The 142909-nt window shown below is 46.7% G+C and overlaps 1 protein-coding gene across 11 annotated transcripts; it reads left to right on the top strand.

The window, feature by feature from the left end:
- The first annotated feature begins 24160 nt into the window (after positions 1–24160).
- Positions 24161–132506, top strand: FGFR2 (fibroblast growth factor receptor 2). Of its 11 annotated transcripts, none has more exons than XM_055559910.1 (18): positions 24161–24587; positions 28404–28693; positions 52573–52839; positions 53705–53782; positions 63799–63968; positions 76945–77068; positions 93896–94086; positions 96798–96942; positions 98985–99181; positions 108673–108824; positions 111680–111801; positions 113837–113947; positions 115295–115485; positions 123747–123869; positions 124443–124513; positions 125797–125934; positions 127598–127703; positions 130798–132506. In XM_055559910.1, exons 2-18 carry the CDS (start codon positions 28528–28530, stop codon positions 130960–130962), a joined length of 2517 nt encoding a protein of 838 aa, XP_055415885.1. In that variant the 5' UTR covers positions 24161–24587; positions 28404–28527; the 3' UTR covers positions 130963–132506. The 11 variants fall into 11 exon arrangements, with proteins under 11 accessions (XP_055415885.1, XP_055415880.1, XP_055415886.1 ...); XM_055559905.1 differs by lacking the exon at positions 96798–96942 and adding an exon at positions 95201–95348; XM_055559911.1 differs by lacking the exon at positions 96798–96942 and adding an exon at positions 95201–95348 and having other exon boundaries at positions 130706–130938.
- The last annotated feature ends 10403 nt before the right edge of the window (positions 132507–142909 follow it).

Here is a 142909-nt window from a genome sequence, read left to right as displayed (position 1 = left end):
AGGGGAAAGGCTGGGTTTGCTGAGAAGCCAGTGCTCTAAACCCGAGATCCCCTCGGCCACCAGAAAGGAACAGAAGAGCATTTGTTATTCTTTTAAACGTGTCTTTTAAGCATCTGGCAAGTCACTGTATATAAAAGTAATGCATGTTCCGATGAAAAGAGGGCTTGAGTGAATAAAGCTGCCTATTCACTGTCTGGCCCGGTGTGTTTGACTTGAACGACAGTCAGAAGGACGAGTGCGTACTTGACATTTCTTCTCAAGCCCGCGCGTCTAATGCGTTGCCAATCGTCTCCAGGATGGGCCTCTGGGAGAGACCTCCCCACCTTCGTTCCCCAGCAACAAAGTAACTTCTACTGACTCACTCCCCATGGAACCACTCTGGGGGAAAAACTCAGGGATCTGAACTTCTCTGTTCTGGTGACCAAGCTGGGGGGTGCAGATTCCCAGCTGCCCGTTTAAGTCAGGCGCCTTGCTGTGTTACCATGGGCAGGTTGCTAGGCCTCTCTGTGCCTTAGTTTAAGGACTGGCAAAGAACAGATGGTCAGACCTGCATTTGTGAAAACCTCCTTTAGATCAGGGGTTGACAAACTATGGCTCACAGGTCAAATCTAGCTTCTGTGTGGCAGGTGAGGTAAGAAAGATTTTACATTTTTAAATCATTGAAAAAGTGCAGGGCTTCCCTGGTGGCTCAGTAGTAAAGAATTCGCCTGCCAAGGCAGGAGACACAGGTTCGATCCCTGATCTGGGAAGATCCCACATGCCACAGAGCAACCAAGCCCATGTGCCATGACTATTGAGCCTGTGCTCTAGAGCTCGGGAGCCACAGCTATTGAGCCTACATGCCGCAACCACTGAAGCCTTCATGCCCTAGAACCCGTGCTCTGCAACAAGAGAAGCCACCACTATGAGAAGCCCGCAGCAACTAGAGAGCAGCCCCTGTTCCCCTCGCCGCAACGAAAGAAAAGCCTGAGGAGCAACGAAGACATGACACAGCCAAAAAGCAATCAATCAATAAAATTATTTTTTTAAAAGTCCAAAGAAGAATATTATTTTGTGATATGCAAAAATTGCGTGAAATTCATATCACACTTAGTGAAATAAATCAGACACAAAGGGACGAACGTTATATGATTCCACTTATCCGAGGCACCTTGAGTTGTCAGACTTACGGAGACAGAGAGGTGCAGGGCCACTGACAGGGCTGGGGGAGGGGAGTGGGGAGTTACTGCTGAGTTTGGGTGGAGTTTCAGTTCGGGACGATGGAAAAGTTCTGGAGCTGGACAGTGATATGGTTGCACAACAGTGGGAATGTACTCCAGGCCACTGAACTGTGCACTTAAAAATGGTTAAAAACAAGAACTTCCCTGGCAGTCCAGTGATTAAGACTCTGCACGTCCAAGGCAGGGGGTACAGGTTCAATCCCTGGTCAAGGAACTAAGATCCCACATACCATGTGGCACGACCACAAAAAAAAAAAAAAGAAAGAAAAAACTGATGAAAATGGCAATTGATGTCACATCTATTTTACTGCCACAAAACAGTTATGTAGAATTCAAATTTCAGCGTCCATAAATCCAAGTTCTGTTGGAACACAACCACATGCAGTCATTTCTGGATCTTTTATGGCTCTTTTTGCTATGACTGCACAGTTGAAAAGTGGCACCAGAGATCACATTGCTCACAAAACCTAAATTATTTCTATCTGGGCTTTTGCAGAAAAATTTTGCCGAGCCCTGTTTTAGAGACATAAAATCTTCTGCTCTTTATCAAGGGCAGGAGGCACAGCTCTGTATTAGAACACTAACTCACAAGCTGTATCTCCCCCTATTCAGAGGTCTCTGAATTCAGAGTGTCATTCATGGAGGCAGAATGCTGAGACTGAAAGACATGCTGACACCAGGGGCCGAACTCTACCATGAATGGTCTGGGTGACTTGGGACAAGTCCTTCTTTTCTCAGGACCACAGTCTACTTAGAGGGGTGGGTGTGCATGTGCACCCTGGGTTTGTCCCTCGTTGGAGCCACTTCAGAGCTGTTTTATAGTGGATTAGTTACGGCACTAACTAACTAGAAAGCTGAGCGCAGAAGAATTGATGCTTTTGAACTGTGGTGTTGGAGAAGACCCTTGAGAGTCCCTTGGACTGCAAGGAGATCCAACCAGTCCATCCTAAAGGAGATCAGTCCTGAATATTCATTGGAAGGACTGATGTTGAAGCTGAAACTCCAATACTTTGGCCACCTGATGAAAATAATTGACTCATTTGAAAAGACCCTGACGCTGGAGACAATTGAAAGTGGGAGGAGAAAGGGACGACAGAGGATGAGATGGTTGGGTGGTATCACTGACTCATTGGACATGAGTTTGAGTGAACTCTGAGAGTTGGTGATGGACAGGGAGGCCTGGCGTGCTGCAGTCCATGGGATCGCAAAGAGTTGGACACGACTGGGCAGTTGAACTGAACTGAACTGAGTTATGGCACTACCCTGTGCCTCAGTTTCCCTTCTGTAAGTGGGGTAATGGTAACCTACCTCTAGGATTTTTTTGAATTCATTGATTTTTCTTATTGGCATGTAATTGCTTTACAATGAAGTGAATCAGCTATATGTATTCATATATCCCCTCCTTCTTGGACCTCCCTCCCATGTCCCCCATCCCTCCTCCTGTCCCACCCCTCTAGATCATCACGGAGCACCGAACTGAACTCCCTGTGCTTTATGGCAGGTTCCCACTAGCTATCTATTTTACACATGGTAGAGTATATACATCCTTCATAATCTCCCAGTTTAACCCACCCTCCCCTCCCTCTCTGTGTCCACATATCCATTCTCTATGTCTGTGTCTACATCTAGAATTTAAAAAATAGTTGTATGTTGTTTGGGATAATAAGTTCTGAAGATAGGTGAATGTGCTTGGATTCTTTTTCCTGGATAACACCCAGGTGGCCCAAATACAGCTTCTGCCTCCCATAGTCCTACCCAGGTCTTTTTCTGAAAGACTCAGAAAGCAGTCAGGCCCAAATGACCCTACATAATGAGCTTACAATGCAGAGCTAAAGCGAGATCCTTGTTTGATTTCTTCTAGTACCATGAGCAAATAGTTTCCTTTAGAGATGATTAAGAACATTACTGCTGCATAATTAATTGTCTTAAAGCCAGGTCTTGCAAAGCAGTCACTTACTATTTTTAGTGAGCTTTCCTAGTCTCTTCATTTTGTTTCCAAAATAACTGAGTTACAGATAAGTTATAAGGAGTGACTGGTTCATCGCTTGAAGAGGCTTGCATTGTCTTATGGAAACCTATGCAAGGCCCCAAACCGTCATTTCTAACAGAGTCAGAACAGCAGGAAGGTGGTCGAGTTTCATAAGATTTCTTGTCCAGGTCAGTTTTATCTCTGGTTTTTAAAACCGCCGTGGAAAAATGTTTATAGAGAAGGACAGTTGCACCCTAGCCTTGATGAACTGTTACCCGGAACCCTCGTGCATGGAGACTGCCCAAGATGCACGGTAGCGCTGAGATGCAGGGTGGACGATGGGATAGACTTGCTAGAAATTGCACTGCACATGCAAAATGGAAGCTCAAATTTTAGCCTCAGAGGTTTGCCCCAGTCTGGGACCATCCACTGAAAGTCAGGCTGTAACTTAATTCTGTACATGAGCGTTCTGTGGAAAGAGCGGTTTTCAGCTGGGGGGCCTCTGTGTGTCCATCTCTCCGCAGCCCCACTTTGTTAGATCCTTAAAGACAGAATTGAGAGCTGGGAAACTTTAGCCTGTTTAAAAGAAACTCAGTCCATATGTGGACCCCTGACAAGACCCAGGGCATGCTGGAGATTCAAAAATATGGGATGATCACACTTTGTGTGGGACTTGGGAGGGGGGAGTGGAGGAAAACTGGATAACTTTTTTTAGCAACTGAAGGCATGTGTTGGGCATGGATCTGAAAGAGATTCTATAAACGCAGTTTTACAAGCAGTGGACTAAACAGACTCATCTGGGTGCGGGGGGGCGGGGAGGGGTGGGGTGGGGCGGGAAACGTGGTTGTCAAAGATTCTGTTCTGGATGATACTTGTATCTTTTGTAACTGTGGTGTTTTGACTGCCCACAATCACCAGGCAAGAGCAGAGGAACTGGGAAAAGTGGTAGAAATTTGGGAGGACTGAGTTGATAAAAAGCATGTGACATAAGCAGCCAGGCGGGATTTGGGTTCAGTGCCATATATGCAGTGGTGAGCTATAAACGTTAAACCACTGGTTCTCCAAGAAAAAAAAAAAGAAGAAGCCCTGATTTATAGTCTGCTGATTTCTGTGGTGCAAATATTCCCACCATGGCCAAGACCAAGTTCAAGCCATCCAAGTGAATTCCCTGGACATGGCCTTGGCAACAGGAGCATGGAGTTGACTCCTGTGAGCCAGGCAGAGCCTGCTCCCTCACATGTGTGAGATAAATGGTGATTCTCCAGGATTTAGGAGAGAAATGCAAGCCTGCACAAGGAAGAAAGACCGGGAGGAGGAAACCAATTAGGTGTAAACTAGGCTCCATTATTTAGGAGGAAATGTCACCCATCACTTTGCACTGGAGGTAGGTCATTTCAGCAGGAATGTGTGGAGCCCTTTCTGAGAATTTTTTTTTCTTAGAAATTTTTAAAAAATTATTTATTTATTTGGCCGTGGCAGGTCTTAGTTGCAGCACTTAGGATCTTCGGTCTTCATCGTGATAGGTGGGCTCTGGTTCTCTGACCAAGGATGGAACCCTGGTCCCCTGCATTGGGAGCACGGACTCTTAGCCACTGGACCATCAGGGAAGTCCCTGAGAATTTTCATGTCTTGAAAACTGGGAAAGATGGGTCCCTGGTGGTTCCTGTTGGATTGTCAGCAATGTGATGGATGCTGAGAATGATAACCTTCAGCACACTTCTGTGTGAGAGGCAACGTAATACTGTCGCGCTCTTTACAGAGTGCAGTCTTTTAGAAACAGGAACAGAAACGGATGTGGGAGCATGGGGAAAGAGTAGTGAATTGTAACCAGAATGTCTGTGTCAGGCACCAGTAATCAGGATGATCACTGAGCTCTGAAACACACCCAGAGAAGATGCGTGAACCAAAAGCATAAGTTGTTGATTTCACAAATGACGTCAGCGTGCAAACCGGCACTCGTGCTGTTACAGACCACGCAGCTTACACTTCAGTGGGAGAGAGTCTGGGAGACGCCTGCCATCCCTGCATCTGAACATACTGCTGCGTGGCCTTGGGTGAGGTTCTTAACTTCTCTGAGGTACACTGTTGTCCTTTGCAAAATGAGATCTTGCCGAAACACAATGACAGAGACCAGCACCTCCCAGCGTCTCTCAGCCTTGCTGTCGTTCTTGAGGAAGAGGAATTAGCACCTGCAGTGTGACCCTGAACCTGGAGTCTGCTATGAGGCCATGTCACTTCAGGTCACTCTTAACCTCCCCAGGGCTCCCTAGCTCACTAGCTTCATATGTCAAAGGAGTAGGTTGGATTTGATGCTCTGTAAAGACCTCACGTATTAGATAGGAACAGCCAGGGTGACCAGATGCCCTCGCTTGCCTGGCCAGTCCTGGTTGATGCCTGCTGTTGTGGTGAATTATTATAGCTCCACATTCACTGCTAAACATGTCCCTGTTTGGGCAATATGGTCACCTTTTAATAGCTAACATTTTTCAAATACCTATGACTTACCAAATAGTGAGTTATGTAAATGTGATTTAATTTAATCATTTTACTTGCATTTAATCAGTTAAGCTGATGAAGACACAAACGTAGAGAACTTAAGGTCGCACGAAAAATGACAAACAGAACTGAGACCCAGACCTAGATCCTAGATCTTCCTGAAGCCAGTGTCTCCAGCCTTCTTAGCCAGCATGCTTGACTGCACCCACGTTATTTAGTCACTCAACAAATATTTACAGAGTGCCCGTTATTCTATTCTGGTCTTGTGGTTCAGAAGAGGGTTCCAGAAACAAGTTCAAAAAGCTGTGCATGTGAAGTTGGTTATTGCTAATAAGTAAAAGCATCATTAATTAGGCCTGTGCCCAGCACGCACTGGAAGCTTTTGTGCACGTGTGGTACATACGAGGCCCATCTAGACCTCAAGGAAGCTCTCACTAAATGAGCTTTGCCTTTTCAACTTGATGCTTTGGGGAGGCCCAAATAATGTGAAATGTTAGCTTAAGTAAAGCACCAATTAAGTAAGTGTGTTTGGTGCGGGGCATGTTCCAGCTTGATAATTGTTCTTTATCGCACCCAGATGTGGGTCAGATTACCAGAGATGCCCAACCCAGATGCCAAAGAAAATCAGGGAGACCTACAAGAGGCTTAAAGAAATAGCACCGCTTTTCAGGTACGACTGGATGGCTCAGCTAGGGACATGGGACTTAGAAAGGGAAAAAATAAAGGGTCCTGTAAGATCAGTAGGAGGGTGAAGAAGAGAGGTGGGGAGATTAGTTCTGTGCTCACGCATAGCTTGTGTATCAAGCAGTATTCTAGACATCGATTTTGCACAATGTTTATACAAGGCTTCTCTATGACTCTCCATCGCTGTCTTTCCAACTGCTGCAGATTTATTTCTGCTGCACTAAGTTCCTTAGAACTATATGCCATGGCTGACTCTCAACCGCCTTCATTCAAATTCCCAGTGAAGGGTTCTGGTCTATTTCAAGGCTGGGTAAACCTTCCAGGCTTCTAGATCTGACTGCTCCTTATGTTAATGATGTCCATTTGCTCTGAAGGGAAAGCAGAGTAGGTGGTGTTGGCTTCTGCACAGTTGGGCCACCAGGACCAAGAGGCTGGATGCTTGTCAATGATGTAGCTAGGGCTTGAGTGCCGTGGAGTCCAAACTAGTGCTCTTTACACAGCAGCCTGGGGGGCCCGGGGACTGAGTACAGGTCTCAGAGTCTCAGGAATACAAAGAGACAGATCCAAGGAGAATAAAATGACTGGTGCAGAGATGTGTCTCATGGCTTCAGTCCACACAGACAAGTCCATCACATATCTTCCTTCCATGGTTCAGGTGTCCATCCACACCACACACCTAGCTAGAACAGAATATTTTTCAGGGAAAGGTAAATTTATTTGCTTAAGTCTCATGGTGGTCCTGGCAGTTGATGGAGGCCCCTCTGAGCTCTCCTATAGCCCCTGTGCTGGACAAGGACAAGTCACTTGGTCAGGGTTGTAGGGAGTGCTCTGTGTTCTGTGGTCCTTGGACCAGCTGTACCGGCATCATTTGGAAGCCAGGGAGAAATGCGGCATCTCAGGACCCAGAACAGCTGAATCAGATTCTGCATTTCTACAAGCAGGCGCTCCACGCGCACACAGCAGTTTCAGAGGCTCTGCTGGGTGAGTGGAGACCTGCTCAGACTGTGGCTGCCCACTTAGATGACTGGGGCTCAGAGGATGACAAGGACAAGTCCTCTCAGGTACTCTTAACTTTCATCACTTTATTTTCCCCCTTATTCCGATCTGTAATTATTGTGTTTATTTATTTACTTGCTTATTGCTTTGTCTCCTCCAGAATGTGAATTTTATGGGGCAGCAAAGATACTGCCCTATTTAATGCTGGATCCTTAGTGCCCTTGGACTCACTGGAAAAGACCCTGATGCTGGGAGGGATTGAGGGCAGGAGGAGAAGGGGACGACAGAGGATGAGAAGGTTGGATGGCATCACTGACTCGATGGACATGAGTCTGAGTAAGCTCCGGGAGTTGGTGATGGACAGGGAGGCCTGGCGTGCTGCAGTCCATGGGGTCACAAAGCGTTGGACATGACTGAGCGACTGAACTGAATTGAACTAGTGCCCTTGGGAGAGCCCCGCACAGGGCAGATGCACAAAAATTATTAGCGGGTTGGCTAGTTGGTTGGTTGAATGAATGATTATGGAGAGTGAGGACTAGAGAAGAAAGAGGTGGATTGGCTGATGTTCCCTAAAGCATGTCTCGTTGACTACACTTACCTGTGAACTGTTTGTCACTATTTGTTGCAAAGTTCCATTAGTAGAAATGTGTGACATTAACAGGTTGATTGGAAGGGATGTAGACCTGTCAGAAGGATCCTTCAATCACCCAGTGCTGTGTGCTTGTTATGTTGGTTTTAGCAGGGAAACCCTTGGTAAGTGAAGTCTGATGTAGAAAACCAACCTTGATGACCCACGTAACTGGGTGTTCAGTGCCCTGGGGTTCCAGATCAGGGGACGTGGGCAAACCCAGCTGCCACCTGGCCCCCCAGCAGGTACCCTGCATGGTTGCAGGGTCCTGCTTCTCAGGCTTTGCTGGGGGCTGGTCTGGACACACCCTTGCCTCAAGCCTTGTTCTGATCCTTGCCTTCTTTGGGACACAGCCCAAAGTTCTCCTGCTCCTCTCCTTCATCTTTTAAAAATATATTTAAAAAATATTTTATTTGACTTTGCTGGTCTTAGCTGTAGCCCTTCTCTTTGTTGTGGGACCTTTTTAGTTGTGACATGTGGGATCTTTAGTTGTGGTGTGCGAAATCTTAGTTGTGGCATGTGGGATCTAATTTCCTGACCAGGGATGGAACTCAGGCCCCCTGCATTGGGAGTGTGGAGTCTTAGCCTCTAGACCATCAGGGAAGTCCCACCCCTCCCCTTTCATGATGGGGCTCTATGGTCAGGGATCTGCCAAAACCAATCCCACTCTCCCAATGGAGGGGGCCACAGAGTGAAACAGGCAGAGGAGCCTGCCCTAGCCACACAGGGTGAGCTTGGGGCTTCCCTGGTGGCTCAGTTGGTAACGAATCTGCCTGCAATGCAGGAGCCCTAAGTTCCATCCCTGGGTTGGGAAGACCCCCTGAAGGAGGGAATGGCAACCCAGTCTAGTATTCTTGCTAGAAGAATCCCATGGACAGAGGAGCCTGGAGAGCTACAGTCCATGGGGTTGCACAGAGTTGGATGCAACTGAGGGACTGAGAGTTGGATGCAAACAGGTGGCAGCAGAAGGGTCCCTAGGTCAGCAGTGAGGCTGGGAGACCAGTGCTTGCTCCCCAAGAGGAACTTCCCTGCCTGATGCTGCTCCTTGTTGCTTCTGAAAAGAACTGCTGAGTGAGAATGTGTTCAACCAGTCGGCGCTTTCCCCACCCAATCTGCAGATGAGAAAACTGCAACCAGAGAAGGGCCATGATCTGCCTTTAGCCCCCAGTGGCTGAGCTGGGCCAGCTCTTTCTTCACTTCCCTGGGCCGGCCCTGTCTTTCAGCAAAAGAAAAATATGAAGCATGGATGAGCGCTATATAGACTAGAGGTCCCCTCTGCCTCAAATTCATATGCAGAAACTTAATCCCCAGGTGATGTTAGGAGGTGGAGCCTTTTGGAGGTGACCAGGTCATGAGGGTGGAGTCCCCATGAATGAGATTAGTGCCGTTATGAAAGAGACCCCAGGGGGTCTCTTGTCCCTTGTGAGTTTGAGGAGCCGGTGGGGGGGTGTGGGCTGTGTGGGTGTGAATGATGAGAGGCAGCAGGTCCAGATGTCCTTCTGGGAGCAGGACCCTGGTGGCCTCTGCTGCCTGGGTGTGTGGAGTGGGAGGGGTTAGGTAGGGCCTAAGGTTAGAGCTAAAGGGGACAATTCAGGTGAAACAACTCTTGGAGACCCCTGGAGAAGGGTTTGGAGGCTACCCTGCTTCTGTAAGTCTCCACCAGCAGGCTGTCCTCAGAGGTTGGAGCAGGTCTCTACTGCTTTGAGCACCAGATGGAGTGGTCAGTTTGCATTTCTGAGCCATGTTGCCAGGAGAAGGAGAAGGGGGTTCCCTTCAGAACCAAGAGGTGCTGACACTGTGATGCTCACTTGGGATCGTGATGGAGGGAGTGGTGTTACCTGCCTGTGACCTCAGGCTTGAAATGGTGGGGAGTGTAGCCTGAGCCACTGAAACTGTCTCCCCTCCCTTTTTTCTCCTCTTCTCACTTTTTCTCTCTCTTTTCTGACCCTGCTCCCTGCTCCCCCCGACCCTGTTTCCTAACTAGAAACCCTGAACCCTAAGTTAATGTGGGGATAGGATGCAGCTCCCCTGAATGATAGGAAGAGCCTCCATCTGGGAATTGGACCCAGACCCTGGGTCTCTGTCTGTCGCCTACTAGGTGAGACCTTGGCCAAGTCGCCCAAGACATCTCTGGGTTTCTGTTTCCTGAAACCTGGGCTCTGTGTGCCCCGGACTCTATGCCCCTTGAAGGCAGCTGCTGTTATGCTTGGCGTCAGGACCAGGACCAGGTCCTGAGTGGATCGTCAATCTCCTGATCCACCAATGAGTGAATGAATGAATGAATGAATGAATAAGCGGCTGCCTTATGGGTCTCCTGGGGGACCACTGTGGGAACTGGCTTTGTGAACTGGTGCCGTGAGATAAGCTTACTGTCTTGGTGATGGCTGAGATCAAGGGAGGAGGCGAGGACATCTCCAGGTACCTTTTGGACGGACAAGGGGTGGGGGTGGAGCCCACAGTCAAATCTTCTCCCTCCTTCTGTGCCAGTGTCCCACGGAGGGATGGAGGCAGGGGACATAGGCAGATGCCGTCTAAGGTGCCTCAGAGTCACAATAAAGCGGGGGTGGGTAGGTGGGGTGTGGTCCTGGCTTAAAAGACATGGCTGGCTTCTCACCTGGCTCACCTAACCTCCCTGCATTAGGCTGAGCTGAGGCTCGGGGTAGTGGATGCCAGTGGCCACCTCCTGGGTCACCCAAGAGTCACCTGGCTTGTGCTGGGGCCCGCCTGGACCCACCAAAAGAGATACTAGAAGGATCTGCTGCTCACAGTCTCCCTCCCCCACGTCCTAACAGGGAGCATTTGCTCTGAGCGGAACTTTTACATGCAGGCCCCTGGGAGTGATCCATAAACTGGGTTTATTAACCAGCTGAAAGGCGAGTAGCTTGGGACCCAGGGCCCTGATGCTAGGAAGATTCAAACATCACCACGTCTGTTTATTTTTTTTAGGTTTCTGAGCGAATGTATATTCCTGCATGTTTAGAGATTGGCAGCCCTGGAAAATGAAGTTTATTTATCCACCCGATACACATCTCATAAACAGCTGCAAACGGTTTCCCCACCCCACGCGGCCGTGGCACTAGGCTCTGACCCGCGGGCCTGCGCTTAAAAGCTGGCTGCACTTCTTGAGTGCTCTGCCCCAGGCCCGGTTCCTGGTAATGCTCGTGGGAGACAGAGGCCTGAATCCTGGGACTCAGGTGGGGCTGAGACCCAGCCTCAACTGCCAGCGGGGACAGCTTCCACAGTCCTGGTCTGGCCGCCTTGAGTCCGCCGTCTTCATTCATTTGTTCCTTCTGCCAACCCATGCTGGTCTCTCCCAGGCCCTGGGCTAGATCCTGGCGGTGCCAAGCTGATCCTCTGCCTGGCCCTTGGGAGCCCCTCCCCAGTAGGTGAGAGCCTCCAGGGACCGTGTCTGGAGGGAGACAGTGACTTCCCTCTGGGGCATCCTTCAGCCCCAAGCGAGGCTGCCTATCTCTTCCGTTCCTCCGGCAGTGACAGCTGTCCCTCGTCCACCCAGCTCCGTTCCCATCTGTGCTGGGGGAAACGAGCTTAAGGACGTTTCCGGAAACCAGGCGAGGTCAGCACGCTCAAGTGTTTGGAAGTCATCCTAGAGAGTGAGTGCTGAGGCCAGCTCTCTCCGCAGACGCGACTGCGTCTGGGGACTGCTCTGGGTGTGCACGTGTTCTAATTGATTAAATGTGGAGGTACTAAAAAATGGTGTGAGATTCCTGGACTGCTGATGGAATGTGTCAGCCCTTTCCTACTTTGCATTTTAGTTTAGGCCAACGTGATAGTAACAAATGTGCAAGGGGAGGGTAATCAGACAATGCTCTGTGTGTCCTGTAGACCCCCCCCTCCAAAAGACTTATGGCCCCTGGAAGGCTAACTTGGCTAGGGTGTATGGATGTTATTGTTTTTCTTTCTAGGAAGAACAGTTCATGTTTACAAGATGGATTATTATCAGACTGGATAGAAAGGCAGTGCAATTTCTTGCTTGAAAATTACTCTTCTTCTGAACCTTCTGAGCCACTGAATGAGCATCTTGCTTTATCTTCATTTCTCCCTTGAGTTTTTGACCCACATCTCCTAATAGGAAGGCTCGTTTCCAGCCAGCTGAGCAGTGGGACTTCCAGGGTGAAATTAGCCTTTCCAGTTTCTCTTTAATTGGCCCAGCCTTCGGAAGGGTGCAGCCACCTGAGAGATGGCCTTTCAGAAAAGGTGGGGCTTGAAGAGCGACCAGGATGCCTATTTGGAGAAGGGAGAGGACATCACAGGCAAGGGGGCAGCCTGAGTAGAGGGAGGGGTGAAGCTGACCACAGGATGGGGGAGGGATGGTCAGGAAGGCAGGACGGAAGGAGGTGCGGTTTCCAGGCTCCTGCCACACACGCACCAGCTGGCCACATCCGTGGCCACGGTCACCCAGAGTGTCTGAGATGTTACTCGTGCATGCCAACTGCTACTGTTTTCTTTGGTTTGTATTTTTATTTACTTATTTTATTTTTGGCTGCATTGGGTCTTAGTTGAGGCATGCAGGATCTTCGTTGTGGCGTGTGAGCTTGTCTCTAGTTGAGGTGCGTGGGCTTAGTTTGTCCCACGGCTTGTGGGATCTGAGTTCTTTGACCAGGGATCAAACCTGTGTCCCCTGCACAGGCAGACAGATTCTTAACCACTGGACCACCAGGGAAGTCCCCCAACTGTTACTGTTGATTAAGCAGAGACCAGAGGTCAGGCTCTGTGCCTGGTAAATTTCTGGCATTACCTTGTGTTTGGGGTTGAACTATGTCCCTTGCAAAATACTTGCAGAAATCCTAGCCCCAGTATCTAAAGGGACCTATGAATGGTATGGGACCTAATTTCAAAATAAGGATCTTTACAGATGGGATTGGCTTGAGGTCATTTGGGTAAGACCCTCATTCAGGATGACTGGTGTCCCTATCAGAAGAAGGAAATCTGGACGCAGACACACGGGGAGAGGCCACGTGATGACAGAGGCAGAGACTAGAGCGACACAGCTGCAACCCAAGGAAGCCAAGGACTGCTGGTCACCACTGGAAGCTAGGACAAGAGAGAAAGGATTCTCCCCTAAGGTTTCAGCGGGAGCATGGCTCACTGAAATGGTTGGATGGCATCACCGATTCAATGGACGTGAGTTTGAGCAAACTCCAGGAGATAGTGAAGGACAGGGAAGCCTGGCGTGCTGCAGTCCATGGGGTCACAAAGAGTCAGACATGACTTAGTGACTGAACAACAAGTAGGAAATGAATGTGCCTTGTTTCACCCTAAAGCATCACTACCCCATCTGCGGTAGGCAGAATATGCCTCCCTCCTCCCCGCCCCAAAGACATTTGTTCTCTAATCCCTGCTGCTAAGTCACTTCAGTCGTGTCCGACTCTGTGTGAATCCCTAGAACCTGGTAATAGGACTTTGTAGATGGAATTAAAATTTTGGACATAAAAATAAGGTGACCTGGGTAGACCCAGTCTAATTACATGAGCCCTTAACAGCAGAGACTTTGTCTTGAACAGAAGAGATGCAGGAGAGGGAGAAGTCAGAGGTTTACTTGCTGTGTTGTTGCTGACTTTGCCAATGGAAGAAGGATGAGGAGAGAGACTCCTGGTGATTGGCCAGCCAGGAAACAGGACCTGGATCCATGAGGAACCAAATCTGCCAACAACCTAGATGAATGTGCAAGCAGATTCTCCCTCACAGAGTCTCCAGAAAGGAGCGAAACTCTGCCAACACCTTGAGTCCAGCTGAGCCCACTGGACTCGAACCACAGAACCATGGCATACTAAATTTGCATTGTTTCAAGCCACTAGGTTTGTGGCAATTTGCTATAGCAGCATGCGTGCATGCGTGCGTGCTAAGTCTCTTCGGTTGTATCTGACTCTTTTCTACCCTGTGGACTGTAGCCCGCCAGGATCTTGTGTCCATGGGATTCTCCAGGCAAGAATACTGGAGTGGATTGCCATTTCCTCATCCAGGGGAACTTCCTGACCCAGGGATTGAACCTGCAGTTCCTGTGTCTCCTGCATTGACAGGTGGATTCTTTACCCCATGATCTCTGGGTCTTATGTGGGGATGGTACCCACAGCAGATGGCTGACACTGATGAGCTCATAATGAATCGCTGGAAATTCAGCAGGCCTGAGCAGGAAAATCAGCTCTGAGAAACAGAGCCAGGTAAAGTAGCAGGGGCCAGCACTAAACAGCAGCCAGAAAAATGGCCCAGGTGTGTGGGGATATATTCTTGGCGGAGGGTCTGTCCGCTTCCATCTTGGACAGAATTACATTTTGCCCATCAGCTCATCCCCGTAGGATGGCACAGATCAGGTGAGGAGGCACAGGGGCTCAGAGGCCTGTTCTGTCATCACAGGCTTTGTGACTTGTCCACCATGGCAAGCCTCTGCCCCTGGCACTGACCATAGCCACACATTTTACATACACGCTTGATGACAAAGCATCATGTCCTTTCCAACAATGCAGTCAATACCATAGTTACTATTTCATTCAAGAGGAGGCATGCTTGTTTTTTTAAAATATTTATTTATTTATTTATTTGGATACACTGGGTCTAAGTTGTGGCATGTGGGGTCTAGTTGCCTGACCAAAGATCGAACCTGGACTCCTGCATTGGGAGCTTGGAGTCTCAGTCACTGGACCATCCTGGAAGCATGGGTTTATAATAGATTATCTTTATCACTGAATATTCAAATAGCACTGTCAATACACAAATTCATCAGAAGGAGAAGGCAATTAGTTCCCAATGACTTCTGGAAAGAAGGTCCATCTCTCTTGGACTTCCCCAGCCAGGCAACTTGTGGGAGTGCCTTCTACCCAGTGTAGGGTTGCCGTATAAAATATAAACCATTCACCTCAATCTGAATTTCAGATAAACAATGAATACTTTTTTCATGTAAGTACATTCCATGCGTTATTTGTTCATGCAATATTAGGGAGTACAAAGAAGTATTCATTGTTTATCTGAAATCCCAATTTAACTGAGTGTCTTGTAATTTATTAAATAGCTAAATTTGGCACCCCAACCCAGTGGTGTTCTGAAGTGATGCCTTGTCTTGTTTGGAGGAGGCTAACAAATGTCTTGATTCCTGTTTTGGAGCACACAGAGGACTTTTTACAATGGGTCTTTTCCTTGTCCCTAGAGGATGGGACAAAATGATGCCTCAGTTGGATAAAACGAAGAATCTGCTGGTCGTCATGATGAGCCCACACTGGGATGAATTTCTGTGTGATAGTGAGAAGATCTGTAGAAGAAAGTGAGCGATACTCTGCCCTAGACGGCTTGAGCTGCTGTTGGAGTCAAGACTATTAGAGGTGAAACTTGAACTTGGTGACATTCAATGTTCATTACCTATAAATAAGGACACAAGAGGCTCAGGGAGGTGGAGTAACTTGCCCATGGTTTCACAGCAAAGAGAAATAGCAGGAAACAAAGCCAGGGTTAGGGCTTCAAAGAGATAGGTCTTAATGTCTCTTCATTCAGGTTGGAAATAATACTAGCTAACATGGACTGATTATTTGCCATGAACCAAGCACTTTACCTGAAGCCTCACATTCAATCTGTACAAAAACTCTTCTAAGCAGGTGTTAGTATTATCTCTGTCTACAGAGGAGGATGTAGAAAGAGGATGCAGATGATAAGCCTATGGTTGGCAGAGCTGGACTCCAGGACCCATGTCCCCAGCACTCCAGGACAGCAGAGGGTACAGTCTGCAGGCCCACTGGCTAACTGAAATAGGGGCCGGTCCAAAAACAGAGACAGCTGTCATTATCTGAATGGGATGGCCAACTTCTCTGGGAGGTTCAGAAGAATTGGCCCCACTGGCTTGCATTTCCATCCATTGGCTAAAGCTGCTGCCCCTCCCCGGGACCTGCATGGAGCCCTGGATCTTACGTGGCCCCTACCAGCTGCTCAGGCTGCTGGCAGCATAAGCCACAAGCGCTTGCTCCAAACCCAGGCTCCCTCCCTCATGACTGTATGACTTGGCAAGCTCTTCATGTTTCCACAGCCTGATCTGTAACATGAGGGTCAGAGTGGTACCTGACCTGTATGGGATAACCTGTAAGGCCACGATCATATTTGCTTGGAACAGAGTAAGTTCCCGGTAAATGTCAGTCTGTGCTAAGAGCGCAGGGTCATGGTTTTTGCAAATAGGGAGCCACCAAGGCGCTGAGTTTTGAAAGAGCAGGGCGGTGGTCCCCACCTCCTGGGAGAAAACAGACTTGAGGCTGAAGCTGCCCCAGAATCCTAAGGGACTGGGGATCCAGGGCAGCTGTCCTGATGCAGGAGAAAAACAAACCCCCAAAGAGGGGTGCATTGTAAGGTTTTCCAAAGACAGTTCAGATCTGGGACAGACTGGCTTTGTTGGGAGGGGAGCTGGGAACTCCCACACTTTAGGGTGGCAGTCCAGGTGGGCGCTGTGGCTGGAAACCCAAACAGCGGGGCGGGAGGTTGAAGCTGAGCTGTAAGGATCAAGGTGCGGAGGCGCTTCTCAGACTTGATCCAGGTGGAGAGATGCGGCCACAAGCTGGAAATGTGGGGCCAGGCCCCGCTGGGGACAGAGGAAGCCGGATGGAGGGGACACGCCAGCCCAGACCCCAAGGGAGGCTGCCCCCTGCCCTTGCAGAATGCCGGACCCTCAGGTGTCAGGGTAAGACATTCTGTCCCAGCGGGATTCCTGCTGCAGACACAGCTCGACATGAATCGCTCGTCAACTGCACAGCCGGAAGGGCTTCAGGGTGAGGCCGGGCGCAGGCCGGATTGCCGCGCTTCCGGAGCACCCCCTCATTTATCCTGGGGCGCTGCCCGCCTACCCATCTACCCTGTCTGTGAGCTCCCGGGACGCGCGTGGCCACACGGGGGCGCCGGCGGCTGCCGCGCGCCTCACAGCGCAGAGTCCGGAGAACAAAGGGAGCCCCTGGAACCTCGGCCTCCCGCACCTGGACCCACCTGCTCCCCGGGCCCGCGGGCCCCGCGCCGCACCGGCCTCCGGCTCCCGCGAGGGAGTTCACTTTTGCTCAGCTCTGCTCTTAGAAACCTGTTACAGAAATCGCTTGCCCCTTGATGGACTTTCTTCCGTCTGGGGACAAAATACGAGCGCGCTGGGACGCTGAAAGTGTTACTGGGTTTGTGGTTTTACGATGAGTCCTGCTCTGGATTCCCCCGCCCGTCTCCTTCCCTAGTTCAGCAGGATCCTGGCCGCATCACTCTTCTCCACTTGGGTTTATTAAAGTGAACTTTTCACTTTTGGACAAAGTAGACACACCCTTGGGAAATAGGGTAACAAACGAAGGGCAAACATCAAGGGGAAAGAGGAAGGCACTATGGAAATCAGGTCTTGCCAGGAAAGGTAACTTCCACTGCAATAACTTCTAAATTTACTTCAGGAGCTAGGTACAAACTCTATGTAAATATTCCCAGACGCCCTAATTAGGAAGCCCCCCAAAGAGGCTGTCACAAATCACCATCAATTGCCTAGTATCTCCTGAGGACACGTAGGCACAAAGCAGCTCATGAGCTGTCCACGACTAGCCAGCAAGTATGCCCGGCCCTAGACCACGAGAGGGGAGAGGCAGGCTGGGTTTTTCTGAGCAATACGATTTGTGCATGTGTGTGCTTGCTGAGTCACTCAGTCATGTCCAGCTCTTGGCGATCCTATGGATTGTAGCCTGCAAAGCTCCTCTGCCCATGGGATTTTCCAAAAATACTGGAGGGGGTTGCCATTTCTTCCTCCAGAGGATCTTCCCCACTCAGGGTTTAAACACCAGTCTCCTTCCTCTTCTGCGTTGGCCGGCAGATTCTTCACCACTGAACCACGTGGGAAGTCCTGTTATGATTTAGGGGTCCCCAGTGAACTCTCCTATTTCTGCATTGTTGTCCAAGGTCAAATTCCACAGGGCTTTCTCCTTGGGCACTGCCATCTTGGTTCAGCTGGCCTTTCTCCCTCTGGTTCACGGCTCTGGACACACAGCTGTGAATTCCTGGGGGTTTGGGGGAGCCTCAGTCCTCACAGGGAGGGACTTAGAGCTTGCAGAAACCCGCACTGGGACTGCTTCAAGTGGGTCCCGGAATGAGGCGGTGATGCTGCAGGCCCTTTCCATCCAGCCAACGGTAATACTGTATCTGTGATCAAAGACCATCCTGGCTATCTCTGACACTCTTCCATTCTGAAGAGAACCTGTCCCTAAACCCTGCTGGCAACACAAGACGATGGAATGCATGTGGGAGCTGGGGGGAGAAGGGCAAAAGCAGCCCCTGGGGACACCCTTGGTTGAGAAGATTTTCTTGGAAGAGGAAGGGGAAGGCAGGGGCCTCTCCAGTGAAGTCCATCCTGTACAGCATTCTGCCATGGTGACAATTTCCTCTAAATTCTCCACCGTCCAATGTGACACGTGTGGCTATCGAGTACTTGAAACAGGGCTGGTGCTATCAAAGAGCTGAACTTGAGGTCTTATTCAATTTTAACTTGAAATGATCACATTGGCTAGGAGCTACCGTATGGGACAGTACAGCTCTAGGCAGCGATGGGGAGGGGTCTGAAAGAGGCAGGAAGACCTCATGCTTGATCTTATCCTCATTTGCCCTACACCAGCTAAAGCCACCTGTATGCTTTCTCTCCAGTCCGTTGGGAGGCATTGTTGTGGTGGAGGTGGTGGTTGAATGTGGGATGGGAGTGAAGGGAGAGAATGGAGTCTTGCAGCCAAGCAATGGTGGGTGGTGGTTTACCAGCTAGCTAAGTCGTGTCTGACGCTATGCAACCTCATGGGCTATAACCCACTAGGCTCCTCTATCCATGGGATTTCCCAGGCAAGAATACTGGAGTGGGTTGCCATTTCCTCCTCCAGGGGCTCTTCCTGACCCAGAGATCCAACCTGTATCTCCTGCATTGCAGGCGGATTCTTTACCGACTGAGCCAAATGCAGCCAAGCAATGGTGTGCGGTATGTGGTATGTTGGCCTTAAGCAGCTATGGACCAGGGCTTAGAGGACTTTTCTGGGAGATACCATCACGAGTAGATAGGGGTGAAAAGTAGGGTTCAAAATACTTCAGAGTGGATGTAGGCTTTCTATAACCAGTTCGCTCTTCAGTGATAAGTAAATGACAAGTTTCTCTGTTTCTCTAGAGGCAAGGAATGTTCAGAGCTGGGAGGGGGTGGAGATCATAAACAAATTTGTCTTTTCTGCTTGAAAGGTGAAACCTCAATTATGCAGAAGTGGGTGATGCCAAGGATAGTGGTGGGGGCGGGGGAGGGGCAAGGTGCACATTCAGTGACTTTGCCAGAATCACACACTTAGTCCTTGACAATGTCAGGATAAAAACCCACGTCTTGCTCTGGTGGCCGCTGAAATGAATCCTAGCCTGATGGAGAGACCAGATTTCTGGGTTTCTCAGCCATCAGCCGGCGTGGTGGCCCTGAGTCCATCGCTTCCCCTTTCGGCATCCTGATATCCTCCCCTGTAAAATTCAGGAGTCAGCGTGATGGTAATTTTTTTTTTTTTTTTCTTTTCTTTTTCACTGCACCAAAAAGGCAGCATGTAGGATCCTAATTCTTTGACCAGGGATCAAACACGTGCCCCCTGCATTGGAAGGCAGATTCTTAACCACTGGACTGCCAGGGTTTAATATACACTGCCTCATCTTTGGACACTGTCTTCCTAGAAAGACCTAGCCATATCCCTCAAGCCATTTGGGAATCTAGTAAACCATTGGAGCAAGGCATAGTGCCAGTTTTTATTAGATGCTTCTCCCATTTTCAAAGATGCTCTTTTTAAAGCTGTTCTCCAGTGTTAAAAGTGTTTTCTGCTCAGCCTCGACCTCCCTGCCACTCCCAGGGACTGCTTCTGGGCCTTGGGTACCGATGAGTGTTGTGATGCTTTCCAGTTGGATGGCCATTTGTATGACTCAGCCATTTCATCTCGGGCTGGGCCTTGGGTAGACACCACCAGGCCTTTCAGCTGGGGCAGAGGTTGTTGTTGTTGTTCAGTCGCTCAGTTGTGTCCGACTCTTTGCGCCCTCACAGACTGCAGCATGTCAGGCTTCCCTGTCCTTTACTATCTTCTGGAGCTTGCTCGGACTCATGTCCATTGAGTCAGTGATGCCATCCAACCATCTCATCCTCTAGGGTCCCCTTCTCCTCCTGCCTTCACTCTTTCTCAGCATCAGGGTCTTTTCCAGTGAGTTGGCTCTTTGCAACTGCTGCTGCTGCTAAGTCACTTCAGTCATGTCCTACTCTGTGCGACCCCATAGACGGCAGCCAACCAGGCTTCCCGTCCCTGGGATTCTCCAGGCAAGAATACTGGAGTGGGTTGCCATTTCCTTCTCCAATGCATGAAAGTGAAAAGTGAAAGTGAAGTCGCTCAGTCATGTCCGACTCTTCGCGACCCCATGGACTGCAGCCTACCAGCCTACCAGGTTCCTCCGTCCATAGAATTCTCCAGGCAAGAGTACTGGAGTGGGGTGCCATTGCCTTCTCCGTCTTTGCAGCAGGTGGCCAAAATATTGGAGCTTCAGCATCAGTCCTTCTAGTGTGGCAGAGGTGGGTTGGGGAATCCAGCAAGGTGGCTCCAGACTCTTTGAAATCCAGGTTTTCATATTATTATTTCATAATAATATCCATGTAGTGCTAGTGGGTTCTCAGCTCTTCACTTAATCACTTCACTTTTCCAGTAGTCTCAGGAGGTGGGAATAATAATTAACAGCTAATGATAATCATTGCAAACACACTGCATTTCTCACGTACCAAGACTTTCTCCAGAACCATGGGCATCTGGATAAAAAGGTCTAAATGCTTGTCACACCTTAACTCAGTGAATGCTTTGCATGACCCTATTCAATTACTACAAGATAGTGCTGCCAGTGCAAGAGACATAGGAGACACGGGTTCAATCTCTGGGTTGGGAGGATCCCCTGGAGGAGGGTAAGGCAACCCACTTCAGTATTCTTGCCTGGAGAATCCCATGAACAGAGGAGCCTAGGCTACAGTCCCTAGGGTGACAAAGAGTCGGACATGACTGAAGCAACTTATCACACACATACACACAGACACAGACACACACACCATTGTTTTCCAAATTTTATAGCTGAGAACCTGAAAGACTCAGATAACTTAAGTTTTTCTCCAGGGAAGTCTTGGCTTGGAAATTCAAGCCCTGTTCTAAGTTTAGAATCATTGATGATGATCAGTACTGGGACTCATGATTCTGTTTAAATGTCATAAGCTCCCTGAGGACGGGTCCTGTCTCTCCGATCCTCCCACCCATTCTGATCAGCACATCCTAGGATTAACAACTCTTAACCATAGTCTTTGGACTATTGTAGATTTCTCCTTTGGAAAGCTTCTTTTATGCTACAGACATTCTTGAGATGTAGCTTAAAGAATGAAATTCAAAGTTTTGCAAGGTGCTCAGAATCACAGTAAAAGGGCTCATTAGCACTTAAATGTCAGTAGCCTTTTTATTCCTCCAGCTTTTCCATCGGGTGAAGGACCAGCCACCCATTAGAAAACAAATTATTAAAAGAGAAATTATAAATCTTTAAAAGAGAGAGGCCCATGGCAGCCGGGGTCCCCCCACCCCGCTGTCTTCTTCCCGGAACCAATGGGTGAGCAGCAGTTTGTTCCTTGAAACTTCTGGGGCATCAGAGTTCTGGTGTCCTCATTTTCCTTCCTTCCATTGACATATCATTACTAGAGTGAAAAAAGAAGGACGTCTCGAGGGCTTTTGAAAAAAAAAAAAAAATGGGTGACTACTCAAGACATTTTGTAAAGGGGGGAAAATTGCTAGGAAAAGGGACCTCGGTGGGGGGTGAAGGGGCTGTGAATGTGCCCTTGTCTGGAGGCTCTTTCAGCTGAAACCTGGTGCAGGCGTTCGTGGTTCAGTTCAAACTGTCACCTTTAGTTCTCGCTGGCTTTTCTGCCCTCGGCCCTGAACCTCAACAGATTGGGGCTTATTTACCTATTCACACTCGGCCGTGGAAGCTCATTAATAAGCTTATTAGCTACACCATTCACGGGAGGCCATTGACAAAAGGGGTTCCAGCCACTTGAAGAGGGAAGAGAAAAAAACTGTAAAGAGATTATTTTCTCATTCAGAAGCCTCACTGGTGTGAAAGCTTTCCTAGACCCTCTGAGGTCACTTGAAGCCTAAATATGATGACAGGATTGGTTTTTTTTTTTTTTTTTAATTCCAAACATGGTTTTGCTTTTCTCTAAACCAAAGAGTTTGCTGTTGTGGGCTTGCGGGCTTCAGTCACTTAAAAACGGACACTCTTAAGGGAATAAGGGGTTTTTGATGGATGGGTGTCTTTTTATTCCTATAAAGAATAAATTCTGCAGACTGCATCTGGACACTGAAGTAGGTGTTCTTATTTGTCATTATCAGCGGAAGGCTTCCTTTTCATTCAGGGTACACAGAGCCACTGATGAACGATGGGTAGGGATGGCAGCTTCCTGCACCAGTAATTTATGTGAGAACGTGTTAACAGCATTTTCAATGGCTGATGGATTCCTTGCAGGATGGGAAAGGAATCTGTCCTGAGAGACTTGAGTTCCCCATTGGTGGGGAATATAAAGTTGTAAGTGCCAGCCTCCAAGCAGGCAGACATTCAGCCTGGTCTGAGACATTGAAAAGCACTGATGTGGTCAGAACAACTCGGGTGCGGTAGATGGCTGAGGTCACCTGGCTAAGGTGTCTAAGTGAATTAAATGATTCTGGGACTGATCCAGGTTAAAAGACTTGACCAAAAACCATAGCCTGCCCCTAAGCATGGGAACTGATTATTTTATTTTGCTTGAGACTCAGACTATTACTTTTGCTGTCACATTTCCAGAACAGAATTTTAGAGCCATTTGCCTGAAGCATTTCAATGGATCTGTACTCCTCGTGTTTCGGTAATTTTACATAAAAGTTCTGAGAGGTATTGTGAAGAAGAATGATTTTCTAATGATGTGGCACCATGAAAAAATATTTTCGTAAATGTTGTGAAGTGTGCAGTGTCAATGACCCATAAGCAGCTGCCTTTCTAAATGCAGGAGAAGTCGATTTCCCAGGTCAATTTGGTACTGCTGTGCCATCCATCTTTAGGACTCCAAAGCACTTCTGGGTTTAATGACCTTTTCTAAGGAAAAATAATTAAGGTTTTTATCTATATTGTATTGGACTTAAGGCACCACTTCTTGGGAGCTGGATGAGTAGGGAAGGAGAGCAAGTATGTTAAAGAATAAATTATCCTGTAGACACAGCCTAGTGGAAAAAGTAAATGGAAGATATAAACTTTAACCAGTTACAGCTTGGCATTTAGTTGAAGAATCTTAAGATTCAGAAAGGAATTGATTTGCTCAAGGTCATACAGCTATTTATAGCAGAGTTGAGTCCTTAGAATCTTCCTTATTTATTAATCCAAATTTTTTCCCCCTCAGTTTTGAATTTTTCCTTAAGAGAGCCAGATTCAAAGTCAGGCTCAGATGCTGCCATTACCCAGCTGGTTAACCCTGGACAAATAACATCTCTCATCCTGTTTCCTTAGCAGAAACTGGGAATATTACTCTGCAGGGTGGCTGTGCGGTTGAAAAAGAAGACTCTATTCCGTGTGCCCTGCCTAAAGCAGAACCTCCGTAAATACTCGCTTCTTTGCTCATCGTTATCGTTTTGATGGACAGGCAGGCATGCCCCAGGTTACTTTTTCTCGTCTCAAAGTTTCAGTTGCAGTCTATTTCTCCCCCGCGCGCCCCCATACCACGCAGATGCATTTTAAAGTCTCGTGGCCGGGGTGGGGGTGGGTAGAGAGCAGGCTTTCTGTCATTTGTTTTGACTTGAAACGGGACAACGTAACGTAACGTAACCACCCGGCAAACCGTGGATCAGGCGAACTGCCCAGGGAAGGAAGGGGGCGCGGGCCCCGGCCGCATCCACGGAGGATGCTGCCTGCTGCCCCTCTGCGTCCCGGTGCGGCCCCGGCCCCCTCGCCCTCCCCGCCGGGGTCTCGGGGCCGCTTGCAGGCGTCGGCAGCCGAGCCGAGTCGGGGCGGCGGGGCGCGCGGCGCTGATTGGCAGAGCGGGCGCCGCCGTCCAGGAAACGGCTCGGGTTTCAGCGGGGGCGTGACCCGCCGGGAGGGGGCGGCGGCGGCGGCGGCGGCAGCGGAGAACGCCGCGGAGAGCCGAGCGGGCGGGCAAGCAAAGGAGCGAGCGCGGCCGCCACAAAGCTCGGGCGCCGCGGGGTCTGCGCGCGGCGTAGCTGGCCCGGCGCGGCGACTCCTTTCCAGGCTGGCGGGGCCCGGGCGCCCCGAGGCCGCGGCTTTCCTCCGCGCTCCAAGCGTTCGCAAGTTGCGAGCGAAGTTTGGTGGAGGAAACGCCAAGCCCGACTCCTTTCTTCCTCCCGCTCCCCAAATCCGAGCGCAGCCCGCGGGCGTCATGCCCGCGCGCCTCCGCAGCCTGGGGTGCGCGTGAAGCCTCTGAACTTTGGCGCCGGCGAGGACCACTTTTTTTTTTTTTTTTTTTTGCGGGGAGTTGGTCGTTTGCTCCATCCCGACCCACGCTGGGCGCGGGGACAGACCCGATCGCCGGGGATCGTTGCCATTCAAGGTAATCGCCGAGTCGGGCGCCTCGGGGGAGCTTCGCGGGGCGGGACAGTGGGCGCGGTGGAAGCCCGAGACGCCCGGTGCACGGACTCCCGAACGGAGGGCTGGCACTGTGGAGGCGGCTCCCTGTGCCTCCTCTTTGGCTGCATAGGCGATGGGAAAGCTGGGTGCCTGCTGACGGCTGGCGTTTGGGAAGTTCTGCCGCTACCACCCCCATCCAGATGCTGACATCTGCCTCTGGCGCTGACACCCCCCCGCCCCCGCCCGCCTCCCTGTCAAACTCCGGCTGGCGCACTCCCGCTGGCCGGGCGGGATCCTCCGACCCCGGAGCTGGCGGGCGAGCGGCGGGGCAGCCTCGCTGGTGGCACAGCCCGGTAGGTCCCGGACTCGGAGGGGGCATCTTCGAAGGTGCCTCGTTCCGAGGCCCGGGGAGCCCCCATTCCGTCCCATCCAGGCCCGGGCCGGGGACCCTTCCCCGGGAGGGGTCCGCTGAGGTGGGGCTGGCAACACCTCTGTAGGGTAGGCGAGGGCTCGGGGCGGGGGGTGGCTCTCTGGGAAGGGGGCTGCTCCGGTTTCCCGATTGCAGTGCCCTTCGGCCTCCCTGGCCCGCAGCCGCCGTCTCGGCTGGAGGGAGCGCGGCTCGCCTGGGGCTAGGGGGCGAACTGGACCGACTTTTTCTAGTTCGCTGCCTGCTCTACCGGCAGCAGCTCGGAGATGTCGAAAGCGCAGGCGAGTTCTAACTTGCGCGCTCATTCTTTCAGCGCCGGGGCCGCGCCGGGGAGTCAGCCGAGGGCCGGGCCAGGCGCTGGCTCCGACCCTCGCGGCCACGGGGCCAGGCGCAGGGGTCCGGCCCGGGGCCGTGGAGCCTCAGACCCCCTCGCCTCCCGCTCCTTTGCAAACTCTTCTCCGGACCTTCCTTCCTCTCCCAATTCAATAAAACCACCCTTAAAGGCAAACCTTCTTTCACCCATTATGTGTTTGGTGTGAAACGCTATCAACATTTAAAACCCCATTGTCCCCTGGGTCCCAAATCCCTGTAAATCTTCCACCGGCCTCGACTCATTTTCATCTGAAAAGCCTGTTTAGTTTGAATAGAAAAGCAATCGGGCGCCCCTCTCTCTCGCCCTGGAATGTCAATTAAAATGCAGATTTCTCTGAGCTCTTTAGCGCCCCGAGAAGGGGGAGAAAATCACTATATTCCTAGCACACAAATGAAAGAACTGCGACAACTGAAACCGGGTTGGTGGTGTAGAGTTCTCCCGGAGTTGCTGCAAGTTCTCGTGGCTTGCCGGGGGTTAACGGGGAATAGAAGTGGTCCTGGGTCAGCCTGTATTTTGTCTTGAGATTTCAGTGTGTTGAGGAATTCCCACCCCCACCACATCTGATCCCTTGAGAGCCCCCTGCTCAGTTCAGGCCTGGGGGCCCTAGGGAGGCTTGGAGCCTAGAAGGTGGGTCTGTCCCCTGGGGGCCTGGGCACCCCCCCACCTTGCCTGGCACTTTTGACTGATGGGAAATCTGCCGGGAACAAAGCTCCCAAGTGCTTGGGTAGAGACTCAGTTAAGGTGGGTGCTATATTGACTTGTCTTCTTGAAGGGTGGAGGGTTTGGGAATGTACTGTAAACTGCATAGATCTGGTATAGGGACCACTCTCCAGCCAAGCCCTCTCGCTTGTCACTTTGCCTGTCTTTGGGGGCGGGTTTGTGCCGAGGTGAAAATGGACAGGGGGGTTGGGGAACGGGTGGCCAGGAAAGGCCATCCATCACTGGGAGGGTGACAACTCCCCGCGCCCAAGCGGAGAAGCGAGTTCCCTTTCAAGGGGAAAAATAAACACGCTGGGGCTTTCACTGAGGCTCAGACTCCAGGAAGGATTATGGTATTGAAGGCAGGAAGCTGGGATTGTGGCCGCCAGCGGCACGCTGGGCCTGTGTTCCCAACACTGAGCCTGGGGACCTCATTATCCCGCCCAGGAGGTCCCTCTGTACCTTTGTCCACTCAGGTGAGGAGTTGTGCAGACCTGCCACCCTCCACCTCCACTTTCCAGAGATTTGGGAAGGAAGGGGGGCGGCCGAGGAGCCTGGATCTGGAAATGGCTACATAAGTCAGTTGCTGGTGCAGGCTGATGGGGTGAAGGGATGGCTTGAGATTTCGCTGAGGTCACTCACTGTCCGCCTCTCCCTGCAAAGGAAGCTCCTTAAGGCTGGGACAGGTGGATGAGGGGGGCTGGGGAAGCAGTCTGGGGCCCACTGTCTTGCTGGGATTTTCCTGGAGTTGTGTTAGAGGCAAAAAAATTCCCATGCATTCTGGAAATGCTTTGTAAATCAGTGAGAATGTTTGTGTGTTCTCCTCCCATGTATATGTAGAAATAGATATGGAGTTATCTTTTGAGGCTCTTACCTCGAAGAGGAAAGAAAAACCGGCCAAAGAAATCCTTCAAGCAGTCTGAAAGCACGGGGTGGACGCACGCGCTCTTCTTTTGCTGTGAATCACATGGTTTCACGTGTGCTTTCTTTCGAAGAAGAGGTTTTCTTTTTTCTTCCTCTGAAAGTGGAGCAGTGTCCTCTTTTCCCCTTACCCACTCTAATCCTTAGTCAAGGCTGAAAGTTTTTTTTCTGATGTAGCTTTGGGGACGCTCAAGCAGTAGCTTTGGGGACGCTCAAGCAGTATTGAAATCCTACGTCATAATCTGAAACATGAGGTCCGAAAGCAGAAAGCGTGGGGTTTCGAGATTTGTATATTAAAGGTCTCATCTCCACCCTCAATCCTATAAAATGTGGTTCTTTCATATATAATTCACAGAATCTGTGATTGGATCAAATTCTCTGAAGCTTGTGCATTTTGGTCTTATTCTTAGAAATGGATACCGAACAAATGTAAAGTCTTGGATTATCTTAAGCTTGGAAATTTCTCTTTGCTTTTGAATTAAATGGGTGAGCAGACCCATTGAACACCCCCTGGTAACTTCTGTTCTGAAATTTTAGCCAATAAGTTAGCATATTGAAAGTTATTGGCCCAGTCACCTACCCTGAGAATAATTTACATATCATCGTCACCATCATCATCATTAATGAACACCCGTGTTATTCAAGGAGCTTGCATCTGCTCCGTTTCTCTGTCTAGTTTGAAGACCTCCACTAGGCCTGGGCTGCCATTCGTCACAGTGGAATGGGATTCAAGCTTTGAATCTCTTTTTGGATCAGCTGCTTTGAATGTATTGCAGTCTCGTTCATTCTTTGTAAGTGGCTGCTTGGTGAAAAGATTGAAATACATTTCTGCATTTGAAAATGAATCTTGACAAGTGTAAACTGGTGGGAATTTTTGGTCGCCTTCGTAGGGTTCTTTTTATTTTGCTGATCTCCCTTCCTCCCGAGGGCTCCAGGGAGGGTGGAGCAAGCCACTTAGCTCCAGCCCCCAGAAGCAGACGCCTCTGAAGCCCAGTTGGCGTGAAAGAAATTAACGAGAGGCTGGCTATGCCAGCCGGAGCATCGTTAACTTGGCTTTTGTAGTTGCCCTTGAAACTAAGGTCACGTAGCTTTGGCTTTTGGAGGGCGGGAGAGGTGACAGTGGGTAGGAGGAGAGAGTCCACTTGCCCAGCTGAAGTGGCTGCACGTATCTGGGTCCTGTAGCTACTCTTTTTATCTCTGTTTCCTAAGAGTAGGCTTTCTCAACCATCAGCCTAACACGTTTTTGTGGACTGGTCTGGTGGAAACCCCTGGGACACAGGTGCAGATGGAAGGTATTTGCAGATGATGAAAGAGAACTGGGTTGAACTAAATTGGTGTTGGGGAAGATTTCACTGACTCGCAGTGTCTCTCTCCTCTAGAGGCTGCAGCAGCAGCAGCAGCGGCAAGGCCAGCGAGCGGCCGCCGCAGCACCTTGGTTCCTGAGCCCACCGCCGGCTGAAGGCATTGCTGCAGGCAGTCCATGCTCGTAGAGGAAGGGTGCAGATGGGATTAACGTCCACATGGAGATATGGAAGAGGACAGGGGATCGGCACTGTAACCATGGTCAGCTGGGGTCGCTTCCTCTGCCTGGTTGTGGTCACCATGGCAACCTTGTCCCTGGCCCGGCCCTCCTTCAATTTAGTTGACGATACCACGGTTGAGCCGGAAGGTAAGTTATCTCGTTTCGCTCTCGGGGTACCAAGTTTGTTTGGGGATTTGTCTGGGGGAAGTGGCACTGAGGTCAAGGCCTGTTTGAGAATCAGCTGCCCCTTGCGTTGTAAAGGAGACCTCCAAGAGCGGAGCTTGTGGCTCTCTGCCCCCTGCAAGCCAGGGATTATAAGAGAAGGTTCTCAGCTGTCACACTGCGGGCCGGGTGGTGTAGTCGGTGGTTTCTTGGCGTGTGCGTTTTTCTCTGTGCCGGGTAAGGGAGGCGGCTGGCAGTTCATCCAGTGCCAGGAGAGCCGTGGCAGGCAGCTCGGAGTTAAATACCATCTACCCTTGCTTACCCGAGAGAGTTTTGCTCACAATGTAAAGGATTGCAATTTGCCGGCAAAAGGAGTCACGCAGGGAAATTGCCAACCTCTGAAATGCTGACTTTTTATTTTCATTGTCTAAGGAGAGAAAGCTTCTGAACTTCAGAGTGGAGAGGGTTGAGACATTACATTCTTTTTAGCCCTTGTAATTCATAATACTTAAGCCACACGTCACAGAGCGGCAGATTCTATTTTAGGTCAATTTGAAATGTACCTGGGCCTTTCCTGAATCTCTGAGAACTTCCAGATCTAACAGGGCGTGCGTTGGTGTTTCAGCTGTGGAAATTGTATGCAGGCAACACATTATGCCTTTTGGAACATGCAGAAAGGCATGAGGCCAGTTGTGAGCACAAAACTCACAAGGGCTGAATTTTCCCGCCAGGCAGACTTGGAACCTCTTCTCCCGGGTCCTTCCGCGATGTCGGTAGCCCAGCCTCGACTTGGTGCCGCAGGAGATCTGTCATCAGTAGGGAATATTGGTAGCTGAGTTATTTTTTGAGTGGTAATCCGAGAATAAAACGGCAGATCCTAGCACTCATCGCCACTTAATGAACCTGTTTGCTGAGAGCCCACCTGGTGCCTGCTGAGCTCGGGGGGCCTGCGTGGGCTGGGGTCGGTCAGCTGTTCTGGAAAAGACACCCTGCTCGGAAGAAGACCGCAAGCCCGTCCAGGATGAGACGGGGAGGGGAGGGCTGTGTCCCCGCCCAAGGGGGCTCCCACTGAGACCCCGAGTCATGCAAGGATAAAGGCATATCTTTTTTTTTCTAAAACGGAGGTGCTTCTTACCAAAAGCAGCTCAGCAGTTGCTAGTGGAGGCTTGTGCCCTTTTTCTTACCCAGAGGTATGGAGGTTTGTAGTAAACAGGTGTAGTGACGCTGCAGCGGCTTCCAGGTTTCCGGTAGGGAACGCGGTAGGAGTTTGTGTCTGAAGCGTTCGCAGGCTCCGGCTCCAGGGATTATGGAACTGCCTGCTGGTGACATGAGCGCCAATGTCACTTGCAGTGGGGATGCATGTTTAAAAGGCTTAACGTGAGGGAAAAGGTTCCCGGTTTCTGAAAGTCATGCCTGCACGTCTTTAATTTTGCTAATAATTAAAATGGATGTTTCTCTAATTGCCGGTTTTCCCTGGGGTGCATGGCTCAGTACACACACGGAGGCTGCTGAACGGGGGTGTTTCCTGCAGTGTGAGCCCAGGCATGGCCCAGGTTAGGAAGAAAATGTCATTTTTCATTTCGACTTTCAGGGCAGCGTGATTGGGAGTTTATTTCAACATAAAGTGTAAAATGGTCCTGGAGGACTTCTTTTTATCGTCTTTAATTATTGAAGGGAATTTAAAAATCTGTGTGCACATACTGGTAAGAAGAGGTGAGGCAGAGATGGGGAGGGGGGTGGAGGTGGACAAGGATGCAGCACCCCCGGCAGTTCTTTGTGTAGAAATGTGCATCCAACAATGTGAGTATTGTTGGAGGCTGGTCTTCCCAGCCTGGCATCTATGAATGCACTTGGGGGTTGAGGGGAGGTGCCTGAATTCCCTGAAACGGTAGGTCATATTTTGGGGTTCACAGCTCCTATGAGGTTTGTGTCCAGAGTTGTGAGAGGTTTTTTCAAACAAAGGTTTAGTGGAAGCTGTGCAAAACCCTGCAAAGAGGCGGCGGCTTTGGAAAAAGCACACAATCCCCTGAACCTCAGTCTCCTTTTCTGTCATCTGAGGGCTGGATTAGATAATCTTCAGGGTCTCTTTATTAATGTTAAATGAATACTAATATCTTCAGAAGCCTTCTGATGACCCGCCTCAAAAAGGTTGCTGGGAGATTTAAGGGCATCTGGATGCAAAACTCAGCACAGGTCCTGGTGTCTAATGAGTACCTGGGACAAGTTGTTGTCGTTCCTGGTGAGTTGGGCACGCCCATCTTCCCAGTCCCATGGGCTGGCTGTTCAGTTGCCAACACATCAGGAGACATCTAGGCTTTTGGAGATAGTTGAGAGGAAAGTTGCTCCCTGATGGAGGAGCAGCTGTGTTGGCTTTCTGTAGGGTCTGCACTTCCCCTGTCGACTGATGTGAGCCCTAAGATGAGTTCTTCCAGCGCAGGAGTTTCGCTTTGGTGTCAGAGGCTATTAGGAAGGTAATCTAATTATAGATGAGAAAGAAGAATTTTTAGCAACTGGAAACAGACTGAGTTGGGCAGCTCCAGTTTAGGCTGTGGTCCTGGAGAATTGGAGAGAGACCGACAGAGTCCCCCATCCATGTGTGTCCATCAGTCGCTGTCTGTCCTCCATGGTGTGTTTTAACTGTAGCTTTGGATAAAGTAAGTTCAGCCTTGACCTTCTATCCTACAGGGCTTTATCTTGGAAGACTTTTTGGCTTGCTAATGTGGAAGCTCAGTTTAGATAAATGTGGCCAGAGAAAAATGTGACTAAGTTCCAGGAAGGGGCCTGAGCCCTCCCTCTAGAGGATCCTTTTCCAATTGTCTCAGCTTTGTACAGTATCATCTCATTGATCATCATCCCATCCCATCCATCATCTATCATCCTGTCATGTATCAACATCATCTTATCTACCATGTGTCATGATCATATATCCCGTCACCTGTCATGTATCATTTGTCTTCTGGACACGTTCTGAAGTGGTAGCTGTAGGTTTGGGTCTACTCAACTGACTTAAGAAAATAATCTCTAGAAGATTTTAGTTGTTAATATTCCAGACTAAAAAAATGAGTATTTTCAGTTGGTCAATCATTCTTGTCGGGGACCAGCTGTGCGGGGTTTAAACTCAGTTACTGACTCAAGGCGGCCAGTCCTCAATGCCAAGTACTGTTCTGTGATTAAGGTTCTAATTATTTATAGTCAGGCTTGATTACCCTATAGCAGAGAGGACTCTTGCTTTCAAATTCTTCCTGACATTGTCACCTACTCTGGTTAATTAAGTCGTTGTTGACTTTAACGACATCTTTGTTTACACCAGCCCAGTAGGAGTTAAAATAAAAGGCCTTTTCCAACCCAAAACCTTTAATTACTTTCCCACCCTCCAGAAAGTGTGATGCTGAGAAGTAACAACCTGGGAAGAAAGTAGTTTGCTTTTTTTTTTTTGCAGTCAGTTTTGGGGCAACCTTCTGAGGTCATGCTGTCCTGAACTGATGTGAATTGGTCCAAAGTTCAATAGCAGAGAGATGGAGCAGGTGGTCTACATGGAGACCTCACCACTGTCAGAATTTTCCAGTGTGGGTTAGGTCTTTCGTTAGAAGTATTGTAAATGCCATAATATCAGCCATACGCATTTAATTGCAAGTTAAAAGGAAAGAAAAAAAAGAATATATCCGGATACCAAGAATGAATGATTTAAAATAATCTTCTGTTTTGTATTATCTGCATCTTTGTTCCTCAATATGAGTGTTAATATTTAAGAGTTGACTGTAACTTGATAGTTAGTGTAGGAACAAGGACTTACTCTTAGTAAATTAAACCAAATGCAGGCTTGTGCAGTTAAATACACAATGAAGTACACATTCTTTATTAGTATATAAAGTATTTCACAATTCATAGACAAAGAGCTGTGTTTAATATTATTTCTAGAGCAAAAATTTAGCAAGCCCAGAGAATTGGTATTTGTATACTTTCTCTACTGGTCCGCTCTCATGCAGATTTGTTTTTTTTTTTTTTAATTTTTTTTTTCTTTTTTTTTTTTTCTCATGCAGATTTGAAGTGTGTGTGTTTTGCTTTTTATTTTAACCAATTAAAGCACTGAGTGGCACTAGTGGTAAAGAACCCTCCTCCAATGCAGGAAACATGATGAGACTCCGGTTTGATCCCTCCGTTGGGAAGATCCCCAACAGCAGGGCCTGGCAACCCACTCCCATATTCTTGCCTGAAGAATCCCATGAACAGGGGAGCCTGGCGGGCTACAGTCCAGGGGGTCGCAGAGTCAGACACGACTGAAGCGATTTAGCAGGCACACACCTACTAGGTGACTAGCTCCCACTAGGCCATCACTGAAGACTTGTTGCTTTCAAGTCTTTCCCATTAAGTTGAGGGTGAGAATTCATAGAAATAGAGCAATCCCTATGAGATGTTTTCAATATCGAGCTTAATGAATAATTACATGGTTATGAAATAACTGGGGTAGTGTTTAAACAGGAAGAGTTTTGTTTAATGTTTACATTCTCAATAAAATGTGTCCAGGAGCCTTCCCGTTTGCATTCTCTTGTTTGGGTGTTTACTTATCCAGGATAATTGTTAAAAGGCTATCTCCCCCTGGCACACCCCTCCCCCCAGGGTTTGGCTTAATTGTACATTTCCATTAAAAATCCTGTCTTCTTTTAGTCTTTAAAGGAAAACATGGGAAATGGAGTTTGGGATTTTAGGTTCCATAGGAAATACAACTTGTGTGTTACTTTCTGCTGTGCTGGTTAAGATTTGTAGCAGGGTGACTTGCCTAGGTAGGCAATTCAGAAGTGATGGTTTGGAAGTTTTTCAGGCTATGCCACAAATGGTTTTCTGATCCAGTGCGTTTTATGAGGCTGTGCAAAAGACGCATGGTCTTTATTATTATTTCGTTTTTCTGGAGAGATGACTTTAGCCTTCGATTTTGCATCCTTTTTGTGCTTTTGCTGTGTCCAAGTGAGATTTAGCAATGGCTCTTGGTCCAGCTTCTGTGGCGTTGCAGGGCCTGGTGTGGTTAACTGTGTCACACCCTCCCCGTGTCCTCCTCTGACTCTGCTGTCTTTAGTAGTAGTTTCTTTAAACTGACGGCGACCGTGTTGAAGGCTGTATGTGCCGAATCATGGACCTAAAGCAAGGGTGGAATGTTTGACCTTAAGCCGAAGAGGAGAGGGGTTTCTGATCATTAAATCCACGATGAACAAACCCTGAAGAACTCAGCTCTGACTTGCTAGAGGCTCCTGAACTTGAGTTTATAAAGCTCTACGCAGCTCGTATTCCATTTTGGGGACAGTGTTTATCTTTATGGGAAGCCTGAAGGCTTTCTGGCAGCCTGAGAATCTGTACACACTGGCCACTTCCTCCTGGTCACTCAGGTAGAACTGGAGTGACCCCACTAGATTCAGTTCTGGTTTTCCTGGATCAGAGAACGCAAGGAGGTGGGGAAGGGAGGGAAGGCCGGTTCTGTAAAGAAGTCTGATTGAACAAGCTGCTAGTCTTTTCATCGTGATGGTCCCCCATGTCCTGGAGATATTTCTTTCTGAAATTAATAGAGGTCACGCTCTTCCCAAGTTTTTTTTTCTCACTCATTCTGATTGTTACCATCCCATTTTAGGGCATGATAGGAAATCCAAGATGGTAGCCACATCCGTGGTAGGTGGCGGTTGCTGGCTTTCACTGGCCTCTGTTTGTATAACTTCAAGCTTTTACCATTTATAAATTCATGCAAAAGGGTATGTAATGACCAGTTTAGACCATGGTCGTCCTTGAAGAGTGTCAAGCAAAATAGGCATGCTTTAGAGCGTCAGTAGTTTGTGTTTTAGGAACTTTGTACACTGATGGAGTTTTAAGATGTTGGGTGTGAGCTGTTGTCACTTATTCCACTTCAGAATACCATAAGTACTTACGTCCCATTCTGGACTTTTGCCATTTTCATGTGGATATTAAAAATGTCAGCTTCTTCTTGACTGTACTGAGTCAGGGAGCTAAGGTGTGGCCTACTCTTTCCTTTAACCCCTGTCCAACTAAAGCATGGTAAATTCCAAGTCGTGTCTGAATGGAATGCGCATATATAGAATGTCGAGTCGTGGTGAACATGTTTTATGAGGAGGTAAAAAAAATAGCTTATAAGGAAAATACCGATAGATTCAGAATTGAGGACAAGGGACGTATATATTTTGTGATTTATATGCAGCACTTTACTTGAAAGAAAGAGCCCAGTTCTGAGCTCTGACATTAGTACAATAAACTCTGTATAAACTGTGATGATTATTTTCTACGCGAGAACTCCTTCTAAGTTACTATGTGTGACCTCTTTTTAAAGGCCAATTTACTCTTAAGTTTTTCCATACGTGACCAGTTGTAATGTTTTAAAGATATCAAGACATTGAAAAGGCCAGCGTTGTGTGTTGAGGGGAGTGGGAGGTGGGGAGGTGCTGAAGGTGCATAGGAAGATCTTTGCAGGAGTGAGTTGAGGGTTTAAACTCTTTGAAAATCCTTAAACTTCAGATCATGAATAGATGATGAGATTGCCACAAAGGAGTGTGACTGCCTTCAAGTCGCCACCTTCCCTTGGGAACTCCCTGGTAGTCCAGTGATTAGGACACAGCCCTTTCATTGCCAAGGGCCCGGGTTCAATTCCTGGTCAGAGAACTAAGATCCTGCGTGCCACACGGGTAGCCCCTCACCCTCCAAAGAAGCCACCTCCCTCCCATCCCTCTAAGCCTCCTGACCTTGACTGACACATGTTGCCTTCTTAGCTGACCCAGGTGGGCACACAATTAATTATAGATCCTAAATATTATAAAGGTTTCTGATTGAAAATCACTCACTCACATCTGTAAAAGACCAGGAATCCTCCATATAATTAGCCTAAATTCTGCATTTGCTTTTTTTTTTTTTTTTTTTCATAGAAATGAATAAAATCATTTTAAATGGTATGTGATGTGCTTTCTGGGGACAGAAACTCTCCAAAAGAACTTGGCCTTGAGAGCTAGACAAGGCAGGTTTGACTCTCTCTATGATCTACTCATGCTGTGACCTTGGATTTGTTAGACAACCTCTCCGAGCCTCCCTTTGTTTATCAAAAAGTCTATCTGATAATAAATATCTCGTAAGGGGTACCTTAAGGATTAAATCCAAATGGATGTAAAGCCATCACTGTAGTTCCTGGCAGATACTAGGTGCTCAGTAAGTGCTTGTTTCCTCCCCGCCCTACCCAACTTCCTCCTTTAAGTAAAAACCTGAGATAGGATGTCCGGTCAATATTTTAGGGATGTTTACCCTACCGTATAGGATCACAAGTCTTCTGATGAGAGGTATTTACATTAATTAAAATAGAAAGGGAGCTCTTGGCCCTGGTTTTAGCCAACCCTTTTTATTATCTGGGGCGTTTACAAATCTGGACTTTAGAAATTGGATCCTCTTGCTGCTTGCGGTCCAAATAGTTCAGGGTTGACTTTTTTTTCCCTGTCGAAAGAAGTCATTTGCAGCTATGTAATAATAGCGGGATGTGCGCTTGACAAAGAGCAGTGTATTTTCTCAGGGAGTTCTGTGTTTGGGGGCTTCCAGATGAAGCATTGTCAAAAGGCCCTATGAAGAAGAATGGGGGGAGACCTCGCTGGCAGTCCAGCAGCTAGGACTTCATTCTTCCACTGCAAGGGGCATGGGTTCGATCTCTGGTTGGGGAACCAAGGTCCTGCTTGCTGTGTGGTTTGGCCAAAGAGAAAGAAAGAAGGATGGAGAGAGGGTTATGGGATTGGCTGGTGGGAAGGAGGGGTGTTGCATTCTCTGCCTGGGTCCTGGCCCTTGAGGGGTGTCCAAAGCATGTTAAGACGGGCTTGCCAGGTTGGTATGTGGTGACTTCCTCCAGGCAGCCTGCTGGGCCTTCCTCAGTGCACAGGTGTCTGGACTTCCAGTCTTCATGGCAGGGAGCTAGTTATGGTATCCATTGGGGGTGGAGGGGAGCTGAGTGGTTATTTGTATGTTACAGCCTGTGGGGGTTACATGACAGGACAGGTGGGGCGGGGGTACGAAGGATGAGGGTGTGAGTAGGGGTAGGCAGTGTGGGTGGGGTCATCGTCTTTTTAGCCCATTCATTCCTTGAGAGGATGATAATGCAGATGATAACAATAATTCTTATTGTTATCACATCTGTTAAGTGCCTGCTGTGTGTTGGACCTTGTGCGAGGTACCTTGACATATTATCTCTAATCTTTTTTCCCTGGTTTTATTGAGATATAATAGACAGCACTGTTTAAGATGTATAGTGTTGTGATTTGACTTATATGTATTGTGAAATGAGGACCACAGTAAGTTTAGCTAACATCCAGCATCTCATATAGACACACACAAAAAAAGAAAAAGGTTTTTTTCCCTTGTAATGAAAACACTCAGGATTTACTCTCAATAGCATTCATGTATACCGACTATATGGCAGTATTAACTGCAGTCATCATGTTTATGTTTTATCCCTGGGACTTCTTTCTCTCGTAAATGGAAATCTGTACCTTTTGACCCACTTTCCTGTAGATCCTCCTCCCCACACCGTCTCTAATCTTAATAATGCAGCGGACCCCAGCTATTCACATTCCCATTTATACGGACGAGACTCTTGACCTAGACTCTTGGAGATGAAATGATTCCTCCAAGACTCCAGAGTTAGTGAGCATGGGCCCAGGCCTTGGGGTCAGTTTATTGGTGCAGCAAGGATTCCCCAATGCATGCCTCTTTCCTGAGCAGGAGGGTCTTCTGTGGGATCTTTTGGGGGCCCGCTTATTCCTAAATCTGTCATCTGACTCTCAAACATGTAAGGACACTGCTGGTTAATGCTGTTTCTTTTCATCTGTCCACATCTATTCCCCTAAAGCTATTTGAAGAAAAGTCATGGCAGTAAAACCATTCCAGTAATTACTGCCTTGGGATTCTTCTGGAACGGCCTCTGGTGGTATGTCGCTTATCGGTAAGAAGCTAACCCTTTCTGCTGCCCAGGAGATCAGAGGGTGGCTGCTCTGAGTCCCAGTTAGTGTCCCAGGCTGAGTCACGTGGCAGGGAGTCAGGACGGGAAGGACTTTGCCCCCAACACAGCAGCTCCAGGCCATCCTGTTCTTTTTGTCCCGAGTGCGTTGGGTGGTCTGCTCTGGGACCTGCTCAGTGTTCTGTTTTGGTTCTCCGTTTGACGTTGTATTAAGCTTTTCTTGAGCATTTTCTGATTTGAGATTGGATCAAGGCCTACCTATGAGACTGCTGGTATACCCAGGGCTCCTGCAGCCTGTGGTCGTGGACATGATGCATGCTGGGCCTGCTAATGTCAGAGACCAGGAAAGCAAAAAAAAAACGTACAAAGTAAAAATAAAAGGGGGGAAAAATTCCAAGAATGAAAGGGCAGAAGCTCTAACACCTACACTTCCTGCGGCCTTGGCCAGGAAGAATGTCCTAGGGGAAAAAAAGAGGCTGAGGAGCAGAGCCCATTTTTAAAGCAAATGGAGTTCAGTTTGATGATTTTTTTTTTTTTTTTTTTAAAGTGCTCTCTGAGTGGTTTCAGCTAGACGTGGGGGTGAATCAGGGCTGGTCCAGTTAGCCATACTTTGCACCGATCACCTGCTCGGCGGATGCAGAGGACACCAGCATTCAGCAGGTGTCTCTGTGTGGGGGAGAAGTTGTATGATGCGTGGCGAGGAGGCAGCACCACAGCGTGTCCCCTCTGAACCTCGAAGCCCTGATGTAGCCCCAGCTTCCGGACCCTAGTGCTGTGACGTGGCTGTGGCGCAGCTTTCACGTTGCAGCATAATCGCTGTGGGTGCGTAGTTTTCCCCTCAATTAAGTTGAGACCCTACTGCTTCCTACTCTGTGCCAGGCTCAGTGGGGATAAGAGTGGCAAGCAAAAAAGTCTCAAGTCCTGTGGAGTGGGGGATGGGGAGATGGGCTTTTGTCAAATAATTGCAAAAAACAAGGGGCTCCTTCTGGCCATTCTGAGGTGAAGGTCCTCAGAAGTAAAAGCGTGGCATGTCTCGAAGGGGTTTGGGTAGCCCCGAGGGGACCAGTGTGCTGGAGAGAAGACTGCAGAAGGAGGCCAGGCCACGCGGGGTAGAGGCAGCCTACGTGCCATGTCAAGGATTTTTCTGGGTCCCCCAGCTGTGCAGCTTCCTGAAGCTGGTCTTTGAAGGCAGTGGGTACCCCCTTGACTCACTGGCAAACCCACCACATTGGCCCTCTAGTCAGCCCCAGCCAGACATGCCGGCCAGGTTACTCTGTGCCCAGTTTGGGTATTGTCCTGGCCTCTCTGCCCATCAGGTGAGAGGTTTTGTTGTAGTTGCTATTTAGTTGCTTAATTTTGTCCAACTCTTTGTGACCCTGTGGACCGTAGCCCACCAGGCTTCTCTGTCCATGGGATTTCCCAGGCAAGAATACTGGAGTGGATTGCCATCTTCTCCTCCAGGGGATCTTCCTGACCCAGGGATCAAACCTGCGTCTCCTGCATTGGCAGGCAGGTTCTTTACCACTGAGCCACCTATGCCCACAGTTAAAGTTATGGCGAGTGAGGAGGTCAGGGGCAGCGTGCAGTTGGCCCTTGTGTAGGTTGTTTCTTCTTTCCCCTTGTCTATCTGGAGCTGCAGTTTCTTGCTTGACCCATGTGGAAGCAGGGAGATGGCCCAGGAAGCCAGGGCCTGGACTGGGTAATGAACATGATTCTGCTCCCATCTTCGGGGCCTTGCCTGGGGACTCAGAGGTTTGAATAAGGCTCCCTCCTCATGCCCTGGAGAGGGGCGAATAGTCTCCACTTAAGAAAGGACCTGGTATGCCCTTGTTCACATCTCGGGAAGCTAAGATACTGGGGAGCCTTGCACAGCCCTTTCCAGATCAGATGGTCTTGAGGGTTTTGAAAGGGGCTCTGTTGGGAGGTGGATTTCCCCAGTGGCTCAGCGGTCAAGAATCTGCCTGCAGTGTAGGGGACGCTGGAGACTCAGGTTCAATCCCTGGGTTGGGAAGATTCCCCTGGAGGACGAAATGGTAACCCACTTACAGTATTCTTGCTGGGAAGTCCCATGGACAGAGGAGCCTTGTGGGCTACAGTCTGTGGGGTCCCAAAGAGTTGGACAGAACTGAGTGACTGAGCACTCGCTCATGGTGGGGAGGTAGAGACTCTTCAAAGTTTGTTTGTTTTCTTGAAGACTTCACCTCCATGCAGATAGGCGGCTCAGAGTTGGGGAGAAAGGTTAACCACAGTGGCGCCTATCTTAATTTGGAATTTCCTGAATGAATGTGGTTTCAGTCCTCCAGCCCAGGATCCCCCTAGAGAGACTTTTCTCCGCAAATCACCGGAGAAAAGTGATCCCTATCCCTTGTCCGGCCTCCCTGGGTCCTTCGGGGGCCCAGCCAGCTGGGCATGGGCCCCGCCCACTGCAGAGGCTCCCCGCCCCCTCTGACTTTAGGGGTACCTCTTCCACGGGTCCTTCTGATCCAGCTGCTTGCTGGAGACCCCGCGGGCTGTGAATCTGTGCTTTTGCCCAAACGCAGTTGCTTCTCTGGCCGGGCCTGAACTTGCAGGGCCAGGGCTGCCAGATCAAACCCATGCAAATGAGGAGGCCCATCTGTTTCCCAGTATCCAGCTGCTGTCCCTTCATTTGCAAATGGCTGGGATGCTGCTTGGAGAGAGAACCCGTCTGGGGATACATCTGCAGGCTCCGAACCAGTGTTGGAACTGGGGTCCTGCTGAGAGAAGAAAGGACAAGCCCTTTAAGTAAACTTGCTGAACAATACCCCCAAAAGGTCCCCAGTTACAGATGCAGGAGGCAGTCTTGCCCTCTGGGAAGAACTCTTCACTTTCCCTTCCCCCTTGCCTCCCCCTCCTCCGCCCCCATTTGTCACTGGGGTCACTTTCAAAGTATTCGTGTATTCAGAATGTACTCACTGAGGGAGGGGCTGGGGAAAATGTCACATTTGGACAGTGATCTGACCATTAAGGGACTTCCTGGTGGCTCAGATGGTAAAGAATCTGCCTGCAATGCAGGAGACTGGAGTTCAATCCCTGGGTCAGGAAGATCCCCTGGAGAAGGGAATGGCAACCCATTCCAGTATTCTTGCCTGGGAAATTCCATGGACAGAAGAGCCTGGCGGGCTACAGTCCATTGGGTCACAAAGAGTCAGACATGACTGAAGCGACTAACACTTACACTTTAAGGGACTTAGAGGGCAAATGTATCCACTTGAATTGGCACTGGTTATCCACTTTATGTTAGTAATGGGCCCTGTGAGCCACAGGTAATGCTAAGGTGGAAAGCTGACCAACCGCCCCTGAAAACTCGTTTCTGGAATGCAGTCAGATTGCTGGCTTTGGAGCTTGCTCTCTGGAATGCTGGCCAATTACCCTACTTGCTGGAACCCAGAGCCTCAGGCATTCAGGATTTTTTTGTGGCCTGCCATGGGGTTGCCATTAGTCATCCATGAGTCGAGCTGGGATCCTCTTTCTTAGGGAGTTCTGTGGGGGTTACTGTGCCCCCCACCCCATTACAAGTATCTCAGATTTGTTGGATGAATGAATAGTAAATGGTATTTTCATAAGCCACAGGCCTCTTCCTTTACGAAAGGAATCAAATGGGTGTTGTACACGGCTGTTGATAATGGTGACTCTTACAATATCCTTGAATGTTTAGGAACATTCCAGAAATCCCTGCTTCAGTAACTTATATACATATTATGTGGTAGATTTGTTCTTTTGAAAGAAAACTCTGTTTTAGAGTCAGACAAATGCAAATTGAGGTTCCCTCGTGATTTTTGTTGTTGTTCAGTCACTCAGTTGTGTCCGACTCTTTGTGACCCCATGGACTGCAGCATGCCAGGCTTCCCTGTCCTTCTCCATCTTCCAGACCTTGCTCAAACTCATGTCCATTGAGTCAGTGATGCCATCCAACCATCTCATCTTCTGTTGTCCCCTTCTCCTCCTGCCTTCAATCCCACATGATTGGAAAAATATTAATAAAATCTGCTGATCAGTCATATCAAGCTATAGCCCACAAGCGGAAGCCTGCCCCGTGTTTGAGGGTGGGCAGGGAACCTCTGCTGGGGTGGGGGACTTCTCTCAGAGGTACCCCCACTTGCCAGAGGCCTTCCCAGGCAGCCTCTGGTTTTGTCCCCATGGTGACCTTGACCCACCCCAGAGGTAGCCAGTTCTACTAAGCAGGACTCTGAGGCTCAGAAATGTGAAGGGGCTGCCCAAGTGGACTAGGTTCATCACTGCTACAGCAGGTCTCCAGCTTGTCCTGGGATCCTGGAGCTGGGCTTCTCATGAGACGGCCCTTGGACCAGGAGCATCAGCATTACCTGGGAACTTGCAAGAAATCCAGAATCTCAGACCCTACCTCAGGTCTCCTGGCCTAGGAACTTTGGAAGTGGGGCCCTGGAAGCTATGTCTGGATGGTGTTTATGCAAAGTCTTTATGCAGAGTGCCCGCCCCAAACTCTCACTTGGAATGGGTGGTGGGTGGAGACAGACTGTATTCTGTAGGAATATACTAGATGGAGAAACAAAGACCTGATGAATTGGAGATGGGAGCCATGCAGTCTGTCTTAATGGGAATCAGAAGAGTTTTCGCAGATGAGATATTTGAGCTGGGCTTTGAAGGCTGAATAGGAGTTTGCCATGCGGGGTATCGGGACTGGGATTGTAGGTAGAGGGAACAGTGCCCATATGAACAGACAAGCCTAAGCTGTGAGCAGGCGGGGAGAGGCATCTAGAGCCAGGAGCAACCAAGGCCTTAGCCTGGGTGATGTTCTTTGTGTTTTATCTTGTCAAAGTGTGGAGTGGTCTGTGCCCTCTGCCTTTTTTTTTTTTAAAGTAGAGGTAAGATTTGCTTTTCAAAAGATTACTCTAGTGGCTCATGATGAACATGGGGCCGCCCACAGATGATGAGAACTGCAGAGATCTTTCAGAGAGATGGCAGAGGCACTACAGAGATCTTCCGGAGAGACGGCAGAGGTCTGCAGCAGTGGGCCCGTGGGAGTGACATCTGCCCTTGCTTTCTTTCCAGAGCTGTAAGTCGGGGGACAGCTCTGCAGAGGCAGAGTGAATAGGGGGCGGAGCTTTGCGGATGAGAGGTGAGAGGGAGCATAGGGGCTTCAGGGCAGACGTGGGGCTTGAATTGATGTCACGTGGAGACTCTATTCAGCAAGACGCCAGCGGAGGAGGACAAGGTGGAAGGTTACCTGCCTGTTTTGGAGAGGACCTCGGTTGGCATCCAGGTAATGTGTTCCCTCAGGCAGGTGGAAATATGAGCCTACAAGCAGGGACTTGAGGGGCACTGGTGTGTGGAGGTGGGAAGCGCTGCAGAGATGGCGATCAGAAAGTAGGCAGAAGGACCGGAGGAGCCGGGGATGGAGTTCAGGGCGCATCCACGGGTATGGGGGTAGAGAAGGGGCTTCCAGAAGGGCAGGAAGGCCTCAGTGCGTGTTCCTGTTCTTGAGAACATGTGTGTACACACAGACGCACACACAGGCCGATAGAAAATAGGATGCAGCTATAGATAAATGTGCACTAAATTGTGTGTTAGGGGCTCTCTTTCTATCATCCCCACCCTTCCAAGTTGGGACAATCTGGTTTAGGGGGTGTTTCCTCCTTTCAGGGTTAGCCAACTGCAGCCAAGGAATAAGAATTTCAACGGTAAGGTCTTCCCCACAGCTGGTACCTCTGAGTTCTCTCTTGCTAAGTGCTGGCCATTGTGTGCGGAACTTTCCACGCACTGTCTCATGGTCATTCCTGGCCTGCAGGGGCAGAACGCTGAGTGATGAGGAACCCGAGGATCCTGTCCCGGGTCCCACGCTTTCTAAGTGGCAGAGCTGAGATTCAGGCCTGTTCTAAGTCTGGTCTTTTTAACATCCCAGCCCATACTCACCTTTTCTGAAGAGTCACCAGGGAGGGGACAGAAGTGAGACCTAATGCTTGGGCTCAGGGAACAGCTCCAGGAGCCAGAGGAGCATCGGATGAGGAAGGTGGCCCCCCCCCACTTTGTACAGGGAAGAGGGCTGCCTGGGGCCAAGGGCTGTCACCAGGACTTGGGGAGGAATGTGTTTTTTTGGGGGTGCAGAGGGTTCTGTTTTCAGGACCGGAGATGATGTGTGTTCATTTTACAGGTGAAGCATTAGCAAGGCCACCCTTGACCTTAAAGGGGGGTGCTGACAAGCCTTGGGCCAAGCCCCTTCGTTCCTTTATCCCTATACCTCCTCATCAGTTCCCCTCCCGCTCCCCTCGTCCCCCTTCCTGCTTGCGGTGGCACAAATACAAAACCTTCCACTGAGAAAAAGAGGGAGATTTTCCAGTGGTCTCGGTCAGTAGGCAGGGCCAGCTTTTTGATGATGTGGTTTTCCCTGGAACAGCGTGCCCGAGGAAGCCCAGGTTTTGAGAAGGGCCAGCCTCCTCCGCTATGTCTGGCAGACGTGTCTCCAGAAGGTTGGAGGCTTGGGGCCTGGACGGCTAGGTGGCTGAGCACATAGGCTCCCTGTCCGTCCGACCTGGGCTGGGGGAGCCCCTCCGACATGACATAGCGCCCGTTTCGGCTTCCTGGGCACTAGATCATCTAATGGCTTATCTCTCTGGGAAGTGGTTTTTGAAGAGAGGGCTCAGGTTTGAAGTTCTTGCTCAACCAAAGCTGCCAATATCTGGAGACCTTCTGCAGATGTTTCTGTTTTGATACTCACCTCTTGGTGGTCCAGTGGGGACCTCCGGAATGTTTTTTTGCTCTAATGTTTGATGCACATATTGTGTCTAGGAGCAAAAATATCTTTTTGTGTTGTTCTTTCTCCCTATTGGAGAGCACTATAATGAAGAGTGTAAAACATTGGATCAAGGGATGCTGACAAATTAGGGAGTGGATATTTCTACATTTTCGGTCCAAATATTAGGCGATAATGGTGACTCTTAAATGGTGATTTTCTTAAGGCACTTGGACTATTTATGCATTTATTTTCTCATAGGCAGCAACAAATATCCTTTCTTTTCAGACTCAGAGAGCTGTTTGCCCTGTTTCTCAAAGAGAGACCTAAATTATAGGAGGGGTGTGCCTAAATATATAATTTTTAATGGTTACCATATTGGAAGCATTAGCCATCATCCCGCCTGATCAGGGGGAATGCGAGCCAGGCTAGAGTTTCTGGAACAGTCAAGCTTCTGTGGCAGAGGCAGCTATTTATTAGTGGTTGTCCTGGCCCCCATGATACCCACAGGGAGAGCGTTAAGTCCTTACGTGAGTCTAGAAGACACCCCGACCACGGGCTGGGAAGAGGAGACTGCAGCCTGTTTACTTCTCCATGTTCCGGGGCTTTGCATTCCTTGAGGCCCCCATTTTTATGTTGGCAGTATTTCTTGAGGTAGAGAACTTTCATCTTTATATTGTGCAGAGTATTTGTGTCTCCCTTCCCACCCCGAAGGAACAAGTAGTACCCAGGCCTTATAAGGCCTCCGTTTGATGTCCGGATTTTGTCTTCTGCAAGCCCTTTCTTGTAAAGGCGAAGCTTCAAGGCTGTCTGAGCTGAAAACAGCCAGCTCTGCTGCTGCTCTCTGGCTGTCTGCAGGGCCCCCGTGCTAGGGAACACAAGGGTGGTCATTTCTGACTCCATGAAGGGGATCCGGGGACCTTTAGATCTTTGTGAAGCTAGCTTTGGATGCCACCTAGATGGAAACTGTGCTTTAGAAAAATGGGGGCTATGCTCTTCCAAAGTCCCTGTGTTCTAAGACACCACGGGTCACTGAAAAGTGATGCCAGGTGTCTGTCTGTCTGGACCCCATCCAGCTGGTGAAAAGCACTTTGGCAGTGCTGTGTATGTGAGGCGGTTCTGTATTCCGTTCCTATGGACAGAACGCAGGGTATTGGCCAGTTCAAACTTCTTGCCAGGACCGGGGTGTGGCCGCTGCGGGCCATCGTGAAGACCAGAGGGCGAGTCTGGAACAGACACTTGCCTGCTGTGTGCCCGTGGATTGCCACGTTACGGGGGCACGTGCAGCTCATCCCGGGTATCTCTTCTGTCAAGACAGTGGCAGCCCCACCACACGGCTGTTTGTTCCTCTTGTGCAAGGTGGCAGAAGGGAACCAAGGCTGGGTTACTATTCTCGCCCCAAACGTGGGTGTTATAGTTCCCAAGGGAGCCCCCGCCGTCCACACTCCCTTGTAGGACATCCCTTCCTCTCTCTCCCTTCCCTCCTTGTCTCACAGAGGGATCTGTTTAGGTGTTTCTGTTTCTTTCTTCCTTTCGTCCGCTTTTTCTGGAGGAATGTGTTAACGGTTTGGATGCCTCTGACTTTCTGAGATGGAGAGACCTCTTGGGGGACCCCTCCACCCGCCCCACATCCTTGAAGCAGGAGTTTCCCTTAGCTGTGATCATCCTGACCTTTGAAAAGACACCGGTCCCAAGGAAACCCCAGAAAAGGGTGCATTTGTGAAGTGACGTGGTTTGTTGTCCCTGTGGCATATGCCGTTTCTTCCTTAACAGTTTAAACCTGTCATCCATTCCGCACGAAGCGATTGGACAGGGCAAGACGCGGGTTTCCCATCTGTTCCCTGTTTGCATTTGGGCGCCATTTCAAAAACCACACGGGAAAAGTTTATAGGCAAACATTATAAAAAGTGACAGTCTGAAGTGCTGCTATGGCTGGTTTGGCAGCGTCAAGTGTTACCTGAAATAGCTCCCCGTTCCAAACGCGCTCGCTGCTTCAATTGTCTCAAGACGGCCTCCTGATGACACCGGGGAAGAATTCAGCCGGGCGAAGAATTCAGCAGCGAAGTCCCAGAAACCACAGCCTGTTCTGCCTTTTGCAAGACTTCCCCGCCCCTCCCTGGACCCTGGTCGCCTCCAGCAAGGACTCCTGTCCCCGTGTGGATTTCCTGAGAGGTAGAGCTGGTGACGTCAGCACGACGTCACACCTCTTCCCTTTGCAGTCAGCCGCCCCTCAGTTCTGAATTCCAGTAGCTCTCGTAGATCAGGGCTCTGGAGTTTCTTAGGGGCGGGAAGGAGATGGAGCTCCAGCAGGAATCACACGTTGACCATAAGCTGAGGCAGCTGTTATTCACCCTATTCACTTTTTGCCAAGCTGTACGGGTGCCCGTCTCTCTCATTTTTTCATATCAGATTACTCCATTTATTGGAAAGCAGCTGCGTGATAAGATGCCGCTGGCGCTTCTCAAGTGTTTGAAACTCATGGGGAGAAAGTTCAGATGATGCAACCTAAGACGCGCACAACTGAGCTGTCCCCGCTGGTTGTGCGCTCAGCAAGCAGGAACAAGTGCCTCTTCATCCTCCCAGAAGGTAAACTCGGCGCCTTGTTTGTCGGGCGCTTTTAGCTGCGGTGATGAAGAACCTCCAGCGCTGGTGCGAGTGTACCAGCCTTGTCGCTTCGTTGTGGATTGTCGTTTACATTACGAAAGGCGTGAAGAGACGTTTTCTGTCTATGGAAGCTTCTGGAAGAGCACTTGCTGTGTAGCAACGTGGCTTCTAGAACCTTCTCTCGTTGTGTTTTGGTGAGAACAGAGGAGGGACGTGTTGGACTATGTGCTCCCTGTGATTTCTCCCCTCCTCTGTGAAAAAGAGTAAAAAGTATGCTCCATCACCAGAAAAAAAAAAAAGCAGGAACTGGTAATATTGCCATAAAAAATATCATTTAAATCTACCAGGGGATACTCTGCCCATGTCAACCGTCCTATTTTATAGAGTAGGCGGTGTGGCTTGGTGTTGTGACATTGGAAGGTGGTCGCATCCAAAGGCAGAGGGGTTGGTAGGGTCCCGCAGATGCAGCGCATTGCTGCTCTGGGGGGATCTGGTCCATTGTCCCCTCTGAGCAAGAGGAGGGCAGTCCCACTGTGGCGGTGTCCCACGGAGCACTCCGGAGCATCTGGTGGGGAGTCACCTGGAGATGGCAGCCCCAGAAGGGAAGCCAAGCCCCGGGGGCCACGTGGGAGGGGCAGGGTGAGAACTGCCTCCACTGAGCCAGTCTGGGTCCCTGCTAATAAGTATCGGTGTTCTTGGCATCTTGGCCTGGGATGGCTTTGACACAGGACCATGCAAACGGCCACAGGAGCTATTGGGTGGCCTGGGAGGGGCTGGGTGTGTCATTCCACCCCTTCCCACTGTAGACCCCACTCGCCCGCCCTCCCTGACTCTTTAACCCCTTCTTCCCTCTTCCCCTTTCTAGTCATCCACCCATCCTCCCTAAAATGTGTCCTCATACATTATGCGGGAGTATCACAAGATTCTGCTGGGGTTCCCCAAAGATGCCCCAGACCCTCAGATGAGCTTGTTGTGAAATAATCAGCTGGGGAGGGAGGAACACACACTTTCTGAATTCCCCATGGGAGTAGTTAATGGTCTCAGACCTTGAAGGTGGATGGCCTTGTTTTATAAATGAACATCCTCACCCTATTGATGTATATTGGGGAATTATTTTACTATCCTTGAAATACTTTCCATTGATCATCTCAATGGAAAGCTGGGTGATAGTTTTCACGGAAATTAAAATCACTCTTAATAGCTCGTCACCTTATCAGGCCTTTTGAGTTAGGAGCCCATCATTAGTAACATCATTTTACATCCATGGGATGTAGCTCAGTTGGTAAAGAATCCACCTGCAATGCAGGAGACCTGGTTCAATTCCTGGGTTGGGAAGATCTGCTGGAGAAGGATAGGCTACCCACTCCCAGATTCTTAGGCTGCCCTGGTGGCTTAGCTGGTAAAGAATCCGCCTGCAATGCAGGAGACCTGGTTCAATTCCTGGGTTGGGAAGATCTGCTGGAGAAGGGATAGGCTACCCACTCCACTATTCTGGCCTGGAGAATTCCATGGACTACAGTCTATGGGATCGCAAAGAGTTGGACAGGACTGAGCGACTCACTTTCATAAATCCAGGTAGTCTCTTGATTATCCTCTGAAAAGAGTGGTGCTTGTGATCTTGGTAGTGTCTTCAGCCTTGAAGAGGGATGGTGATGGTGACTGGCCCCATAAATTATAGTTGGAAGATCAGGTTCATATTGGATGGCTTGCTGGATTATTAAAATAATATTGTGTTTGGGGGCATTCCTGAGCTTAAGCAGGAGCAGAGTGCACTTGGGACTCAGGGTGTCATCTTTTCTCATACAGGTTGTTGTTGTTCAGGCTCTAAGTCATGTCCACTCTTTGCAACCCCATGGGCTGTAGCATACCAGACTCCTCTGTCCTCCACCAGCACCCTTTCCACTAGCATCTCCTGTGTGTCCGGCCTGAATAGGATGTGGCCCTCCTCCTGCAGCAGCAGGTAGTGATGTCTTTTTGGTGATATTGGTCCAGCATCTTAGATACCCTAGGTTTCAGCAAGACTTTGTGGTTTGCCTGTTTCAGGTGAAGGAGAGGATTCTTAGTGAAAATGCTTTTCTTTGAGAAATCATAATTCTCCCTTTTGTCTGGGAGAGAGATTTTTCTGCATCATAACTGGAAGTGTCTTGCCTTTTTTTTTCTTCTTAAAAACAGAAATAAAAAACTGTCTTAGAGTCTTCCTGTGCCTCCGTGAAGTAGTTACATGGCTTTCCCTTTTCCAAGGGCCAGGGGGACAGAGCAAAATGGGCCACATGGGTCCCAGGCTCTCCTCTAAGGGAGGGAAGTGTTGCTGCTCTGTCCAGCTGTTTCCTTGCTGGGTCATCTCTTGATGACCAGTTCTGGCTCAGAGGAAAGCAAATTCCACAACATTCGTGGTGACATGCTGATCATGCAATGTTGGTCCTAATAAATAGTGATTATTTTATAACTCAGGCTGAGGCAGTGTCAATTCATTCTAACATTGTGGGTGCTGTTTCTGTAATCAGTTGTGGGAGACCCAGGACTCAGATGACATCTGATCCTGGCTTTGACCAGCTGTAAAAGGGGTGGGCCACGTGCCTTGAGAGGCTTGTCAATTGCAACGTTGTGTGGCCCTGACTTTAGGATGCAGGTCTGAGATTTGGGGCCAAACTGACTTCTTTGTTCTCCTCCTCTTCCCCTCTACCCTGCATTTCTCTTCCCATACCTTTTCTGCTCAGGATCCAGAGTTCAGTACATTTTATTAGTCATTGAATTTAGCAGCATTATGACTTAAACAGCCTCAGGAGGCCCCATTTGAGGACCTTCCAACTAAGTTCATAGCAGTATCTTTTAGGCATCATTTTGCCCTTCCCTTCTCTCTAAAGAAGCCTTCTCTGATGATCCTATACAACAGAAGCTCGCGAATTTTCTGTAAAGAGCAAGACTGTTAATATTTTAGGCTCTGCAGGTCACCAGGTCTCTGTTTCAACCACAGGCCTGTCAATTGTCATATCACAGCAGCCCCGGACATTATGTAAGCGATGAGCACGGCTGTGCACCTGTACAACTTTGTTTACAAAAACAGGCCATGGGCTGGGTTTGGCCCCAGGGGCTGTGTGGTTTGCCAACTCCTGTTCTGGAGTCCAGAGCCTGCCTCTCTGGATGTGCCCCTAACATGCTGTATTTCTTCCTCCTAACACTTGGGACCACTCCACAGACTTTATTGTTTTGTAGATTTTATATTTGTTATCTGTCACCCCTCTGTAATTAATCACCCACAAGTGCAGGGAGTATTTTTGTTTCTGTTTGCTTCTTGAGCATCCAGGATAAAAATATGTGGCCCATAGTAGGTGTTCAGTAAAATAATTTGTTGACTGCGAAAAAACAAGCATTCAAAATGTAACCTGCTTGTCAGTTGGGACTTTCGGCCCTTGTCTTGGGGTGTAAGTTTTTCCAGGTTAAATATGACTTCTGTTTTCTTCCTTTTGCTGTGATTACCCCTTTATGTTCCCATCCTGTTCAGTGTCTGGGCCCTTGCTGGTGTGGTTGCCTTGGGGGGGTGCCCCTCTGGGGAGCCCTGGCCCTCCACAGCGGGTGGTGGTCGGGGGTGGGGGGGGCATGGATTTCTAGAACCTGATGCGTGTGGCCCTCGCTTGTTCTTGGACCATGGCACTGAAACATGAAGTAACTGTATTTCAGACTTATGTGGGACCCTTGTGCAGACCACACTTAAGGACAAAACAATTGCCTTGTGATGCTGCCCAGATCCGGAGCCATCCCAGAGCTGGGAAGCTTTGTGCTTTCTGGGCCTGGGCCTCCGGGTACCATTCATAGTGCTCTCTGTGAAGGCCGAAAGCCAGCTCATGGACTCTCGTGGGTCCCAGCCGGCGGCTCTGGCTGTTCTCCTTAAAGACGCGTGGTTCCTTCTCACTCTGTTAGCAGAGGCTAGGTCCTCCCGGGCCTGTTTTGCCCTGCATGTTTGTGGACCGTGTGCATGCTCAGTCTTGTTTGACTCTTTGCGGCCCCATGGACTGTAGCCCAGCAGGCTCCTCTGTCCGTGGGATTCTCCAGGCAAGAATACTGGAGTGAGTTGCCATGTCCTCCTCCAGGGCATCTTCCCAACCCAGACACACATCTCCTGTGTGTCTCCAGCACTGCAGGTGGATTCTTTACCTCTTGAGTCACTGGGACCGTTATCCGATTTGTAACAATCATCTTCACCTTCCGTGTGCCTGCCTGGGGCAGGGGAGGGGCTCGCAAAGAACCAGAGACATCAGCCCTCCCTCTAGCATCTTGGGCATCTCCTCAGGGGACGGGACAAGTCCATCAGGAATGTGGCCCATCCCCAGGAGCTGGTGAAGAGGAGAGACCCACTTTGCTCTGGGCTGGGGTGCCTGGTGGCAGGCTCTCATCCAGGAGAGCGTGCATGATCTGGGGAGGGGCGGGTGTGAAGGATGGGGGTGTTCAGTGGGGAGGTGAGGGAGAAAGGAAAAGCTCTAAAGGAGACAAGGCAGAAGAAGGCTGAGGAGACTGGAAGCTAGGCTGTGTGGTGGGGGCTGGGGAGCAGGGAGTAGCCCAGCTCTCCAGGTGGAGTGCCAGGCCTGCAGGCCTCCGCACCTTCCTTTGGATCCATTTAAGTGCGATTTAAGATCCATTTAAGTGGGCTTCCCTGGTGGCTCAAACGGTAAAGAGTCTGCCCACAATGTGGGAGACCTGGGTTCGATTCCTGGGTTGGGAAGGTCCCCTGGAGAAGGAAATGGCACCCCACTCTAGTATTCTCGCCTGGGAGATCCCATGGACAGAGGAGCCTGGCGGGCTACAGTCCAGGGGGTCGCAAAGAGTCGGACACGACTGAGAGCCTATCACACAAGTGCGATGGGGACCGCCTCTCAGCTCCCTGGGGCGGCTTTTCTCTTTTGGGCTTTGACGTGAAGGCCTCCAGGCTTTTATCATTTTAAGGAAAACAGTTTGTCCGAGCTCGGCCAGCACAGACGTCAGTCTCCCACACCAGCAGTTTTCTGATCTGAGCCTGAGAAACTGAGGCATTTCTTTTTAAGAAGCTCAGATTTGTGATAACAGGGGACGTCAGCACACACAAATAGGGAGAGGTGTGTGTGTATGTGAGTGTGTGTACACAGCGCAGTCATGTGGAATGAAACCATTTGTGAAAACACACATTTTTACAAATTAAAAATGCCACAACGCTAGACTTCTTCGGGTGTTGGTGGTAAGCAGGCTTTGGATCAACAGTCGACTTTAAACTTGCGCAGTGTCCTTGCCAGTTGGGTTTTGGGTTTGTGTTGGATGCTGTAATGTTTGTTGGAGACTCAGTGGGGCAGCTTTCGCCGGGTGCTTCCTCTGGTTGGTTTCAGACACTCCTCTGCTCCTTGGTGAGGGCAGCTTCCTGGGGTACAAGGAGAGGCAGACAGACACCCCTGGGGCCATTTGCGAAAAGAGAAAAAAACCATGAACTGCCTCTCCTGGGAGTCAAGGGGCCTCCACTGACCTTTGTTGGACGTTCTCTCCTTTTCCTCTTTTCCCATCTGTCTCCGTCTTCTCTCTCCCGCCTTTCTGCAGAGCCACCAACCAAATACCAAATCTCCCAACCAGAAGTTTACGTGGCTGCGCCCCGGGAGTCGCTAGAGTTGCGCTGCCTGTTGCGAGATGCCGCCATGATCAGTTGGACTAAGGATGGGGTACACTTGGGGCCCAACAATAGGACAGTGCTTATTGGGGAGTATTTGCAGATAAAAGGTGCCACGCCTAGAGATTCCGGCCTCTATGCTTGTACTGCTGCTAGGAACGTAGACAGTGAGACTGTCTACTTCATGGTCAATGTCACAGGTGAGTCAGCCTGCCAGCCCTCTGCTTTCTCTTCCCCGTAGTTGTTTTTCTGGGTAAAGTGTTATCAGACCAGTGAAATCCATGGTGGGGTCTGCTAATTGGATGCTGGGCACAGAGCTTCACAGTTGGTGATTGATCTGTTTTTGAAGTTCTTCTACGGGACCTGGTATATGAGAGAGGCTGGTCATTAAAATTATGACAGGGTTCTCACGTGCAACGTTACATTTTTAAGACCGCACACTTTCCTATAAGTAAAAAACACATTTTTTTTTTAAACTCCTGTACCACTGGCATCCTTGGCATTTAGAACATAGGATTGAAATTCGGATGCCAAAGATTTCTGCTTCCTTTTGTTAAAGTTTGAGTTTCTCTCCTTGACTTTTCTTCCACGGGGCAACCAGGTCCCCTTTTGTGGCTGAGTTTAAAATTCTTTTTTCAGATTGTTAGTAAACAGTCAGAAGACCACAGGGTTAAGTTTTTCTAGGGACTAATTCCTTTCTTGAAGGAGACCCCGAGTGCTGAAAGATTGCGTTGGAAAGAATCTTCAGCTATTATACAATCAGTAAATTTGTTGGGGACTTGAATACCATTTGAAGCTTAAAATCCCTTTTCAGTATATCCCATTTTATAGCATGTTTAAATAATGTGAAAGCAGAACACGTGAAGAATCATAATATAGACCAACTGTCATCACGGAGAGAAAATTTAAGCCATTAAAACCATCTTAACTAAACACGATCTCAGACTTTTTTTTTGCCTGGGTTCCTGGGTTGTTGAATTCCCTTTCCAGGAGGACTGAGTTGTAGATGATTTCAACCTTTTGCTTTGCAAAAACACAACCATGGCTGTGTTCTTTTGAATACAGATGCCATCTCATCCGGAGATGATGAGGACGACGCAGATGGCTCGGAGGATTTTGTCAGTGAGAACAGTAACAGCAAGAGTAAGTAATTGCCGTCTCCGAAAGTCCCCGAGAGAGGAGAGCTCGGTGGGAAGTCCTGACTCGTAGCTGTCTCCCTGGCGACTCCTTGGGATGCTGTTGACTGCAGTCCCCACTTCTCCACTGTGTCTTCTCTTCCTGACTTTCAAATCTGAGAATAAAGCAGTGTTACTGTACACCCTTCTGTACTGTTTGTCCTTTCTTATTGTGTCAGTAGCCACTTTCTTTTGAAAGCACTCACGACTTCTCTTTCCTTGGTTTGCTTTTCCCCTCTGGTTCCTCGCTATCTGGAGATGTAAAGCCAGCAGAATCATACGACATCCTGTCTTCTTCCTGTCGATGTTGCTTGGCCTGACCCAGTGGCTCTCCGCCTGGGGGGGTTCTCCTTCCCCCTCCCCTGGGGACACTGGGCAATGCTTGGTTGTTTCACCGAAGGAATGGGGTGATGCTAGTGGCCTCAGAGAGCCCAGGGATGCTGCTCATAAACATCTTTTCAATACACAGGACAGCCCCGTAACAAAGAATTTCTTCTCCAGAATGTTGATAGTGTAGAGGTTGCGAAATCTTGGCCTGCTAAGATATTATTGCTTGCTGAGCAGAAATAAGGGAAGCGTGCCTTATATTGCCAGTAGAAAAGGGGGACACCAAATGCTGTTTGCATGTTTAGGGACAGTCAGAGCACTGCTTTAACTGACCCTAGGAGGCCTTTACTTGGTGAGTGAGAATATGGGCCTCCTAGAGCTGGGCAGCCTTGGTTCAAATCTTGCTCCAACACTGCTGAATTGGGCAAGTAATTTAACTTCTGTGCCTCAGTTTCTTCATCTGTAAAATGGAAATAATAACAATATCTTTGGGGGCTGTTATGAAGGTCAGTGAGTGCATATTTGTACACTGCTCAAAAAAACATTTCTGAGTGCTTATTCAATAAAAGATTAAATACAGCAAGTTGTATTTTCCAGTAACATGGCTGGAATATTTCCAAAGTGACCTTACGTCGGTCATTGGCATTCTTGGATGTTATAGTCTTAGATATTCTAGTCTTCATTTTCTCAAAAGGATATTAGTCAGTTTAGTAAATTTAAACAAGACCTAAATAATGGGACAATTAGTTATTAAAATAGATCCAGGGCTTTTTCAAGGAAGAAGAGACAATCAATGTGGTTCAGCACCTGGGATAATGTTTTGCTTCAGTGGGGAACTGGATTTGTCTGAGTCTCCTAGCAGCATAGGCAAAAAGGGAAATATTTTGGCTTATATTAGTTTTCACTGTCTGACAAGAGAAAGCTTGCAGTCTGGACCACTAGCATCATCATTACTTAAGAACTTACTAAAAATGAAGATTCTCAGGGCCCACCTGGGACCTCCTGCTGAATTAGAAACTTTGGAAGTCACTCTGATGCACAGTAAGTGTGAGAACCACTGGCTTAGGGATTCACACACACAGGTCTGCCTCCAATAGAAGTTTACTGTTAGAAGGCTTGTTGGTAAAACAGAGGGTGGCAGGGTGAGGGAAAGTGTCTTCAACTATCATTTGTACCAGCCTTTTAACGAGGTGGTTGTTCTTGTTATTGTGACTTAGTAATAACACTGGTAGATTAGAATATGTCACTCACTTCTTACTGTTGGCTTTGGCACGAGAGGCTGTGAGCCTGATGGTGATGAAAAGGGGCTGCTCAGGGCAGGCTCTGCTCTGACTGCTGGTTCAATCCGTGCCCCCAGCAACCTCTGAAGGTGGAGAGAGGAGTTGTTTGTGTTTTATTGATTGAGAATCTGTGACTCAATGAACACACAGCAGAGCTGCAATTTCAGTCGTAGGCTTGTCGCCTGTCTGATCGCCGTGCCCCTCTGTCAGTTCCCAGGGTGATGATGCAGGTGGGAGGAGGATGCTCGCATAGTTGTGGGCAGCTCTGATGTGGTACCCATGTGTGGTAGCCATTGCTATTGACTGGGACATCAGACTCAGCGAGGTTCTGTCAGCGTGCCGGAGAACTTGTCCTGGTGATCAGCCCCCTGCCTGACAGCATGTTACCCAGAATATGCAGGAAGTAACAAAATGTAACTGAAGGTATAGGTGATGTAACAAGTAGGCTGAATGAACTACTTCTCTGTCTGATCTCCCTCTCTGATGACTCTCTTTGCATCCCGAACACGAGTGCTGACTGCCCAGTGCCCAGGTAGTGGGTTGTTCCATTTAATGAATGCCAGCCCACGTTGAATGAATCGCTCTGCCCTCACCTTGCAACCAGGGTTCTTTGTAATTAGCTCTCGAATGACACCAGCTTCGCCCCGAAGTGGGTACTCTGGGGTGATTAAGGACTGGTGTTAGCTGTACCAGGGAGATACTGCTGTCGGGAACTGCCTCTGTTTGGGGCCCGTGAAACATTAGACGCGATTTAAAGTGATAGCAGTTCTTAGCTGGCTGCGTGGCCTCTGCCATCTGTTACTGTGATTAGGCTGGTGTGATTCACAGGTGCGGCCTGGGGCGGCTGAGATTAAGCAGCTGTGGCCGGCGTGGACAGAGGAATGCCACGGCCAGGGTAATTGGCAAAGCGGGGAAGGGGATGTTGCCATTAAAACAATTTTTTGCCACCTCGAGTGTCAAATGCCTGACCTGATTAATAGGGAAAACTGTAGAAGCACCAAATTCTTTGCATTTTCAGCCACCTGGAAACCACTCATGCATCCAAATGGATTCCTTCGGTGTCTTCTGATTGTCTGGAAATGCCCCTGGGGTGTGTTTGAAAGTTCCCCTTTAGTGAAGTTAACAAACGATGCTTCAGTGACCCTGTGCCGACAGTGGTATTTCTGAGCTTCTCCAAGAAGAGTTTTCTGGGGCTTGGTCCACGTTAGTTGTCCATCATCTGACTTGAAAAATAGATGGCAGCTTACTCCGGTTGCTGATATTCTCGTTTATCTAATTCTGGCAGTGCACTCTAAGAAGGCAAGCTTATCTGCTTGGTAGAGTTCTTTTTTGGAGAAGGCAATGGCACCCCACTCCAGTACCCTTGCCTGGAAAATCCCATGGACAGAGGAGCCTGATGGGCTGCAGTCCATGGGATTGCTCAGAGTTGGACACATCTGAGCGACTTCACTTTTCACTTTCATGCATTGGAGAAGGAAATGGCAACCCACTCCAGTGTTCTTGCCTGGAGAATCCCAGGGACGGGGGAGCCTTGTGGGCTGCCGTCTATGGGGTTGCACAGAGTCGGACACGACTGAAGCGACTTAGCAGCAGTAGCAGAGTTCTTTTTAGATTCTGTACAGAGTACAGAAAACATGGTAGCCAAATATAATGGTAAAAGTAACAGTCAAAAATTAAGGCAGGTTTGTTGCATTTTGGCCATGAGACTGCTATCCATCAACCTCCAGGTCTGATTTGATGTTTATGGGAATGTTCTGCAGTGTTCAGGTATATCTGAACTTCTACTTAATCCCACGAGACCTAACTCAAAAGTGGGCTCCTCTGTGGATTTCCTTGTTTATACTGGCCGACTGAGTGGCTCTGAGTGTTTGCATGCTCTGTCGTACAACGTGTGGTATCACGTTCAGTATCAGGTAGCCTCTCGGACCTGCCTTTCCCCTTAGATTGCTTCTGAAGGGCAATGACTAGCCCAGATGTTGAATGAGTATTTTGTGGTATCACCGTCCTCCCAGAATCTCTTTTACAGATCCCATTAAAAACAGAGCAGTGTTCAGGTTTGGTCTGTACATGAAGAGAATAAGTCAGTCTTTCTCAAAGAATATCCTTGGGAACCCTGGTTCCAAATAATCCTCTGCCACAAATCAGTTGTATTTTAAAATGAATTTGGAGAATATCTCATACCATAACCCTTTCTCAAAGACTTATGGTGTCTATCAGCCTAATACAAGCTCTGAGAAGTTCTGTAGTAAAACATCTGTTTCTTTTTGTCCATTCCCAGGGTTTTCCAAACTGATTGACCATAGGACCCTTTTTTAAAATATAGCATCTATTAACATCCTGCTGCACGTGCTTTGAAAATCCCTCCAGTGAGCTGATTTGATTGATCTAACCCCCACCCCGCCCCCCGCTTTTAAGTCAAGTCCTTCCATCACAGATGTGAAGGGCATTCTCCGGTCATATTTTAGCAGCTGACTTGCTGATGACATCACACTTTACCAGTGCTAGACGGTTCCCTGAGCAGAATAATCTTGTGATGTCATTACAAGCCTGGCTGCCAGGAAATAATGCTGTTGCATATGCCCTTTGGTGAAAGAGACTTTCTCTGGACAGAAAGTTGCGATTTCAAATGCTGATTTTTGAAATGCATCCAGGTTGAGGATTTTGAAAGGTTCAAGCTTTATCTTTTAGCTTAGAAAAGCATAACTTAACTAGTCCTTGCCTTCCCTAGGTACTCGGTATCTTAATGGATTATCTGGCAGCAAATAAGTTTACACGTCTGTCCATTTTTTCAAGGTACTTTTATTACTGTCAGCTTGTGTTTGAGTGATGATTGTCTCCGAAGAGCTTGAGACTGACTTCTTGGAAAGAACATGATTGACAGAAGGTTCAGGTTGACTGCTTAACTAGAGGGAGTTGATAGTAAGACAGGTGTATCAAGTGGAGTGTGGTTCTTACTACTGAGTGAAGAGAGAAAAGATAATTTTCTATTTTGGTTTTATTCTCCTTAAGACCTGCAGCTGCCCATCTTCCATACTAGGGAGAAAGGGGATTTTTTTTTTTTTTTGGACGTAACGGGAAAATGAAGGTTCTTGGCCTGAGGTTCTGAGCTTGCACTGACAGACCTACTGACGGTAGCAGATGACAGTCACATGTGCTCTAATTGCGATTGTTCCTTGGTAGAGATTGTCTCTAAGATGGTTTCTTAGTTGTGTTGAAGTTTCCAAGAGTTGAAGAAAATGCATTTTTGAAAAAATCACATAAGCTGCCTAAAGTTTTTGAAATGCCTTTTCAGTGAAACCTCATCACACGGTTTGGGTGTTTGATCACGGAAGCCAGTGATGATGTTCCATCTACTCAGCCAGGCTGAATAGCTTTTCTTTCTCAGCCTTCCTCTGGTCCAGCGGCGGTCCCCTTTTAAGGCAGAGCCTGGGGACCTCCGTGGGCAACTGGTCTCCCAGTAGGGGGTCACTTTGCCTGGTTTGTTTTACAGTGTATCTTACTGAATACCTTGCTGATCAACAAGTTGCCGTTTTCAATGAAACTTCTCAAATAAAGCCCTCCTGCCCCCTGCAGTCACACCTTCACTGACATCTTCATATTTTGTCGTTTGTTTTCTCTTTCTCTATGCAAAACTGAAGTCAGAGGAAGTGCAGTCTGTGGCGAGGATAGGGGAGAGCTCGCAGACACATACCCCTTCCCTCATCAAGGGTCAAAGCATTGAAATGTCCTGATTAGTGATATTTTTAAAGGGCCTAATTATAGACTTAAGACAGAGGCCTTAGTGGGGCTTTAGAGAGTTTGTGAGGCTTAATCTAGGAGCTGAAACAGGCTGTGTTTTTTTTTTTATTATTATTTTTACATCAATAAAAATACAGTTGGCAGTCATCAGTGGCCACAGCTCACATAAATCTTGAACTTTTGACTTAATTACCATGGGAGAGTTCAAAGGGCAGCATGGAGTGGTTGAAAGAGCACTCCTCAGGGAGTTGGAGACTTGGATCTAGCCTCTGCCCAGCCTCTGGCCGTGCGACCTTGATCAAATCACTTAACCTTTCGGAATGACATTGATCATACCAGCCGTTGGGCCAGATGGTCAGTGAGGTCTCTTTTGGTACAGTGGTAATATGAGTTCATGTTTTTCCTTTAAACCCCCAGGCTGTATTCTCTCTATTTGGTTTGAGAAAGAGAGAGAACACCATAAACCTTAGATGTTAGAGTTGAGATACATGAGTTTTTGTGGGAGCAGGCTCAGCAGTCCATGTTTTCTCCTTAGGTTTAAGTCACAGGGTCAAAACAAAGCCTCTGATCCCACCATTTGCTGACAGATTCAGTATCTGTGTAGGATATAGACGGATACCTGAAAAGAATGTTAGAACCGGGAAGGGCCTTATCAGAACTTTCAGTTCAACGCCCTCATTTTATAGCTCAAGCTTTGAACAGTTGTCCATCTGGTGTCCATCCATCCATTTATCCATCCATCCATTCAGTAAACACTGGAGTATCTGCTCCATCGTCTGAAGATGACTTAAGCTGTAACCTTCAGGTGATCCACTCTTGCTGGTCAGCAGACATTGAAAGGGATATGTTTCAGTATAGAAACGCCCTGGGCATGGAAACATGCACATAACTGAGAAAATGGGGGCCCAGAGCAGGAGGAGGGCATCTTTATTGGTGGGATGAAGGGGGTTAAGAAAGGCTGTGTGGAGGGAACTTTGAGGGACATTTCTGTGGGGTTATGAGTCTGCTTCACCAGACACATGTGAAGAGGCTTCTGCTGTATTAAAGTTGTACTTCCTTGGCATGTTACTAACATACAATATCTGTTTCAGTGTAGAAGGTGATAATGAGTAGGTATGCCTTGAGGATGAGATTGTACTTATTTATTTTGGCTGGGTCTGACTGTCCCTTTAAGTTGATCATTATTAGTTTTTAATGACTAAAAGAATGTCATACTTTTGCTACATACTACATCAGAAGATTTGAGCATGTCAGAGCAGAAAGGGCCATACCTATGTCTAGGTCAACTTCTTTACTTCTGATTTAGGTATGATCCATGTTTATGTCATCAGGGGTTTGTACCACAATTCCTTCTCCACTAAATAGATCGCTAAGATTATTCCAGGGAAGGTTTACAAAGTGGAGACTGTACACTTCTTTCAGGCAACATGCTGTGGCCTGGGCCATCGATATTGAGTGCCCACCGAGTGCTAGAGTCGTCTCTGCCTTTGTAGATCATTAATTCATTAACTGAGTTCCTCCTGCGAATGGAAGTTGTTCATGCTGTTCACCGCCTTGGATGGAAGAGGGCTCCTTAGAGGAGCTTTTTCATGGGCCTGGTCCCTGTTTCTCTCCAGCTGTGTTGTAGTATATCGAGTGGGGGCCCTGGCATGTCCACGTGTCTGACACTGCACACACAGTGGGAAACATTGAAGACAGGAAGGGTTTGCAGAGGACGTTGATGCTGGAAGCACAGCAGAGCTATTCCTGTAATTATTTTTCTAGACCTTCCAGATTCTTCAAGTTTTGCAAAGCTAGTTTATTTCAGAAAGAGCCGTTGTAAAACACTAAAATAGCCCCTCCCCTCCAGCATCACACCCTTAATAAAATCTGTGAGCTGGACACCTTGAAGGAAGGCCTCTTCACAAAAGCACATCATGCCTGTGTGATGTTATCGCCCAGAGTGGGGCTGGATGGGGGTTGGTGGTAACCCATCGCTGCTACTCAGGGAACCTCGAAACCTTGGCCGTTTCTGTTGAGTCGAGTTTTACAGTTCCTCAGGGAGAGCAGATGTCGTGAATTCAGGTTTCCAGTGGTGGTCATGGAGGTGATTGGCTTTTACTTTGTTGATTAGATTTCGTGGTGCCCCACTCACCTGTGATCTCTGAGCCTTTAGAAGAGAAACATGGCTGTGTCTGTTTTGCACAAGCAGGTTTTATAGGTGCAGTTTTGATGATTGAAATTTCACCCCAGGAAAGTGGCTACCTGCCAGAAGTTCCAGCAAAATTCTTTCACTCTTGTCCTTAAATCATTACTCTGGCGCCAAGTGGAAGGTGCTCATTGCCAATGTACTGTTGCCACAGGCTACAACCATAGGTGCCCATGTGGTGTGGGTGATCCCCGCCCCGGGCAGGTTGCAGACTCACCCACAGCTTAGCCCTGTGAGAGAGGAACAGAGCAATTTTCCTAGTGCCTAAAGCTCAGTCTGCTTTTTAACCCAGGGAACAGGGAAACCGTGCCTAATGGTACACAGCACGTATCTGTTGATTTCTTTTATAAAAAAAGAAAAGACATTCCATAGGATCAAGGCAGCTGTAATTGATGGTATCTGAAAGAGTGACTCCATTAATATTTAGCTAATTCATATGAATAGGCTATTGTGTTTACTTAAACAGATGACACGAATGCAGACACCTGACAGCATGAGGTATGCCTTTCATTTAGGTCAGCTTTGTAAAAGTCTTTGTGTAGCGACAAAGCTCATTATTTATTTTGTGCTCTTAACGCTTTCTTTTTCAGTGGCTATGGATGGACTTTGCCAAGTAAAAGCTTTTCCAATGAAAGATGATTGAAATTGTTTCGGGATATGCCAGGCCCTGGGAGACCTGTGATAAATAGAAATTGAGTGCTCCCTGGGGACCCCCTAAAAAGACTCGGTGTGTGTATGGGCGTTTGACACCCCAGGTCAAGTGGCTACCAAGTTGCCTGCTCGTTACAGATGCAACTGGATGCAGAGGCGAGAACGTGGCTCTGGTCCTTCTGCCTGGGTTCCCCACCCACCCTCCCCTGGGCCTTCTCTCTCTGAACACAGACCGACCAGTTCTGCCTCACTTAGCTGTGCCTTAGCATCATGTCCATACCAGCCATACCTCCCCACGCCGCCACTCTCCACCTTGACACTTAGATAAGTAGATGGATAAAGAAGACATAGCACATTAAGAAACCCTCACTCCACCTTTTATAGCAGGTTTCAAGAGCAAGGGTGAGGCAAAGAGGGGTGGGTGTTCTGAATGCAGTTGTTCCACTTCCTCTTTCTACCATGACAGCCTGGCTGTTAAGTGAAGAGCATTGGTGCCCTGACAGGAATGTGCTGCACCATCCACAGAATAGGAGAGGAAATTTCTAAATCATACTGGAGACAAAGCCCCTTCCCCCCAACACTGCCTCTGGTTTGTGGGGGGTGTGAATTGTTGCTCAGTCTAACCCTTGTAAGCAGTTATGGATCAGTCTTCTAGAATTTCAGTGTTCTAGAATGTTCTTGGATGTTCCAGGCTCTGTTGATGGACGCTTTAGGCAGAGGGATATGGGGATTTTGGTTACATGTTTGCTGGGACAGAAACATGCGTGTGAAGAGTTAATCACCATACAGGATGTTGTCAGTGGAAATCCTGAGCAGTGATAAAGGAGGCAGCATGCCTCCAGTTGAGGCTGTCGTCTGTCTTGGATGCTAGTCCTGCGTGTCAGAGAGATTAAAGGTATGGATTCCAGTGCTTTGAGAGTAGGTTGGGGAGGCAGACAGTGGGCCCTAGAATCAAACTGCCTTGGCTCAAATCCTGGTTGCACCTCTTCGTAGCTCTGTGGCTTCGGGCAGGTTACTGCTCCGTGACTCAGTTTCCCCATCTGTAAACAGGGGTTATAATTGAATTGTTGTCAGGATTAATAAATTAAATGTGTGAGAACTTTTGGGGCCATGTCAGCAAATAAAAGGGCTACCTAGCTGGCTCAGTGGTAAAGAATCTGCCTGCCAATGCAGGAGACACAAGAAACTCAGGTTTGATTCCTTGGTTGGGAATATCCCCTGGAGAAGGAAATGGAAACCCACTCCAGTATTCTTGCCTGGAAAATCCCATGGACAGAGGAGCCTGGCGGGCTACAGTCCATGGGGTCTCAAAGAATCAAGACATGACTGAACATGCACAGGTTGAGATGCTAAGCTATACTATTGATCACCCTTTAAAGCGCCAGTGGATGAGTTGATGTGGCTTTTGAACACAATTTATTTGTACTTGTGATCATTTCACAGGTGCGGCGATCTAAAATGATACATTTTTGGGGGTGGGGGGAGCTCAGCTGTTCTTACTGTATGTATTGTCGCTTTGTGCCTAAAGTAGCATTTTAAAACATTCAAGAATTTACATTCTGGCAGCAAGTACAAGGGAAAGAAAAGTTCCCTGTTAATAAACTCTAGGCAGCCCATCTCCAGGGACCTTCTGGGAGGCCAGCTGGATCAGACTTCAGAAAATGTTTCTCTAATGTGTTGATAAATATTACCCCAAAGTTTTGGAAGTGTCGGATCGTTCACATACAAACCTGTTAGGGGTTTATTGATGGAGATGCAGCTGTCCATCTATGTACATTATAATGTCGTTTTCCAAAACAGGAGCACCATACTGGACCAACACAGAAAAGATGGAAAAACGGCTGCACGCGGTCCCAGCAGCCAACACTGTTAAGTTCCGCTGTCCAGCTGGGGGGAATCCAACACCAACCATGAGGTGGCTGAAAAACGGGAAGGAATTTAAGCAGGAGCATCGCATTGGAGGCTATAAGGTAGAATGAAGCTTGTAAAATACTTACATGTTTAAAAATACTTAATACTGTTACTTAAATTTTTATTTCTTCATTTTTTAAGTAGTCAGAAGTTAGCAGGAAATAATAGAAGGAATATTCTCTTTTTAAAAAAATCAGTAATTATCATAATTGATTGTTACCACGTTTGATATTTTAAAAAAGTTGCCTCGGACTTGCATGTGATTTTAAATCATAATCCCCGTTTGTGTTGTTCTTTATATGAAGAGAGTTTAATAAAAGAAGGGTCGAAAGTTGAGAGTCTGTTTTCTATATGTTTTATGGTCTGTAAAACTGGAGCAGAATTTGAGACGTACAGTTGCCCTGTTTGAGCAGGATTGTGTGAATAGTGGATGGACTTGGATGAGAGACTGGGGTATGAAATATTACTTATTAAGAGAGAATGCTTCCAAGATGACAGAGGCAATCTCTCTGTCCTCCATCCTCAAGGATTCTGAAGAGCCCATTACAGGAGGTGGTGAAATTCAGTCTCATCACTCACTGGAGAGGTTGAAATGGACAACTTCTCCCCCACGATGCCCCTTCAGGCCTCTGTTCATCCATTCAGCAGACATGGATCCAGTTCCCTCTGTGGCAGGCACCGTCCTAGGCTCTGGGCAAAACACAGCCTTTAGCTCATCAGGGTTCCTTGTCCAGCAGGAAGGCAGATAAAGATCTGGCCATCAGGACACCGATACGGGTGAAATTAGAGGAGTGTACCGTCCGGTGGATGTTCAGTGATGTTGGCTCTTTGAGACACTAACATAAAGGAGATCAGGAAGGGATTCTGGGCCAAGCTGGAAGGAAGATTGTCTCAGAAAGAGTCGGATCTCCAGATCAGTTAGCCTGGAAAGGGAGAGTTTGTCAATTTAGTATGTGAGGAAGACTTAAGGGACTTTACTGTGAAATTCTTTGGTGCATTTGGAACATGAGTGGGTGTATCAGTAACCCATTGCTGCGTAACAAATTACCCAGAGACCTGGTAGCTTTAACAACAACATTTATCCACTCACAGCTTCCATGGGCCAGGAGTCCAGGTGTGGCTTTGCTGGCCTTCTGTCTCAAGGCTTCTTGCTGCTGTTACTGCTGCTAAGTCACGTCAGTCGTGTCCGACTCTGTGCGACCCCATAGACGGAAGCCCACCAGGCTCCTCTGTCCCTGGGATTCTCCAGGCAAGAGCACAGGGACTGTAATTACGGTTTCAGTTAAGGCTGGGCTGTTATCTGAAGGATCAACAGGGAAGAATCTGCTTCCAGACTCACGTGGTTGTTGTCAGGGTTTAGTTCCTTGCAGGTTGTTGGACTAGGGCCTCAGTTCCTCACTGGCCATGGGCTGGAGGCCACCCTTAGTTCTTTGCCATGTGGGCCTCTCTGTAGGGCAGCTCACAGCATGGCAGCTGGCCTCCTGGGGGAGAACAGACAAGACAGAGGAGAGCATGAGGAAGACCAAGGTCACAGCCTTTGCAACCTAATTGTGGATGAGCCATTCCACCACTGATAGCTGTTTTCTGCATTAAGCAAGTCACCCAGGGAGGTGGTAACTCAGGGCATGAATATCAGGAGACATGAGCATCACGGGACCATTGGAGGAACCTGTGTAGTGGGTAATACAGAGTGTGCACAGACTGAGAGGCCAGGTCCTTAAGAATCATGTGGGAGAGGATTTCTTGGTGGCAGCAAGGTGGTACCTAGGGGACTCTCCCTGGTGCCCTTCTCACCTGTGTCAACACACCAGCATCACTCTGGATGACGCACGAGTCCCCGCATCACCACTTCTGTGGTCAGGTAGGGCTTCTCTCCACCTAAGGTGCCCTGGAGCCCTTTCCTGGAATACCATCCCCAGTGACTCATCTTGAAAGGGGTTTAGTGTTTTCATCTCTAAGAGTTTATGGCTTTTAACACTGAAAGAGGACTTTCTAGAAGCCAAAAGCCCAGAGGATAATTGGGAAAGCCTCCGAGTGCATTTCTAAGTGCACGTGTGGGCAGTTCATGTGTGAAGTGCATCAGCTGGAAGGCGGATGCCTTTGAAGCCGTGGAGTGGACGCACTCCACTTGTCTTCCACAACTTGCTCTTTGGGGGAAGCCATAGCAGAAGGGCGGTTTGTCTCTTTGTTCCATCCTTAGATGGGAAAAGTGAGGTTGGAGTTGGCTTTTTTTTTAAAAAAGGAATGAACAGACACAGATTTCATTAGGCAGTGCTGTAAAGAAAGTGTTGTAAAGAAAGGGTTAAACCACTAAAATTGGGCCCTTGGGCTTGTTCTTGGGCTTCCTGGCTGACACCAGTGGTAAAGACTTCACCTGCAGTGCAGGAGACTCAGGTTCAATCCCTGGGTCAGGAAGATCTCCCGGAGGAGGGCCCAGTCTAGTATTCTTGCTTGGGGTATTCCATGGACAAAGGACAGGCTTTGTAACCTGGTGGGCTGCAGTCCATGGGGTCACAAAGCATTGGACATGACTTAGTGACTGACCACACACACATGCAGGCTTGTTCTTACCACCAGACGTTCTCTGGAAATATAATGGATGCAGTTCCAATTATTATTAAATTTTTTTTTTCATTCTTTCAAAGCATTTATTGGATTTGTTACCATATCGCTTCTGTTTTATGTTCTGGTTTTTTGACTGCATGGCACGTGGGATCATAGCTCCTCAACCAGGGATCGAACCTTCATCTCCTGCATTGGAAGGCAAAGTCTTAACCACTGGACCACCAGGGAAGTCCCTCAATTATTTATTTAAATATAGCTTAAGTATCAGAAAGGTAGTCAAAATCCTGGTGGTTAGCTCACTTCCGTCCTAGGAGATAAGAGTACATAGGGTCGATGAGCCTCTGGAAATTCCTGGTCTCAAAATAAATAGGACCAACATCATTATTCTGCCTGAGGAGTGTTTTTGCAAGTCTGAATTAGTGATTATAAACACGCTGGAAGCCTGAGGGTACCTGATGAGGAAGCGCTGCTTGATTTTCACCGGGTGCTGTTTGGTTTTGATTTTTGATGATAACATCCCGCTAAATGAAGAGCTGCTGCTGCTGCTGCTAAGTCGCTTCAGTCGTGTCCGACTCTGTGCGACCCCATAGACGGCAGCCCACTAGGCTCCCCCGTCCCTGGGATTCTCCAGGCAAGAACACTGGAGTGGGTTGCCATTTCTTTCTCCAATGCATGAAAGTGAAAAGTGAAAGTAAAGTCGCTCTGTCGTGCCCAACTCTTAGCAACTCCATGGACTGCAGCCTTCCAGGCTCCTCTGTCCATGGGATTTTCCAGGCAAGGGTACTGGAGTGGGGTGCCATTGCCTTCTCCGAAATGAAGAGCAGCCACATTCTAAAAGCAAAATGAGCAACCTTTAGCCTCTTCTCGTAGAGGCAGAGGTGTCCCAAGTATTTTGGTTGTTTGATGTTGGAGTCATTTCTGGAGTGAAAGAGGAGTGGAATTTGAGTGTATGGGGACGAAAGTCTAAAATCTGTTTTGCTTTTCTACAGAAAGGGGGAAAGGCAGAGAGTACCACACCTTTGGGCTTCTCTGGTGGCTCAGTGGTAAAGAATCCATCTGCCAGTGCAGGAGACTCAGGTTTGATCCTTGGGTCGGGAAGATTCCCTGGGGAAGAAAATGGCAACCTGCTCCAGTATTCTTGCCTGGGAAAGCCCATGGACAGAGGAACCTGGTGGGCTACAGTCATTGGGGTCACAAAAGAGTCAGACAAGACTTAGTGATTAAAACACCACCACCACCACCACCTTTGGAACATGGGGTGCTGGCTGGCTCTGATGAGGGTGTATCTCTTACCTGGATGGGTTTTCTCTTTGGAGAAAGGGGCTGGGACAGTGGCTTTGACTGGCCTCGGAGATTGCCGCATTATTGCAAGGGTAGTCAGCTTGGATTCACTAAGGGATTTTCACAACAGTTATGGAGTTGGTCATTCATTCTAGAAAATACTGGGCACTCTTAGAAATTCTATTGAGCTTCATGGGCTTCTGGGACTTGAAAAGACAGAGCTTTCTCATCTTCTGGGAAAATGTAGTTCCCTAAAGTCTAAGCCTTGCTAATGCTATGTTAGACCCATCCCAGGTCTGCGGGCCTCCAGATTGTGAAGTCACTAAAGGTTACAGAGCTGACCTTCCCCTGAGGGCCGCTCCCACTGGTCTGAGCTCCAGACCCATGGGGCTGAACAGGGCAGAGTGGGGAGCAGGGTCATGATGGTGGTCTTTCCCTCTAATGTTCTTTTTGTTGCCTACATACACTTGGAAAGAACTGTGCCTCTGGGATTCCCTGGCAGTCCATTGGTTAAGATTTCACCTTCCACTGCAGAGGGTGTGGGTTTGAACCCTGGTCGGGAAGCTAAGATCTCACATACCTGGTCTAAATGACCCCTCCTCTCATTCCCACCCATTAGCTCTTTTATTTAATGAAGAAACAAAGTATCAACTTTTCCAAGACGTCTTTTTCTAGAAAGCGACTTGAAATTTTCTGCAAATGCAATTGTGTTATTTCTGTGATTTTTTTTTTTCCCCCCTCCTTCATAAATCTCATTCCATAAACTAGGGCTGTGCTCCTGTGGCTAAACTGTCTGTCTAGCTCTTCCCACCTGTTGATGGGTCGGGTGCTTTGGCCCTGATCTACTGTGTTATGCCTATGTGTCCACTGAAGGGAAAAGGAACACAAAAAACCAAAGCAAAGTCAGAGAAAATTATGAAACAGGACAGAAAGCTCATTTTAATTAAAATGGCCCGTGAAACTCCTGGTATTCTGTGTTTCAGTCTTATTTATCAAAGAACTCATGCTGAGCCATTCTTAGGTGATTAAGAGTCAAATTATTGTTTTTCTTAGTATGTGGGCAAAGGCTGGTTGGATGTTATTAATTTATTTATAATGACAAAGCATAACTTGAAGCAAAACCGTATCTCCCTGATTGTGCTGACGCCTGGGCTTTTTTTAACATCAGCTGAAAAGTTGGCTAAGCTCTGTACTTCACGTCATCTGTCCTTAAGATGGGAAGTTGGGATAAAAAATCTCCCTTTCCAGCTCTAAAACTTGTGATTTAGTAGCATAGCCATGATGTAGCATCAGGCATTTTTCATGTTAAATAACTGCACAGATTTTTTATAAGGAGATGGCTTTTTAAAAAATATGTAATTGATTAATTTGGCTGAGCTGGGTCTTCGTTGTGGCACTTGGGATCTTTGTTGCGGCTTGTGAGATGTAGTTCCCCTGACCAGATATCGAATACCTGACCCCCTGCCTTGGGAGCGTGGAGTCTTAGCCACTGGACCACCAGGGAAGTCCCAGGAGATTGCCTTTAAGGCCAGATATTTAGTAGGGCTCTGGACAGTTGTCACAGTTAAAACATAGGAAAATGAGAAGATGGCTGAGATAATAGGCCATCTCCATTCCTAATTCATTCCTAGGTAATGATTTAGGCATAGAGGAGAAAAACATTCTTGAAAACCATCTTTCGAGTCACCAACTGCATAAGACCCATGGAGAGACCATGGGATAAATCTCTCCCTCAACAAGACCATGGAATTGGCACAAGAGTCCATGACATTCAAGAGGCTAGAATTTCCACGGAACCACTTGGCAGAGAGAAGCAGTGTACAGCATAGACTATTAGTTTCCAAGTATATTTCAGGTCCAAGAAAAGACAACTTAAAAAAAAAATCATTTTCTTATGATCATAACTGAACTGGTTGTTTCGATGGGTAGATTAGATTTACATTTTCTAGGTTATTAAATGTTATGCTTAACCCCAAAGTATGTTTATTTGGAAAAGTCACGACTAATGTGACTTTGTAATATATTTGTATACTTTGCTGAGGTTTTTTTTTTCAACTACGATGTTTCTGCTTTCATCTCAGATCAGGCCGTCTGTGATGAGAAGCAGGTGTAGTTGGTATCTGCTGGCATGTGTGGCCTGTTCACTTGTGTCTTGACTGTTCTGGGTGCCTCTCGCGTGCATCACTCTCTGGCCCAAAGAGGTGAGCTGTTCTGCCCCTTTCACAGATGAGGCTTGTCACGTGGCTCCTCGGAGGCAGAGCTGCAATTTGGATCCGGGCAGTTTGTGTTCCAAAGTTCATGCTCTTATTAAACTGCTTTTTTCAAACATGGTTCCATGTCTTGTTAAAAAAAATAAATAAATAAAAACCACTGTTATGATAAATGAAAAACAGAGATGGTAATAACTTCCCCGGAGCACATAAATACCAGATGAATCAAGGCGTACTGTTGAGAGCAAAGCCATGGGTTGGGGGTGCTTGGGGGATGATATGATGCTGTTCTTCCAGTTTCCATGACTTGGGAGATTTTTTTTTTTTTTTTTTGGTGTGTGTGTGGTAAAAGCGTGGCATAAAATTTGTCATTTCTTTTCCAAAACTTTTTCATCCCCTAGAATAGAAACTGTGTATCCATTAAGTATTAATTCCCTGTTCCTCCTTTCCCCAGGCCCTGGTAACTTCTCATCTACTTTCTATTTCTGAATTCACTTGTCTAGGTATCTTATATGAGTGGAATCATAGGAAATTTGTCCTTTCGTGTCTGGTTTATTTCACTTTGTGTGTTCAGGGTTCATCCATGTTGTAGCGTGAATCATAACTTCATTCTTTTACAAGGACGGCTGGATAATACCCCATTATATGGATAAGACCACGTTTTGTTTATTCGTTCACCTGTTGATGGGCACTTGGGTTGTCTCCACCTTTCGGCTATTGCTGCTGCTGCTGCTGCTGCTGTGAACATCAGGGTTCTAGTGTCTGTTTGAGCCCTTGCTTTGAATTCCTTTGGGTGCATACCCGGGAATGGAATTGCTGGATCATATGGTGATTCTGTGTTTAGCTTTTCAAGGAGGGCCTTGAAATTTTTAAAGAGTTAAGTTCAAAAGGCAGTGGATACCCCACTGGCAGTCTGTCCCCAGAGCACCTTTCTGGGCATTTTTAGGGAATAGACATCTAAGAGAACAGGCTTGCATTTTATATTCCCTTCCTGTCTCCTCCAAAGAGATTCGTTGCTTACTGAGTAGAGGGAAGAGTTTCTGCCACAGGTCCCAGAAGGTCAGCGCCCGCCCAGCCCTGTTCTCTGGACACCACCTGAAAAGCAAACTTGGTGTTTAAGCATTAAACAGGTGTTGGCTCTCACGTCTGCCCAGTGATAGGCAGCAGTATGTGCCCCAGTGCTTGGCACAGGTAAGCTCAGTTCATATATACACATCCCAGAGAGATGATTTGAAGTACCCCAGGAACCAACTGAAAATGGGAGTCTGGCAGGGGATAGTAAGATTTTGTGCGTCCTAATGACAGCTGGCCTGTGTTGAATTACAGTTCATGGGGCACCTTATGACGGCCAGAGTTAAAAGGGAGGGCTGTCCTTCTCTATAATTTGAACCCGTTTGAACCCTGATGCTGGTGGAAGGAAGTTGTGAGAATATTTATCGTCATATGGACACTGCATTCCTCAACTTGGCACAGAGTTCAACTTTCCGTCCAGCTTCTGGGTGTTTATTCTGCTTGTTATTGAACACCTGGGTATTTAGAAATGTCCAGAATTTTTTGCAATGTGGAAGGCAAACATCCAGGTGACAGCTGGATCTTTGACCTTTCACCCAGGTGTCTTGGTGTCCTCCCAACTCAATGGACATTCCCGGTTGTCAGCTGCAGGCTAGGGGTTTAACAGGCAACTCGGAGGCTTTAGGTAACAGGAATTTCGAAAAGAAAAAAAAACAAACCTGCCTGGGCCACCTTTTGTCTTTGCAATGACAGGGTATGGAATGTTTGTAGGTCTAGTTTTTGGATGGCAAGTCAGAGAGTGTAGGCTGTTAGCTAAGACGACTTGGTTCTAGTATTGAAATGTTATTTTTAAAAGTCTTTAGTGAATGGATAAGAAAGCTGTGGTACATATACACAATGGAGTATTACTCAGCCATTAAAAAGAATACATTTGAATCAGTTCTAATGAGGTGGATGAAACTGGAGCCTATTATACAGAGTGAAGTAAGCCAGAAAGAAAAACACCAATACAGTATACTAACGCATATATATGGAATTTAGAAAGATGGTAACAATAACCCTGTGTACGAGACAGCAAAAGAGACACTGATGTATAGAACAGTCTTATGGACTCTGTGGGAGAGGGAGAGGGTGGGAAGATTTGGGAGAATGGCATTGAAACATGTAAAATATCATGTATGAAATGAGTTGCCAGTCCAGGTTCGATGCACGATACTGGATGCTTGGGGCTGGTGCACTGGGACGACCCAGAGGGATGGAATGGGGAGGGAGGAGGGAGGAGGGTTCAGGATGGGGAACATATGTAAACCTGTGGCGGATTCATTTTGATATTTGGCAAATCTAATACAGTTATGTAAAGTTTAAAAATAAAATAAAATTAAAAAAAAAAAAAAAAAAAAAAAAAAAAGTCTTTAGTGAACATTAGCTCTGAAACCCCATGCTCTCTCCTTTTGTTCGTTGGCAGATGAAAAATACTGATGAATTCCACAAAGATTTAGCCACAGGCAGGAATGAAAAGAAGGAATTGTGCATGTACTGGTTGATGCAGGATTTCGATTCTCCCGGGCTCTTGAGGTCGGTCTGCGAGAGAGCTACACGTGCAGTGGATCTGCCGCAGGGCAACTCCTCGCCTAGAGTTCTCGTTCACATTTTCTGTTGTGTGCATGGGGGATTTATGTTTAAATTTAAAAAGTGAGAATGAGAAAAGTGTAAACACTTTTAATTCCATTGCTTTAATTATATATATATTACTAACAATTTAGTATATTTTCTTTCTTATTTTACCTTGTATATAAGTCATGCTTACAGATTCAGGCCTATATGCACCTAGAAGGGTGTGTGTGGTGTGTGTGTGTGTGTGTGTGTCTGTATTTTTTACAAAAGGGAGTCATAAATAGACATTTGCATTCAGGCTGCTGCTGCTGCTAAGTCGCTTCAGTCGTGTCTGTGTGACCCCATAGACGGCAGCCCACTAGGCTCCTCTGTCCCTGGAATCCTCCAGGCAAGAACACTGGAGTGGGTTGCCATTTCCTTCTCCAATGCATGAAAATGAAAAGTGAACATGAAGTCGCTCAGTCGTGCCCAACTCTTAGCGACCCCATGGACTGCAGCTCACCAGTCTCCTCCATCCATGGGATTTTCCAGGCAAGAGTACTGGAGTGGGTTGCCATTGCTACTTGTTTTCATTCATCAATAACTATTAATGATATTTTACCAGCACTGGACAAAAGAATGCTTCATATTTTTTAGTGGCTGTATGTTAGTCTTCTGGAATAAACTACTCATTATGAATGAGTCGGCTCCTCGTGGGTTCCAAGTTTTTTTTTCTGTTACAAGCTGTGCTTGAAGCAATGATTTTGTCACGTGCTTTGAAGTAATTCTGCTCTTTTTTTGTGTAGACAAGGTTTCTAGAAGTGGAATTAAGTAGCCCCCCCCCAAAAAAAATGTCTGTTTTAATAGGTGTGAGTAAATTATTTTACAGAAATATTTTTCTCAACTTTCATTCCTGTTATGAGTCGGTTTCCCTCCACCCTCACCAAGTGCTCAATGACACTGATCTTTCTAATTTTTGTTAATCAACTGGTGAGTAACCGTGTCTCATTATTGTTTTAATTTGCATTTCCCTGCTCCTTAATGAGGTTAACATCTTTTCATATGTTTATTAGATGTTCACATTCCTCTTCTGGGAATGCAAAGATGGTTTATGTGCATATGACCTAATTGGCAGAAACGCTGGAGCATTCAAAACCTGGGGAATTGAGAAAAACATATTGAAGATAACATCTTATACATTTTTGTAGTTTCTTTAGGTTTACTCAGATTCTTGGTATGGAAATGGTGTGTGTCATGGCCTTCTAGCTAAGATCAGTTTAATACGGTGGCTTCCCTGTTGGCTCAGTGGTAAAGAATCCGCCTGCCGATGTAGGAGACACAAGAGATGCAGGTTTGATCCCTGGGTTGAGAAGATCCCCTGGTAGCCTGCTCCAGTGTTCTTGCCTGAAAAATTCCTTGGACAGAGAAACCTGGTGGGTTACTGTCCATGGAGTCGCAAAGAGTCAGACATGACTAAGCGACCGAGGACATTGTTTAAAAAGCACAGAAACCTTTCTGCCTCTTCCCTATTTTTGTACAGTTACTCTTTATAGGCTCTTGGCTTGTCATTAAGCAACTAATAGGATGTCCTCTACAAACGTGTCAAATTGTCTCCCTGTTGGTGGTTTCCAAGGGCATCCATTTGGAAAATGCCATAGCTCATAACATTTGGGACTGGTGGCAAGTCAAGGAATCAAATAGTGGAGCCATGGTGTAAGAAAATAAATATTAGCAGCATCGTATGGGGTAATATTGATTGAGTACCAAGGTCTCTGGAAGGGCAGAAACACCCTGTTTGGTAAATGTGTTTCTCACTGTGAAAGCATTTTATAAATGTTAACTTATTAACATTATTGTCGTGCATCTCTAGGAAGTAAATATCCATGGGAGAACATGCCCTTGTAGAGGGATCTTACGTGCACGGCCACAGCCCTGACGAAAGATTGCGACTGACCATATGCCCGGGGGTTTAAAAAAATAAAAAAAAAAAAGAAGGCGGTGGCATGCCGAGCTGCATATGCCAAGATTTAACGTCTGGGCCGGGGCAGACCATGCCCTCTCTGCACAGTCCAGGTTCAGCTCCATTTGGAATCCGCTCTGTGCCAAATCTGGGTCCAGGCACAAGAAAGACATTGACAGTTTGGACAGGGTCCAGAGACAGGCACTAGCCATGATTAAGGGCTTAGGCCCATGACATTTGAGCGGGGGCTCAAAGAACTGAATATTTACAGCAGGGCTAAACGCTGGATTACGTGGCTTGGTGACGTCAGAGCCTGAGTTACTCTGCACGTGACCAGTTCCTCAGAGGCCAGGCAAGTCCCATTCCTGATATTCCTGAGAGCTGGGGGTGAGGGAGGGTCTCACTGTGGGCTCATCTGGCCCAAGTTAAATCAAGCACTTTCCATGCTTAGAGCCTGCAGCCTCAGGGGAGTCCCTGAGGCCCAGGATTTTGGTAGAGAATTCTCCTTGCACTGAAAATTTTAGCATCTACATCTTGTCCTCTTTCTGAGCATCCCTTTAATACATGCTTCAGAGAAGGTGCTTATCCCTTCTAAGAGGAGGCATAGCCTCTTGTTCTGGGTCTCCTGAAAGCCTGTGGTCCAGCCAAGGGCAGAAAATGCATCTTCTCCCAACACAGAGAATGGACTGTCTCCACTGTGGCTCTGATGCCTGCAAGTTCATTTACTGCCAGACTTCTTGCCTGTGACAGTGAGACCAGCGTCCCATCACCAGCTCTAGGACCTTAGACTCTGAAACGACCTCCACGGTTGTACAGGGGGAGTCGTCTTCAGGCAGTAGCTGAAACAAAGTGACTGCTCAGAGCTCAGTCTTGATGCAGGGCTTGTAGTCTGTTAGAAGTAGAGTCCAGCATTCACCTCATGATGCTTCCTAAGACTGTTAGTGATGAATGACCAGCTCTCTTGTTTTTGGACTCAGGGTCAGTCACTGCACTCTGCACTGGTGGCTTGTGCTGAACATAAGAGAGATGTACTACAGCGTGTTCGTCTAATCTCTTACCTCTGTTGGCTCTGCTTTTCGAAGTGGACAGCTGCTCTGCCCTCCTGTTATGTATAATGGAGCGTTCACGAGATGATTTTCTTTCTTCGCTAATTTAGTTCCTTGAATCACTCGTGTGCTTGCAGAGGCTCTGCTGGTATTATCGGTTTTTATGTGATTAAGGCAGAAAACACTTGCCTCGCTCAGGGAATCATTCAGAAGGTCAGTTGGAATTCCTGAAACAATAGTTAACATGAGTAGGCCCTGGCTTTTTATTTTTTTCTTTCCACTTCCCCAGAATGCCTTGTCCAAAATGCCTTTAAAGAATGATATGGATTTGGAGAGAACTATTAAAGCTGTGAGCCTGAATGATGCAATCTGCTTTTTGTTCTTAATATGGGGGAAAAAAATCATAGTTGCTTGAAAACCTGAGTCTATTGAAATATTTTAAAAGCAAAGCGGGCACATTAGAATCTAGCCTGTTTGCATGTTGACAGAACTCGGGTAAGAATCGTAGTAACTTATTTTCTCACGTGCTGCTTAACTTTGATGAGTCTCAAGGATTTTGTAAACAGATGGATACACACCTTAAGTTGCCTAAGGATTCATTGCTCCCATATTTGGAATTCTGAGTATATATCTCAGGGACATGTAGCATCTTATTCAGCCACCCCCAGTGATGGGGCAGGGCACAGATCTGAGTTTCTAGCTGAAACTTCTTGATGTCCCAATAGCATCTAAGGGCCGCACGGAAAGTGCTGGGAGGCCTTCAAACCAGAAGGCTCCAGTAACAGTAACAGTAGCTACCTCATGGGTTCCTTGGAGGAGTTTAGGTTAAACTTGCTGAGGTTGAAAGGAGTGCTCAGGGAATATTGGGTTAGCAATAAAGTTCGTTCGGGTTTTCTTGTAACATCTTTCAGGGTGAACTTTTTGCCCAGTGTAATACCTGGTATCCAGTACATGTTCACATCCCTGGCATTGGCTCTGTGTGGTTCCTTGGCGCCATAAAGTCTAAGGGTTCCCAGTGGATGACCAGTCTGAGGCTCACCTGCCCAGGAACGCTGACACTGGGGTTAGTGTTGCGTTCCCTGGCCACTTGGCAGCTTCTGGAGGAACCCTCAAGCCCGTGACATGACCGACCTCCTCCACAGCCTCTCGAATCTGAACATGTCAATGCCGGCTTGCCAGATGCTCACTGTGATGATAATCATGGTTTTCCTTTGTCACCCGGTCTGAGTCCTTATTATGAAGAAACTTCAGAATTCGGGTGATTCTTCTTTACCTTCCTTGTCTCCCTCAACTTCTTTTCAAATCACGAAAGCACAGCACCTGGTATTCTGTACTAAACTTGTCCAGTAACCGCCTTTCCTCTTTGCAGGTACGAAACCAGCACTGGAGCCTTATTATGGAAAGTGTGGTCCCGTCTGACAAAGGAAATTATACCTGCGTGGTGGAGAACGATTACGGGTCCATCAATCATACGTACCACCTCGACGTTGTTGGTGAGTTTACTTCTCCCTGAGTGCCAGCCATGTGCCATCCTGCTGCAGCTTGGCTCATTTGAAGTTGTGAAAGTGAGCTCTGTTTCTCCCTGTACTTTCAGGAGGGTTGGTTTGTTTTCCTTCTTTCTAAATACAGGCTGTCATTGAGAAGGATGCTTCTGTCGTTTGACATGTGTTCTGTTTCCTGATTAGCTGAGTTACATGCATTTATTGTGGTCCCCTTGGTTCCCAAGCATCCTCTTGTGTGATGTGGATGTGATGTGAAATGTGCTGATGTTCTGGAAGCTGAGATTTCTCTGAAAAAAAAAAACAAAAAAAAGTTAGCATGTGTAGGGAATGGGTCCAGTTAGGCCATGGGGGAACATTGTTTTTGAAAGAAGGTCAACTGTATAATGCTGGCTGAAGAGTAAAGGAAAAGGTATTTTAATGACTGAGCTTATAGCTGGTTGGAGGAAGGTTAATATCAAGGAGCCATTCAGTTCCATCAGAAGAAAGTCTTAGACACCACAAGTTCAACATCCATTCCTAGAACCTATTTCTTCTGTGAAAAGAGAACTGTTTTAATGGGCTGATGGAATACTTTAAATGCTTAGAGAATTGAGCTATTTTTAATGAAATATCTTAAGACCACATAGCTTGTTGTCCTGGAAACTCAGATTTCTTCTCAAGTCTGGTCTGTTATGCTGGGTTTTATTGTAACTGATGAAGAAAGGGGGTTGCACTGTGTTGTTAGAGGATAGATAAACTTACACCAAGGACATGGCTTGTTTTGCGACGGTGGGTTGAGGTCTTGTCTTTGTAGAAGCTGCCTTTTCTTGTCTACCCTGACTTCCGAAGTGGCCACTGGTCCTTGAGTCCTTGCTGTGGGTTACCTAATCAGTTTGCACATATATGCCAGGTTGCTCCGCTAAGGTCTCAGGCTCAAAGCTCACCTTGGTTCAGTTTGCCTTGATGTGACCCTCTGTAACCCCACAAACTCATGCCCACCCACTGCGTATCCATAAACAAAGGCCTTCCTCCATCATTTCCTGGCATGAGACCCTAGTATTATTTTACATGTGGGCATTTCTTCTCCTTCAATAAAATATAAACTCCTTGAGGAGAGAGACTACATAGATAAATATATATATATTTTTAATATTTTGGCCACGCTTTATGTATGGCATGTAGGATCTTAGTTCCCTGATCAGGGATGGAACCCACACCCCCTGCTTTGGCAGTGTGGAGTCTTAACCACTGGACCACCAGGGAAATTTCCCCCCTACCCCGCCACCCATAGATATTTGAATTGCCCAAAGAACCATTAAGGAACCTTGCAAAAGTTTGATTAACCAAATTACATAGATTTGGTTACTTGAAGTTTTAGGTTAATTGAAAATTAAATAGAAAACCATTTTAATTTTCTAGCAGGTTAAATTAAATTCTTAAGAAACCCTGCTTTAGAAAGTATGATACAGTCTTTTTAAAATTTCCATTTGTGAGTATTCCGTGGGAAAAAAGTAACATTTTATTATTCAGAATACTTAATATGAAATTTGAAAGGATTTTGCATAATGTGAATTCTATAGATATTCATAAAAGCCTGAGTTTTATACTTTCTTTTCTTACAAAGATATTTGTGGAATGTTTCTTAGTGGGAATCACCGTGTACAGGTATTTCACCAAAGAAACACAAAGAGAAGTAACACCCAAATATCAGAAAAAAGTAGTTAGCATTTATCTTGGCACTGATGTACCATAAGTCTGTTGATCAAAGAACATACAACTTGTATTTCACTTTGGGTCTGACTCATCCTGAATTTGACATGCAAGTGTTTCTATTTCAGGAAAGAAAGGTTTGAGGCTGAAAGTTCTAAATACTTAATTTTGAAAATAAGTAATTTATTATGGGAATAAAATCATCGTGCTATAGCAGTCTTTGGGGATCCTGGCTTTGCAGAGGTCTACAAATTGTTCATTAAGATTGGTTGGGGCCATTCCAGGAATTAGGAGTCATATCTCGGCCACTTCAGCCACGGGGCTCTTGCTTATATGGTAGGTTTTAGGTTGAGTTGTTATGTAAAACATTCAAAAGCCCCTCACCCCACCTCCCCTTTCAGCTTTCTGGCAGCTCATCTCTGTGAAGCCCTGAAATCTCTCTTAGCATTTAGGGTTGGATTTGAATTGGGCTGCTGAATAATGGAATTGTGCTGTCTAATGTTAATCCCCTGGCAATCAGTCTTGTTGAAAAGAGCGTATGATTCAGTGGTGTAATGTGGAGAGAGCGTAGAGTGTATGGAGTAATGCAGAGAAAGGCCTGATTATGTCACAAATTTGGGAGCTCGCCCAGCTAAACGTGGGCCAATAATGACACAATGCTGGTTGGGAATATCCATGAAAGCTCAACCCCAATAATTTTCCAAGCCTTGAACCTTCTTTATAAATAGAAGCCAAAAGTCAGTGGAGTCTAAGACATTTTCAGGAAAGATGGAGGTGTGAAGTACTCTCATTTTTGCTCAAAAACCCTAGTAATTGCTCTGAGAAGTGGTAATAAAATAAGAATTGAGTCAGCTGAAGGGTCTCAGGCAGTCTTACAGGGCTGGCAGACGAATCATTCTGAACATCTTGGCAAGTGGAAACAAAAAGGATTCAGGCACAAACACTGAATTTCTGGTGGCCCGCAGGTCCAAGCTGAATATACTGCTGCTTCATAGCAGCCTCTCAGCTACATCTCCGTTTCACAGAAGTTCAGAGACGCTTTCCCAGAGAAAGTGAAGTCCTGTCCTAGAGCACGTTCTCCGAGGCTTTATTTTTGTTGCTATGAGACATAGGCTTGCAGTTTAGATATGACGATGCATCAAACCCGGTGAGATCTTTTTATTGAAACTCTTCCTTGGAAAGGCATTCCCATAAGCATTTTCATGTAGAAGCCGTGTAATTTAAGTGACATTCTTGTGTTCTGGAATTAAACAGCAAGCCATTGTTGTGTGTGAGGGAGATGCTTTGGTTTACGGGAGCCCTTTTAAGAACCTCGCTTGATCCTCATTAAAATTGACACCATTACTTTTCAGCCATTTACTTGCAAGGGAAAATTAGTGTGAAGCTCCACATCTCGGTAATTGTGCTGATAATAAAACGGGCTCTCTTTAAAAGACCTTGCTCCGGGAGTTGGCAAGCGTTCGCCATCGTTCATCCGCGAATGAGGCTGAAGTGCTGGATCCTGCCCGGGGCCCTGCCACCAAGAAAGAAGCTGCAACCTGGGAGAAATCATTTAATTTTTGGTCTTACCCTTCTTGTGTCTGAGAATGAAGGTGCTGAGACCCACTTTAGATAAATGCAGCCTGGTGCTGTGAGCATAGCGGGTCTGTCCGCCCACACGCTGGGGACCGAGCGACCTGGGACAAGTGATGTAGCTGCTCTGAGCCGCTCAGAACTGATGCCTGCCTCATCCCTGTGTTGGGTTATCAGTTTCCTGGGTGCCGCTGTAACACGTCATAGCCTGGATGGCTTAGGTACACAAGGTACATATGTGTGTGATCTGTCCTGTCCAGTCAGACTCTTTGTGACCCCAGGCTGCTCTGTCCATGGGATTCTCCAGGCAAGAATGCTGGAGTGGGTTCCCATTTCCTCCTCTAGGGGATCTTCCTGACCCAGAGATCAAGCTCTGATACTTAAGTTGTATTTAAATAAATCCTTGAGGGACTTCCCTGGCGGTCCAGTCGTTAACACTTCACCTTCCAATGCAGGGCATGAACATGTGGTCCCTGGTTGGGGAACTAAGATCCCACATGCCTTGCAGCCAGAAAACCAAAGCATAAAACAACAGAAGCGATGTTGTAACAAATTCAATGAATACTTTGAAAGAATAAAAAAAAAAGCTTAATAAATAGTTGGAACTGCCTCCATTATATTTTCAAAAAATGTTTGGTGGTTAGAATAAGCCTGTGTGTGTGTGGTCAGTCACTCAGTCGTGTCTGATTCTTTGCAACCCCGTTGACTGTAGCCCATCAGGCTCCTCTGTCCATAGGATTCTCTAGACAAGAACACTGGAGTGGGTCGCCATGCCTTCCTCCAGGGGATCTTCCCGACACAGGGCTTGAACTTGTGTCTCCTGCATTGGCAGGTGGATTCTTTACCACTGAGCTACCTGGGAAGCTCCCAGATGGCTTAGAACAATAAGAACTTATTCTCTTGTAGATTCTGAAGTCAGGGTGTCCACAGGGTTGGTTCCTTCTGGAGACCCCAAGGGTGAGTTCACTCATATCTCTGTCCCAGCTTCTGGTGGCTGTGGGAGTCCTTGGGTTGGGGACACATCACTCCACTTCTGGCTTTATCTTCCCATGGCCTTCCTTTCTGTGTTTTCTCAAATCTCCTTCTGCCTTTTCTCTCTTAAGGATGCCAGTCAATGCATTTGGGGCTCATCTTCAATCCATGGTGATCTCCTCTTGAGATACTTAACTTAATCACAAAGACCTTATTTCCAAACAAGGTCACCTTCACAGATTCCTGGGGTTAAGATGTGGGCTTATCTTTTCTGGGGCCACAGTTCAACCCAGTTTGGTGGTTTGAGAAATTCGTTGGCCTAACAGATGAAAACACCCAGTGGGTACCTAGGTGGCTAGCAACAAATACTGCTTTCTTTTTTTGCCAAACCAGAAACTCCTTTGAGAATCAGAAGACATCCTAAATGGCTTTTATTGACTCAATCAGAAGTCTTATTGACCTAACTGGATGGTACATTGGGACCGATGAAACTGGCCAATGGCTGGCAGTCACTTATCCTGCTGAGGTGTCCACCTTTGGTTAAAGGTGTTGTTGAGGCTGCCCCAGGAATGAGATAGTTGCTTGAACTTGCAGAAGAAGGTTGTAAAGTTTTGAGAGCTTTGAGTTCATCGAATTGGTCTCATTACTTCCACTTCCACCTCTCACCCCATTTTACAGTCGGGGAAATCCCAGTTCCAAGTGGGTAAGTCATTTTGCCAAGATCTCAAAGGAGCTCCAGAGCTGGGTTTTCTCAAATCCTAGATTAACGCTGCCTGCACCCTCTCTGATGTCTCTGTTTCAGGATTACTGTGGTGTAGACCAGCAGCTGCTGCAGCCAGGCTCGAGAAAGGTGAACCCCATGTTCAGCTCTTTGTTGCCAAAACCCCCAAAAAATGAGAGAGAGAGGGAGCAAGGGAAGTATTCAGAAGACCAGTTGCTCCTTCTTACTCGTAAAGACCCTTTCTTTGGCTTTGATTTATGAGCTCTGTGTCCTTTCCCTGTCCAGTTTTGCATTCCCAGAGACCAGCAGGTAACTTGTGAGCTTTGCACCTGGCCTTGGGTATTTGGCGGGGGGGTTGATAACGTGTAACAGTGTTAGTCTCTCAGTCATGATTGATTCTTTGCAACCCGTGGACTGCAGTCCCCCAGGCTCCTCTGTCCATGGAATTTCTGGGCAAGAATACTGGAGTGGGTTGCCATTCCCTTCTCCAGGGGATCTTCCTGGCCCAGGGATCAAACCCAGGTCTCCTGCATTGCAGGCAGATTCTTTGCTGTCTGAGCCACCAGGGAAGCCCACAGACAGCAGAGGTGGGAACATGTTCTCTGGATTTGCGGAGGCCAGCTGTGCCTCCTGTGAATGGGCTTTCCAGAGATTCATCCTCCCCGGTCAAGAGCCATAAGCAGACGACAGTGTCTTGGGGGACTGTTGGGAGCCATTCAGGGGCCAGGTGTCCCTTCTGGCTGTGAGGGATCACTCAGTCCCCTTCACCAGTCCCGATGTGCTCAGTGGCAGATCACGATGGTGCTGTCCACTGGCCCTTGACATCAATCCACTGTAACTCAGCCTGAAAGCAGGAAGGAATCCATGGCAGTGCTGCCTGTCCCTCAGGTGTGTGTTGGGAAGGAATGAAGTCTGTTACTTTGAACGCTGACTGATAGGCCTGACTAAGGGGCTGACACCCGGTGTGGAGCGCTTGGCAGCCTGTCCTCATGGAGAAGTTGTGTCAGTTGTTTATTCCTTGGGGCAGCCCCGTCCTAGGAAGACAAAGGACCCTGTGTGATCCCTGGGCTATAGGAAGGAGACTGGGACAAGTCAGAGCCCCTGCAACCACACTTCTGCAGGGCAGTGGACCTTTCTTTTGGCGGGGAGAGGGGGCTATTGGAACAAAGTAGGCTTTAAGAAAAAAGAAGAAATGGTGTAGTTTGTTACTTAACTGGCTGGATCAGGTTTCCCTGATAGTTCAGTTGGTAAAGAATCCACCTGCAATGCAGGAGACCCTGGTTCGATTCCTGGGTCGAGATGATCAGCTGGAGAAAGGGATAGGCTACCCACTCCAGTATTCTGGCCTGGAGAATTCCACGGTTTATACAGTCCATGGGGCCACAAAGAGTCAGACATGACTGAGCGACTTTCACTTTTTGGCTTATTACTGAGGCTCTCAAAATTAGGATCACTCCCAGCCACTTGCTCCTTACAGAAACCCTTCTGTGTCCTGGCTTCCATCACGCTGTAGCTCCTGGATGCTGCTTTTGTTTTTCTGTGTGATGAGGGCAGCCACGGCCCAGGTAGCATGAAACAGCGCAGCACCGTGTATCTGGAGATTTAAATGCTCCCGACACCTGACTCTCGCCTTCCAACTTACAGCTCTTGTGCATTTCCCTGGCACTCGCCAGCCCTCGGCTCCACAGAGCCCCCTTGGGGTTCTTAACTTGAAGCATCTTGACCTAGAAGCTTCCTGGCCAGACCTCATTTGATTTTCCATATTCATGATTTTGCTGCCAATGAATTCTTTTCCATTTCTTGTTCTAAGTTTAAGACTTGGTGTTTCTCCTGATGCTGGTTTTGTGTGCCAGCTCAACGTTGTGAAATCTAGGTGGAGGGGGGCAGAAGGCCCCTCTATTGATGATGGATGAAGGTGCCATGCCAGGGAATAGGTCACAGTGGTGCATTCCTAAGTGGGCCTGTTAACACTGACATGGAATCTTGGAGCTCCAGTGGGGATTGAGTAGGAAGCAGAGTCTCACTGCTTTTGTGGCTTCAGCAGCCAATTCCTCTTCCTCTTCCTAACCTTGCTGTCACATCAGCCCTCAGGGGTCTCCACTCCTTCGGGGTAGCACTTCTGGAGGTTCTTGTGGGAATTACATGAGTGAGTGATTCAAATTCTGTTTGCCTCCTTTGCTAGCTCTGTGGCCTTGAAAGTCATGGAACTTCTGAGCCTCGGTTTTCTCATCTGTAAAATGGGGGTGATGATATGCTTTTCCTGTAGCACCATTGGGAAAGTGCAGTAGGTGAGTGGTGCTTTTAAATAATGGGACCCATGTGACTGCTAGTCTTGTCATTAGGGGGTCCCACACCTTCTCTCACAGCTCTAAGCTGAGACATGCACACTCTGCCCAGCCCTGGCTAAAGGAGTGGTTGGTCCTCTCCTTTCCTTCAGGACAGAGATTTCAAAACTTCTTTCAGTAGCTACTGTTTAACGAGCTTTCTGGTTGCTACAGAGCGGGTTTTCATACCTATTTCATAACAGGTATTCCAGGGGCAAAAGCTGCTCAGTGGGTGGCTACATTAGCCCCGGATATACTGACCAGCAGAAAGTGCTTCCTGCAGGACTAACACCAGCTCGAGGTGACTCCTTCCAGGCATTGAGAGCAGGTGGTACCCATGGCTGCCAGCTCCTGGGGTTGGAGCAGGCACATGCTGGCCTGGATGGGACATGTTAGAACTTTGCCATATCAGCCTATTTGCCATGTTCTCTGCAACCCATCAGTTGCCCTCTGACCCAGAGTTGAAAAAGGAAGCGTTATTGATTGTTTTTTATTCTGGCAGGGGGCCTAGCTTAGAGGTGGCTGGGGAGAGGGCTAATATTTGATCTCCTGTTTATTCTCTGGCATTGACTCTATGATGTGGGCAAAGAGGATGTAGACGTGTTAAAGATAAGTGTATGACTTACAGCATTTTGTAAGAGGGTCTCTTCACCATAGCTGGAAATGATTCAGGTGGGGGCAGAGGGCAGAGAAAAAGCTTGCTGCTATCAGGGTGTGGGCAAGTAAGCATGGCATGAAGATGTAAATTCATCAATGGTAGTCAGAGTGCCTAGTAATTGAACTAGAACTTAGCAAGATTTTGATCAGTATGTGCTGAACTGAAATAACAAGAAACAGTTGGAGTTCCTTATATTTGAGGGTTTGTGATTCTTAACATTGCGTGTGTGCATGCTTAGTTGTGTCCAACTCTTCGCGACCCCGTGGACTGTAGCCCACCAGGCTTCTGTGTCCATGGAATTGTCCCGGCAAGAATACTGAACTGCAAATTCTAATGTAAGGAGTCTTCCTGCTGCTGCTGCTGCTGCTAAGTTGCCTCAGTCGTGTCTGACTCTGTGCGACCCCATAGACGGCAGCCCACCAGGCTCCCCCGTCCCTGGGATTCTCCAGGCAAGAACACTGGAGTGGGTTGCCATTTCCTTCTCCAATGCATGAAAGTGAAAAGTGAAAGTGAAGTCGCTTAGTAGTGTCTGACTCTTAGCGACCCCATGGACTGCAGCCCACCAGTCTCCTCCGTCCATGGGATTTTCCAGGCAAGAGTACTGGAGTGGGGTGCCATTGCCTTCTCTGAAGGAATCTTCCTAGTTTCTCTCTAAGCTCACACAGCTTCAATTACCGATCACCTTTTTAAACAAAAGACCTCTGTTGGGTTGTATTATGCCTATTCTCATTAAGATGAATGTAGAAACACCAACAAATCCTTCCCCTTTGAAACAGTAGTTCCACCAGAATTCGTTTGTGAATTCCCCCACCCTTAGAACACCCTGCTGTGCATTGGGGTCTTGCGTTTGGTTTCTTTTCATAGTCAGGAAGCTAGGACAGAAATGACCTGTCCTAATAAGGATGTGCTCCCAACTTCAAGAGCAGGTTTGAATTGGAAATGTGGCATCTTGGGTTACCGACACTGTCTTTCACCATGAGGAGATCAGATGCAGGTGGGAAGTGGAGAAGAAAAGGCTGAAGGGAGGGTGTTAGTGTTTCTGTGGGGAAGTTTTTCTGTTCCTCCTCCTGAGAAGAGAGAGATGTGGAGGTAAGAACATCATTGCCTTGGTCTGGAGGGAAAGATCATTCCACAGGGGTCATGTCTATTGATTGTACTGTAATGATTAATCCTCTATCTGTGGGGCATCTGGTGCTTGGCCTAGAGGGTGTTTGGGACAATCAGTTGAATGGAACATGTGCTTTGGCCTCTTGGGGCCATCAGGTCAGGTCACAGTGCAAACCCCCCCGAACTGCCACAGTGAGGTGATTAAATAGAAATGGAGCTTCCTGGATCTTAATAGAACTCTTTTTTCTTTCTCCCAGAGCCTCCCACTTAGAGAATTCTCTCAACCAAAGCCTACAGGAATTCTGTCCACCCCAAATCAGTGTGCAAATCACAGGTCAGAAGGTGCCCCAGACATATTCTCTATCGTCTCTGCATGAAAGTGCTCTTTTTAAAGATAAGCATTGGACATTGTTTTGGAGGAGTCTTTTTGGAAGTTGTGCTTTACTTAGAAAAGGAATTCCTCATTTTGTTTGGTTCAGTATACATTCTGGACTATAACTGAAAGATGAAGGATTTAGTCCTTTAAATTTTTACATTTTGGCCAAACGAAACAAAACCACCCTGAGTGTCAACCATTACTGAGTGATCGGTGGGCAGTGGGCAGGGCTGGCCTGAGGTCTCTCATCTGGCTTGGATGGTGAAAAGAGAAGAAGAATTCAGATTGGAGCCTTTTGTGATCTGGGTGACTATTTTGAAGCTTCTCTTTAGATGCTGCTGCTTATGAGCAAGGAACTATTCTCCAGAATCACTTTTATTTTCAGGGCCTGAGTTTGCCTCTAAAAAAACAAATGAGGTTTTAATGTCCAACTTCTCCTGTGGTTTGTTACCAAAGAGAGGCATTTCTTATTTGCTCAGATGGGCTGAAAGCTTTTGCTTCTGCTTGAACAGCCCCAGGAGTCAGGCATCTGAGAGATGAGCATGATAGGTTTTTCTGGACTTCCTCTTGAAGTCAGGTTTTTTAATGGTGAAAGTTGATAAAACCATCAGCATTATTACTGTGGACATCTTTCCATGTCTGTGTGTAGCTTTTTGCTTCAGTCTTTCTAGTGGTCTGTATATTGTCTGTTGTGGACATAATTTATCTAATCGTCCCCTTTTGCTGAGTATGTAGCTTATGTTCATCTTTTGCTTTCCAGTTACAAGAGAGGCTTCACTGACAAACTTTGCTCACACCTGTTTGTTGGCCACCTGGGTTAATTAATATTTTTCTAGGACCTATTTCTACACGTAGATTCACTGGATCTTTTTGGAGACCAACATCTTCATCCTAAACAGCTTCATTCTGAGCGCTGCTGTCTTTGGGGACTCCCCCATGGTTTGGTGTTTTTTTGTTTTTTGTTTTTTGTTTTTTTTTTAGCTTTTGTGCGAATCATTTGGGGGAAAAAAAAATTAAATCAGAGTTCCACCTGTGTAATAAGAGAGTATATTTCGGTCCTGGATTTTAACATTTCCAACATCCTCTTCCCATGAAGGGAAGCCAGCTCTGCAGACACCAGCTGATAACCTTGTATTACTGAAAGATGTTGCATGGGCTCTAGCAAGTGGCGGGGTGCTGAGGCTCAGTGATGGAGCTCCCCAGCGTGACTGTGCTCAGCTGTGTTTACCCCAGCTCCTCAGGAGGGAGACTGACGTCTGAGTTTTGCATCAGCCTGAAAACCAAGCAGAATACAGGCAGGGACCTTGTGCCCGGTGAGAGGAAAGCCTTCATTTAGTCAACTGGACAAGATAAACATGCTTAACTAATTGAGAAGGCGGCTTTTCCAGGATCCTTGGGACTAGATCTCACCCTGAGATTGCCACCTCTGCCATGATTCTTTAAAAAAAAAAAAAAAGAATTAAGGTAATATATACATAACATAAAGTGTGCCATTTTAGCCGTTTCTGAGGATATAGTACAGCATCATTAAATACAGTCGTTACTGTACCACTCTCCATCTCGGAACTTTTTCATCGTCCCAAAGCCTTTTCACAAAAGAAAGGGCATGTTTGAACCTAAAGTTGGCATACCTTTGTGGCCGCCAAAGCAGTTTCACATCCAGTTTAACTTTTTGAAGACACAGAGATCAGGGTATCATAAACATTTGGGGTGTAAATAGCACACGGCCCTGCTCCTGTAATTTGCCCAAGAAGACTTAAATTGACACCCAGCTGGTAGAATCCACTCAACTCCCAGCCAAATAATACCGTCTATGACATTAATTAGGGAAGGCACCATGCCTCCGCCTGCTTTGGGCTTCCCAGTGCATCCAGCCTCAGCCAGCGCTTCACCCTGCATCTCCACCTCATCGAGCAAGCACAAAGGAATTAGTGGTGTTTTGCTTCTAGCATTTCACATAGCGCAGCCTTCCTAAGTCACTGAGGAACCTCAGTGCTGGGGAGAACATTTTGGCTTTTCCCAAACCAGCTTGCTCCCTAGACTTTGCTCTCTCTGCAGAGACACACGTATGTTTTGGAGGAAGTTGGCTCTCCAGGCCACTTTGTCTAGAACCCCCAGAATCAGATATCCAAGCAGGAGGAAGATGAGGGTACATGTAGAATGGAAAGAGAGCAGCAAACTAGTCACCTTCCACCAAAGTGCAATTTTCCTTTTTTTTTTTTTTAAAGTAATTTCTGGTACCCATCATCCCCCAGTCCTTTCTGGAAGATGACAAGCAAAATCCTGGCTACAGATGTGTTGACTATTTCTGAGAGACCAGCAATCCTTCTCATCCTATGTCCTAACTGTCCCTTTTCCTCCAGATTACTTTTTGGTTCTGACCTCCTTTCGTGCCAGTCTCTAGATGCTGGAGGAAGCTTAGGGAAAAGAAAACCCAGAACCTAGTTAGATGTAGCCTGGCTGGTTAGAGGGCATTCAGCAGAGTCTTGACAAGGCAATGAACTCATTCTACTAATTGTAATTCACGTGAGGTCTTTAGCAGGTTCTTGGGCTCCTCAAACATCAGAGGCTTTTGATCTGCTCTCCTAATAACCAGGCCTCATGCTAACTGGTTTAGTGTGGGTTTTTTTGTTTTGTTTTTGTTTTTTATGCAACAAAAGCCACCACTGCCTACTCTTGAGAAAAAAAGCAAGGCTAGGCTTTAGGAGCAAGAATTCTCAGTTGTTTTCATGTGTCCTCCAAGTCTCAGAATGTTCTTTCCCTATTCAGCCCCTTGGAGTTGCTAAGAAACTGCCATTTCAGAGGAGGGGTAATTCAATTTTGATTTTAATTTAAAGAGAGGGCAGGCAGGGTTCTTCACGTTCCTGAAATGAATGGGTGCCCGAGAAGGAGGAGGCTCACTCTTTCCAGATCGGTCCTGGGCACGCACCGTGATTGGAGTCTCTCGGTGTTTTGCCGCCAGAGAGTGTGGCTTTGAAATGGTTCTTTGTGACAAGCGCTGCTGAACTTTGTGGAGAAATACTTAGAAGACCAGTGTGTGCTGGGAAACCGGCGACTCCGGGCTTGATTAATTTATAGGTGTAATTTAAGAAGCTGGTTCTCCTCCTGATCCTGGGGATGTGTATTTACGGAGCCCGTGGACAGGAGGCCTCTCTGCCCAGTGGACGTTCTTTATGGCCTTTGCTATGTTAAAGCAAAAGTTGTAGATCTCTTACGAGCAAACCTATTATTATGTCCAGAGGAGGGACGGGCATGTTATAAAGTTTCAAATGGTCAATTAACAAAGATTTATTCTTTGTCACTCAGGTATTTTCTCTCTCTCCTTCTCAATAATTACCCCTTGGAATGAAACAGGCTGTTTTCTTCCTGCAACCCTGGTCCCAGCTCCAGAGTAGGATTTGAGAGAGCCTGTCTCAGAATTTAGACTCTTAGCATCTGGGCCTTCTGCTTTGGTAAAGTCGACTCTTTTGGCATACTTGACAAAGGGAGAATACGGGGGAGAGAATGTGTTTTTTAAAGCACTCCAGGCTGTGCTTACTACACGTTTATTTGGTGGAACCTCATTCCAGCAAGGCAGCCAACTGTCCCATCGGCCGCAGCCGCACCCTTTGGACTGCCTTCCGTTCTGTCTAAATTTGGAGCTTACATAGGGACCTCAGGATCTCTACTGTAAGGGTGCTCATCTTCTTTGCGGCCCATGCACTGTGCATCAGCAACCTGCTGAACTCAGAATATGTATTTTTAAACATTTCAGTAAAAACACAGATATGAGATGCCTGTTGGCTTTTCTGTACATGGATATTGCTCCCCTTATAAAGAGCAAAATCTGGTTTCTATAATATCTGAGCGTTAAACATGCTGTGAGAGACCCCTTGCCTAAAAGGAAATCCTTCCTGGTAGAGGAGATATGACTTCTGTGATTACAGAAGAACAGGAGATGGGCCAGCTCTGGGTTTTATTCTCTCATCCAGAGATAATTCATCGACTGATTCTTTTTATGGGCTTCCCTGGTGGCTTGGTGGTAAAGAATTCTGCCTGCCAATGCAGGACACGTGGGTTCGATCCCTGGTCCAGGCAGATCCCCGGGAGGAGGAAATGGCAACCCACTCCACTATCTTGCCTGGGAAATCCCATGGACAGAGGAGCCTGGCGGACCACACAGTCCATGGGGTTGCAAAGAGTCGGACACGATTTAGCAACTGTGCAACAACAAATTCTTTTCATATCAGCTTGCTGCCCCCAAAAGTTGCAGACCCAAGGGCATTGGAGTACCCCTAGGGCTGAGGAGAGCACGTTCGCTCTTGGAGGGGCTTCATGCCCACTGTCCTGGCCCTGGCCCTGTCTCGCTTTCCCAGTGCCTGCTGGCCTGGGCCTCGGAGGGACTGCCCGCTTCCTGGGGGCTGCCCCCCAGCCTACTCTCCTGCCGGCCATCTGCACCCTGCGTTCACCTCAGTTTTTCAGAAGTTAGAACGGGAGTCTGGCGCTGTCATCCTCTCACTGGTGATCCCCGTTCTTGGGGGTCTGATGGACACAGGGAAGAGTGGTTGCTGAAGAATCTGAGAAAGGGGAACGCCGTTCTTGGCAGAGCCTGGCATCCTGGGATCTCTTCCAAGATGCTTCAGGCCTCGTTCTCCGACTTGTTTAAGGGCAGAGAATAAGGTTGCAAAGGAAATCAAAGCCTGATGTGGAGAAACGAAACATGAGGCCTACTGACTTTTTAAAAACATTTTAAATAACATTCTCTAAGGTTTCATTTTATACTGAAGGCAGCTGTAATAAGTTTTGGAAGGCGGTGTAAGGTTTCGATTACAGAGCGATCCAGCTTGCAGTGTTTGTACCTAAAGTGAGAAAGGGCCGAGGGGGAGAGGGGGTGGCTCAGAGGTTATTTTGTATAAGGTGAGAAAATTTGAAAGGATGAATTCACCACTGTAAGCGGTAACATTTGGTATGCTGTAATTTGCAAATGCAATAACATGAAACCATTGCAAAGATGGTGCTTTTTTTTTTTTTTTTTTCTTTTTTTGGGTGAACATAGTCCAGATAGCAGTGGAATAACTTAATAACTGGAGCACAGCAGCACGTTGACCACAAGTAAAACAAGACTGCAGCTCCATCGTGGGCCCTGCCAGTGTTGCCCCAGTGATGAAGTTCTCTGCTGAAGCCTGGCGCAGACCAGGGCTGCGGTGCCGTATGAAAGCCCTCATTGTTCACAGCATCATTATTTGGTATTACATGCACAATGTTTGCTTGTGAAACGATTTATGAGAAACAAGCATGTTGAAGAAAGGGGACTTGGTTTGAAATTCAGTTGATCTGGCTTATGACATTTAAGATTTTATAGTACCTTTGTTTCTAAGAATAAATATTTAGGTCCACTGTAAATATTTATCTTTTGAACACGCAAACACACGCATGCAAAACTGGAAAACTGAGCCAGAGAAGGAACTGATACCTAACATTCACTTCTGTGTGGGAAGGAGTAAAGTGCTTCAGTATTTGATAGGTGCAAAGGAGCCTGTTTTGTGAGCTTGGCCGGCAGTGTCCAGCCCGCGGGACCAGTGCCCCTTGGGCTGTTAAGTCTCTTAGGAGGAGGCCTGGTGGGGAGAGTGTGTGTGGACTTAACTCTCTTCTTTTCACGTGCATGGGGTAAGCTGGGGTTGAACCAGAGCGCTGTCCCTGCTGGCCTCTGGCAGGTCCTTGCTGCATCTACCTGGCCACCAGGCCTGACCAGGAGGCTCACAGTGGCCCATCACTGGGATGGCATCTTAGCCAAGCAGTGAGTGTTTCTAGTGATGCTTGAAAGGATTCCAGCTTTGAGATTTTCTGACCCCACGACTAGGAGCCTCGACTTCCGGGCTCTTTGCTTTGCCCATGTGGGTGAAACCATGGCAAATGAATGCCTTCTTTGGGCTCTGCAACCCTGTCTTTTTAATGCAAAAATAAAGGTGTTTGTGAAGTGATGGAAGATTCTAGAATGAAATGTGCTAAAGAGTAACTGCTGGCACTTTTTCTTTTCGTTTTTTTTAAGTTTTTAGAGGCCAGCCACAGGCTTACGCAGTAAAATCAATTTGCACATGGTCTGGCTCCTGTCCAACAAATTCCACTAAATGACATTTTAATCTGAAAGCCCCAATATAGAAAGGCTTAGATAGCTGTCGTTCTAATTTGCTGTTTCCAGTGCGATGCTTAAGGATGCTCAGGCGTGGTGTGGAGACATCTTCGGTTTATGGGGCTGGTTGGGATGTCCTCATTTCCCTTGGTGATGTTTTAGGCTGGAGGTTAAAGGCAGCGGTACCCACAGTGTGGGGAGGGAGACAGGAGCAGGTACGTGCAGGTAGGTGGGCATGGGGTAATATTGGTGCATGGACTCTCTTTCTGTGTGTGACTCTTGACCGAGCTGCTGTGTAGGGAGGCTCTGGTCCATTTGTGATTCTGTGGACTATCTTTGTAGACAAGATCATGCAGCAGGCTGGTCTGTTACTTGATTCTTGAGGAACCCTATGTAGTTGTTCCTGCATCTTGATGCAGTTGCCTCTGCAGGGTTTCTGCAAAGACCACCCCTGAACTGGAAAGTTTCCCTAGAGAGATGCAGACAAGCGAGGGTGGAAAGTAATTGCTGGCTTACCCACTGTGGGGCCTCCTTTAAGACGGTCTGAGATGGTGCCAGGATTTGTGAACCAGCGTTGCTTTGTGTTTCTTTTGGTTCCACATCTGAGTAAGCTGAGGAACGTCTGCCTGTGTGTCTAGCATGGGACGCACAGTGACCCGGAGTTCTTACAGGGAGGTGAATGGGGCGTGGGACAAAGAATGACCAAATGGAGTGAATTCCACAGCAAAGGGATGAAACCAGTTGTTCGTTACTTTGGGCTTTAGATTTTAGTTTATTTTCTTTTCAAAACAAGGGCTGTAAATCTGCCCCAGAGCATCTTAGAAAGGTGTGGGGAGACACTGCCTATAGATGCCATTTTGGAATTCAGGGTGACCTCAAAAGTTAGTCCCTGAGATGTTAAGCTGATGATCAAGGTGAGTTTCTGAAATGGTCCCAAATGGAATAAGTGAAGAGGCACTCTTTCCCTCACCATTTGTCTTTTAGATCCTCAAAATAAAATCTTATTCCTGTTCATTAGGTGGCCATGGACAACAATGACTTGAGAATGTAGTAAGTTCTTTTCTCAGCTCTCTAAATAAGTACTCTTTTTACAAGGGTCGCGCTCCAGTCGTCTCCTTTGAAGTCGTTTTTTGTTATGCATCGGGCCGTGGTGTTATTTCAAAAGAGTCAGCCAGCAGACTCAAGGCCTTTTTGGCTTGAGTTCACTAGCAGCCTTCTGGACAACACGACTTATTTGTTCATCTCTCCATGTCCCGTCCCCGCTCCCCCTTCCTTCTGTGTCTCCACCAGAGCGATCACCACACCGGCCCATCCTCCAAGCCGGGCTGCCAGCAAATGCCTCCACTGTGGTTGGAGGCGATGTGGAGTTCGTCTGCAAAGTGTACAGCGATGCCCAGCCCCATATCCAGTGGATCAAGCACGTGGAAAAGAACGGCAGTAAATATGGGCCCGACGGGCTGCCCTATCTCAAGGTTCTGAAGGTGAGCAAGTTCTGAATCCAAAGATACCCACGACTGGGCTTCCCCTGATGAGTTTGGCCACAGGTTCATTGATTTCCTTTTGAGTTTGAGAGAAGATGACTCTTGTATGTGTTCAGCACAGAGTGTGTTTGAGAATTAGCAGATCATTAGGCTTGCTAATAAAATCTCAGAAGGGAGCCATGGGGCAGTGGGAGGACTACTAAAGTTGGAGTCAGAATAGTTGAGCTGTTTATCAGCCCAGAGATCTTAGATGAGATGTTTAGGCTTAGCTGCACATCTATAAAAGTGGGGATCGTGATAATATCTCCCCCACAGGGCGCTGTGCAGATCAATGGATTGGAGTAGCTGGAAAGAGCGTTATAAACTCTAGGTGTTGTAGCAACGTTTATTGTTCCACTGACGTTGTTTTTTCTTAATATGATGTTAGGATCAGATTTTAGTAGCCACCTTTTAGAAACAATTTAGATTTTCCTTTTAAAAGAAATCCCGTAACCTTTGAAGTTCTTTCACACGTGGTTTAGATGATAAACTTGAGAAGGTATTTCTGCACACGTGAAATGTAGAACAAGGAAACCTTTCCCCATGGAGTTTTTCTTTGGTTCCTTGCAAGACCCAGTTTTAATAGCACCAGCCTCTTTATTTTTTAGATCTGTCTTGTTCTTCAAGATGGTGATAGCAACCGGTAGCTGAGTCTGCACAAATACTTCTGAGCACACTGCCTGATACATCTCCCACATTGAGTTGCTCATAGAGAATGTCCTTAAGAAGAACAGTCTTCCAGTAGAACCATAGGTAGCTTAACTCAAAACATTAAATCACCAAAGTGTGCTCTCCAGCTACAAACACCCAGGATCCAAAAAGCTGGAAAGAGATGCTCAGCTTGGGGAACTGCAGGCCCTTTCTTCAAGGGAATTGATCACACCCTCTCTCCCCTCTCCACTGGGTCACTTCCACTGTCCACCAGTTGACTTATTTTTCTTCCTTCTAAACCCACAGCCTTTTGATGCTGCTGTTTAGATGAGATGGAGGTGGTTTTTTGGTGGTGTGTTGGTGGTGGGACCTTGTGAAGTCCTTCCGGGTTGGCCGTTATATTGTTCTCCTGTGTCTATTCCAGCACTCGGGGATAAATAGTTCCAATGCAGAAGTGTTGGCTCTGTTCAATGTGACTGAGGCGGATGCTGGGGAGTATATTTGTAAGGTCTCCAATTATATAGGGCAGGCCAACCAGTCTGCCTGGCTCACTGTCCTGCCAAAACAGCAAGGTAACAACGTTTTTGTTTGGGTTTTTTTTTTTTTTTTTTTTTTTTTTAAAGAAGGCTGGATATAGAAGCTGAAAAGACCTGGTGCTTTGGGAGATTGCAAGCAGCTTATAGGGTGATTCTGTGGTCTTGGTATATTCATCATAATCTTTCTTCCGTGATGCAGCTGGTAGGATGCCAGCAGCCATGGAAAAATACCCACACGCGTTCAAAGCGCTTGCTCTAATTTCTTTTGAAGATTGCCCTTCGCCCCCCACCCAGTTTTGAAGTTGTTCCTTCTGGTTTTTCTTGTCCAGGCTGCACATCTCCCATCATTGTTGCACATCAGCACTGTTGCAGACACACACCGGTGTGCCTGTTGGCTTGTGGCATTTGCATAACAGCAGAATTTGATACCTCCCCAACCACAGATTTTTAGAGAAATATTGGCACAATATCATTGGTTCAACAGAGCACCATTTTCTCTGTTACCTAATTGATACAGAATACTGTCCTTGACCTTGTTATCCCAAGTTCAAGGATATTCTATCTCCATGAATAAATGTACTGCTGACTGGCTATTAAAGACAGTAGATTGCTTTTCTCAGTTTTTCATATGAAAGTGACATGAGTCAGTCATGTCTGACTCTTAGTGACACCATGGACTGTAGTCCACCAGGCTCCTCTGTGAAATTATCCAGGCAAGAATACTGGAGTGGTTAGCCATTCCCTTCTCCAGGGGATCTTCCTAACCCAGGGATCGAACCCGGGTCTCCTACATTGCAGGCAGATTCTTTACTGTCTGAGCCACCAATTTGTCATGATTCACATGCAAATGTTTTTGTTGCAAAAAGAAAAAAAAAGAGCCCAGTTTTTTTGCTATCAATATCATGCTTTCTTCCATTTTCTTTCAATGCAATGTATGTCAAGGTGGTTGTATAGGAGTAAAAGTAACCAGAGCCTGGTAACCAACACAGAACCCCACCCTGGTGGTTCTCACAGGCCTGGAAGGATATGCCAAGTATCCACTTGGACTAACCTGCGGTGTGCTGTCTTGCAATACAACAATTTAGACAGAGCCATCCTTTTTTCAAGGTGGGAGTCTGCAGCCAACAGGACCAGAACCCAGCTTGGACTTCTGGGTGCCCTACTTTTGGAAAATCACTCCTCCATCCAAAGCAAGCAAGCAAAGACCCAGAGAATGGATCTCTGTGGGTTGATTTTTCCATGCCTTTGATCGCATGCATGTATGTCTAGGTGGTGAAGCCGGTGTGGTGACGGGCCTGTGGAGGTGAGCTGCTCCATGTTGCTCAGTGTCTCTTGGTTGTGGGCTTTGTGGATGGGCTGCGATTGGAATCTTCCAGTGGCCGGTACCCGCTGGAGGTCCCGGTACAATGCCTCATGGTTCCATGGCCCCCTCCACAATCATTCCTGTGTCGTCTAGCCTTTTCTCTTGCTTTCCTTGTTTTCTAGGCCGCCGGTGTTAATACCACGGACAAAGAAATTGAGGTTCTCTATATTCGGAATGTAACTTTTGAGGATGCTGGGGAATATACGTGCTTGGCGGGTAATTCTATTGGGATATCCTTTCACTCTGCATGGTTGACAGTTCTGCCAGGTATATACTGCTCTTTCTCTCCATGGTTTTTTCCCTCTTCTTGGTTGATTGCTATGAAATTAACACAGCTTCTGTTCTCAGGAATGGCCCCTTTTCCCCTCACATAAAAATTTTTCAAAATGTTTAAAATTACCCCCCTGGGATAAGAAAGTTGCCTTGGAAATTCACTTACAATGAGATCCCTCCTGCACATTTATTTATGATCAAGTGAAATTTTACCCTTCAAACTCCGAGAGATCTTATGTTTTTAATGAGTTATTGAGTCAATGTGTAAATTCACCCATCTTGGTTTCTTTTAAGGAAGAAGTTGAAATCACTCTGTAAAATTCAAAGTGATTTTTCTCATTTCAAATTCCATTTTGTTAAAATCCCATATGTATTAAAAAAATTTTTTTTTGGTTCCACTTCCTGTTTTTAATGAGATGTAAATAGATGGGTGTATGTTGAGGCTCCTGGGCAGGAATACCTCTGTGTGTAGGGTGTTCAGAAGCAGTGTGTTATCTACTTGGGGATCGGTGGCTTGCTGCATGATGTAATGGAACAGACTCTTAGGCTTTTACTGCAAAGCATGCTCTTGCCATCTTGGGCTTGATGTTATTTCTACCCTACAGAGAAATCAACATCACTGAAGCCCTCTTGCCTAAACACTGCCGCTGTCTAAATCTTTTAACTGACATCTCTACCCTAGTCAAGTTTTAACTACTATCTTCTTTAATACATCTGTCTCTTTGTCATTTCCTTTGTGAAACTGCATAGACTATGGTTTGCCAGCTCATAATGTTCCACTCCAGTTATTAATTCCTTATTTTTAGAGTTTGGTGCCTACCTGCATGCTTATTTTATATCTAGCAAAAATAAATTGATCATTTCATTTTGTGCTGTGCTGCTAAGAGTTTTGACTATCTTGCGAATAGTTTTCTGACTCAAATGTATAAGCTTTAAATAATGCCATTGCATTCATTTTTTCCTTTTGTTGTGAATCCGCTCTGAGTATTTGCTTTGCGACAGTGAGATGCCTCGTGTATTGAGCTTGCTTTTACTTGCAGTATTGCATTTTACAAGTGCCCGACTGGCACTTCTTAACCGATTTGCCTGACAGTACAAGCACATTAATTAAGAATGCAGTTTGAGAAAAGTACTATTTGGAAATACACTGCTTGTTGATTGATCATTGAGGACCAAGGAGGGAACAGATTATTGGAAGTTAGTGTAAGAGTTTCTAACTTAAGCAGTTTTATGTGCCCTCACATGTGACATCATCTCTGTTTTTTCTTTAAAAGTTGTGACATGTGTATAACCAGATACACAAACATTTAAATGGTTATTAAAGAATGTTACATACTTTTTATTATATAGACATAATGATTCTGTACTATAACCAATTCAGTCTTTATTATTAAAAGCATTTGTTTAGTTAAATAATCTACTGGACTATATTTAGAAATCGGAACCTTTTCCAACCAGCCCAGTAGATGAATAATTTTTTTGTTTGCTTTGAAACTGTGTTCATCTGGGCAAATGACTTGGTCACATCTTCCTTTGGAAGAGCTCACCCAAATAAGACAGAGGCATTCTTCCTTTAGAGACAAAAGTGGGCATCGTTCATATTTTAAAATTTTTAAATGGTTTGCATCCAAGACCATCAAGGAAGAAGGCAGCCCTTTTGTCGTGGGTGTGGGTGACCATCCTACCCTACCCAAATGTCTTAACGGAATGTGACCTTGTAACCTGACCCTCGTACCTTGGTGTCAGCCAATCCATCATGATCTCAGGATTCCGGAGGTCCGTTGAGGTAGTGATAAGAGACCACCTGGGCCCCAGTGGTAAAACAAGGAGCCCAGAGTTATTCACTTCTTTTTAGAAGAGGTGCACGGCAGGCCCAGAGCCCATGCCTCCTGCAGTGCTGAGCTGTTGGGAGGCCCATCTTGCCTTGGGAATGATTGTCGCTTTTTGATTTCCTGTAGTTATGCCAGGAAGCATCAGTGCAGTCTCCTAACTCTGTGGCCTGCTTATCTGTTCCTCTCCTGTGATCTGCAATCTAGCTCCTGTAAGAGAAAAGGAGATCCCAGCTTCCCCAGACTACCTGGAAATAGCCATTTACTGCATAGGGGTGTTCTTCATCGCCTGCATGGTGGTGACGGTCATCTTGTGCCGGATGAGGAACACGACCAAGAAGCCGGACTTCAGCAGCCAGCCGGCTGTGCACAAGCTGACCAAGCGCATCCCCCTGCGGAGACAGGTAACAGAAAGTAGATAAAGAGTTTGAAGAACTTTACCACTCCCCAAGCCCAGCCAGCTCTTGGGTCTCTTCCTCTGCTTCTGTGCTTCTATTTTTGGGAGCATCCCTGTGCTGGTGGTTCTGACTGGTCTCTTAGTGGGCGTCTGTCCAATCAGTGTCTGGAGCTTGGAAGGTCAAGTCCTGGTGCATTGGTGAGGTCAGCTGAGTCTAGTTCTGAGGGTGAGAAAGCCCAGTGGTGCCAGACTCTGAGCTCATCTGCAGGACTGGAAATAACTCAAGAGGTAACACCTTGGTGTGTTTGGTGGGACTCAAGTGCAGTGGCATAAGCCCTCATTGTCCCTGTGATCGAATGCTTTTTTTGGCGATAGACTGATGCCTGTTGGAAAGGAAGGGATTCTGGTTTTCTTGGACTTACTTTTTTTGAAGTCAAGGTCAGAAACCTGTACCTGGAGGTGTCTGAACTACTACCCCATGAGGTCTGTCTTAACTGGATTTGGCATCTACCTCTGATTATTAAAATAGAATTCTGTAGTCCCCCCAGTGGCTCAGTGGTACAGAATCTGTCTGCAGTGCAGGAGATGCAGGTTCCATCCCTGAGTCAGGAAGATTCCCCGGAGGAGGAAATGGCAACCCACTCCAGTATTCTTGCCAGGAAAATCCCACGGACAGAGGAACCTGGCAGGCTGCAGTCCATGGGGTCGCATGACTGAGCACGCACACACACATATGCCTATAATATGTTCTGATTAGGTGTTTCCATGAACGTGACTGTGGATTTGGTGGCAGAATGATTTGTATGTTGAACAGGCGACTAGTTGTTGTTACCCTCGAGCTTGTTAACCTCAGTTTTGTTGGTTCCTTTTTGATCGTCTGTGCCTCCCGGTGGGTTTACTTTTGCTTCGGGCAAATGGGACAAGTTGGAGCCAACACCTCTGCCTTAAACCAAAGCCTGGCAAAGCTGGTGGGGCTGGAAGTGCTCACAAAGATGGAAGGGGAAGGCAGGTGTGAAGGCAGTGTTTCCAAAAGTATTTAGTACTTGGTTCCAATAAAGACATGAGTTTTGAAACAGTAAGGAAAATGGCTAACTCACAGGCTCTAACTCGGTGTGTACAGCATGCTTGTTAAAATGGCAGATTCCTTACTTGTAGCCCCAGAGATTCTGGTTGAGTAGGTTTTGAAGAGGACCAGGAATCTGCATCTGAAGTAAGTCCTCAGATGATTCTGAAATGCACTCTGAGAAACTCTGGATTAATCCCAGCCTTACCCCTCCTGGGACTGCAGGTGGCAATGATATTTTCTGGACAAGGCATTAGGAAACATTAGGAACCAGTTTGTCAGCAGCGATTTTGGCACAGATATGGCTGTTCTCAGCCTAGCTCCGAACTCTGGGCTGAATGGGTCCTTGTTGACTTCTTTGAATCTATGTTTCAAGCAGGTCTTTCTAAATGGAGGCTAAAAAAAAAAAAAGTGGAGGCTGAGGGTAGCATTCGGAGTGTGTCAAGTGTAGGGCAGTGCCCACATGGTCTTAAGAGTGGCAGCAGGGTGAGGCAGGGGAGAAAGATGTCATTGGTTCCCCCTGCCTCCAAGAATGCTGTTTTATTAAAGTGGCACACTGTCTTTCTCGGGGCTTCCCTGGTGACTCATTGGTAAAGAATTTGCCTGCAATGCAGGAGATGCAGGTTTGATCCCTGGGTTGGGAAGATCCCCTGGAGGAGGGCATGGCAGTCCATTCCAGTGTTCTTGCCTGCAGAATTCCATGGACAGAGGAGCCTGGTGGGCTACAGTCCATGGGGTCGCAGAGTCAGACACAACTGAAGCGACCGAGCATATCTTTCTTGGGGCCAGGAATTGATGATGAGGCCACTTGCCTGATTCTGGGAGAGTTCAGTCTTAAGATGACTCTTACAACATGGCACCTTCAGTGACCTTCAGGTGGTGTGGCCACCCCTCCCCGACCCTCAGGACCATTTTTTACAGCTACCATCTTGAGATCCTGACTCTAGGGACTTGAAAGAGGGAGTGGTATTCCCATCTCTATTATTTTTTTTTTTCTAATAGGGAAAAATGCTACCTTCTGGAAGAAACCTTTAATTTGGTGTAGCTAGACCATTGTCCTGTAATTATTTCATCATACTTTTTTTTTTTCTGCAGCTGTTATAGTGCTCTTCTTTTTATTTAATATAGAAGAAGCAGATGCCTTTAAAATCCCCTTGACTCAGCTCTGGTCTTTGTGCTTGATTTCTCTCTGGCTGACTGGTGTTTCTTCATTGTCCGTCTCGGTCTAAGTTGGTCCTTTTTCCTGTCCTTCCCTGTGTGTAACTGAAGGCAGCATTCTAGTTCTTTCTCCTTGTTTATCCCTCCCGCCCCTCCTTTCTTCTTAATTTTCTGAGTGCTTAGTCTAACACAGGTTTCATGAAAGACATGGCCTGTGGCCTTTGCCAATGGCTCCAAAGTTATTTGGGGGCCTTCATTTGAGATGCAATGGCCTTGTGTTTCAGTAGGGTCAAATAGTATAAGAGAAGCAGTAGAAAGTGGGCAGGTACCAGTCCCCTGGAAAAACAGATCTCTGGGCGTTTATTTGGGGGGATGTTGACACATCTCAGCTGCACGTGTGGGACCCACTGATTCTTGACAAAGAGCCGTTCGTCCATAATAAGCATGGCCCCTTTGGTGGAAGAATGCTTATCAGATACCTGGATAAAAGAGGGTTATTGGACTGTGGCTGGAATGAAAAGCCCCAGAAAGGCCTGCAGATACGATGATGACAGAGAGCATACCACAGGGATGCCAGGCATGCCTTTACCTGGCGACAGGTGAGCTGTAATTAGATGTCTTGGGGATGGACTGTTCCTCGGTATTTCCTAGGCACTTGCCGTCCTGCATGTGCCTGGAATTTCATCTTCTTGGCCCTGATCCTTGCCCCTCCCAAGATATGCACAGACCACATCTCACTAGATCCATCGTTGCTCCCTTTTTAGAACAAGAGCAGGTTTTAAAAAAATTGTTTTATCCTATTGTGAATTTTTTTTGTTGACATTTACTAATATGTACTGGACTTACCAGTGTAAGACCAACATACAAGTTTGTTATTTGTTTTGACACAAAAATATTTCTCTCTGGTACCAAAGAAGAAATTCCTTGTGATCATTTCTTGGTAACCATGAGTTTGTTGAGGCTCTTTATAGATTCTGATGTTTGGGGAAAGAGAAATAGCTTTTTGGTGGGGGAGGTGGGTAGTGTAGGGCGTCTCCCCATTTCCTTTGGCAGGGATCCTTCCGTGTTCTGAGCTGGGGCTCAGACAACGGGACCAGCAAGAGCCAGCCCAGAGAGGGTAGTCTGCCTGAGCCTGTTGGCTCTTGTACAGGTCTCCAGGGCTGCTAGTGCACGGTGTGGCCATTGGGAAGTCTTCCTGACACATCCATGAGTTGCCGGGTGGGCTGTACTTTTCCTGTGTTGCCCACATTAGTTCTGTGGGGGCGGGGAGAGGTGTGAAAGGAAGTGAGCTGTTTGTTCAGGAGGTAGGCAGCATTGCTGGGTTTGTTGAGTTGGTTTCTCTGAGCACATCCAGTTCTTTTTTGAGAGCCAGACTCTTCCATGGGGCGGGATGGAGATACACTTGCATCAGCAGATAACCCCTCACATGCATGCACCTCATGCTGGCTCACCACCAGCATCTCAGGACGGGGCAGCAGGGTTGGTTTTTGGTTTTGTTTTTTTTTTTTCTTTCCCCAGACTTTAATTTCACCCTCTTGATTACTGGTACAGATAGATCAAAAACCAGAGAAAAATCAAGGTCAGTCAAGGTCATGTTTTATAACAGTATCTTTGAGGCAAAGGACACATTCCCAGGGACATCGTGAATGGGTCAAAGATGGCATGTGTGGTTTGGGAGCCAGTTCTGGGGGCCGTGTTATGAAACCCATTGAATTCTGTGAAGGGCAGGCCCACATCTAGAAGTGCATTTGCTGCCTAGCAGCTAAACAGCATGATCTTGGAACATTCTCTGTATTTTGGTCATTCAAGTGGTCTAATGGAACTGGCTGGTTCCAGCAAGCATGTAGGTAATTGGATGGTCATGGATGGCTTAACTGGAATTTGCCCTTGCATGTGGGCACCTGGCCCCCACTTGGCTGTTCTCTCCTCTCAGCTTCCAGAAGACACGAAGTTCAGCTAAGATCAGACCTGGGTTTGGGCTGATGAGACCGGTCGGGGTTTGATAGGGTTTCTCTGGGGAGAGGTTTGGGGAGGCAGAGACTTACTAAAGGAGGAAAGTAAGTGTCACATTAGCTCCCCTGCCTGTTTACCTAAAATTTGTCATGGAAGGAAAACAAATCCTCCCCTCCCCCCATCCCTTGACCCTTTATCTCATTCACCAGCTCTAGGTGGTGAAGGCACTTTGTTTCCTGTTGGGGAGTGATAGGCGGCGCTTACAGCATCACTGTGTTAGCTCTGGGGCCTCGTGCTCTGGTTTGAGAATGTGGATCCCTGGACTGAGCGTCAGAGGGTTTCTCTGGCTGGCTGTGGTCCATGTGTGAGTCCTCCTCCTCCTGGCATCTATACCTCTGCCTGCCCTGTTCTCTGCAGGCCCCCCTCTCATTGATGAATCAAATCTAGTATCAAAGGACAACACAATGTCTTGGTGGCCCTTTAAAAAGAAAAGAAAAAAAAAAAACCCTGCTTCCTTACCTAATCTCCTTTATGTGCTGTGGAAATAGGAGAAAAAACACATTTGGTTAAGAGCTTGATTTATGGCACGAGGAATTTATGGTAAAGAGATTCCGGAGAGAGAGGAAGCTGAGTGGAGACTGTGGCAAAACATGATGGAAAAGGGCCTGCAGGATTTGGGAGTGGGGAAACAGCTTATTTTAGAGTGTTAGTGTTTATTGTTTTAAGTAACTCAGTGATCACTATCAATGGGATCTTTTAAAATCAGAGGAAAAGGAAACCTGGAACTGGAGGAGCATATCTGAGAGGGAAGGTTTTGATTTTGTTCCCACCCCCCCCCCCCCAAAAAAAGAGTGATTACCTGTGTTGCAGAAGCAGGATTCAGAAGTGAAATTCAGTGGAATTCCTTAGAGAATGTGGTCCAGAAGAGAGAAGCTCTAGAAACACGGTGTTCCTCAGAGGAATTGCCTGCAAGGGATTGGGCCAGCCCTGCAAACACGTTAGCACTCGGAGTAAGATGGAATGAAGAGAAAGCCAGTCATGTTTTACAGTCCCAGAGGGGATTTTAAAAGCATAGTAAAATGCATGGAGGTAAAATTATGATATACCTTCCGTAGACAGAGGGATTGAATTCTGTCGATTCTTCCACTCGGGACATTTTCTTCTTTTTTTTCTCTTTGTGTATTTTTTTTTTTTAAACAGAAGTATCTTCCAGATCTGTCCATGGAATCTAAACCTCTGCCCTTAATCTGAACAAAGTTTCCATAACCTTCATCCTAGTGACAGCAACAAGGTTGGGGAAGGTTTTCCATTTTCAAAGCTTTCGCATTAAAACCTTGTGGGAGCCACTCTGTCTGTGGGGGAAAATGTGTATGGGTGTGAACTCTTGTCACGGGTTTGTACAAAGATTCCTCTGGGGTCACAGGTTAGCCGCGGAGCAGTTAACTTCTGACTGAATGCTTCGTTTTTCTTTCTGAGGCAGCCACTAAGTCCTATTTGTCATGAGGACTTTCTTAACTCTCCAGCTCTCCTCCTGCCCTGGGACTGTCCCCTGACTCCTTAATTTCTGAGGCTTGCACTTCTGCCCACTGGACCCCTCCAGCTCTACGCACCCACCCTGGCTGTGAGCAGAGGGTCTCATCTTTCAAACCATTAAGGCAAATCCTACCCTTAATGCGGTGGAATTGCTTTCTCCCTGCTGCATGCCGTCTGACAGACAGCATCTCACGCACAGAACAATGCTAGGCTGCAAGTCTGCAGGCTTCCCCAGAGAGAGGGATCCTCATAAACTCCCATGAATCTGAGCAGCAAATGACTCTAAAAAGATGCTAAGGGACCTCCCTGGTGGTCCAGTGGTTAAGATATCACCTTCCAATACAGGGGGCATGGGTCCGGTCCCTGGTCAGGGAACTAAGTTCCCATATACCACTGGGGTGCAGGCAAAAAAAGAGAAGATGCTAAGAGAAGCCATTGTGGTGTTGGTAGCAAACTGAGCTCTTAGCAGGTGCCAGGCTAAACGCTTTGTGGGTATGACCTCATTTTACCCTCACAGTAATTCATGGGAACTGTTCTCAGTTCAGTTCAGTCGCTCAGACATGTCCGACTCTTTGTGACCCCATGGACTACAGCATGCCAGGCTTCCCTGTCCTTCACCAACTCCTGGAGCTTGCTCAAACTCATGTCCATTGAATCGGTGATGCCATCCAACCATCTCATCCTCTGTCATCCCCTTCTCCTCCCACCTTCAATCTTGCCCAGTGTCAGAGTCTTTTCTAATGAGTCAGTTCTTCACATCAGGTAGCCAAAGTATTGGAATTTCAGCTTCAGCATCAGTTCTTCCAGTGAATATTCAGGACTGATTTCCTTGAGGATGGACTGGGTGGATCTCCTTGGACTGGTTGGGTCTCCTTGGATCCTGGTTGGATCTCCTTGTTCTGGCCTCCTTTTAACAGACGAGGAGACTCGAGTTTAGGAAGGTCAAGTGACTAGCTGAAGCTCTCACAGTTAGTGTTCGAATAGGGACCCTACAGCTCACAGTGGGGCACTTGGTCCAGGTGGGACTGCCCCTATCCCCACTCAGGGTCCCACATTGTAAACAGTTCGCAGGGGAAGGGCGCCAGCTAGGCTGGGGGAGTCACTGGGGACCCACCTGGAAGGATGCAGAGATGCCCCAACACCCAGCCTGTAGCCCAGAGAAGAGATGAGAGCCAAGATCTCGTCGTTTTTGACTCATTTTAGACATCAGTATATTTCAAGACTATGCCCCATTTTCCATGCCCCCGACTTCTGCCCATGACATGCCTCAGCCCAGATCCTTCTCATTCTTAAAAATATTTTTGTCATTAAGGAAAAGTTCTTTGTTTTTCTAGAATGTAAAAGAGATACATATGCATGGTAATCAAATGCAAATGCTTTAGAAGGTTCTGGAATAAGATATATTCCACCCCCTCCCTGCTCAACTTCTAACCCGTCTCCACAGAGGTGACCAGGGCTCAGGCTCTTCACAGATCCTTCCTGAGACTTTTTTCAGTGCCCATGTCCTCTCACCTCCTGTGGGAAGGCGGCTCCCACTCACCGTGTCCTGGAAACCTCACCAATACCAGAGAAGGCGGGACGGGCCTCCTCACCCAGAGCCGCTCCCCCCATCACCACCCCAGGGGTTTCTCCGTCTCCAAGTTCCCTGCACACTCTGCACAGGGGTTCTAGGATCCCTGAGGTCCAGCGAGCAGGGCTACGCTACTGGCCTTGGAGAGGGTGTTCTGGCTGTGGACTCTGCCAGACCTCGTCCGGTTGGGGCCTGTCCTGTCTCATTGCCAGACTGACTCTGACTGCTGTTCCCAGTCTTCTGGCCTGTGACCTTCAAGCCGGGTTCCCACCGTGATGAGTGGTGATTTGTGCTTCTTCATGTGGGAATCCTTTTCGTCTGTGAACACCCATCTCCTTTGGCATCCATAGCTCATGACCTGATGCAGGGCGTTAGGATTCGGGAAAGTGTTTTTAGCCAAACCTGTTCCTTGAAATCTCTCTGAGTCTTTCTCTGCAGATGGAGCTCAAGACATATATGGGGTCAGTGGAGGCTGTGGAGATGGTGTTACTGGTGGGCCCTGCAGCTGAGGTCAGCGTATTGCGGAGGTGGATTCTGCAGGCTTTTCATGTTTACCTTTGTCTTTTTTTTTTTTTACCTTTTTGTCTTTTTGCTTCTGCTCTTTGCTTCTGTGGCCCAGACACTTAGGTGTAAAGCCTCTTAGAACTTTATCTGTCCATGAGGCCCCTCTTAGCTCCAAAACTAATGACCGCTAACTTCCTTTAAAATATATATATGTATATATATCATTAAATACACACATAAATATATATATATGTGTTTACTATGCTCATAGTGAGTAAGCATTGATCATAGAGTCTACATAATAAAATTTCAGCATGATTCCCTTTGACAAAAGACTGCTCAGAAGGCTCAGAAATGTTTTCATGTACATTTTAAAAGATGATAGAAATTCTATGTTAAAAATTACCTTCTTCTTGATATTATAAGTAATATTAATACCAGCTTCCTGTTCCTGAAATGATCTCCCCCCCGCCCCCAATCTATTCTTGGATATCTCAGGTTTCCTACCTGCTTTTTAAGGGCAGTCTGGGTTTAAGGAGAGAGTCAAGGTTTTTTAAGTAGGACGTTCCCAGAGCAATCTTCCGGTTCCCTGTGGGAATGGTCCAGGCTCCGCCTTGAAAGTTCATCCTCATTAAATTTGTTCATCTTGGTCCTTGCCATCTTGATTTTAAAAATGTTTGTAAGCACTGCTGGGGAGAAGGGTTGGTGTGAGAGTCATGTAGGGGACAGAGCCATGTTTGAGGGGTCACGTCAAACCCGATTCCAGTTCTCTTGGGCCGGTCTTGTTCATGGTTTAGAATAAGGTGATGGTCAGGCAGCCCGTAATGGTACTTTCCTTTACAGAAACCAGCACAGAGAAGATGATATATTTAAGAAATAGCTATTTTTTCAAATGCAGACTATAATGAATGAGCGTAAACTGAGAAAACTCTGTAAAGCCTTGTAGGCTGCTGGGGGCGTTGGGGATGGGGAGGGGAGCTTTCCCACAAGATTGTGAATAAAGAGGTATTTTTCTTTCCCTCACTCTTTGTTCACTAGTTTCTGAAACCAAAGTTGACCTGGTCATCAACTAGTTCCCAAAAGGAATGGGGGAGAAGTAGACAGTGGTCCGCAGTGCCTGGGTCTCTGGTTACCCTTGAATAAAGGCACTTGTTGCTGCCAGAATGCTTTTCCCATTCAAATTCTAGAGCTAGATCCTTGACATATTCGCCTTTACATTTCAAAAGATAGAGCTGATTGAAGAGCCGATTTTCCAGAAGCTTTTGTGGAATTTCATAAGCGTAGCATTGATTCACCATCTGAGCTGGTATGCCAGGAGGAGATTGCTAATCTGGGGCTCTGATACAAGCCCAGGCAAAAAGGCAAGAATGAAGCCTGTGGGGGTCTAGCTCTGTGTTCTCAGATGATATGTTGACTGTTTAGGGCAGAAACAAGACTTTTTTTTTTTTTTTTTTAATCAAGCAATGTCTAAAAAATGTTGTTTGGATGTCTGGTTTTAGGAACATACAAGTTGGATGAAATCTAGCACATACTGCCTGGATAGGAGGACCGAGGAGTTGGAATCCAGCTCCTAAATGTTTGGTCCTAAATTCATGACTTTGGCCAACCCACCCTCCCCTTGCTTTCTAAGAGCTGACCAGTGGCTGGGCTCTGGCTGGCTCCCAGTCTTCTCAGGTGGAGCCAGGATTACATCTGTGTCTTTGCATTTTGTATCCAGGTTTCTGCTGAGTCCAGCTCCTCCATGAACTCCAATACCCCGTTGGTGAGGATTACAACTCGCCTCTCTTCAACTGCAGACACCCCCATGCTGGCGGGGGTCTCCGAGTACGAGCTGCCAGAAGATCCCAAATGGGAGTTTCCAAGAGATAAGTGAGTACTTGAGTGGGGACACTTCTCCCAATGAAGACTTTTCTCCCAATGAAGACTTAAGTATAAATGGGGACATTGGGTTGACGTTTTCTGTTTATGATGCTTAATTGCCAAAGTCTTGTTGTGATGACATCAACAAGAATGGGTAAGATTATATTTTTAAATAATCAACTCCAGGAAAAATAAAGAACTGATTCTGTCATGGGCTCTTTTTTAATAGTTCTTTTAAAGCAGAGCTACTAAGCCATGGCTGGTCAGCAAACAAAATGGTACCTTGTTAGCATTTTTTTCTTTTCTTTTTTTTTTTTACTTTCTAGATAATTTAGATCCAGTCAAATGGAATATGAGTGGGATTATCCCATTTATAAAACAGAATTGACGTTCTAACTTCTGGTTCATGACTGTCCTATGGTTCATTTCTTTAGAGGGATTAGATATAGAATATAAATTGCCTTAAGAATCTTCACCCAACAGTGCTGTTTTTACTAGTTATTAATATAATATTTGGCTGTAAATCTTCAAATATGGCACCTGCCATTGAATTTCTTATGGTCCATAATATTTTCCTTATTGGGTGATATAGAGGTGTTCCAATAAGATCAGTCCAAGTTGGCCACCTGGGCTCTGGTGAAAGCATTGTTGAGAGCTGTATATTTCTTGGTCTGGCATCAAGTTCATGGACTTTGGATTCTCTTGGGCTGGATTTGAATCCTGGCTCTGCCAGTCAGTGGCTGGGAAACCCTGTATGAGTTGCCTGATTCTTTTTGAGCTTCATTTCTATAAAATGAAGGTCATAGTACAAACCTACCAAGACTGAGCACAATTCTTGGCTCCTGTGAATTTCCCTTCATAACCAGTAAGATCTGAAATTCAAATCTCAGCAAGATGGGCATCCAGCCAGTGGACAGATCTTGGGCTACCAGCCCTCCATCTTCCCGCCGGCCAGCCCCCAAGTCTACCTTCTGAAATGAATATGATGGTCATTGAAGGGCTGTCGGCTCATTTCCAGGGTCTCTCTTGTAGTGGTTAGAGTCTAAACAGCTTGAGAGTAATGGAAGGTAGAAATTGCTGACTACATCTGCATTGAATCAACTGGAATAAGCTTTTGACTTGCTTATGTACAGCTAGCCTATTGGTCTTGACATTTGCTCTGTCTTCTTGAGATTATGTTGGAGAAGTGTCTAATGACTAGAGAAGGAACTCGTGCACAGATTTGGAAATACAAAGATAAGCTTTTCCAGAGATTGGATGTGATGAGGAGCCTTTCTTTGGAAGGAGAGGTAGCTTACATGGCACTTGTAACTTTGAGTCACACAACTCCAACCAGTTTTGTTTCCTAACAGCTCATTTAGAGATATTAATATACGCCATAAATTAGAACCAAATTATTGTACTGGTATCATTTTGTTAGATTGTTAACGGAAGTGATTTCCAGTTTGTTTGTGTGCTGTTCGTTCATTTATTCAGAATTTGTTTACTACATTCTTACCAGTGAGGAACCAGAAAAAAACAAAGAATGATTTCTTCACCTGTGGAGTGTGAGAAGGGGGTGTTTCTCATGAGCCTGGGCTTGACTAAACAAGTTGGTGGGTTCTTGTGCACATGCCTATGGAGATAGGACTGAGTCGGGGAGCTGTGATCATATTTTAAGAAATCGTAGCTCCCAGGTTCAAGCCATAGCTTTTGCCACTTGTGACACCACGGGCAACAGTGGGAGCCTGTCTGTAGCTCCCCCCAGAGTACCCTGAGTGCGGCAAATCTGAGTGCTAAGCATTTCAGAATAGTGTTTAGCACAACCATAGGTGGAGCAGATTTCCAATGAATGAAGGCTATTTAGAAGCAGTTTATTAGATTGGAGGCAGACGTTGTACAAAGAAAGGATTGTTATGTTTGTAGTAGCAGGGCAATAGGACATAAATTAGCCATTTTTCCAATGCAAATGTTTATTTTCTGCCAAGATATTAAATTTAATTTTAGCTCAGGGTAGGAAGGGAATGACCTCAGCATAGCACACGCTACCCTTGGTCTTGGCTTTAACTTTTTCAAACCATTGCGTACTTAGCAAAAATACTGCTTACTAGTGGCAGTTCAGTACTTTGCTGTGTTATACTTAAATGAAAAACCCACATTTGTAAGTATTCCAAAGTCTCTTCCATTCTGTTGGTTTTTGCAATGTCCAAGGAGTCTATATGGCTATTAGCATGATGCATGTAGCACTTCTGACCTTAGAAATTTAGTTTGTTGTGTTCACTTTGGATTTTCTTCATTATTAATTTTGGGTAGTCATAAGGATTTCTAAACTAATATGTCAGAAAAATCCCCCTTCTCTAGAGTTTTCTTTTTCCTTTAATGAAAAAACAGAGATTCCTTGAAATGCGTTTAAGATTCATATCTTGTAACTTGGCCCAGAATGTGACCATAAAATCCACTGGTATTTAAATAATAGTGATTTTTAAAGACATCACTTCACAGAGACAAAAAAAAAAAAAAATAATAACAGGTTTAACGGTTTTCTTTGAGACATTCTAAATTACACATATTCGATGGGCTCAAGATCAAAGCTTCTCCTCATTAGCACTTAGGAAAGCTGACCACCTGACTCGCAAGGATACCTTCCTTAAAGAAAATAAATCAAGAATACAAATGTGACATTCAATAGTTGTTCCAGCAGTCACTGACATTCCCTAAAGCGTCACTAAGAAAATACTCAAGCGCGTGTGTTCCCCAGGTCTCATTAGTTCCATATGATAAATGCTCCATGCTTTTGTAAGCTGCTGAAAGATTTTTATATTGAGTTCTGGAATTTCCCTCGCTGTACCAGATGCCGTGTACTAATCCTCCCTTTACACATTCAGGCTGACGCTGGGCAAACCCCTGGGAGAAGGTTGCTTTGGGCAAGTGGTCATGGCTGAAGCAGTGGGAATTGACAAGGAGAAGCCCAAGGAAGCAGTCACTGTGGCCGTGAAGATGTTGAAAGGTGAGGGGGGTGGTGTGGGGAGGGAGGAGAAAGGGGTTGCCTTATCAAGAATGTTCCTTTTGTGTGAACTCTATCATGGCACGGGGTCAAAGAGCACATAGTTGACCTAGGGGTTGAGAAGTTTTCAGTATAAATCAGCATCTCGGACAGACTATTTATCTTGAACAGTGTGCACTTATAAAAAAGAAAAGCCAGTTCTGTTAGAAAGTGGTAGCTCATTCCCTTTATATTTGGAAATGCTTAGAAAATATTGATTCACATAGAATTGATTAATTTAGATGAGCGTTGGCACGTTGGATGCAGAACACAAACCTTAGCTTACAAATAAAGGAAAGTTGGCCTTTTTAGGGGGAGCCAAGAAGGCTCAGAGAGAGGAGGCCACTCCTTCTCCTTTGCAAGAGGCACGGAGCAGGAATGGCCCTGGTCTGGGAGAGTTGCTTAGGAAGCTAAGAGGGAGTGCATGGCATTGATGCGGGTGCAGAATTGCCTACATGTTCAGGGACGAGTGAGCAGTGACTCAGAGATGTGAACGTCGAGAGGCGTTCGTGGGAGCCTGAACATTTATGTGTTAACCTTCCAACCCTGCTCATGCCTACAGCCAAAGAGCCTAAAGACTTTTTAACCATTAACTTCATCTTCCCACAGTATTCTTTTATGAGAAGAGTTATAGGAAACAGTTACATTATAAATCCCATTGTGGGCATCTCAGAAAAGACACCCCAAGCAGAGTTTTTCCCACATGTCCTGGCAGACAGGTCTGTTCTCAGAATGTGTGTGTTTGGGCAGTGGTGGGGAGTGTCACGCATTGTGGACACCCAGGGTCAGGCGTTTTCTTTCTTTCCTGGGATTTTGAGTCATCGCGTCTCTTCCTGAGAGGAGGGAGCAGGGTAGAAATAGTTGGAAAGGTGTTGGGTGTTTTTTTGGTTGTTTTTCCTTAGCTCTGGATCTGAATGGCTCCCCAGGAAAATGAGGACATTTTGAGCTGCTCCCCACTTTGGGTTGATGCCTGGGAAGACCACAGACATCAGCCGTGGTCATTGTAATAGCCAGTGGGCACCTCAGAGCTTAGAGAGGACCCCTTGTGTCACTGCAGTGGAGCCTCTCTCTCTGAGGGGCAGGTGTGCACTCCTCCATGGGTGTCCGTGTGGATTTTACACTCCAGGCACTTGTGTGGCTCTTCCTTTTGTGAAGCCAAAGAGCTTTATGCAGCATGGCTTCTATCCATGGCCTATCCTCCTTTTGGGGGTAAGCTCAGATTTTCCCATATTGAGTAGTTCAATTCAGGTACCTGAGGAAGAATCTTGCCGCTTTTTGGAAGCTTAACTGCAAGCCAGGATATGCAGGACCTAAGCTGTTCTTGTTTGAAATTATGGAGCAGAGAGGTTTTAAAACTTTAATTATCTTAGTATGGGAATCCCAGCCCCTTGAGAAGCCCATAGAAGGCGAGAACCTTCAGCCCCTCAAGATGCAGGAGCGGGCACGCACACACACACACACATATGCACGCACACTTTTGTCCTTGGTATGGGAACTTTTGTCCTTGTCTGAATCCATCTGTGAGTGCCCTGTGGGCTTTGAGGGCTCAGCTTAGCAGCCTGTGATCCAGAGACAGTCTGAAGTATGTGAAATGCCCCCATCTTCCTCCCCTTCCTCCTCTTCCACAGAAGTCCTCATAGTTGCTTTCAGGTCCCATGAAATTTGATGTGGTTTTCTGAGATACCTGCGATCTGCCAGAGGGTGGAATTATTTCCTGGTAGAGAAGAATACCCCCATGTCTGTGAGGTTTGCTGGGAAAGAATTGGCCTTAGCGCCCAAGGCATATATAGTTGTCTTGACTTTTGACACTATTGACCCCAAATTAGCTATTTGACATGGAGGAGGGCAGTTCTCTGGGCATTTCCTGCTTCACCAGTAAGATGAGAGAGGTGATTTGGAAAGTCTTTTCTGGTTCAGAAATTCAATTTCATTCTGTTTCAACCAAATATTCATCAACCAGCAGTAGCAAAACTGATCTGTAACTTTCCTAATGTTCTAGATGATGCCACTGAGAAAGACCTTTCTGATCTGGTGTCCGAGATGGAGATGATGAAGATGATTGGGAAACACAAAAATATCATAAATCTCCTTGGAGCCTGTACTCAGGATGGTGAGTAGGAGGGAAAAAATGCATTCATTCACATAACCCAGGGTTCAGCATCAGCGTCATTTTAGAAGCGTATGGATGTTTAGATCTTGCTCCTAGAGCCTCCTAAGCACGTGTTTAAAGTTCTTTATAAAACCCACCTCAGGAAGGCGTTCCTGATGACCATGCCTGGGGTCTAGGGGGAAAGGTGGATGTTGGGCGACCCTGGATGGGAAGGCCTGTAGGGTCCTGTTGTTTTTTGGACATAACCTAGAGGGTGTTTGGAAAAGGCCATCTCATTATGTTTAGAGAGAGAGTTCCCAACGTAAGATCCTGCATTTTGGTTGACAAGTTCTTCCCTTGAAATGGGATTGAGGAACCATGTCTTGCTATGGGTGAGTCCCCAGGAGTGGCCTTAAAGAGGGGAGATGGACAGGAAGGACATGTTATCTTCCTCTGGGGAGTGAGAACCCTGGCTTCTCTCATAGATGATCTGTGTCACTTTGGGAACCAGTTTGATGATAATTAATAAACTTGGAATGCCTGTTTTTTGCCTCGGCAATTTCCCTTTGAGGTCTCTGCCGGGAGTCAGGAGACTGTAAAGGGTTATTGTAAGTATTTTTGGCTTTGTGGCAGCCACCCACCTCTACTGCTGGAGTGAGAAAGCTGCCACAAACAATACAGAAATCAATTGGCCTCGCTGTGTGCCAGTAGCATTTACACACGAAAACAGGCTGGTCTGTGCCCTAGGGACATATCGCACGTGTGTGTAAGGAGCCATGCACTGGCATGCAGTGTTCGTCGCACAACGTTTGCAATGGCCCACGCCTGAACACAACCCAGCGGGGGAATGGATAAATACAGCATGGTATATGTATATGGTAGAATCTATGTAAGCGTTAAACGGAATGATCTGGATCTATTTTTTATCAGCCTGACTGGCTTCCAGAAAGATCATGTGTGGGGGGAAACTGTTGCAAAGCTGTGTCTTTATTACTTATTGATGTTGCTAAAAATAATACGTCGTTTATTGATACACATGTGTTTGTAAAATTGTTAAAATTAAATGAGAGCAGCAAATGTATGGTAGCCGTTGCTTTCTAAGAGGGGACATGACAAGAAAGGGGCACTCACGAAGCATTTCTGTTTTATTAAAGACTGTTGAGTCTACCTCGACCGGGTGTTCGTTGTCATTTGTGGGGAGATTAGAAGGCAGGTGTTCTATTTTTGTGTGTGCCGTTCTGTGTGTTTAAATTAAAAAAAAAATAATAATAAAGCACTGAGTTGTAATAGCTACGAGCTCCTTGGTAGAGCTGCCCCAGGGCAGCTCTGGGGTTCGCTGCCTCTCCAGCTCGTGTTTTCCATCCACAGGGCCGCTCTATGTCATCGTCGAATACGCCTCGAAAGGCAACCTTCGGGAATACCTGCGCGCCCGGAGGCCACCCGGGATGGAGTATTCCTATGACATCAACCGCGTTCCCGAGGAGCAGATGGCCTTCAAGGACCTGGTGTCGTGCACCTACCAGCTGGCCCGGGGCATGGAGTACTTGGCTTCCCAGAAGGTGAGTCCTTCCCCTTCTCCTCGGTTGGATGGATTCCAGTGAAAAATATTTGAAGAAAACAGGCCATTTGGATGTGCTCGTTTGCCGAATCAAGCCCTGGCCTGTCTTGTACAACCTGGAAAATATGTCTTGCATTATTCATACTGGGGGTTTGATGAACTCTTTAACAGCCAGAGTTGCATCATAGATCTGTAGCAGCGCCACAGAGTTGAGCAAAGAAGATGTCTCTTCTCAGAGACGGGCTGGCCGACACCCTTTAGGGAACCAGCTTTCCAGGTGGACGGCAGCGGGGTTAGGGGGCGCTGCCTTTGGTGCCGATGATCTTTTGACTTTGTTTTGTGGTTCTTGAGTCTCTGGATGTGGACTTTGGGTGTCATCTCTGTGGTTTGGAGTTTGAAATGAAGTTAAAGATTCTAGGAACGGAGATCAAATGATGGGGTGTTATGGTGACATCGAGAGCCAGGTATTCTCGGGATTTATTTTGTCTCATTTCGCGAGGTGACCCTCTGCGGTTAAAAGTTGGCCAGGTCCCCTGAGGTGAATCACTTGCATTCCGAGCATGCCGCACGCAGTTGGAACTTGAAACATCTGAGTTATTCTGAAAGCAGTTAGACGGGTGCCCAGATGTCCCCTGGGGCATTTTGGATTGGCCCCAGACGCCCTTCCCTTGCCCACACTTCAGGGACGGTCCATAGCTTCTTCCTTGGGCAGAGGTGGGTCAGTTCTTATCTGTTCTGGCATGTCATGAAACATCAGTAATTCCTCGTGTCCCCAAAGAAGTAAGAGCCCCTGGTGGGCGTGGACCCTCTGTCCCCCCGCTGGATCTTGGCCGTGGCGGTCATTGACGGGGCAAGGTGGCCACTGTCGCATCACACCACGTAGCGATTCAGGAAGGGCCCCGCTGTACCTCGGTCCCTGCTGTCTGTAGCCAGGTGGGAACACAGCCAGAGTTACCACGTGTTCTGGTTTTTTTCTCCTTAGCAAAAGAGTCCAGAGTTGAAGACTTTTCCAAAAAAATATTTTTTCCTATAAAATCTCCCAATGTATAGATTTTAGGAAACCAAGACAGAGTGAAGTTATGTGCATGTGTACGTGTGTGTGTGTTTGCAGCAGACTTTGCCAGCTGACGAGTCAGACAATCAGATCCAGAATGTGGGACATTTGACAAGACATTGCTTCAAAATGTCAGAGTCACAAAAGATTGAAAAAAATATCCTGCAGAGAGGGTTCCAGATGAAAAGAGGCTTAAGAGTCATGACAACTAAATGTGTGATCCTGGACTAGGTCCCTGTTCTGGGTGGGAGGTAGGGGGACAGCTTTCGTAAAAACCGTTTATGAGCATTTAAAATATGTGTATGGACTGTATATTAGATAATGTGACTGTTTCAGTGTTAAATTTGGGGGCAGTGATAAAGGTCTTGTGTTAAGGTAGGAGATACCTGCTAATGAAGTCTGCAACTCATTTTTAAATGGTTCAGCCACAAAAAGTGTGTGTGTGTGTGTGTGAGAGAGAGAGAGAGTGTGTGTGGGGAGTCTGGGTATAGAGAGAAAGAGAGAGCAAGGAAGCGTAAGAATTGAATCTGGCAAACATGGATATCCATTGTTCTATTTTACCTTTCTGTAACTTGGAACAATTGCTAAGTAAAACCCTGGGGAGCCATCCTGCCTGCAGGCTCCCACATCTGACCCTCCGGTCCTTCTTGCTCTGTCCTCCTGCTCTGGTATGGAGGGGAGATGATTTTGGGGTCCCAGCAGGGAGCTACTCCTGATAAAAGTGGTAGAAAGCTGGCCTGGTGCTTTTATTAATCCTTAAGTGAATATGCCTGAGTGTTCCTGATTCGGATGCCTGGTGTGCTGGGTCAGGCTCCCTGTGGGTGACTGGAATGGATGCCATCCTCAGCCTCTTGGAGCGGGCACTGTGGGGGACAGGAGGTGAAATCAACAATCAGTTCAGTTCAGTTCAGTTGCTCAGTCGTGTCCGACTCTTTGCGACCCCATCAACTGAAGCACACCAGGCCTCCCTGTCCATCACCAACTCCTGGAATTCACCCAAACTCATGTCCATCGAGTCAGTGATGCCATCCAGCCATCTCATCCTCTGTCATCCCCTTCTCCTCCTGCCCCCAATCCCTCCCAGTATCGGGGACTTTACCAATGAGTCAACTCTTCACATGAGGTGGCCAAAGTATTGGAGTTTCAGCTTTAGCATCAGTCCTTCGAATGAACACCCAGGACTGATCTTTAGAATGGACTGGTTGGATCTCCCTGCAGTCCAAGGGACTCTCAAGAGTCTTCTCCAACAGCATAGTTCAAAAGCATCAATTCTTCGGCGCTCAGCTTTCTTCACAGTCCAACTCTCACATCCATACACGACCACTGGAAAAACCATAGCCTTGACTAGACGGACCTTTGTTGGCAAAGTAATATCTCTGCTTTAGAATATGCTATCTAGGTTGGTCATAACTTTCCTTCGAAGGAGTAAGTGTCTTTTAATTTCATGGCAGCAGTCACCGTCTGCAGTGATTTTGGAGCCCAAAAAAATAAAGTCTGACACTGTTTCCATTGTTTCCCCATCTATTTCCCATGAAATGATGGGAGCAGATGCCGTGATCTTAGTTTTCTGAATGTTGAGCTTTAAGCCAGCTTTTTCACTCTCCTCTTTCACTTTCATCAAGAGGCTTTTTAGTTCCTCTTCACTTTCTGCCATAAGGGTGATGTCATCTGCATGTCTGAGGTTATTGATATTTCTCCCGGCAATCTTGATTCCAGCTTGTGCTTCTTCCAGCCTAGCATTTCTCATGATGTACTCTGTGTATAAGTTAAATAAGCAGGGGGACAATATACAGCCTTGACGTACTCCTTTTCCTATTTGGAACCAGTCTGTTGTTCCATGTCCAGTTCTAACTGTTGCTTCCTGACCTCCGTATAGGTTTCTCAAGAGGCAGATCAGGATGTCTGATATTCCCATCTCTTTCAGAATTTTCCACAGTTTATTGTGATCCACACAGTCAAAGGCTTTGGCATAGTCCATAAAGCAGAAATAGATGTTTTTCTGGAACTTTCTTGCTTTTTCCATGATCCAGCAGATGTTGGCAATTTGCTCTCTGGTTACTCTGCCTTTGCTAAAACCAGGAATAGCAAGGAGAGATAAGAAAGCCTTCCTCGGCAATCAATGCAAAGAAATAGAGGAAAGCAACAGAATGGGAAAGACTAGAGATCTCTTCAAGAAAATTAGGAATACCAAGGGAACATTTCATGCAAAGATGGGCTCGATAAAGGACAGAAATGGTATGGACCTAACAGAAGCAGAAGATGTTAAGAAGAGGTGGCAAGAATACACAGAAGAACTGTACAAAAAAGATCTTCATGACCAAGATAATCACCATGGTGTGACCACTCACCTAGAGCCAGACATCCTGGAATGAGAAGGCAAGTGGACCTTAGAAAGCATCACTACGACCAAAGCTAGTGGAGGTGATGGAATTCCAGTGGAGCTATTTCAAATCCTGAAAGATGATGCTGTGAAAGTGCTGGAGTCAATATGCCAGCAAATTTGGAAAACTCAGCAGTGGTCACAGGACTGGAAAAGGTCAGTTTTCATTCCAATCCCAAAGAAAGGCAATACCAAAGAATGCTCAAACTACCGCACAATGGCACTCATCTCACACGCTAGTAAAGTAATGCTCAAAATTCTCCAAGCCAGGCTTCAGCAATATGTGAACCATGAACTTTCAGATGTTCAAGCTGGTTTTAGAAATCAACAATAAACGTGGGCACAAAAATAAGCATGTTGAAAGGCTGAGAATCATGCTATGGAGGAAGCCCCTGGCGTGGGGGCAGGAATGGGGGGTTGGAGGTTTTGGGGACCAAAGGTGATGGCTGAGCCCTCCTGCAGAGGGACAAGCTGTGTGGAGGCAGGCCCTGCTCATTCAGAAGCTGACAGCCCCAGGCAAGACTCAGCTCTTGGAGCTGGGGAAGCCTCCAAGGGGCTGCTGCTACTGCTGCTGCTAAGTCACTTCAGTTGTGTCTGACTCTGTGTGACCCCATAGACGGCAGCCCACCAGGCTCCTCTGTCCCTGGGATTCTCCAGGCAAGAATACTGGAGTAGGTTGCCATCCTTCTCCCCTCCAAGGGGCAGTGATTTGGATCAGGTTCACAGTATAAAGCCGGCTACTTGTGACCATGGTTTTGGCTAAGGTTTATTGGCTCCGACAGATACCAGAGAAGTAGATTGCTTTGGGATATATTTTGCCATCAGGACAGTTAATGGATGGAGTAGATATGGGAGGGAGAGGAAGAGGGACCAAGGATGACTGCTGGATTTCCACCTTGAGAAACTGGATGGTGGTATGATGGTGGTACAGCTTATCAGGATGAAGAAGATGGGAGGGGCAGGGGCAGTGGCAGGAATTGATTCCGGTGGGAAACCCCAGGTGCATTTCCAGTATGTCCGAGGGTCATTCAAGGGCAGATGTCCTCCAGGAAGCTGAAGGCTGCAGCTCAGCTCTGGGGGGCTAGGCGAGACACTGGAGCCAGTGAAGAAGGTATAGGTTCAGGGCACGGGAATGGATGAGTTCACCTTGGGCAGGGAGGTTGGGGAGAGGCAGAAACAGAAGCTTGGAGTCAAACCCTGAGAAACCTCTCAAATCCAGAGATTGACTTAAAGTGCAGGAAAAGACGGAGGAGACCCCCTCAGAGGAGGAGGAGGAAACCCAGAATGTGGTTCAGAGGTCCAGAGAGGAGTCTTGGGAAGGCAGAAGGAGGAGACAGAAGATGGTTGAGTCCCGCCCCACCACCCACATCGCACCCCGGCCCTGAGGATCAGAGCCTTCCTGCTTTGCTGTGTGGTGTGATGGAGAGAGAACAGAGCATCAGATGAACTCTGCAAAATGGGGAAAAGAATACATTTTAGAATGACAAGCTGAAAGTACTCTTATTAGGAGTACTGTAATCATAATTACACTACTAATCACTACCACTTTTTGAGAGCTTAATGTCCACCAGGCCTGGGAGAAACATTTTATATACAGTATTGTCCGCAACCCCAGAATTAACTCAGAAACAGGTGTGTTTATAATCCCTGTCCTATGGGTAAAGATGCTGGGGGCTGTTAGGAAACTCCAGGCAACTTTGAGCCCAGGTGTGTGTATGTCACTGTGCTCATTTCTGAGATGAGGACTCGTCAGTTCAGAGAATAAAGAGGCTGGTCCCAGACCTGGCGCTTTGCTTTTCTACTCAGCTATCTTGCTCTCAGGTATTCCTGCCTCTCTGGACCAAGAAGAGGACCACTGGAGAGGCATTGGGAGTTGAAATAAGAAAGAACTCAGGAGGAGTGTGTAAAGGATTCTGTGTGTATATCGCAGGTGTATATGAAAAAGACCAAGAAGATGAGAAGAAATGCCGTATGCTGGGCTTCATTTGCCAACCCAGGGTGGAACAGAGGGGACAGAGTCCGTTTCCTAAGGCTTTGCAGTCGTGTTTCCAAAGCTCTTTGCCAAAGGCCACCTGTAATTAAGGACCTAGAACAGGTTTAAGCAGGTTCTAGATGAGGATGTTAAGGATGGTGCCCTGAGTGGAACCTGCTTCTAAAACTGGAGGGCTTACTTCGGGTAGTGGAAAATGGAAAAGCAGGGGACAGGTCAGATCCTAGCTGTGCCACACGGATTCTGTCCCGGTGGAGGGCGGTGTGTTTGTTAGAGACCTGAGGAACTGTTGGCTGTGACATCTGGCTCATTGCTGATGGAGTGTAATTAGAAATTCAGCTCAGTGGACATTGACTGGGTCAGGCTCTGTGCTGGGCGTGTAGAGATGAACCTGCAGTCCTGTGCTTAAGCTGGAGACGCTGGAGATGGACAAGTTAAGAGACACTGTGATGTGTACAGTAATACAGTGGGCGATGTGGTGTTTGAGCCTTATCCTAGTTATGCAAGCCTTTCTATTTTTAGTGCAAAGTACACTAATTTTTCTTTTTTATAAAATCTTAAGGACAGTTAAACCTCCAAGGTGTTTAACTTGAACAGCTGTTTTTATTTTTGCTGGGTTTTGTTTTTTTTTTTAAGCTTAGCTTCCTCGTCTTTAAAATGGCTATGATAACACCCATCTCATAAGCTGCCTTGGAAATTTAATGTGATCAGCTGTGCAAAGGCACCCAGCACACCGTCAGGGTCATAGAGGTTTTCGTCTTCCTTCCCTTAGGGACCCGTTGACCTTCGTTTATTTAAAGAAAAAAAAAGGAATACCACATATTCCAAAGAGCTCTAGTTATATAAAATGGCCAGCTCTTTGCACTGGAGAACAACTCAGATTTCTGCAGATGATGGAAGTTTGGCTTGACGTTGATTATTTTCTTTTTCTTGGGTATTGGTTCCAAGTCTCTTCTTGTTCAGCCCAGAGGGTGGGCTTTGGTGTTTCCCAGCCCCCTGGGACGCAGGAGGCTGGTGATGGATTCTGGCTTTCATAGTGAAAATGGAGGTCGCCATCATGGTGACTCGGAGTTGAGCCCTTATGTGTGGTCGGAGCCCCGTGCACAGGGAGGCAGATTCTTCTGACCGCATGGCTTGCCAAACACACAGAGTCTTGTCGGCGGGGAGCACACCACTGGGAGAGTTTGGCCCAGGACTTGGAAGTTCCATTTGAAGAGGCCTCCAAAACCAGGAACCCGGCTCTTGCCCCGACCGGATCCCCGGGCGGCTTCTGGGAACTCTCACATTTCTTGCTTCCATTCTGGCCGGGCACAGGCAGCGTGTGGGCTTCTCTTGCTTTCTCTTCAGTGACCTTAGCCCATCCAGGGGGCCACAGACGTGGATTAAAACAAGGAATAGTTGGAGGGTGGGTGGAAAGAAATTATTCCTAATTCATTCTTCAGGGAGAGTTTGGCTTGCTCCTTTTTTAAAATGGCCTGTTTCTTGTATCTATCTTAAAATCAGCCCCATCTCACCCATATCAGAGGGGTTGCTAGGAGTCTCTCCTTCATATAATAGTTTGCCTTTGCCCAGAACCTATGTAAAAGGCTTTGTTAGGGATGTTTGTTTACTTCTGTCTACCTTACATTTCCAAAAACAGGAGGTGATGATTTGGGACCCCAATTACTATGTATCCTGATGAAATTTTGGTATATTAAAGTACAACTAAAATGCTTTCAACAGCTTACAAAAGCATATCATTTGAGAAAGGAAATATAGAAGTTATAAGAACTAGAGCTTTCTGAGACTGAAGAGATCGCATCAGTACCATGAATCGACTGCCCTGTAGTAAGCATCTCAGTGCCTGGCCCCTGTGTATGTGGCAGATATAGGTTGGGCCCCGTGTGGGGGCCAGGTGTTGGGTGAGAACTGGACAGAGAATTTGGATAGACAGGCAGTGATTTTGATATAAGCCCGAAACAGATGTGACCAGCTCCTTCAGAAACAAAATTTGAGGGAAACAGAAAAAAAAGATGCAATAGGGCTAAGTCTGGAAGCACAGAGACTGCTGTGCAGACATTGTGGCTTCCTGTGGGGCACGGGGGTGGGCAGTGATGAGACCCCCGGGCTAAGCTGGTGGCAGTGGGAAGGGAGCTGGGTGGACAGATTGGAGAGGCATTTGGGAGTTGAAATCAAAAAGAACTCGGGAGAAGTGTGTAAAAAAGTCTGGTGTGTATATCACAGGTGTGTATGAAAAAGACCAAGAAGATAAGAGTAGAGACCTTGAACTTAAGGTGCCAAAGGGATGTGGCAATGTCCTGTAGCCTGATAAAAGTGAGAATCTGGATCCCAGGAGAGAGGTCAGGATAGAGATAAGAATTTGAAGATCTTTCCTATGTAGCTAAGAATGGGAGCCATGAGGATGTATGGAAATATACAGAATTAATGGGACACGTCCTCTGTTTTGAGGGAGAGAGGAGTTAAGCCAAGGAATCTGAAGGGGTGGGGAGAGAGGAGGAGAGTGAGCCAAGAGAAGGGATGGGGTGGAACTCAGCAGGGGGACAGCCTCAAAAATGAGCAAGAAAACAGGGTCCTGAACTTCAGAGAGGAAAAAACTCCATTTGAGTCTTCACAATGTGAAGGATACCAGTCAACTGAAGTTAGAAAGGCGTGTGGTTTCTTATCTACCTTTGCTCTTTGAAATAGTTGGGGCCTTAGTCTTTAATTAGAAAAGAAACACCAATTTTTGACTTCAGTTGTATTTTCTGTCTACATTGTAAGAAGTGCTTGTGTTACCTTTTTATCCTTGTAGCATTTTGAAACAAGTTTTTTTTTGTTTGTTTTTGTTTTTAATTTCAGTGCATTCATCGAGATTTAGCTGCCAGAAATGTTTTGGTAACAGAAAACAACGTGATGAAAATAGCTGACTTTGGACTGGCCAGAGATATCAACAATATAGACTATTACAAAAAGACCACAAATGTGAGTCTATGGTGATGATATGGTGGGAGAGTGTTGGGCGGGGGGCGGGGGGGTGGCACGGAGCGTTCCAGGTGAAAGATAATGTTCAGAACTAGAATGACCAATACCTTTTTATTCCCACTCGTTTGTGTTACTCCTTACAAACTTCTCAATAAGCAAATTCAGGCTTAACTCTTACTAAGAGTTAAGACTCTTAGTAAATGTGAGCCAGTCTTATATACTGAATAATCAGCCTCTAGGATCTTCATAAGGCTCCTCGTCCGGAAATTCCCTAGCAAAGAGTGGAGCTTGTGAGTTTCTGGGTTAATTTTCACCTAGAAATGGGCCAGGGTGTGTCAACGTGCTGGGGAAGATGTATGATCACGAGGAAACGACCCTTTATCAACATGTTCGTATCTGTGCATCTCCCACACTCTGCGTAGTCCCTTTGGAGCGTATTTTTTTCGCTAATGACTCTCCAGCAAAAACCATTAGAGTGTCAGCTCTTAAAATAAACAGGGCACAGCCCGGTGGGGGCTGCTAAAGTAAGCTGGTTTTAGTATACTGGGTTTGACATTTCTTCCACGCTCACAGGGCCGACTTCCGGTCAAGTGGATGGCCCCCGAAGCCCTTTTCGACAGAGTGTACACCCATCAGAGCGATGTGTGAGTAACTCCCTTGTCGCTGCCTTCTCCCTGGGGTTGACTTGCAGAAATCTTGTCCGTTCCTCGCCTTCCTTCCTTCTTTGGTGCCTGCTGCATTTCACACACGCAGAGAAGGTGCAGGAGCCAGCCTTAGAAAGGACGGATTTTCTGCTAGGCTGGTAACCAATGCTCTGTTACTAATCTGCCTGGCTTCAAAGCACACGGGAGGTGGAACCGCTAACCTGCTCCTGCCAGAGCGGAAGCTCCCCCCTTGAACTCACTCACGGATGTGCAAGTACAAAGCTGCTATCTAATTTGCCAAGCTGTTGGCATGTTCTTCGTGCTCTTCAACTTTTCCTTCTTGAGAGCGGTTTGTCATATTTTCCCCATCCTAGGATTGTCCTTACAGGGAGGCTGGTTGGGATGAGATCCACTCAGGGGATCTCCAAAGAGCCTACTACTCCCTGTTTATCCTTTGAAAAATGTCCAACCTCATCTTTGCAGCCTTGATAACATTACAGCAATAGAGTGAAAACTCTACAGTATTTCAATTATGATACACTTAAAAATACTATCAGGGCCAGGCTCCAAGCGGTATTTTAGAGTTCTAGCTTTGGAAATCTGGTGGAAAGATGTTACCATTGTGAGAAACTGGGTGAGAGGTACAAAGGATCGCGCTGGTCTATTTTTGTAAGTTCCTGTGAATCTATAATTATTCCAAAAGTTAAAAAGTCAGCTGCGCTACTCTTGTGTGGGCGGGAGGGTTTCTGGCGCAGGCATGGAGCCTGTGCCACGGCCACTGGTTCTCTTCAGCAGTCCTAGAAGGAGAGCCTTGTGGTTTCCAGTTTTGCAGTGAGCTGCTTCTCTTGCTGTATACAAAACTGAAGTCAGTTTCATTTCTGAAACTCACCCTAATAGAATCAGTGAGGGTGTGTTTCCAGCATAGAAGCTCATGTTGATAACACTGCATAAAGACAAAGAGTTTTATTTGAAAGTGGTGGACAGAGGAAGAAGGAACCAAATTTCCATCCCTTGTTTCCCCTTCCCACCCTCCCCCAAGAGTGATGGTTTACCATCACTTATCTGTTGTCTGCTGATGGAAAATTCCGTCAGAATATCTCCTCATTGTCATCTGGGGATGCTTTCTGGGGGCAGGAAGGGGCAGGTTGGATGAACTGCAGGAGGGCCCCGGTCATTTGTCTTTGAATGTAAGAAACATGAGGGAGTTTGTTTTCTTAACTGGGTGTGTTTAGGTTTCTGTGATTCAGATGGGTTACTAATGCTGTTTTCTCCCCTCTTTGCAGCTGGTCCTTCGGGGTGTTAATGTGGGAGATCTTCACATTAGGGGGCTCGCCCTACCCAGGGATTCCCGTGGAGGAACTTTTTAAGCTGCTTAAGGAAGGACATAGGATGGACAAGCCAGCAAACTGCACCAACGAACTGTAAGGGCTGTTGGCTCTCCTGATGCCCCAGGGGACCCACCGCGCTGCTAACGCTTCTCCTGGCTGGTTCTGTTTCCTTAGGGTCCCAGGTTTCTAAGTACGTCCTGAGAAAAAGAATAGCGGAGACTTGCTGGGCTCAATCCCAGAACTGAGATAGAGAGTTCCATGGACAGGCCTGACTGTCCAAAAGAAAGAGCATCCTCCTGAGGTGGTGTGGTGTGAGCTTTACCCCACTGAGGTGTTGGGTGCTTGGCCGAGGGCTCCCAGCCATCCACAGTGAGCCCTGCAGTAATCTTCCTGGGCCGCTGTGCTGTCCTCGCTGTGAGAGGAAGATACATCAAGCCTTCCCTCATGCACAAGCCTGAGACCCATGGGGCTGCCTCCATTTCTTATGAGTGGTCTGTGGCCTCTGCACTGTGAGTAGAGAGTGGGTGCTTCTGCAGCCTCTTTGTGACCATTGCTATTATAGATGGATTTTGATCACAGCCCTCAGGGTGAATGAACTAGTGTCTGCTTATCTATATTTTACCCATATTTCAGTGCAGAGGATTAAAAATTTGTCCAGGTGCTAATATAGTCTGACTGTTAATCCTGATCTGACTATAAAACTGGTTTTGAGCAAAACCTACCCTGTACTTTAAGTGGAATTACTTGTGTTGGTGACAAGCGTCTTGTGCAGTAAAATCAGTGCTTTGAAAAGGTGTCTCTCCTCCCAGCTCCCAGTGTCAACTTAGAAGAGGGATTGTTCCAGAGACTGCGGTCTCTTGGGTATTGTTTCATGGGGATTTTATATCAGTAATCCCATGAGTGCTTTTCGGTGCACAGTGGGCATCAGATGAATGGTCACATTTTATAGTACATTATATAAAGGCATTTATTGTGCTCCTTGTCATTCCTGGGGCTTTTTCTACTATAGAGGGTCTGTCGAAACCCATCGTCAAGATAAGGCCTGGGAGCCTAAGCCTGTCCAGGAGTTAATCAGGAAGTGAAGGCATAGCTCAGTGACGACAGATTAATTCATAAGAACCTTGCCTTAATGTTGTGCTTTTCAAACTTCAGTTTTTCAAAACTGAGGAACCTTTGTCCAGAGTGTCAGGCAGATAACAGTAGAGCAGCTTTGGTCCTGGCAGGGGTGTGTGGGGAGGGAAGACTGGATTCCCACCCGCCCCTACCTGGCTCTTCCCACAGTGTCCAGAAGTGTGGAAATGTGATGCCCTGTTATAAGTCACTGCCACAGGGATACCGGAAGTCAACCAGGAAAACAGATAGAAGTGTCTTTTTGGGTTTTTGGCCGTACCACATCGCTTGTGAGATCTTAGTTCCCCAGTTAGGGATTGAACCCCAGTCCTTGGTGGTGAAAGCACTGAGTCCTAACCACTGGACCACCAGGGAATTCCCAGAAGTGTCTTTTTTGATGGTGTAGATACTGTCCTAAAGCATTTTGCATAACGTGATGTTTTTGTAAATCAAAGTGCCTTACAGAGAAACTAAGCAGTGTCTCTTTTGGCAGAGTGGATCACCACCTCCTAATTCAGTTGCTAGTGCAGTTCTGATACATTTTCATAACTGAGGACATCTCTCCATACTGACTGTTAAGAGTGGCTTATAGCCACACCCCTAGTCCTCAGGGAAGTAACTCACCAAGAAAATCCATCTCTTCCAGGTATATGATGATGAGAGACTGCTGGCATGCGGTACCCTCACAGAGACCCACCTTCAAGCAGTTGGTAGAAGACTTGGATCGAATTCTCACACTCACAACCAACGAGGTAAGAGCCTCCTTCCAGAAGCCAAGGGTCCTTGCTGGGGAACCCCCATACAGCTTTTGAAATGCAGCCTCCCCAGTGGGAGTCCAGGGTACAGTTTATCATTGTTCTAGGGCTCAGATAGACTGAAACCATGTTCCTCCCAAACCCTGACTTTTCTTGGAACTTCATCTTGAGAGTTGCAACTCACAAAACCAGACACAAAGGGCCCCACCTGAGGCTGCCCCTCACTGTGGCATGTGGGTGGTGGGTCCACGGTGTGTGTGTGCAGGAAGATGGGGAAGGGGAAAAAGATGTCCAAAACTGCAGCATTTGGATTTGAGTGGGAGGGAGCTGGGGTTTCTGTGCTGATTGGATTCCTTGCCCTGCTCATTAGCGTGAGGGCTGCTGGTCATTACTCTGAGGGCTGCTGGCCCTTATTCTGAGGGCTGCTGGTCATTACTCTAAGGGCTGCTGGTTGTTATTCTGAGGGCTGCTGGTCATTACTCTGAGGGCTGCTGGTCATTCATTATTCTGAGGGCTGCTGGTCATTACTCTGAGGGCTGCTGATGGTCCATTACCAATGAACTTGCCGGGATGAAGTGAAGTTGTGCCATTCCAGCTTTTATATAACGCAGGATGGTCATAGTGTAAACATACAGAGTCACTCCTTTAATGAGTGACTTACAGGATTTTTAAGTGAAAACTTTTGATAAAATATGTATTTTCTATAAAATAGTTATAACCTATAACAACCAAAGAAACCCTCTTCTGTCACTCATTGTCCACACTCAGCCATGTCAGTGGCTACTTCACCATGCAGAGAGAGTGATCTTTGGTTGTAGAAAGAAAGTGATGTGAGCAAGAAAGGTGATAAACCCATCAAAGCCAGAAAAAAACCCACAATAGAGAGAAATAGTGAATTAATTAGAGATATTTAATGAGGATATAGAACAGTGTTCCTCCAGACAGGGGGAGAAAACCCCCACAATTGTCTTAATAACAACAGAAAAGGTTAAAACTGCCTAAACATTTTAGAAGGAAAAGAATACATTTATTTTAAAATAATGTATTTAATAGTTTCAGATTGATTTTTTAAAAATAATTAAATGTTGTGATTTGAAGCCTTAAGCCAGGAATATTATCTCTGTGTCTAACTGTGGCTGATAAAGGGAGAGATTGCATTTAAATGAATACAGCTGACCTTCAGAAGTTGAAAGGAAAGGAACAGTTCAAGGGAAAAAAAAAAAACAACCAACTTTCTTCTCCTGCCAAAATTGTTGTTTCTAGTATAAGTTCCTTTAACCCTAGACTTGGAATTCACTGATATCTCTAGGTTTTTTTTTTTCCCTATCAGATCTGAACATTTATGGCTTCAGTTAGAAACTGAAAAAGCACTAAAGTTCCATTTTAATGATCCTGTATCCATGCTCTATGCCATTTATTTATATATTTACATTTAAAGTGGGCCTGTTTTCACCCTGAAACTTAGATCTAGCATCCTAAAATTTAAAAAAAAAAAAAAAAAAGCAGAATGCCATATTGTCCAACGGATATAAAAATCGAAGTTCTTTCCTTCTGAAAATCATTACCACATGCTGGAGAAAAATGGTTCCATTTAGGACAAAATTTCATTTTTTATCATTGTAAGCAAAAAAGTTCTCTTTTGATGTGGTGGGCGTGTTTGTTTCCAGTCGTGTGGTTCATGCTGATGTTGTTGGAGTTGACACATCCCCCATTCTTGGATGGGGACTCTTTTTCTTGCCAAATCTGGTGATGAATTATAGGGGTGGTTTGGGTTTTTTCTTTTTTTTTTTTTTCCTGTCTGTTAAAATGTATAGTTGCCAACATTCTGTGGGCCCTTCTCTGATAACACCAAGGCTGGTTGTGATGTGGTCTACACCTTTTTGTCCCCTTCTCAGCAAAACCATGTATCATGGTATACTCCTTGGCTTTTGGGAGTGTGAGCAGAAGCACCCCAACATGCTAGCCTGGATGAGGCAGTGAGACCCAATAGGGCCCCAGTTTAAGAATCTTTTCATAGTTTGCAGACCTTTTATGTCAAGGGCCAGACAGTCAATATTTTCAGCTTCATGGGCCTCTTTGTGGATCTCTGTAGCAACAGGCACAGACAATGTGTAAATGAATAAATAAATGTGTCTACGTTCAGATAAAACTGGATGAATCCTAAAATTTAAATTTTAGGACATTTTACATAGTTTAATACCATGAGATGTTATTCTTCTTTTGATTTTTTTTTTTTTTTTCCTTTTTCCCAACCATTTCATAAAGTTAAAAGCCATTCTTAGCTCATGGGCTGCACAAGAGGAGGTAGAAGATTTTCACCCTGTTTTAAGTCGAAAGGAATATTATCTGGGGGCCATTGGGTGGGTTTTCCGAGAGCAGCACCACTAAGTGCTTCAGAGCCCTTTTTGAATTTCAAACCTGCAAAACTTTGAAATGTAACCTGCGTTTTCCTGAACTGTTCTTTTGCTGTCCATTATGAATGTAACACACATGAGTCTATCCAAGCCTTTTTTGAACCTGTTTACATTTTCAACTCAGAGAGCTTCTGAGAGTAATGAATTGCATCTGTGAAATTACCCACTGAATGAAGACATATTCCCTTTAAATTATCCTAGAAGCTACAATAGTAAAATGTAATTCGTGACATAAATATTCAGGGTCTCAGCACTGGAAAGAGGTCCTGGACTTCCACAGCTTCTTACATCTTCCCCATTTTGCTGGGCGTGGATTTGAACCATGTGGTCTGTCAACTAGTCCTGGGGTCTGTGCCCATCGAGGTGACCATTCAGCTGGGTATTAGGGTTCCCCACTTGGCAATAGTTTGTAACTATTGAAGGGTAACCTAGAGGAGATAAAGTCGGGGTCTCAAGGTGGTCTTTGTGGGAGCTAGGCTGGGTGGGTATCTCCCTGCTGGGGGTGCCCCCATCCTGTCCTGACTCCCATATCAACATCCCAAGAGCCTGTGTTTGAAATAAAAGTCTTCTCTTCGCTTCTTTCAGGAATACTTGGACCTCAGTCAGCCTCTCGAACCGTATTCACCTTGTTATCCTGACCCGAGATGAAATAAAACGTCTCTCTTCCCTTCTTTCAGGAATACTTGGACCTCAGTCAGCTTCTTGAACAGTATTCACCTAGTTACCCTGACACAAGGAGTTCTTGCTCTTCGGGAGATGATTCTGTTTTCTCTCCGGACCCCATGCCTTACGAACCCTGCCTTCCTCAGTATCCACATAGAAACGGCAGTGTTAAAACATGAATGGGCCTGTCCCCCTGTCCCCAAACAGGGTGGCATCAGGAACTTAGCTGTACTGAGCAGGGGGGGCCTTGCCTCCAGGAGCCTGTTGGCTTGGCTTGTATATATGGATCAGAGGAGTAAATATTTGGAAAAGTGATCGGCACACGTGTAAAGAATTTATCCAGTTGGAGACTTGTAATCTTCACCAGGAGAACAAGAAGGTTGTGGGGGCAATGGACTGCCATGGGCCACCACATGCTTCTGACCCACTGTGGGTACTGGCCGTGGACCAGCCGGACTTGAGGCAAACACCTGTTCTGCCTGCCTTGTGAATTTTGTAATAATTGGAGAAAATATATGTCAGCGCACACTTATAGAGCACAATTGCAGTATATAGGTGCTGGATGTATGTAAATATATTCAAATTATGTATAAATATATATTATATATTTACAAGGAATTATTTTTTGTATTGATTTTAAATGGATGTCCCAGCGCACCTAGAAAATTGGTCTCTCTCTCTTTTTTTTAAAAAATAGCTATTTGCTAAATGCTGTTTCTTACATAGAATTTCTTAATTTTCACCGAGCAGAGGTGGAAAAGTACTTTTGCTTTCAGGGAAAAATGATATGACATTAATTTATTAATGAATTGGTAATATACAAAACAATCGTTTTTTGTGTTTTTTTTTTTTTTTTTGGTAATTTAAGTGGCATTTCTATGCAGGCAGCACACCAGACTAGTTAATCTCTTGCTTGAACTTAACTAGTTACCAGATCCTCTGAAAAGAGAAATATTTACAAAATGTGACTAATTTGGGGGAAGTGAAGTTTTGGTTTATTTGTATTTCAACTCTGCTGTCAGATGATTGGTCTTTAACCACCTAACTGCCCGTATTAAAAGAGCGCATTGATGAGAAGGTGTGTTGTTTTGGTGCAGCTTGGTCATTGGGCCCATAAACCTTTCACTGGGCTTCCCAAGACAAACGGTACCAGCGTTCTCTTAAAAAGATGCCTTAATCTGTTCCTCAAAGGAGGAACTCTCGAGATGCTAAAAGAATGTTCTGTCCAGCCTCTGGCCTTCTGCCCCTCTCCCCGCCAAGTTGCACATTGATCAGATCAGCCTGCATTCTCTTTGGCGAATCCTCATCACAGCTTCCAGATTTACTGGCAACAGAGAAGTCTCTTAGAATCTTCATGCCCCGTCGGAGAAAATGGAAACACTGAGTTGTTCTGCTGATAGTTTGGGGGACCCTTCCATCTTTTTAAGGGATCGCTTCCACCTCCTCTGGCAGGACCTCACCAAAAGATCCCGCCCGATGCCAATGTCATGTTACTGCCATGGTGTTCATTCTGTATGAACGTGTTGTGTTTTGCTTTCAAAACACCTTCTCACTCTGCTCTGGCTGTGCAACATGAATGCGGATGACACTGATTTTTAACATGTTATGAAATTGGAGAAAGTATTTAATAAAACCTGTTAATTTTTATACTGACAATAAAAATGTTTCTACAGATATTAATGTTAACAAGACAAAATAAATGTCATGCGGCTTATTTTTTTAACCCTTGTGTCTTACCAAGTGGTTTCCCGTGCTCGGAGGCACTGACTCAGTGCTGCGTGGTGTGATCGCCCGGAAAGAAGGCAGAGCTGGGGAGGTCTGTTGTTTGCTACAAACAGGTGACTTCTCAGAGGTCTTGGCCAGGACCCAGCAGTACCTGGGATAGGTGGATCTAGTGGAAAATCAGAAAAGGCTGTTCAAATCCTGGCTTCATTGCTTCCTGGGACCCCAAAGTAGTCTGTGTTCCTTTCTGGGCCCTAGCTGCTCCCAGAGGAGCAAATGAAGGGCATGGGAGAGAGCTTTGTGGATGTGCAGCTGTTCTAAGGATGGGAGACCATCAGAGGGGAGATATTTAGAAGCTCTGGATACTGGGCGCCTTGAAACCTTTTAAGCTGCCTTCCTCATGATGTATGGAAACACTTTGCTTCAAATTTTCAAAAAGACAACTTGAGCAGATTTTTAAAATAAATGTACTGTTTCCATGCCACCAAGAATCTGAAGAGGGAAACGGCATTTTGCCTGTTAACAAATATGTGTCCGTGACTCTTAAGGCTTCATTAGATCAGCTTGCCAGCCTTCACACCAGCAGAAGAAGACAAAAAACAATCTGGCATCTGAACTTCAGCCATGCTCTCAGAACCCTCTGGGGCTGTTGGTGGTTAAAAAGTGCCGTCCTTGGCCAGAACTCAACTTTTCAGTTCAGAATAAAATATTTCTCTTGGGAAAAAAAGACAAAGGTGATGCTGTCCTTGGCATCTTTGTTCTGAGGCTATTAGTGAAGCAAGGGTCTCACCAGCCAATTGAAAAGTGACTTCAGCTCTCGTTCTGCACTTGCCAATCTCCTGCACTATTTATTATCAGGACAGGGGTATAATACCACCTAAAAGAATGGGATTTAAAAAAATAGGATAACACCGGAATTCCCTGGCAGACCAGTAGTTAGAACTCAGCACTTTCACTCCTGTGACCTGGATTCAATCCCCAATCGGGGAACTAACCCACAAGCCACACGGCACAGCCAAAAAAGAAAAAGATAACGTTGTAAATCAGCTAAACTTCAATTTTAAAAAAATTAAAAATAGGTGAAAGCAGCCTTTTTAAGGAAGTCACGTGTATACAGGAAGACTTCTGTAGCCCTCTGGCCATCTTCACCAGCGGGCTCGCCTTGGTTGGCCAGGCTTTAGGAAGGACTTGATGCTCCATGTTCATGCAATTTCATGATATATTTTCTATATTTTTGAGACTGTTTAGGGGCAGTTTATGGCTTTTACAATGTAAATTATATTGTTACTAGACGAAGTAAGTTGTTATCCTATACCAGCTGATAGCTATTTTAGTTTTAGAATTAGATCTCATCATCAAGGGGGCGCCCCTCGTGGCATAGACAGTAAAGAATCTGCCTGCAATGCAGGAGATTCAGGTTCAATCCCTGGGTTGAAAAAATCCCCTGGAGAAGGGAATGGCTTCCCATTCCAGTATTGTTGCCTGGAGAATTCCATGCACAGAGGAGCCTGAAGTCTACAGTCTATGGGGTCGAAAAGAATCAGACACGGAAAGGGAAGAGAAGGAAGGTAATGTGGTCCATGGGAAGGATGAGAGGTGCTTTTTTTGAGATGCTTTTTAGACATAATTTTTTTTGAAGCCTGCTCCCAATAAACACATAGGCAGGGCTTGATAAGAATCCTAAAGCTTATGGCTCCCCCCGCCTTCTCACCCTAGGACCGAAGGAAACACTGGGAATTAATTGAACCGCTGTGTGATTGTCATTGAGACATGAACAAAAGTCAGGCATGCTGGTGAGGAAGGAGGGGTACCTGGCCCTGCTGTCTCCAGCCTGGAAGGGGGCAGATTCAAGATGTTGCCTCAAAGTCCACCTGGTGGTGGCCTCGGACAGGGCGGGGAGGTAAAGAGTGGGGAGGAGAAGTTGGGCCTTCAGTGGATTGCCTGAGAACCAGGTACTCTGTTCCACTCTGAGTTTCTCCATCCCTGGTGACCTCAGGTAGCTTCCCTCCACCAGATGCTCTGGGAGGTTTTTGATCCCACGCATAGGAGACTGAAACGTGCAGTTGTGGTAAAACATACAGCAGATTTGAACAGCTAAGGATTGACGACCAGCCCCCATCCTGGGAACCAGACGGTGATCTGCTAGCTTGCACTATATAACAGACTCTAGTGGGGCCAGGTACAGAGACCTCCGCTATTACAGATTAGGAATTTGAGGCTCTACTTGAGGTTCCTGGGAAACACAAGCAAGGCAGCAGCCTTCTGCAGTCCAGAAGAAAGACGATGGATGGTGGATTGGGAGGGAACTGGTTTGGTTTATTTCTTAGAGCGGGGTGATGTTGGGCAAGTCATGGATTCTATCTGAACCTTCATTTATTTCCTCAACTTTAAAACTGATTATCACCGGCCTCATGGTCTTACCATAAGGGCTGCCCGTAGGAGCTTAGCTCAGCCCTGGCAATTGCTAATCTATTAATAAACAATTTTCTCTTCCTGAGGATTTGTATATTTGTGATTTTTTGGTTTTGGTAGATAGTCACAAGATGGTGCAACCATTACCACCATCTATAACATTTTCCTCACTCCAAAAATAAGCCCTGTACCAGTTAGCGGTCACTCCCTACTTCTCACAGCTCTGGCAAACACCAATGTACTGTTTTCTTATTCAGCTATTTCATATAAATGGAATCATATATTGTGTCTTCGTGTCTATCTTCTTTCACTTACCATAATGGTTTCTAGGTTCATCCATGCTGTAGCATGTATCCATACTTCACTCATTTTTTATTGCTGAATCATATTCCGTTGTGTGGATATATACACATTTATTTATCCATTCATCAGTTGGTGGGTTATTTCCTCTTTTTGGCTATTAGGAAAAGTGTTGCTATGAACATTTGTGTAAAAGTTTTTGTGTAGTCACATGTTTTTATTTTTCTTGGTAGTCTACCTAAGCAGTGGAATTTCTGGGTCATAGGTAATTCTGTGTTTAACCTTTGAGGAACTGCCAGACTGTTTCCCAAAGCAGCTGCAGTATTTTAGATTCCCACTAACAGTGTATGAAGTTTCCAATTTTTCCATATTCTTGCCAACACTTGTTATTGTTCATACTTTTTATTATAGCTAGTGGGTGTAAAGTGTCTTCTCCAAGATTTTAAAAGTTGAGGAAAGGCTACTTAGATCATGGATCAAAGATACATAATACATAAATACAAAACTGGCTAGTTTTGACATCTATAAAATGGCCAATATAGCAAAGAAGCATCAGTGGAGCTTCCCGGAGTGGAGGGCCTGAGAAATTGATCAATTCCATCTCTCTCCTCTTGACTGAGAAAGGAAGGAAGCACTCACAGATGCAGAGGGATAGAGAGACACTTTCTGGCTGAAATCCTTGAGTGCATCTTTCCCCAGGTCCCCAGTTTTATAGCAAATAAAGTCGAGTGAGCTTGAGAATCCCCTGGGACCGATTAATGCACCATTACTTATGTATGCACATTGGAGCCTTCCTTATCCAGCCTGCATTTTGATGTTATTTATTTTTTGATGTTTTTGAAGATGAAAGCAGAGTTTATCTTCTCTCACATTTCATTCCTTGGAAGCCTTGAAATGACTCAGCTGGGCAGGGGCTACAGAGCCTTCCACGTCTTAAGTGACATTTTGGAATGGGGCCTTTCTATGTCCTCTTTTCCTCAGGGTTTCCAGGGGGTTTTGAAGAATGCTTCAAAATTGCCTCCAAGTCCTGTCTCAGAGGTCACATGAGGGGCTACAGAAGACGGTAGATGTGAGCACAGTCAGTGCCAACTATCTGGAGCCTCCAGCAGCCCTGGCCATCCTCCCTACACCTTTGAAATAAAAGGCAGTGGATTCCTTTCATTTGCAAAGTTGAATTCTAGGGTATGTAGTTCAATGAGGGAATTAGGCTTGAAATACGTTTGCAGGTAAGTGATGGGTTTTTCTTCCTGTGACTCAGAACATTGCCTTCTTTTCGAGTTGATTCTTTTGAGTGTGTTTCTCCCCTCAAATTCTTTTCTTTTCCCCTTTGATCAGAGTATAATTGCTTTACACTGTTGTGTTTGTTTCTGCTGTACAACAAAGTGCATCAACTATTTGTATACGTATATCTGACTTTTCAGGTGGCTCAGTAGGTAAAGAATCTGCCTGCAATGTAGGAGACAGGAGAGGTGGGCTCAATCCTTGGGTCAGGAAGATCTCCTGGAGGAGGGTATGGCAACCCACTCCAGTATTCTTGCCTGGAGAATCCCATGGAGAGAGGAGCCTGGTGGGCTGCAGTCCAAAGGGTTGCAAAGAGTCATAGATGACTGAAGCAACTGAGCACTCACATACATATATCTCCTCTCTTTTGAGCCTCCCTCCCAACTCCCAATCCCACCCAACACCCAGTCCACCCATCTAGGTCGTCACAGAGCGCTGAGCCGAGCCCCCTGTGTTGTACAGCAGGTTCCCGCTGGCCATTTATGTTACGCATGGTAGTGTATATATGTCAGTGTTACTCTCCCAGTTTGTCCCACCCTACCCTGCCCCAAGTCCACATGTCTATGTTCTGCATCCACGTTTCTATCCCCTGTAGTTCTGTAGCTGATGACACTTAACTGAATCTTGCCTGCATCCCTTACAAGTCAAAATCCTCAGCAAAATGTACTTGGAAAGGGACAGATTCATGGATTTATAAATTAAGAATAATGGAGGAAGTGTTTTCTTGGTCTGTAATTGTTGTTCAGTTCCTCAGTCATGTCTGACTCTTTGCGACCTCATGGACTGCAGCACGCCAGGCTTCCCTGTCCTTCCCTATCTCCCAGAGTTTGCTCAAACTCATGTCCATTGAATCAGAGATACCATCCAACCCTCTCATCCTCTGTCTTCCCCTTCTCCTCCTGCCTTCAATCTTTCCCAGCATCAGGGTCTTTTTGAATGAGTTGGCTCTTTGCATCAGGTGGCCAAAGTATTGGGGCTTCAGCTTCAGCGTCGATTAACATTGATGGGTTGATTTCCTTTAGAACTGACTAGTTTCAGTGGGGCAAATGATCCCCTTCTCAAATAAGAGTTGAATTCAATGAGATTTTACTAAACACAGTGCCTGCTACATAGAACTCAAATATTAGCTGCTGTTTTATTTATCTATCAATTGATCGAAATGTAGACAGACATAGATATAGAGGCAGATATAAAAAAAAGTGTATGTATGTATTTATAATTGTCATTTTTACTGAAGGAACTTATTCATGAAATTGCTAGTTAGCTGTGAATTTCACTAGGACCATGTTTCCCCTGCTTTTGTAAATGAAAAAAAAATTATGTTTTAAATTAGTGAAAATAATGATCAAAATTTTCTAAAATCATGAAATTGCTTACAATATTCAACCTATTATGTTCCCCTTTTATTTTTTAAATTGAAGTATAGCTGATTTACATGGTTGTGTTAATTATGTTCCGTTTTAAAACAAGCATTTGCTCTATAAATGCTCCCAGGCAGTTCCCTGGATAAACTTTAAGGGATAAATCAATGCTTTCAGAGCTGTACCAGTCATGCTGAGGAAGGGTTCAAGTACCACAGTTAAGAAAAAAACAGCAGATCAAACCAAAACAGTAAATCTCAGGAGGATTTTTGTGAGAGACGCTCCTTTCTGGCTCTGCATGTGATGTTGTTACAAGCAAATCAAAATGGGTTCCGTGACAAAAGGAAATATCACAGGGAAAAACTAGAAGAGGCCCGAAATGGTGCTCTCCAAGGATTTCAACTGTGAATTGTTCGGAGGCGGTCCCAGTGAATCTTCGGGAGTTGTGAAATTAGTGTAAGTTCCCAGACAGGGTTGAAGGGGTTGGAATAAGCTCTCTCCATTCTGTGGGGGAAGTTTATCAGAGATTTTGGTTGACTCCAGGCGTCTTTCCTTGCTGCCAATTCAAGTTTTAAATGGGAGAAGATGCCTGGAGCCTTTATGCAGAACGGGCATTACAAAAGGCATTATGTAAAAAAATGCCTTTTTTACATTGCTTTGTGATTTGACCTGCTGCCTCTTCTGGAAAAAAGTCTAACTGTATCTTTGCATATACTAACACAGTAGGAGAGGAAATCAGAAACCTAGCCTCCTTCCTGGCCTGGTCTTGATCCCCCCTGAGACTACCCCTTGGGTTGCTGTGTTGTGGATTTAGATTTAACCAAAATACCCAAGTTTCTGGATCACTGTTGGCCAACACCCAGTAGCAGCCAGAGTTAGGAACGATCAAGGCAAAGGCGAAACGTTAAATCACAAAATGGAAGCGATGTCGCTGGGGGCGTGGTCAGTGGAGGGGCTTGTCCTGCTCACTCACGTGCAGAACAGACATGGACAAACTATGGCCCCTAGACTGAATCTGGCACCCCCTGCTATTTTGTACCGCTTGCAAGCTACCCATTTTTGAATGGTTGAAAGAAAATACAGAAGATCAATCTCATGACATGAAAATTACATAACCCTCATATTTCAGTGCCCATAAAAAAAAGCTTTATTGGAATACAGCCATGCTTATTCGTTTCTCTATTGTGTATGGCCACTTCAGTGCTATATGGGAGAGTTGAGTCGTTTCGACAGAGACCAAATGGCTTGCAAGTAAGAATATTTACTGTCTGTTACCCTTTACAAAGGGGCTTCCCAGGTGGCTCAGTGGTAAAGAATCTGTCTGCTAATGCAGGAGATGCGAGAGACATGGGTATGATCTCTGGGTTGGGAAGATCCCCTGGAATAGGAAATGGCAACCCACTCCAGTATTCTTGCCCGAAAATTCCCATGGACAGAGGAGCCTTGTGGTCTACAGTCCATGGGGTTGCAAAGAGAAAACACAGCTGATTGAGAACACACACACACACACACTTTACTAAAAAGTTGGCCCACCCCTGGTTTAAGATCATGAGGTACTAGGTGGATGCCAGGCCCAGGCAGGTGGCTTATGGTCAAGGATAGTAGCAAATGGCAAGGTTCTGAAACTGGGGGGTGCTTTCAGGATTGGAGGGGGCTTCCCTGGTGGCTCAGACAGGAAAGAAATCGCCTGCAGTGCTGGAGCCCCACGTTCAATCCCTGGGTCGGGAAGATCCCCCGGAGAAGGAAATGGCTACCCACTCCAGTATACTTGCCTGGAGAATTCCACGGACAGAGGAGCCTGGTGGGCTATCATCGATGGGGTCACAAAAGAGTTAGACACGACTGAGCGACTAACACACTTTCAGGACTGGGGTCCCCCTTGAAAGGCCTGGCAAATAGGGATGAAAGTCATGAAAAATACCCTTAGGCCAAACGGGATGTTTTCAGATCCTTTGGAGACAGTTAGTGGCCAATGTGATGTGTTGAGACAAGCCTTCCTGGCGCCGTTTCTCCCTTGGAGCCCCATGTACCAGCCTGCCCAGGACTCTTCCAAACAAGGTTGCCACAGAGATCCTCAAACCAAAGGCTAAATAAATAATGTGGTTCTTCCAGAAGGAGGGAAGGTGAGAGGTTGACATTCGGATTTGAGTGATGCTTGTTTGGCAGGAAGTTAATATGATCTCTCCCAGCGACAGCACACCTTCGGGCCATCACACTGTGTATTCCTCAGCAGGGCTGGAACACCGCGTTCAGGGGGCAGGGTGGCCTTCTTTACAGTCTTGTTGGCTGGACTTTATTTTTCCATCACCCTTGGTGTTCTTGCATGCATTAAGATTTTCATGGATGAAATGGTAGGCACACATTCTGGTCCAAACTCCTCCCTGAACACAAGGGCCATCTCAGGACAGCTGGAGCTGAGTTCACAGGGACCCGTAACTGAGTATAACTTCTATTTGCTTCCCTAAAGCTGGAGTTTATCTCTAAAAGTCAGATTGCTGAAGGCTTGAAATGACAGAGCCGCTTGCTCTGTAAATCGGCAAGCAACTCTCTCATGGATCCAGAAAAAAAAAAAGCAAAAACTACATATGCAATAAATGTATACAGGTAATGGAGACTGGAGAATCCCAGGGACGGTGGAGCCTGGTGGGCTGCCGTCTATGGGGTCGCACAGAGTTGGACACGACTGAAGCAACTTAGCAGCAGCAATGGAGACTGGTAATAAAAATGCTTGGATCTGGTTTCAGCTTTCCCCTTGTCTTCTAAATGAGGCTTAAAGCCAATCAAACACTAAGCACTTATGTTTTCTGACCTGAAAGCAGGTGAGTTTAGTCAAGTGCAGGAGATGTGACATGAAGGGGACCCCTGAGCAAGGAAACCCAGGTGTGCGGACCTGCTCTGGGGAAGCTGAGCCTTGGCAGCTTCCCAGGGTCAAAACCTAGACCGGGCCGGGTGCGAGGGACAAGGCCAGGATATAAGTGGGATCCCTTGAAACGTACACAGTATGGGCCTGACCTGCCTCACATGGCGCCTGTGGACCCAAAGAGAACCCGAGAAGGGGCCCCTGGGCAGAAGCCCCGGGGGGGGACTTGTGGTTGCCTGTGTGTGTGTACATATGCACCATTGTCGATGAGGTTTTCATGGCTTTTCAGAAAAAAACATTCTGAATTCCTCTGGTGGTGCCACGACTAGGGCCTCCGGGTTATTTAAGATCACATGTGACCCAAGCACATCTTAGAAAGAGTTCAGATCAGTTTCAAATTTACAGAGGAGCACACAGGCTATTAAGAAAGAGGTGAGAGGGTGTGGATGGCTCCAGAATTTCTTCACAAAGTCCGGGGAGGGTCTGAAATTGGCATGGAAGGGGTTGGGGGAATCCAGAAGTTGGTCTAGAACTGCTTTTACATTGCAAGCACCCTGCTAGAAAGAAATCAAATGCTTTGGTCTTGATGTTGTTACATTGCAGGGGTTGGAGATGGGACAAAAAGTATCCAAAGGTCCCCACCCCTCCTCTCCCCAACACCCACCACTTCCAAGAGGTCTAATTAACCTGAGCAGTTTCACTTCTAAGTCCTTTTCCCCAGAAGTCCACCAGATCAAGTTTCTAAGCACTCCTGACCTCCTACTTCCCCACCCTTGCAGGTAGTGAGGGACATGGGACATCCTTTCCCCACCCTTAAGAAGCTGTGCCCGAGTTGAGCTGGTGCAGGGTCTCGCTCCACGTGATGGCCACGGGCAGCGTCTGTCCTGCACAGCTGACACGCTAACAGAGTTTGTGCAAAGGGAGGCTCCACTGGAGGGTTTAACTTCGCTCCCACGAGCCAGAACCAAGGGTTACGGTACATTCTAGGAAAGTGAGGCCATGCCCCATTTCCCGGGGATGAACGGTTATTTGGGTAGAGTTGACATTGGGTGAGGAGAAAAGAGAATGGGACCTGCAGACAGACGTGGCCCTTCAAGACGGCCCCAAAGCATGTTCGTGACGTTGCTTTTTCAATGGACAACCTCTGGGATGACGTTGAGGCTCATTTTAGCACTTTTCACCAAGCCAGACAGTCATGAGCCACGAGCTGTGGGCCCAGCACTGTGGGCCCAGGGACGCAGGGTGTATTAGCCTCCATATATTATTCATCATTGATATAGTCCCAGAGTTTCCTTTGCTGCTGTAAGAAATTACCACAAACTTGCTGGCTTACCACAAGCAGAATTTATTCTGCCACCGTTTGAGACCCAAATCAAGATTTCAGCAGGGCTGTGCTCTTTCAGAAGGCTTCAGGGGACAATCTGTCTGCTCCTTCCAGCTTCTGGTAACTCCAGGCATCCCTTGGCTTGTGGCTGCATGACTGCCACCTCTGTCTCTGTCTTCATGTGTCTTTACCTCTTCTCCTCTGTGTGTCGCTGGATCTAGGGACCACCTCCACGATCCAGACTGATTGCATCTTGAAATTCTTAATTTAAAGATATCTGCAAAGACCTTGTTTCCTGCAAAGGAACCTCCCATTCAGAGGTTCCAGGCATTAGGATATGAAACTACTTGGGGGTGAAAATGCAAGTGTTAGGCGCTCAGTCATGTCTGATTCTTTGTGATTCCCATGGATTGTAGCCTGCCAGGCTCCTCTGTCCATGTGATTCTCCAGACAAGAACACTGGAGTGGGTTGAAATTCCCTTCTCCAGGGGATCTTCTCAACCCAGGGATCAGACCTAGGTCTTCTGCATTGCAGGCAGGTTCTTTACCATCTGAGCCACCAAGGAAGCCATTTGTGGGTAGGGGGTTATTAGACAACCTATGAGAGGAGGAGGGTGGCATATTTGAGACTTGGCAGTTTCTCAAATAATTCTACAGTCAGGTTGGTGGAGCACGGGGCTCCCATTCTCTCTGAGGGCCTTCTGGTGTCTGGACAGAGACATTAAGCCGCAGACCCTTCCTGCCCTGGTGAGAAGGGGACTGAAAGGGGGTGCATCTTTCCACCACCTCCTTTCATGTTCGCACCACTCTCCCGAGATGGATGAGGAGGAGATGGGGCCATGGAGTCACAGTTCCCCAGTTGCCAT

Source organism: Bubalus kerabau, chromosome 22 (genome assembly GCF_029407905.1).
Source record: "Bubalus kerabau isolate K-KA32 ecotype Philippines breed swamp buffalo chromosome 22, PCC_UOA_SB_1v2, whole genome shotgun sequence".
Lineage (NCBI taxonomy): Eukaryota > Metazoa > Chordata > Mammalia > Artiodactyla > Bovidae > Bubalus > Bubalus kerabau.
The sequence above is the reverse complement of the archived record's forward strand: the minus strand, read 5'-3'. Positions and strand labels throughout refer to the sequence as shown.

Excerpts from the sequence above, each read along its gene's own strand:
- FGFR2 (XM_055559905.1), top strand. The coding sequence starts at position 28,528 with ATGGGATTAACGTCCACATGGAGATATGGAAGAGGACAGGGGATCGGC. Across the intron at positions 63,969-76,944 it reads ATCGCATTGGAGGCTATAAG|GTACGAAACCAGCACTGGAG; the intron begins GTAGAATGAAGC and ends TCCTCTTTGCAG. Across the intron at positions 95,349-98,984 it reads TGTCCTGCCAAAACAGCAAG|CTCCTGTAAGAGAAAAGGAG; the intron begins GTAACAACGTTT and ends TCTGCAATCTAG.